Source organism: Amia ocellicauda, chromosome 7 (genome assembly GCF_036373705.1).
Source record: "Amia ocellicauda isolate fAmiCal2 chromosome 7, fAmiCal2.hap1, whole genome shotgun sequence".
Lineage (NCBI taxonomy): Eukaryota > Metazoa > Chordata > Actinopteri > Amiiformes > Amiidae > Amia > Amia ocellicauda.
Window position 1 is genome coordinate 36895168 of NC_089856.1, and position 120969 is coordinate 37016136.

Here is a 120969-nt window from a genome sequence, read left to right on the forward strand (position 1 = left end):
TCGGCAGTTCCTGTACGACCCCTCTGAAAAGCTTCAGTCCAAGACTACGTTCAGATGAGAGAGCCGGTTGGGGACCACAAGGGATTTGCAGCTCAACAGATCGCACTACTTCTGACAAGTTTCTTGTGTTTCCAGACTCTGCCAGCAGCAGCTTAATGGAAGTTGAGGTTAATGTGGATGATGACTCGCAGGACATCACATTGACCTCAACTTGTGCAAACAATCAGTGGACAAGCCAAAGCCCATCACCCTGTAGTGATTCACCACATGACTGGCCCTTAAACAACAGTATGTACCACAACAGCTACCATGTGCCAGATATCAGGCCTGAGAACATTTATCGTAATCATGATGTCTACAGAGGCCTACAAGACCAAAGCTATACTTTACAGGGTAACTACCAGTTGTCAGAAAGCATCCGAACTAAAAGGATCAATAGATTCCAAGGTGACTATCACCTGTCAAAACATTTCGATCCCAGAAAAACACACTCTGTGTTTGAAAGGAATGACTATACGCCCAACTCGGATTGTAATGTACCAAATAACTGTATAGATTACAATGGCCTTGCTGCTCCAAACGCACGTTGCCAAGGGCTGCCACTTCCCAACAGACCTGCCCGTCATCTTTACACTCACCCTGAGCAAGCCCCTCCTGCTGTGCACGTAGCCAAACACCCAAGCCCTGGCAAGTCAAAGAGCCTGGGAGATCTGACATCCGAGGACATATCTTGCAACTTTGAGAGCAAGTACAAGTACATCAGCAGGAGCTTCATCACCCCCAACATGAGGGAGAGAAAGAGGATGTCAAGCCTAACGAACAGGCCTCAGTCTGCGGACCCTTTAACGGAGCAGCTGCGGAGACTGGTGTCTTTCGAGCCTGATGAGTGCAGCCAGCCTGGGCCAGTGAGCCCCCTGAGACAGGACGACGACTCCCCGAAGATCCTGTCTCGAAAGCTGTCATCTAGAAGCCAGAGCAGGGTACGTCACATCGCCAACCGAGCAAAAGAGAGGCAAGAGGCCAGCAAGCAAAAAGTCCCCGACAGCTGCAGCACAGCTGGAGTAGTCCTGCGAAACAAGCCCTCAGCACAGAATCCCACAGTAAACAGACACTCCACTGGTTCCTACATCGCTGGATACCTAAACCATATTAACGGGGCAGGCATGGAGGACAGGGGATTGCCTGAAGGAGCTTGCACATCATTACATTACAACTATAATGATCACTTTTACACTGATGATTCAGTCCTGCAAACAGATTCCGGGCCCCGGTCTGAGCCGGAGATTTACTTCTTGCTTAGGCTGTAAATGAAGTATACAAAAAAAGACATTAAAAAAAAGCTTTGTTTTGTTTTACATACTCCGTTTTTGACACCTTTTATATCTATACATCTCTATATAAATGATGTCCCCTTGTGTAAAGATGTGTTCTATTTTAATAGAAATCTTAGTCTTCCTTAACATTAGGTGTTGTATGTTAGACCGTGCTGTACATATTAGAAAGCAAGTCTGTAATTTATAGTTAAAAAAAAAAGGTAAAACTAAATTGTGATGTTCAGAAAACTGCATGTGAAAAAACATTTTGAGTACTACAGCCTATACATGTAACGCATGACTATGCACAATTTTGTAAATGTTTCAGTCCTGTACATTTTGCACAGTACTCATAGCATTGGATGCAATATAAATTAACATTTTTCCTTTCTGTTGGTCATGAATTCAAGATTTTTAAGCACTTCTGCATATTTTAAAGCAAAAACGTGTGGAGTTAAATACTTTTATTTTTATAATTGCTTTGATACCAACAGCAAATAATTTCATGATGGATAAACTTTTATTATTATTTCAGAGGGTTATAGACAGACAAACTGATGGACACAATTTAGGTGGGGGGATAGAGAATAATGTGGTTTTAACAGCAAATTATAAAAGCTGCAATTCCTGTGTTTGATGCATTCTGGAGACAATATACTTTGTATGGGCCACAAAAAGAGGCAGAACCTGCACATTTTCTTACCAATGCAATAAAATTCTCAAACATCTGAAACTCAAATGAAAAAACATTTATTGATGTCAAATTAATTCACTTGTGTTTGGGATTTCTCAGGACATTGTGTAGTCTTCTGTTGTTCCTCAGAACATACACGTTCAAGTCCCTTTTGCATCAGAAATATCCCCACTCTAAAACTCAAATGAAGTAATTAAACGTGCTGTGTGGGGATTTATTGCTTAAATTCATGACTATACACTCTTTTTAAATGTTTTTCAGCAATGTTCTATTACTTAATTGGTAGAACAACAACAACAACATGATTGTTTTTTAGATAATTAATCTAACCTCATTGTACATGTAATGTATTAGGTACATTTGATATTAGATCTAAGCTACACCTTTGGATAACAGACTTTAGTGTAAACAGCACATGCGGGGATCAACAATGCACAGCATATTCATTGTTATAATAGGTCTAAACATATGACTACAAAGGATCCTTTATCTTTGAAGCAGGGAATCAAATAAATATCCTTTATCTTAATCCTGAATGTAGAATACACCCTGCTGAGAATTTAAAACTAACTGCTTTGAAAAGTGCAAATGTAAGTGACATTTACTAAAGTTTCTTGTACCACCAGAGATTTGCCCCCGAGATATTTACCTTGACTGGATTTTGAAAACAAAATTGCCCCATGTCCCAGTGGAGCTTGGTTATGGTCGCCATTGCACACAATCCTCTTTCCACTTGAGCTTGTTCATGCTTAATGGTGCATTTACACATGGATTCCTTGGAAAATAGCAGCTAATTGCTTGTGAAATATGTAGTAATGTCTCAAAGAGTAAACACCTGAGCCCTGTTTTATACAAAGCAGGGATAATGCAAAACAGGTCCACTGGGCTAGGCTGTCAATTTGTGCCTTCCTCTGTGACCTAAAGTTCAAATGTTAGAGACTTTAAAGAAAAGTTTATGATGTACATGAGCAGCACAGTCTCAGCTTTAGAGTATATATGTTCTATTGTTACTATATTAATAAATATATTGATTGAAACATGTTTATTCTTCAAAACCCCCATGGAGTCACCGATTAGTCCTACTAACTGGAAATTGAATAATCATTGAAAAACTTTTACACAATTTCCAACTGCCCATTAACTCCCCTACCCGCCTCCCACACACTGCTCAATGACAGTCATGCCCAGGGACAAGAAATTCACTCCTGGGAAAGGAAACACAAGCCCTAGCTGGTTGGGCCCATGTGCCACTCCTAGATTCTTTATTAAACTTTCTAACATATAATTTTCTGAAGTCTATTGGGAGGCACTTGATCATTATAAACCTTTGGTATTTGAAGTGTTGAGTATTTTCTTGTAGCTTTTCAGAGGGGCAATAGGCAAAAAGCACCGCACTTTATTTTCTGCAGCAGAGTGCGTGCCATGGCCCTGGATATTTTAACTTCACTGCTTATCCTACAAAGCTTCTCTTCACCTGCAGCCGTACAAGAAGCGTGTACATTGTGGGACGATGCTAGTTTGCCAAGTCTCTACCAGGCTGGGGACGTTATCCTTGGAGGACTCTTCCCTATCTATGACACAGTAGTTGTGAAGGAAGTGTCATATAGAGTTGCCCCAGAATTGTCATACTGCATAAAGTAGGTGGTATTATTAATAATAATAATAATAATAATAATAATAATAATAATAATATTGTAGTAGTAGTAGTTTGATAAGATCAATATTTATTTCAGCATTCTGTAGGAAGCTGAAAGACTTGCTTGAGTGTGTATATTATATATATATATATATATATATGTATATATATATATATATATATATATATATATATATGTATACACACTGTATCAATAATTTTTCAGTACTTATGTACTTATACTAATGTATACGGTTTTATGATTTATAGCATGCAAAAGAAAAATTATAGTTTTGTATCTGCAGTATATATGTTTATATATTGGAGTGTTATTAATATATGTTTTTCTGTTCAAAAGTTTAAAATACAGATCTTTTCGTTGGGCACAGGGGATGATTTTTGCAATAGAGGAGATTAACCAAGATTCTAGTCTTCTTCCTGATGTCAGACTTGGCTACAAGATACATGACAGCTGTGGAAAATATCCCATGGCACTGAGGGGAGCCAATTCACTTGTCAGCAGACAGAGAAACACATATCCCAGCAGCATATGCACTGGATCAGGAGGAGTCTCTGTAATAATCGGAGACACGGCCTCGACACAATGCATCATATTATCTCAAACATTGGGGCCATTTGAAGTTCCTTTGGTAAGGGGCACCATTTTAAGACTAAATTATGGTTAGATGCCAATGTCAATTTTCCTGTAGATTCACCTGATTGTCATGTTTTAGTAAAACAATAAATAAAACAAAACTACAAATATTTAGATATTTTTTGCTAATCATTAGGATTCAGAATTGGTCGTATTTTTTTTCTGTTCTATAGTTCTGGCAAATGATGAGAAGAAATATATCAATATATAAATGTTTTGTTTTCTAATCAATTTCTGTTTTTAAATTGATTTTTTTTCATATGCAGGTGAGTTATTCTGCTTCATGTGCTTGCCTAAGCAACAAACGGGCGTTTCCTAACTTCTTCAGAACAATACCCAGTGACTTTTATCAGGCTCAAACAATGGCATACCTAGCCAAACATTTTGGATGGACCTGGGTAGGAGCCATTGCCAATGACAACGATTATGGGATACTAGGTATTCAGACCTTTGTTGAAGAAGTTAAAAATGCTGGCATCTGCATCGCTTTTTATGAGACTTTGTCTCAGGTGTACACCCAGAGAGACGCCGTCCGCATTGCAGGTGTCATTAAACGGTCGACTGCAAAGGTGATAGTGATCTTCGCTTGGTACCTAGATGTGGAGTTTGTCTTGCATGAACTTGTGAAACAAAACATCACGGATCGACAGTTCCTAGCTAGTGAAGCTTGGAGCACCAGTCCCTTAATTTTCAACACAGACTTATCTTCTGTGACAATGGGTGTTCTTGGTGTTGCTGTCAGGCGGGTGGACATCCCAGGGATGCAGAACTTTCTTGTCAATCTCCATCCCTCAAAATTCCCCAACAATGTATTTTTCAGGGAGCTGTGGGAAACATCATTCAACTGTAAATTAGAGCAAGAAAATAATTCCACATTAAACAACCAGCCATTATGTAGTGGATCAGAAAACCTACAAACTGTGAAAAACACTTTCACCGATGTGTCCCAGTTACGAATTACATATAATGTTTACAAAGCTGTGTATGCTGTCGCCCATGCATTACATAATCTGCAGGCATGCAAAAACGGAAGTGGCCCCTTCATGAATGGATCTTGTGGTGATATTTACAATTTGAAACCTGGGCAGGTACTTAAATCAATTTAAATCAATATATTATGTTAATGTTTCAGAGTAATGAAAAATGATTTTTTTTTTACAACTATATTCAGGTTTTTGGTTTTTAGCGTTTTGAAAATTCAAGATCTTGAGATGTTTTAGTGACTTTCAGTGGATCATTTTTTAACAGAAAAATTGATACACCTGTGTATGAAAAATTTAAATTATGTAAAAATCAGAATGCTTTCTAGGCTTAACAGAAGTGCAGTACTGATCTGTGTTTAATAATTATGTTTATTTTTTCTGTTTTAATGTGTTCACAGCTCATGCATTATTTAAATCAAGTACGATTCACCAACAAACTAGGAGAAGTTGTTTACTTTGACAAGGGCGACAGTCGAGTAGTGTATGACATTGTAAACTGGCAGAGGAGCCACACCGGGTCTATGGAGTATGTCACTGTTGGACGGGTTGATGGACCTGAATGGCGAATCAACGAAACTGCTATTGTTTGGACTACAGGTGTCAAAAAGGTATTAGTACTAATTGTTAGGACAGCCTGCTTGCTCATGGGAAGACTGAACAGATGTCTAGCCGCTATTGTGCATTTTTTACATTAGTGTAACTTGAGAACAAAGCAGGATGCATGCCCTCTTTTGTCTGCAGTTTATGAGGTGGCTTTGTTTTGCACAGCCTATATTTGTATTCTCTTCAAGTTTGCAGGCCTGACGGAGTGTCCTGAGCTTACCATATGTTAGCTAATTTGCTGAAGTCATGTGATTATGGAATACTTGCAGACATCACTTTTGGATCTGCTTTTAACCCTGTACTGTAAAAGTATAGCTTGTGATGTAGGAATAGCAAGAATTGGACATTGACTGACTGCATCAGGGATTGAGCAGATATGATATGAAGGCACACATTAAAACCAAAATGCAGATTGCAGGTGACATCAGCCAGTGTTAATGCTCCTTTCCCACTGTCTGTGAGCAGGTACCTGTATCAATCTGCTCAGAAAACTGTCCCCCAGGAACCAGGAAAGCTGCCAGGAAAGGGGAGCCCATTTGCTGCTTTGACTGCATTTTTTGTGCAGATGGAGAAATCAGCAACACCACAGGTAAGATATATATCGCAGCAAATCAACGGGATTTCAGCTGTTGTCTGCTGTTACAATCGCAGTTTTACTATTGTGCTGTTTGTTGGGCAGTGTATGTTGAATACATATTTATTTTACAGATTCCCTGCAATGTGACAAATGCCCCTTGGAATTCTGGTCCAATGTCTACAGGAATGAGTGCATTGCTCGAGCCATTGAGTTTCTCTCATTTGAAGACACCATGGGCATCACGCTTACCACTGTAGCTCTGTTTGGGACAAGTGTGACCGTGGCGGTAGGGATCGTCTTCCTCTATTACAAAAACACCCCGATTGTCCGGGCAAACAACTCAGAGCTGAGTTTCTTGCTGCTGTTCTCCTTAACGCTGTGCTTCCTTTGCTCCTTGTTCTTCATTGGAAAGCCATCCATTTGGTCCTGCAAAGTGCAACACATGGCCTTCGGTGTCAGTTTTGTTCTTTGCATTTCGTGTATTCTCATCAAAACTATTGTGGTCCTGATGGCTTTCAAGGCTACTCTCCCGGGCAAAGATGTAATGAAGTGGTTTGGGCCCACGCAGCAGAGGGGCAGCGTTGTTGTCTTTACATTAATCCAGGTTGTCATCTGTGTGATCTGGCTTTCCCTCAGCCCACCACAGCCGAACAAGAACACCAGCTATCAGAGTTCGAAAATTATCCTTGAGTGTGCAGTTGGGTCTTTTGTAGCCTTCGGTTGTGTGCTGGGTTACATCGGTTTGCTGGCTGGCATCTGCTTCGTGTTGGCTTTCTTGGCTCGAAACCTGCCAGACAACTTCAATGAAGGCAAATTCATCACATTCAGCATGCTTATATTCTGCGCAGTGTGGATCGCTTTCATCCCAGCTTACATTAGCTCTCCAGGCAAGTACATGGTAGCCGTGGAAATATTTGCAATTTTGTCTTCCAGCTTCGGCCTCCTAGGGTGCATCTTCGCCCCAAAGTGCTACATTATTTTAATGAAACCAGAAAACAATACCAAGAAGTTTTTAATGGGAAGAGGTCCTGTCAACAAATAGCTGCATCATCAGTTGAATTGTGATCCCATGCATATAAAACAAGTAAAAAAAGTAAGAGCTGTATTTTTGGAGTTTAGTGTGAATGGTTGTGCTTTGTTTTCTGTTAATTGTGTGTTTATCAATGAGTTGCAGTGATGCATATTCAAATAGTGATACACAGAAGATGTATTTGCTATTAATATGAGAGTAATGCAGTGTGGAGGGAATGGGGACTGGTACATCATATTTAGCAGGGCTTATAGTGTATGAGCCTGTTGTGGTGATGCAATCCCTCTGCGGTACAAAGAGAGTATACAAAGCCCCTGCGTCAGGGGAATGGTATTTTCGCGTACTCTGATTGTCGCTCTGTTGGAGGAACAGTGGGGAGCAGGCAGTCAGAGGTGTGTTTGAGAGATGACGGTTGGAATCTGGAATATGCACACACACCAATATTCAAAGCATAAACCACTATTTTGGCAAAACAGCCCTTGAATTAATATTACAATGATAAATCGACAAACTTTTCACAAACACTTTCTATTGTAACACACTTTTTAATTATGATGAAATTTGTAATACAAGTTCAGAAAACATGGGGGGAGAGATCATTAGTGGGCTAATCTTTGGTCTGTACACACAATTGCATTTGATTAAAGATCCATTGTGTTTTATGGTCTGTAAAATCTCACACATTCTACCCATTTTAAGCTGTAAAAGCTTTTCTCACTGATGCAACATTTTTAATTACTCAACTATCAGACTCAATTTAATAATTTACTAAATTATTTACCTTCATAATTACCTTCATAATGTAATTATAGGATATTAACATTTACTGGCCATTTATAACTCAACTCTTCTGTTTGTGCCTATGCCAGAACCAGCTTTCCATTCAATAATAATAACAGTAGGATTAAGTTAATCAGACCACGGTGTAACATATGAGAGCAACTAACCATGCATTATACAGCTGACATTGAGACCATATCCCCGTAGATACAGCATTGTGTGTTCAGATAAATAGGGAGTGTTGTTTGAGCTCAGGGTGTACAGAAAGCTAGACTTAATGAAAATAGAAAAAAAACGTTTTAGATCTGTTCCTCAGAATGTATTTACATTCAATGCATGTGCAAGTAAATTTGTATTTATAATTTTGTTTTGCCTTTTGCATAAGTCTAATTTGTATTACATTTAAGGTAGGACTTGGGTTGGGTGACTTAGGTTTCATAACGAAGAGTGGATTGGGCATAGCTTCACTTTTTGGTGTTGAGTAGGGTTACGGGTCCGGCTATGTATGTAAGTATTAGAAGAGAATTTTTTTTCTTATCCTTTTACCAGTAAAAAATGTTTGTTATCTTCTTTTAATTTTGATCTTTACAATAACGTAATTAACAAAAATACTTTTAAAATTAGTTCCTTAATATGTTTTATTGAATTAGAGAATCTGAATATTTTTTGGGAAAATGAATCCAATAAAATTAACCCTGTGCATTCATCACTATTTGAATGTTTGTGTCTTTTTCAGCTATTATATCATATATATCATGTATATATATATCATATATATATATCATATATCTCATATATACCTATATATCATATACAGCTCTAGAAAAAATAAAGAGACCACTGCAAATATTTACTAAATCAGCATCTCTACATGTATGGCAGCCATTCCATTCCATTCATATTTTTATTTGGAATTTGGGAGAAATGTTGTCAATAGTTTATAGAATAAAACAAAAATGTTATTTTTACCCAAACACATACCTATAAATAGTAAAACCAGAGGAACTGATAATTTTGCAGTGGTCTCTTAATTTTTTCCAGAGCTGTATAGTAGTTAAATTGAGATCCATATCTGTCAGTGTTCACACAATACACACAGTCTTATTATTGTATTATCATTACAGAATTATCCATCCATCCATTTTTGTAACCACTTATCCTGGTGAGGGTTGTGGGGAAGCCAGAGCTGATCCCAGCAGACATAGGGCACAAGGCAGGAATATACCCAGGATGCAAACTCCACACAGACACAAACTCCAAGCCAGGACTTGAACCCAGGCCCCCTGGAGTTGTGAGGCAGCAGTGCTAATCACCGCACCACTGTGCCACCCCATTTCAGAATAAAATCAAACTAATTCATACACACATCCCACCAAAAGTTGTTTCTTAATACCACTAGAACAAATACATGATTTATTTTGTCAAAGTAAAAATACATAGCTTGAACATGGCAGTACTGATTTAACTAGTTCATTGCTTAGGAGCTGCTCTCCCCATTAGGGCTTTCTTGCTATTTTTCTCTGGACGAAGCAAAATAATGTAACATTTTGGAGCAAAGATCGAAATGAGGAGACCAAAACTTGAAGCCAAGATGGCAAATATCTCGACAGCATCCGAATATTTCCCCGGAGAGCTGACGTATGCTGGAACGAAAGCGATCCAAACTGCACAGAAGATGAGCATGCTGAAAGTGATGTACTTTGCTTCATTAAAGGTATCTGGCAGATTTCTTGCGAGGAAAGCCAGCAGAAAGCACACACTGGCTAGCAAGCCTATGTACCCAAGCAAGCAGCTAAATCCAGTGATGGATCCAATGTTACATTCAAAAATGATTTTTGAGTTTTGATACTTGGTGTTTTTGAAAGGCACAGGGGATGCTGTGCTCAGCCATATGATACAGATCACAGCTTGGATTACTGTAAATACAAAGACAGTGCCTCTCTGTTGGGCAGCTCCAAACCATTTCATGACATTGTTATCAGGAAGTGTGGCTTTAAATGCCATTATGACAACAATAGTTTTGACGAGAATACAAGAGATACACAAAACAAAGCTGATCCCAAACACAATATGTCTCAACATACAAGTCAAGTGCAGTGGCTGGCCAATAAAGAGCAACGAGCAAAGAAAGCAGAGAATCAATGAAAGCAGCAGGAGGAAGCTCAGTTCTGAGTTGTTGGCTTTTACAACTGGGGTGTTCCTGTAATAGAAGAAAATGACTAGAACTCCAATGGAATTACACGCTCCAAATATGGAGATTGTTGTCAGGGAAATTCCCAGTGGCTCCTCATAGGACAGGAACTCAATTTCCTTTAGCACACACTGGTTTCTTCCTGGGTTGGACCAGAATTCTGGTGGGCATGTGTAACAATGTATGGAATCTGGGATGGGGGAAAAATGTATTATTATGTAAAATAGCCATTCACATTTTTTACAATAAATTATATAAGGCTACCAATTCAAACATATTTTACATTTTTTTACATTTCCAAAAGTTTGCATGTGTTCTGCAAGGTCTGAAGATAGACCAGTTGTGCTTCTTATCTAAACATAAGCATTGACAAGGACTTTTGAAAACAGCAACAGCAACAAAAACAAGACACTGTCTTCGTAGTTTCCACTGCTTAAACCTACCAGTCTCATTGCTGATTTCTCCCTCTGCACAAGGTATACAGTCGAAACAGCAGAGTGGCTCCCCTTTCCTTGTTGCCTTTCTGGTCCCAGGCAGACAGCTTTCACTGCACACAGACCTGGGGGGCTGGAAAAACACAATAATGCCACTGAACTTCAGCATGCATCTTTTGGATTAAATTAACTGTTTAGGTTTCTGTTCATCCTCATACTGTTCATTCAGCAGTGATCAGTGATCAAATTTAAAATAAAGTATTTAGTCTCCCTTTTTTATACACTTATGCTGACTCTTGCTGTATTTTAACCTTGGAGAGCAAATACTTTTCTTAAATTCCCCTTTCAAGCAACTGTTGGACAGTATTAGCACCATAGAAAAGGACAAGCATGATAGAGAGAAAAGCAGACTGACTCACTCTTTTAGAATAAAAGTTCCAAAAGATCTTGTCCTCTTGGAGTGTAAGTTCCTGTCCAGCAGGAGCCGACTCATCGAACAGACCGATTGTTTCTATTTTCACAGAGCCGTCGTCGGCCCTCTGCCAGTTCATCACATCATAGATTGCCAGAGCATCCCCGTTCTCATCAAAGGACACCCTGTCTCCATAGTGAGTAGTGAAGTTCACTTTCCCCAGGTAGTGCAGAAGCTTGATATACGAGAAAAAACTCATAACATTTTGTATGACACGGACACATTGCTGTGCAAGCAATAATTTACTTGAATTGATATGCATTTGGATGTTTCTTTATGGAGTGAACATACATTCTCACCTGCCAGGGCTGCACACGTGTGATGTCGGCACAGGAGTTATTTTCAAAGGGCCCTTTTCCTGATTCACAGGACATCAGGTCATGAAGGGAATGTGCGAAGGCGTACACTGCCTTATAAACATTGTAGGTCGCTCTCAATTCAGACACATCATTGTATTCATTTTTCTTGCTTATTATGTCCTCTGAACCTGTACATATTTTACTGATTGTTGAGTTGCCTTTCCCTGTGTTCTCTTTGAATTTGCACTCAAAGAATGCTTCCCAGAACTTGATGACTAAATTGTTAGCGGGGTCAAAGACAGGGCGCACCTGGAGAAGATGTTGCTCGAAGCCAGGCATTTCTCCCCTGCGAATGGCAATCCCTATTGTGCCACCGAAATAGGGCAGCAGTTCCTTGGTTTGAAATACCACAGAGGTAGTCCAGGCTTCACTGGCAATCCACTGCCTCTGTCTGATGTTTTGTCGAACAATTTCCTCAGCCAGAGGAAACAAATAGGCTTCTGTGGAAAACACCACAATGATTTTGGCAGTCGATTGTTTGATTGTGTCTATAATTTTAAGGATTTCACTCATGTCGTTGTTGCGAGGGAGGATTTCTGAGAAGGCAACGCAACCAAACTTATTTACCTCCTCTACAAAGTTCTTAAGAGCAAAGAGCCCATAATCATCATTGCTTGCTATGGCTCCCACCCAGGTCCACCCATAGTACCTGAGGATCTGAACCATGGCTTTGACTTGGAATTTATCACTTGGAATGGTCCTGAAAAATGAAGGGTACTCCTCTTTGTTGCTCAGGCAGGAACATGTGGCATAATAGCTCACCTGGAAACAAGTAAACAACCATTCTTAAAAAGCTGCTTAGGATGGAAGAAATTTACAGAAATGTAATTAATCTAATTAAAGATTCAACGTCCAAAGAGAAAAATAAACTGATAGTTAGATTGATAAATAGATGTTAAAAAAAATACAATTTATTGATTTAGGTCAAATTTTAAATTAATGGTTAGATCTGTGTTTTACTTTACCAGGGGCAATCGGAAAAGGCCCAGCATTCTTGATATGGCAATAGAATGTGTTGACCCAGGATCCCCAACAATGCCTAAGACTGGGGGTGTCCCTGTACAGCTGTAGTCAGTGAAAGTGTTGCCCACTCCGCTGATCAGGGCTGTGGCTGCTCGAAACGCCACTGCCAGCTTCACACAGTTGTCAAACATCCTGTAGCCCAGAGTGATGTTAGGAAGAAGGGCAGGGTCTCTGTTTATTTCTTCTATGGCAAAGGAAATTGCCTGTGCCCACTGGAATCCTGCAAAATCAAACCTGGTAGAATACAGATAAATAATAGTTCTTCTGACTCCCTTTGCTGTTTGGTCAATGAGACACAACAAGTATAATTATAGTATTAACTTGAACTTATATGTCTATCTATCTAACTATCTATCTGCCTATCTGAGTGCTATAGTATATAGTTTACTTACCCCTCACATCTCAGTTGTTCAGGTTTAGAGTGGAAAGACAGTTCAGGATATATTGTTGTGAAGTGTATTTCGAGTATCCCTCCAAACAGGATGTCACCATCTCTGTATAACCCATATAAGTCAAAATTCTCCAGAATTGTGCATGTGGGTTGAGCTGCTGCACCTACTCTGAACATAAAACACATTAATAAAACATGCAGAGTGAAGTGCATTGCTGCAGTTTGAAAAAGCGAACTTGTGGTGCTTGTTAACCTCCATTTATAGACAAAGTCTTAGTCTCTGAGGATGCTTATGGGTGATATCCCTCAGGCTAATTACCCCCAAAAATCTTTAGCTAATCTCTATCCAAATGAAAATATATATTGTAGTTTCTAGTTACTTTCTACCTTTCATGTTATTTAAGAAAAGTATGAGTACTATTAAAGGATATGAATGTTCAGTTTTTTTTTGTTAGTTTTTATTTACTTGATATGCTAGATTTGTAAATAATCTATATTTCTTGCAACCTCAGTGCATTCAATTAATACATAAACTGAAGGGACAGACTAATAATAATTTCAAATTGATTGCCCCCCCTGACCTTTCATGCACCTTTTCTGATTTCACCCACTTTATACAAATCCAAAAATCTGAGACAATCTGAATGGCAACACATGTGTCAAAGAATAAAGAACGTGTGGAGTGGAAATGCATGCTGAAAAACAGAACTCTGATGTCATGCTTAAAGCTGCCAATCGCAGAGCAATATAATACAATAAAATTGTCGAAAGCCTGTTTTAAAAATCCCTATGCCATAGTCCAGTGCGTCAGTCAAAGGGCTTTAATTAGCATCAGTGTCATGTTTTTATGTCTATGATTTGCAGTTGCATATATTATGCATTTGTACACATATTCTAAAGGTATGCTATACAGTAGCAGTTTAATTATCTTGACATTGCTGATTCATGATTAACTCCGAGACTTACACATATTCATTGCATTGCTTGATTTGATTTTAATCATGAGGGGAGGCTGCCCTTGGTGTAAATGCCGAGCAGGCAGAGTGAATTGTAGGAGTGAGGGAGGTGCTCTGGAGTTCAGATTTCAGGAGAGCACCGTCGTCAGGGGCTGCAGTGATCTGGGCCCAGGTGTTAGTTACAGGGAAAAGGACAAAAGGAAACCAACAGAGAAACCTGTTGCATCTGGCTGCCCCCTTTAGGCAGTAAGGTGAGGAGTAAGGTGTCACACAGCTTTGGGTTTCCAGTTCAGGGAGATTCACAGGGAGAAAGCTGGAGGTACAGAGGTTGCTACCTTACAGCATCATTCTAACCATAATGTCACCATTCTGTCTCTAACTTAACCCACTGTGTTCACTTGTAAAAAAAAATATTTGTAGTATTTTGTAACTGGCAGGAGTCTGTCAAAACAAAAAATCCTTTAAAGTTTTTTTTTTTTCTTTCTGTCCTATAATCAATGCATACAACCCAATACATTTTTCTTTATTTAAGTATCAGGAATATTAATTGATTTTCGGCAGTAAACTTAAAAGGAGATAGGTTCCAATATGATTTACTACCATAGAGAAAAAAACAGTTCACACTATAGAGTATGTGAGTGTGTGTATAAATAAATTAAAGCTCCTACAGTGATTAATGCACTGACTGCTGACCTGATTGTCAATTTAGGCCTGCCTGCTATCTTTTACTGGTTTTGTTTAATCTTCAGCTACAGCGGCCAAATGTCACTGGTGTATCTGGTCTAAGCTTCACTCCAGCCAGCAGCTGTACCATGTTGACACCTTATCTCCTCAGAAATCAAATGCTGAGCCAATGCGGGGGTTGATTATCACACAGTGGAAGGGCGAGCATGAATCAGGATGCAGTTGTAAGGGAGCTAGGTTGAACAGTAGGTGGCACTGTTTCCTCTGAATAGGGAATTTCCATCTCATTCCTCAGTATGGTGACTTTGTAGTGAAGAAGGTGCATCTTGTATGAGCTCTGGGGAACACGGGTGCGGCCATTAAAGATGCCACTCCTTGTCACTGCCAAGTGCATTAAAGGCCTGGCATACCATGCGTCCCCCTATAATGAGGTGTGTTACAGTATATGTGTATGGCCTGTTGCCTGCTCCTAAATCGTCCACACTCTTGGCGCTTGAGGTGCATCTCTGACTGAGAGAAACAGACTAAATTAGTAAATAATTAAATAATTCCATCCTGCTAATTGTACAGAACAATTGAAATATTCTTTAAATAGTCTAACTAATGACAAGATTATACAAGACAGGGCAGAGCAAACAATATAAAAGTATCCTGTCTGCTACAATCTAACAGGAAAAACAAAGACGGTGCATTCTTACACAACACTGTAACCACATCTCTTACTGATTGTCATGCGTTAGGATGCTTGATCGTCATGTGCTGTCTAACTACATATAAAACATATTATTCATATGTTAGGTACTACTTTACAAAATATTAAATACCTATAATATGTATAAAAAGCAGCACCAGGAGCGGTGCAATGACTTTGATGTTTTTGAGTTTGGATTTGGGAAATACTAATAAATTCAATTCAATTATGTTTTTGGTCATGTACATATTGATCAGATGCTTTTCAAAGTTAAACATGTTCTCACTTTAAAGAACAGAGTATGAAAATAAAAACAATAGCTATGAGTAGATTACATAGATTACTGTCTGAAAAGTACAAGTAAGATCAGAGTAAGATCTGTGCAAGATCAAAATGTATCCATGTTAAAAGAAAAGGATATTTTTTGGGCCTATCTTTTGCTGGGGCATACAGTGGATAGATCTCAGTGGAATTTGAATACATTCATGTATACAAGTATTACTGAGTGAAGCATTTACTTTGACAGATCTGCTGTACCCATATGGGCTTTCTTGGTGTTTTTCTTGCACTAGCATGCTACCTAGTGATGTGACACTGATTCATGATTTTTGAGTTTTGATACTCTGTGTTTTTGAAAGGCACAGGGGATGCTGTGCTCAGCCATATAATACAGATCACAGCTTGGATTACTGTAAATACAAAGACAGTGCCTCTCTTTAATTAATTGATGTACTCTCTAATTAAAAAAGAAATAAATCCTAAAACAGAAATTTCAAATTAAGCCAGCTTCAATTGGTGGTGTTGCAGAGCTAGCATAATACAAATAATAATAATAATAAAGGAGCTGCTGACAGGAGTGAGTGAGGTGCTCTGGTGTTCAGACTTCATGAGAACACTGTCCTCAGGGACTGCAGTGTCAGTTACAGGGAAAAGGACACAAGAAAACCAACTTGTTGCATCTGGTTGCCACCTTTAGGCAGCTTTGTAGAGAAAATAAGGTGTCACACAGCTTTGAATTCCCAGTTCAGGGAGATTCACAGAGAGAAAGCTGGAGGTACAGAGGTTGCTACCTTACAGCATCAGGTAACCCACTGTTCCTTACTATCAGCCCACAGGTAAGCACTGTCACTATAATATTAATATCATATTGTTGCAATTCCCTGTATCACTATTGTTCTGCTTGCATGTGTTTGAAAACTATTTCAGTTAACCACAAGAGGTCAGTTTCTTTCAGTTTTCCCACAGCAACATAGTCAATTAAATTGAAGTAATTCATTAAGTATTAAGTAAGTCTCAAGCATGTATAGTGTATAACAATTGAAAGTTATCTTTCAAGTCGGAAGCACTGCCCAAGGGGGAGGGGTTTCTGCACACTTCCATAGGAACCCGATCGAAACATCACTCTATCAAAGCTGCCATTGGCCCCTGCACTCGTCACTCAGAACAGGTCCCTTTCACTTCCTGTTCTATAAAACGTGATGTCAGCGCAGGTTCGTCCTCTTTTGCCTCTTCGCTTGACTCAGGAACGTAAGCTCTCTGTGTCTGTTTGTAATAAACATTCAAACTGTGTATTTCGGCTGGCTGGCTCACTTCATAGTGTTGTTCACCACTGTTTTCGCTACACATCGTCTCTGTCTTGTGTGTGTTTAGTTATTATTGATAGTTAATCCCGATTCTGTCCCGTTCACGCACCGGAGGCCCGGCTGCGCTTTTGGTTTCAGTTTCGTTCACAAGAAGAGCCTTTTAAAAATAATAGTCATGTTTATATAGTGCTATATATATTCTGACTGCTTGCTGTGTTGGTTTTTTGTCCACAGGACCTTTTCCTCCACAGCAGGAGCGCTGGCAGCAGCAGTAAAATCCGAGGCCCGCGTGAGGTGCTCCTCCGCTGACTTGTGCCTGCACTACAGCCCGTGGCTGTGTCTGTAGGAGATCTCGCTCTCTCAGTTTGCTGAGAACGAGCACTGCTAGCCCTCCCGGTCCGTGCGTGCGTGCCTCGGTTTTAGATCCCACTCCGGCTGGTGGTCTACTACCCTCGGCCCCCTCGGACCCCGGACTCTGCGTCACCCGGTGTCCCCGGAAACCCCGGCACACACAGTGTGGTTAAGCCTAAGGGCCTACGCGGCCCTTGTTACCAGCACCTGGTGCTTGGTATACACAGTGTTCAGTCCGGCAACAGCAAGGTTGCGTGTGGTTGGTGTCGCAGCACCCCTGTGTATATAAATGTTGCTGGGTGGAGATGCACTTACAGCGGTGGGCCCGCTAGGCGCTCCACTTGTTGCAGAGGCGTTTCAGTTGTTGTGTGCCTTGGTGCAAACACTTACCGGCGCCTCTACTGCATGTTTCCCTGTGTACGCGCGTGTGTGCTCGGCTTGGCGATGAGCTCCTCTCGCCCCCGCCACTGTGCCGCTTGCGGCCAGCGCACCTTGCCCGCCTGCAGTGGGGAAGTCTTATGCCCCGTCTGTCTGGGCAACGACAGCGGGCGCAATTTGGCTGCGACTTCCGGGTCTGCTACGGTGCTCCTGGAGGTCCGCCGTTCCACCGGGCACCGCCGCATTCGCCGCTGCACCCGAAGATCCCCCACTCCGGTGAGTGACAGGGGGGCCTCAGGGGCGCTGGATCTACACCTCTCCCCCCGCAGCAGCCACGCCTCTCCTACCTGCAGTGCCTGCAGTGCATGCCACTGCGGCCGTGAGCACGTATGCCCCCGTGCAAACACGTGAACGACAGGGAAGAGTGGCGGAGCGACGCCCACGGGCTCCCTCCCCCTCTTCTGAGTTGTCGTTCACGTGCTTGCACGTTAAAATCAACAGCAAAAGTTATTGTTATATTTTCCACGGAAGCTGATTTGATTCCATTGGCTGATTAAATTGTTCGGCAGAAAATCAAAGCTAGGCAGTGGATTGCCAGTGAAGCCTGGACTGCTGCCCCTGTGTTCCATACCAAAGAATTGCTGCCTTATCTTGGGGGGACAATAGGAATCGCCATTTGCAGAGGAGAAATTCCAGGATTCAGATTCGCCCCATGTATGATCCCTATAACAATTTAATCAACCAGGAGAAAATGCAAATTCCCAGAGAAAACAAATAACCAGAGTTCATCTGATCTGGTAAGCAGCAGAATATATACTGGATCAGAAGATATCGAGAGTACACAGACTGCCTAGACTGATGTGTCAGAATTGACGGCTTCCTACACTGTCTATAAAGCAGTGTATGCCTTGGCACATTTCCTTCATGATCTGATGTCCTGTGAACCTGGAAAAGGGCCCTTTGAAAATAACTCCTGTGCTGATATCACACGTGTGCAGCCCTGGCAGGCAAGAAAACTTTTCCAGATGTTAACTATGTTGTTATGCGTTAGACTGTGCTGTACATATTATAAAACAAATTTGTAATTTATAGTAAAAAAAAAAAAAATTGAAAATTGTTTATAAAATTGCATGTGAACACATTTTTAGTACTACTGCCTGTACAATTTTGTAAAGGTTTACTGTACATTTTTCATAGTACTCACAATTGCATTGTATGCAATATAATTTAAATTACTTTTATTTTTATTATTGCTTTGATACTAACTATGGAGGAATATCCATGACAGCATTAAATATAAATACACAGAGAAAATAATACAAAAATACACAAATAAATAAATGTTGAAATCAATCAATCAGAATAAATCAATTTTGGAATAAATAAAACCATATACATTGATCTATTTATTTGAACATGTATTTATTTATTAATGTATGTATTTAAGCATGTATCTATTTATTTGTGTATTTCAACATTAATTAATTACATAAGTTATTTATTTATTTCCCATTCACTGCTTTCCTATTTACATTTATGTGAGAATTTACATTTCTTATTAAATTTCACGAATACTGGTTACAAAATTATGCTGGGTCACCTAAAAATAGCTGAAGACTCTGTATAGGAAAGTTGAAGAAAGAGTTTTGTGATAATTATATAATGTTTTATATTAATACTAGCATTAGAAGTAGCTTGTATGCAGGCTAAGAAAAAGGTCAACAAGGTTCATTTGTTAGAAACTCCTGTCAGTAAAAAAAGATCACACAGTGCTGAAATAGCCTACAGCTGTTTTGTTGAAAATCTGTTTGGGACTTAATTGTTTCTCCAGATAGGCAGGAATTGTTTCTGTTAATGAGCGATTGACACTAGGTAAATGATGACCGTGGGATCGCATCTTCCTAGTGTACATAAAGATCCATCACCTCTCCACGGGAGGACAGATCGTAAACTGACCTGGACCTGTATCTTCTTTATGGATGAACGGCCATAAGATGTAATGTCATTTTCCTATAAGGTTGCACTCATGTTTGTAAACATTAAGTTCTCACTGAAGGAATTTCCTGACGTGGGGCTTCCGAGCCGGCTTCATTAAAGTTCTATTTGCTTTATCTCGATGACTTCTCCACTTATTTCCGAGACGGTTCTACAATAGTGAACAGCAACAGAATGATAGGTTGCCTATGCAACCCCAGTTATTTGAAAAATGAAGCACTGCCCAAGGGGGAGGGGTTTCTGCGCACTGCTGTAGGAACCTGATCGAAAAGTCAAAGCTGCAATTGGCCCCTGCGCGCGTCACTCAGAATAGGTCCCTTCCCACATCCTGTTCCATAAAACCTGCCATCAGCGCAGGTTTGTCCTCTTTTGCCGGGAGCCAGGACTCCTGGGCGACCTTGCAACCCTTGGGCAGTGCTTCATTTATCAGATAACCGGTGTTGCATACGCAACCTATCATTATCTTTCAAGTCGGAAGTACTGCCCAAGGGGGAGGAGTTACTGTATAACCAACCCTTCGCAAGGGAGGAGGCAGTGAGTTGATAAGGGAACCTGCCCCGAGGTGTACCGCTAGGGGGCCTCGGCAACACAACTCCAGACAGTAACCTCAGGGGCCCCGTAGGGCCGCACCTGAGCTGCCCAGGAGCGAGGACTGTAGTCACGCTCTACCGGGAACTGTCTGCAATCAGCATATACAAGGCGGGCCTACAGAGGTCAACTCTTACGACCTCCGCTCACAATAGCAAGGCCGGCTGCTCTACTAGTGCACCTAGGAGTGAGGCCGAATCTACTTGCACAATTTCCGACTCGGGTAATCAAGCAACTTGTGCAGACTCCGCGCAATATCATGGCAGTGGACCCCTGATCCAATAGGAGCGGGGCCACAGACCCAATGAAAAAACAATAAAATACAGAGTAGCCGAGCTGAACAAGAATATACAATATTTACATATTGCGTGACAGCAAGACCTTCATGCTTGTCAGCGCGCAGCACAGGAGCATCCAACTCAACTGGATAGTACAGAGTGGAAGAGCTCTAATGTGCTGACAATTAGATTTAGTACAAACAAACTATATACACCACGAGGCACAGGAGCCTGCTCATGCGCCACATGTGGGACATCATAGCGGTGGCTGCCTGCTCCACTAGCACAGCTAGAAGCAAGGCCACACCAGCTTGACCATATCATGACAAACAAACTATATACACCACAGGGCACAGGAGCCTGCTAATGCACCACACGTGGAACACAGGAGGGTGCTCAACTGGATGGAATAGTCCGGTGGAAGGGAAAACACAGTTCACTAGCTTCCTCAGGATGCACTTAACAGGGGCAGACTGGGAGAGGAAAGGCAGGAGCCAGAGTCCGTAGGCTATTGGGGCTCAACTGGGCGCCTTGAAAAAGGGCCCAAGATGTAGCAACGCCTCGAGTCGAGTGGGCCACCAGGTGTTCAGGCACCGGGGTCCCGGTGGACTCGTAGGCCATGGTAATGGTGTCCACAATCCAATACGAGAGGCACTGCTTTGAAAGCGCATGGCCCTGTGTCTGTGCTTCATAAGACACAAACAGTTGGTCTGAGCGCTGAATGTCCTTAGTGTGTTCCAAATAGCACCTGAGGGCCCACACAGGGCAGAGCAGGTGAAGCCGACTCTCTTCCTCTGAAGCAAAGGGAGGAGGATGAAAAGCCAGCTCTCGAGGGAGCTCTCGCCGACTGAATAGTGGCTACTGCCACATCTGACAGACCCCAGGCAGTCAATTCCTCCAGCTCAGGGACCAGGCCCAGAGCTGGAGGAGGCCTGGATTGGGGTGCCAAAACGTGCCCTGCACCTGGGACAACAAGTCTGTTCTCAAGGGGAGCTGCCAAGGCTCTCCGTGGAGGAGGGCCATCAGGTCTGCGAACCAGAATCTGCGAGGCCACCGAGGGGCTATCAGCAGAACTGTTGCTCTTCTCTCCTGACCTTCTCCAGGACCACCGGGTGAAGGGGGAAGGGTGGGAGCGCGTAAAGGAGACAGCGTGGCCACGTGTGGGCTAGCGTGTCGATCCCTAGGGTTCCTGAGTGGTCTTGGATGGAGAACCATCCCATCCATGTTCACCCTGCCGAACCTGCTCCACAGTTGCTGTATCACAGACGGTTGGAGGTGCCATTCCGAGACCCAAGAGAGGAAGTCTGCCGCCGTGTTGGCCAGGCCAGGGAGGTGAACTGCTGTGATGGAGCGGAACCATGGCTGCGACTACAGAAGCAGACAGCACGCTAGACAATACAGTCTGTGCGACCGGAGACCCACTTGCCTGTTGATATAGACGACGATGTTGTCCGTCCGAACCAGCACATGTCTGTCTCGCAGGACCGGCAGGAAATGAGACAGTCCAAGGAGTACGGCTTGTAACTCCAGGACGTTGATATGGAGGGCCCATGCTGGCTCTGTGCACCTGCCTCGGACTCCATGTGCTTCGCAGACTGCTCCCCAACCCTGCTTGGAGGCGTCTGTCGTCATAACTGCTCGGTGGTAGACTGGCCCCAGGGGCACACTGAGGGTTAAATTGTGAGGGCTCTGCCACCAATGGAGTGCCTTCCAGCATGCCGGAGTAACTGTGACCCAGTGTGCTCGATTGCGGCAAGGATGCATCCTGAGAGACCTGAACCACCACTGCAGTGTCCTCAATTGAAGGAGGCTGAGGGGGAGGGTCTGTAATGCAGCCGCTAGGAGGCTCTCAGACTCAGCAACACTTTGGCAACTGGAGCTCCCAGTCAAGGAAAAGGTGAGAACAATGTACATAGAAACTTAACTGAAGGTTACTTTGTTAAAAATGTGTGTAGTCTACAGACTGTATAAAAATAATGTGTAGCCGCGGTGTTTCTGGTTATTAGCACTGTGCTGGCTGGGCAGGTGACAGGTGTTTATGGTGTTTGTGTGCTCTGAAAGACGTCACAGCTAACAGACTGTTAGCGTATAGCATGCTAATACTACATAAACATATAGATGAGACGTTCATAGACATCTGCAGATAGAAGCAGATAGAAACAGATGAAAGAATCGCGCTGGAAGAGGGTCGAAAATGTGCATGTCCACACGGGTGTCATGTCGGCTGTGAGCTAATGTTAACACTAACGCATTAAGCATGCTTTAAGCTCTTCACTTTACCTGCTTGAGCTAGCTGAACAATGTGACAATGGTCTGTAGTTGTGGTCTACGTTGCATTAAACATAAGTTCTGACAATATTTTGACCCTGCTACTGCTTTAAGCTCTTCACTTTACCTGCTTGAGCTAGCGTTAACATTAGCTCACAGCCGACATGACACCCGTGCGGACACGCAAATTTTCGCCCCTCTTCCAGCGCGATTCTTTCATCTGTTTCTATCTGCTTCTATCTGCGGATGTCTACGAACGTCTCATCCATATGTTTATGTAGTATTAGCATGCTATACGCTAACAGTCTGTTAGCTGTGACGTCTTTCAGAGCACATAAACACCTGTCACCTGTCCAGCCAGCACAGTGCTAATAACCAGAAACACCGCGGCTACACATTATTTTTATACAGTCTGTAGACTACACACATTTTTAACAAAGTAACTTTCAGTTAAGTTTCTATGTACATTGTTCTCACCTTTTCCTTGACTGGGAGCTCCAGTTGCCAAAGTGTTGCTGAGTCTGATATCGCAAAGACGGCCGCAATCCTCCAGCTTGGCATTGTGGAACTGCTTGGCCTGCTGAAGTGACTCAGGAGTTACCAGGTCTGAAAAGTTCTCTCATCTCACTTTCCGCCGTGCTGTGAGTAACGTTAGGTGCAGATGAGCCTGTCCCCTGCCACTCAAGGGAAGAGGACAAGGATGTGACAGTTTCAGGGGATGATTAAATATTTCTTAACACCCCAATGACTTGCTGCAGTACTCGCGTCTCATCTCCCCCTTCCATGCTGATCGTGACCTGAGCATGACCCAGTACAAGCTTCTCAGCCAATCACAGCGCGATAAATTACCTGCCTCCCGTTTCCACTATACTCTCACACATGCATACATTCTTTTCTTACATACATATATTTTCTTCTTACATCCATATATTATATATAATATTACATGTATACCTTGACTGCACGTGCATAAGAGCAAAAGTATGAATGTGTGAGTGAAAATATATGTCTGTGAAAGGAGAATGTATGGATGTGAGAGTAAAAATATATGTATGTGAAAGGAGAATGTATGTATGTGAGAGGAAAATATATGTGGAGTCTGGATTAGGGTTCTGGACTCATAACTGGAAGGTTGGAAGGGTTCAAATCCCAGGTGGGGCAGTGCTATTGTACCCTTGAGCAAGATACTTCACTTACTTTGCTCCAGTAAAATGTCCAGCTGTATAAATGGGTACAAATGTAAGTCACCCTGGATAAGAGTGTCTGCTAAATCACAAATAATGTAATGTATGAACCTGCACATTCTCTTACTAATGCAGTACAATTCTCATACATCAAAACATGATTGTTTTTTAGATGATTAATTTAACCAAATTGTACATTCAATGTTTTAAGTACATTTTATATTAGCTCTAAGGTATATGTTTGGAGAACAGACTTAGTGTAAACAGCACATGCAGGGATCAACAATGCACAGGTTATTCATTCCTATAATAGGTCTAAACATATTTCTACATATCATATTTTCTCTATGAAGCTGGAAATCAAATAAATATCCTTTATATTTATCCCAAATGTAGAATACACCCTGCTATGAATTTAAAACTAACCGATTTGAAAAGTACAAATATGTGACATTTATTAAAGTGTCTTGTACCACCAGAGATTTGCACCTGAGGTACTTAACTTGACTGGATTTTGAAAACAAAATTGCCCCATGTCCCAGTGGAGCTTGGTTATGGTCGCCATTGCACACAATCCTCTTTCCACTTGAGCTTGTTCATGCTTAATGGTGCATTTACACATGGATTCCTTGGAAAATAGCAGCTAATTGCTTGTGAAATATGTAGTAATGTCTCAAAGAGTAAACACCTGAGCCCTGTTTTATACAAAGCAGGGATAATGCAAAACAGGTCCACTGGGCTAGGCTGTCAATTTGTGCCTTCCTGTGTGACCTAAAGTTCAAATTATAGAGACTTTAAAGAAAAGTTTATGATGTACATGAGCAGCACAGTCTCAGCTTTAGAGTATATATGTTCTATTGTTACTATATTAATAAATATATTGATCAAAACATGTTTATTCTTCCAAACCCCCATGTGGTCACAAATTAGTCCTAATGGAAATTGAAAAATCATTGAAAAAACTTTTACACAATTTCCAACTGCCCATTAACCCTCCCTCCCTCCCACACACACTGCTCAATGACAGTCATGCCCAAGGACAAGAAATTCACTCCTGGGAAAGGAAACACAAGCCCTAGCTGGTTGGGCCCATGTGCCACTCCTAGATTCTTTATTAAACTTTCTAACATATAATTTTCTGAAGTCTATTGGGAGGCACTTGATCATTATAAACCTTTGGTATTTGAAGTGTTGAGTATTTTCTTGTAGCCTTTCAGAAGGGCAATAGGCAAAAAGCACCGCACTTTATTTTCTGCAGCAGAGTGCGTGCCATGGCCCTGGATATTTTAACTTCACTGCTTATCCTACAAAGCTTCTCTTCACCTGCAGCCGTACAAGAAGCGTGTACATTGTGGGACGATGCTAGTTTGCCAAGTCTCTACCAGGATGGGGACGTTATCCTTGGAGGACTCTTCCCTATCTATGACACAGTAGTTGTGAAGGAAGTGTCATATGGAGCTGCCCCAGAATTGTCATACTGCATGAAGTAGTTATTATTATTATAATTGTTGTTGTTTGACAATATAAATATTTATGTTCTGCAGGAAGCTGAAAGACATGCTTGAGTTATGTATATCTATATCTATCTATCTATCTATATATAATAATTCAAGAATATAGTTTAAGATTTATAGCATGCAAAGGAAAATGATATGCCTTCATCTGCAATATATATATATAAATATAACAATGTTAGTATATTGTTACATATTGGTGTATGTTATTAATATATGTATATATTTGTTTCTGTTTAAAAGTTTAAATTACAGATCATTTCGTTGGACAATGGGGATGATTTTTGCAATAGAGGAGATTAACCAAGATTCTAGTCTTCTTCCTGATGTCAGACTTGGCTACAAGATACACAACAGCTGTGGAAATTATCCCATGGCACTGAGGGGAGCCATTTCACTTGTTAGCAGACAGAGAAACACATACCCCAGCAGCATATGCACTGGATCGGGTGGAGTACCGATAATAATTGGAGACACATCTTCCACACAATGCATCATATTATCTCAAACACTGGCACCACTGGAAGTTCCTTTGGTAAGGGGCAAAGTTTAAAAATTAAAATATGGTTAAATGCTGATGTTTATTTTACTGTAGTTCAATCTCATTGTCACATGTTCGTAAAACAATAAATAAAACAAAAACAAACTAAAAGAATTTAGATACTTTTTGTAAATTATTATTACAATTCAGAAGTGGTAATTTGTGTTCTCTTTTTCAGTTCTGGCAAATGATGAGAGGAAATATTTATATATATATATATATATATATATATATAATATGTATTCTAATCAATTTTTAAATAGTTTTTTTTTTTTTCATATGCAGGTGAGTTATTCTGCTTCATGTGCTTGCCTAAGCAACAAATGGGCATTTCCTAACTTCTTCAGAACAATACCCAGTGACTTTTATCAGGCTCAAACAATGGCATACCTAGCCAAACATTTTGGATGGTCCTGGGTAGGAGCAATTGCCATTGACAACGATTATGGGATACTAGGTATTCAGACCTTTGTTGAAGAAGTTAAAAATGCTGGCAGCTGCATCGCCTTTTTTGAGACTATGTCTCCAGTGTACACCCAGAGAGACGCTGTCCGCATTGCAGGTGTCATTAAACGGTCGACCGCAAAGGTGATAGTGATCTTCGCTTGGTACCTAGATGTGGAGTTTGTCTTGCATGAACTTGTGAAACAAAACATCACGGATCGACAGTTCCTAGCTAGTGAAGCTTGGAGCACCAGTCCCTTAATTTTCAACACAGACTTATCTTCTGTGACAATGGGAGTTCTTGGTGTTGCTGTCAGGCGGGTGGACATCCCAGGGATGCAGAACTTTCTTGTCAATCTCCATCCCTCAAAATTCCCCAACAATGTATTTTTCAGGGAGCTGTGGGAAACATCATTCAACTGTAAATTAGAGCAAGAAAATAATTCCACATTAAGCAACCAGCCATTATGTAGTGGATCAGAAAACCTACAAACTGTGAAAAACACTTTCACCGATGTGTCCCAGTTACGAATTACATATAATGTTTACAAAGCTGTGTATGCTGTCGCACATGCATTACAAAATCTGCAGGCATGCAAAAACGGAAGTGGCCTCTTCATGAATGGATCTTGTGGCGATATTTACAATTTGAAACCTGGGCAGGTACTTAAATCAATTTAAATCAATATATTATGTTAATGTTTCAGAGTAATGAAAAATGTAAATTGTTTAAAACCAGAATGCTTTCTAGGCTCAATAGAAGTGCAGTACTGATCTGTGTTCAATAAATGTGTTCACAGCTCATGCATTATTTAAATCAAGTACGATTCACCAACAAACTAGGAGAAGTTGTTTACTTTGAGAAGGGTGACAGTCGAGTAGTGTATGACATTGTAAACTGGCAGAGGAGCCACACCGGGTCTATGGAGTATGTCACTGTTGGACGGGTTGATGGACCTGAATGGCGAATCAACGAAACTGCTATTGTTTGGACTACAGGCGTCAAAAAGGTATTAGTACTGATTGTTAGGACAGCCTGCTTGCTCCTGGGAAGACTGAACAGATGTCTAGCCGCTAATGTGGAGTTTTTACATTAGTGTAACGTGAGAACAAAGCAGGATGCATGCCCTCTTTTGTCTGTAGTTCATGAGGTGGTTTTGTTTTGCACAGCCTATATTTGTATCCTGTTCCAGTTTGCAGGCCTGAAGTCACATACAAGCATTTTGAGTTGGAAGCGTGCAAACGGAGTGTCCTGAGCTTACCATATGTTAGCTAGTTTGCTGAAGTCATGTGATTATGGAATACTTGCAGACATCACTTTTGGATCTGCTTTTAACCCTGTACTGTAAAAGTATAGCTTGTGATGTAGGAATAGCAAGAATTGGACATTGACTGACTGCATCAGGGATTGAGCAGATATGATATGAAGGCACACATTAAAACCAAAATGCAGATTGCAGGTGACATCAGCCAGTGTTAATGCTCCTTTCCCACTGTCTGTGAGCAGGTACCTGTATCAATCTGCTCAGAAAACTGTCCCCCAGGAACCAGGAAAGCTGCCAGGAAAGGGGAGCCCATTTGCTGCTTTGACTGCATTTTTTGTGCAGATGGAGAAATCAGCAACACCACAGGTAAGATATATATCGCAGCAAATCAACGGGATTTCAGCTGTTGTCTGCTGTTACAATCGCAGTTTTACTACTGTGATGTTTGTTGGGCAGTGTATGTTGAATACATATTTATTTTACAGATTCCCTGCAATGTGACAAATGCCCCTTGGAATTCTGGTCCAATGTCTACAGGAATGAGTGCATTGCTCGAGCCATTGAGTTTCTCTCATTTGAAGACACCATGGGCATCACGCTTACCACTGTAGCTCTGTTTGGGACAAGTGTGACCGTGGCGGTAGGGATCGTCTTCCTCTATTACAAAAACACCCCGATTGTCCGGGCAAACAACTCAGAGCTGAGTTTCTTGCTGCTGTTCTCCTTAACGCTGTGCTTCCTTTGCTCCTTGTTCTTCATTGGAAAACCATCCATTTGGTCCTGCAAAGTGCAACACATGGTCTTCGGTGTCAGTTTTGTTCTTTGCATTTCGTGTATTCTCATCAAAACTATTGTGGTCCTGATGGCTTTCAAGGCTACTCTCCCGGGCAAAGATGTAATGAAGTGGTTTGGGCCCACGCAGCAGAGGGGCAGCGTTGTTGTCTTTACATTAATCCAGGTTGTCATCTGTGCAATCTGGCTTTCCCTCAGCCCACCACAGCCGAACAAGAACACCAGCTATCAGAGTTCGAAAATCATCCTTGAGTGTGCAGTGGGGTCTTTTGTAGCCTTCGGTTGTGTGCTGGGTTACATCGGTTTGCTGGCTGGCATCTGCTTCGTGTTGGCTTTCTTGGCTCGAAACCTGCCAGACAACTTCAATGAAGGCAAATTCATCACATTCAGCATGCTTATATTCTGCGCAGTGTGGATCGCCTTCATCCCACCTTACATTAGCTCTCCGGGCAAGTACATGGTAGCCGTGGAAATATTTGCAATTTTGTCTTCCAGCTTCGGCCTCCTAGGGTGCATCTTCGCCCCAAAGTGCTACATTATTTTACTGAAACCAGAAAACAATACCAAGAAGTTTTTAATGGGAAGAGGTCCTGTCAACAAATAGCTGCATCATCATTTGAATTGTGATCCCATGCATATAAAACAAGTAAAAAAAGTAAGAGCTGTATTTTTGGAGTTTAGTGTGAATGGTTGTGCTTTGTTTTCTGTTAATTGTGTGTTTATCAATGAGTTGCAGTGATGCATATTCAAATAGTGATACACAGAAGATGTATTTGCTATTAATATGAGAGTAATGCAGTGTGGAGGGAATGGGGACTGGTATCATATTTAGCAGGGCTTATAGTGTATGAGCCTGTTGTGGTGATGCAATCCCTCTGCGGTACAAAGAGAGTATACAAAGCCCCTGCGTCAGGGGAATGGTATTTTCGCGTACTCTGATTGTCGCTCTGTTGGAGGAACAGTGGGGAGCAGGCAGTCAGAGGTGTGTTTGAGAGATGACGGTTGGAATCTGGAATATGCACACACACCAATATTCAAAGCATAAACCACTATTTTGGCAAAACAGCCCTTGAATTAATATTACAATGATAAATCGACAAACTTTTCACAAACACTTTCTATTGTAACACACTTTTTAATTATGATGAAATTTGTAATACAAGTTCAGAAAACATGGGGAGAGAGATCATTAGTGGGCTAATCTTTGGTCTGTACACACAATTGCATTTGATTAAAGATCCATTGTGTTTTATGGTCTGTAAAATCTCACACATTCTACCCATTTTAAGCTGTAAAAGCTTTTCTCACTGATGCAACATTTTTAATTACTCAACTATCAGACTCAATTTAATAATTTACTAAATTATTTACCTTCATAATTACCTTCATAATGTAATTATAGGATATTAACATTTACTGGCCATTTATAACTCAACTCTTCTGTTTGTGCCTATGCCAGAACCAGCTTTCCATTCAATAATAATAACAGTAGGATTAATTTAATCAGACCACGGTGTAACATATGAGAGCAACTAACCATGCATTATACAGCTGACATTGAGACCATATCCCCGTAGATACAGCATTGTGTGTTCAGATAAATAGGGAGTGTTGTTTGAGCTCAGGGTGTACAGAAAGCTAGACTTAATGAAAATAGAAAAAAAACGTTTTAGATCTGTTCCTCAGAATGTATTTACATTCAATGCATGTGCAAGCAAATTTGTATTTATAATTTTGTTTTGCCTTTTGCATAAGTCTAATTTGTATTACATTTAAGGTAGGACTTGGGTTGGGTGACTTAGGTTTCATAACGAAGAGTGGATTGGGCATAGCTTCACTTTTTGGTGTTGAGTAGGGTTACGGGTCCGGCTATGTATGTAAGTATTAGAAGATAATTTTTTTTCTTATCCTTTTACCAGGTAAAAATGTTTGTTATCTTCTTTTAATTTTGATCTTTACAATAACGTAATTAACAAAAATACTTTTAAAATTAGTTTTATTAGTTGATATGTTTTATTGAATTAGAGAATCTGAATCTTTTTGGGAAAATGAATCCAATAAAATAAACCCTGTGCATTCATCACTATTTGAATGTTTGTGTCTTTTTGAGCTATTATATCATATATATCATGTATATATATCTCATATATACCTATATGTCATATACATCTGTAGAAAAAATAAAGAGACCACTGCAAATATTTATTAAATCAGCATCTCTACATGTATGGCAGCCATTCCATTCCATTCATATTTTTATTTGGAATTTGGGAGAAATGTTGTCAGTAATTTATAGAATAAAACAAAAAATTTAATTTTACCCAAACACATACCTATAAATAGTAAAACCAGAGGAACTGATAATTTTTCAGTGGTCTCTTAATTTTTTCCAGAGCTGTATAGTAGTTAAATTGAGATCCATATCTCTGTGTTCACACAATCGTATTATTGTATTATCATTACAGAATAATACATCCATTGTGGTATATACAACAATCGGCAGAGCACTGGAACCGATATAAACTTCAAAGAACTGCAATGCTAATAATAATGCCTGGGCTAAACGCTCAGATACAGATTGTAACGTCATGATATGAGACGACCATTCGGATGAATAAACAACTAAGTCATCCAGATATGCATCACAGTTTGGAACATCAGACAAGATTAAATTCACCAAATGCTGAAAAGTGGCAGGAGCGTTGCGCATGCCGAAGGGCATGACAGAGTACTGATCTGGGGTCACGAAAGCAGAGATCTCGGAGGCACGAGGGGTTAATGGTACTTGCTAGTAACCTTTCAGGAGATCCAGTTTACTGACAAAGATGGCAGAGCCAACCTTATCTATGCAATCATCTAATCTTGGTAACGGGAACGAATCTGGGACAGTCACGGCATTCACCTTCCGGTAATACGTACAAAATCGGAAGGTATCGTCGGGTTTAGGGACCAAAATACAATGGGACTAGAACTCGGTGTAACAAGGTCATTTTCTAGCAGATATGCTACCTCCTGTTTCATGACGTCCCTTTTGGTAGAATTAACGCGATAGGCATGTTGTTTAATAGGAGCAGCATTTCCCACGTTTAAATCATGTTCCAAAACTGTAGTGCGAGTGGGGACATCACTGAAAAGACAGGGGAAATCCTTCATTAATTCCATAATGTCCTCTCTTTGCTCACTAGGTAGATGGTCTAATTGGGAAGGGAAGACCAGCAACATTTCAGAATTAAGCAACCGAGCGCACTGCTGAGGAGTGTTTCGCAACACCAAGCCATCCTCATCACCAAAATAAACCTCCATAGTGTCAACCACAGAGGCTGGGACAGCAGAGCAGACATCGGGCTCTGCAATTTTCTCTGACAACTTTACTGGAGGGTTCAGTCTCGAGTAATATAACTTTAACATGTTAATGTGGCACACTCGAGACTGCTGTCTGCGGTCGGGAGTTCGAACCACATAATCAGTATCACTTAACTTTTTATCAACCAGGTATGGACCCGAAAACTGGGCAGAGAGGGAGGACCCTGGAATAGGCAACAAAACCAGAACCTGGTCACCTGTAGTGTGAACGTGTGACAGCATGCTTATCATAGTGACGTTTCATTTTCGTCTGTGAAGAGGAAAGGGAGTGTAGCGTATATAGTATCACCTTACGCTACATAATTGGTGCCCCATGTGAGGAATCTTAGACTGAAAGAACTAATTTCCGATAGCTTTGTCCAGAAATCCAGATTCCAAAGTTTTGAAACAAGAAAACTTTTGTAGGTGCGATACACTGTTTGTACTCTAGAGGACGCTTTAGAACTGCACACGTGGTATGTGTATGGTTTCCAAAGTCACAGAAGGTTAAGTCTGTTTAGTTACTTGTGATAAATTGTTGATATCCTAAGCATTGGCATTAGAGTCATTAGGTGATTAATCAAGTACTGTTCTGTTGGGTTGTTACTGAATAGCCAAAACAATGATTACCCAAATGTCCCCATGTGAAGCATTGATTGTAAAGGTACCAGGAACAGAGATTCCTGAATTCCTTGGACGCCTATGCAGTTTGGACTTTGAAGTAGAGTTACGTCGAACTCAGTTGTTAAACGACACTACAACGCAACTCGAAAAAGAGTCGATAGAGGTGGTGAAAGTTATGGCTAGCTTAGCACTTGCGAGCTCAAGGTTAGTGAACTGGAGCATAAGCAAGTTTGAAAAACTGAAAAAGCTAGGAGAAAAGTATGCAAAAGTGAAAGAAGAAAGAGCCAAACGGCATGGAATGGTTTTAGAATTTGAAGGAAAGCTAGATACTTGTGGAAAACAAGTCATTGAGTTGAATGCTGAAAAAGAGGACTTAATTGAACAGAGAGAGCAATTAGGAAATGATTTAAGACAATGTCAAGACGAATTGGAAACAACTCTGATCCAAGTAAAAGGTCTGCAAAATGACAGAAAATGAAAGGATAGTTTTGAAGGACCGGGATGTTTTGGAAATGCGTCTTTGCAAAACAGTCAGGGAGAACGATTTGGGCACTGTAAAAATGGAGATACTCGAAGGCGAGGTCATACATTTAAAAAGGGACAGTGAAGAAATGAGGAAAGTAAATCAGGTGCTTAGGGGAGAACTCAAATCAACTGAAGTTGAAAATGAGTGTCTCAAGCAACAAGCAACAAACAAAGCCCTGCAAGCTGCCTCTCGGTGGGCTGCAAAGCTGACACCTGACAGCAAAAAAGAACAGCCGGAACCGGCCAATGCACGGAGTCGCACACCATCTCCACATGTAGGCCCCGGGTTGCCTCGTCCTGATCGTACCCCTCCCTGTAGTCTTTCTCCACCCAGGGTAAGAAGCTCGTTGCACAGACGAACTTCCTCTCCCGAGAGTTGAGAGAACTGGCTAAAGATTGTGAAACCTTTAACCCAGCAGACAAGGAAGGAAATGTGGAAGCGTATATTAAGGACATTAAGTATGCTTTGCGTTTCTATCCTGAGGCTACGGAGAAGGAAAAGGTTCTCCTAATCCACAAAACTACCTCTCGCCAAGTCCATTCTTGGATGGAGAGGCAAGGGTCCATGGTCTGCGATAGTTTTCAACGCTTGTGCAGAGCATTAATTAGGGACTATTCCAGGTTCATTGATCCAGTGGCAGCAGTGACTGCCGCACACCAGATCAAACAGGGTAAGCATGAGTCCCCCCGTGATTACTATGAAAAGCTTAGGAAAACCTATTTTGCGGGTCAAGATCGACCCGGGGCCAAGGAAGAGGTGAGCTTTAAAGGGTTGTTTGTTGCTAATTTGTTCCCAACGATTAAGGAAATGATCATATTACATGCAGACGCAACGTATATGAACATAGCCGAAATTCGTAAAATGGCACAGAAAGCTTGGGAAAGCAAGTACAATAGCGCTTCTGATCGTAAAGATTCAAGCACCCAAGTACTGGCAAGGTGCTCTGAGAGACCTAGTTCTCCACTGGAGTTAGAGGGGACAGAGATTCAAAGAAGGAAAGAACCTCCCAAGGATGGAACCCAAGACACCCAGGCTTACAATAAAAAAGAAAGAAAATCCTAAGTGGAGTAAGAGTAAAACAAGGTACAAGAAAAAGTATAAAGGAAAGAAATCTGCTCCTAACCCAGTTGGGTTAACTCAGTCTCTGAGCAATGTTGCAGTTTCTGAGCTACTGCTACGCTTAGCTCTGCTCCCTTTGCCCCCTCTTCCCAAACTGGAATTTAGTAGCCAGGGTAAAGGGCCGGACCCACCACCTGAGGCATGACTAGCTCTGGAACCACCCCCTGTCCCTGCCTCCGTGTTTTTGATTGGATGTGAGGAACAGCAGGGGGGTTTCTCTGACACATCAGCCCACTGGGACCTCCCAGTGGGGGAAGTTGCCTGCAGGCAAGCTGAACCTTTGGTGATGTTACTGGGTGATCTGACACAGAGAGGCAGAGCCAAGGAAGTTTACATAGAAGTGACCATTGAGAGGGTGTTGATGTGTGAAGCCTTGTTGGACACTGGGGCTGAAATTTGTTTAATGTATGCCACCACATTTGGCAACCTGAAACAAATTATGGAAACCTCAGACCAATGACTGAAAGTGGAAGCTTGTAGTGTGAACATTACAAGTTACACAGAGACTAAGGCACAGCTCACTCGAAAGGCGTTGTTAGAGTTCACCTTTGGGAAGATTAAGTTGGTTCATCCAGTTTATATTTCCAAATTTGAAACAGAGAAGTTGATCATTGGTCAGGATCTAGTGAACAGGTTAGATCCACTTATCGATTGCAAACAGAAAAGTTGTGGGCTCAAGTTCAATCACCAAAGCAGGTGGAATTGAATGACAGATATGATACAGCCACCAAGGTACAACTTCCCAATGAGACCATTTTTGTGCGTACCCCTAAAGGGGGCACGGGCTTACCATGTAAGCCAACCATTTGAACCCAGGTCCCTACCCACTATTATAGACATAGTGAAGGTCAGGTGCCTGAATAACACTTGAATTCCCAGTCACCTCCCTCTGTTAATCATCTTCCACCTATTGGTTACCGTCGGTAACCATACTCAATCCTGAGTAATACTAATACCAATTGTTTTTTTGTTTTTTTTATGTACTTGTGTTATAATATGTAACCTGTATATGTGCTAGTATAGGATTGTCAATTTGATTGGAATACATTCTGCTGAGATAATGAACTATTAGTTTGGTTTCTTTGATTTCTCGGGGTCATGAATGGTGAAGTCCACTGTTGAATTCTGTTACATAACTTTGAGATAAATGCTTAACGTATTATTTTGTCTTGAAGGGGATAACGTCCTAGTCGACCTCAGTCCCATTCAAGAAAGGGGGTATGTAGCGTTATGTTGGGTGTATTTTGATAAGAGCATTTTAGCTCTGAGCTGAAGCACTGATCCAAAGAAGACCTCTCCCCCCCAAAGTTATCAGATTTCCTTAACTCATCAGCTTGGAACTGGTTTACATCAAAGTGACAGTTTTGGGGAGGATGGCACCGAGAATAGGCCAAATAGTTTGGAATCCTGCTATGAGATGTCTGGAGAAAGGGGCCTGTAGGTAATAAACTCTTTGAAGTGGACGAGAGCTGAAATTCCGACATAGAGCTACGAACCCGGGCCAACCGGCATTTCCAAAAGATGGCATGGATTGACATCAGTCATAAATCAAGCCCCCCTCAAATAGGACACTGGGGGCTGAAACCGAAATCCAATCTCAAAAACTCAAGAACCAATCACCTATTCATCTGACAGAACAGCGCACGGTCTCTTTCGCTCTCTCTCTCACCTGAACCAGAAACTCGCTGCCACAGCTCAACCTGTAGCTCTGTTGCCCGAACCGGAACCAGAAACCAACCAAGTCTTTGCCGGCAACAGAAGAGTTAAACTGGGAGAAGGAGATTGAGCCGTACGAAGAATTCTTTTAAAGGACTTTATTAAATAAAGAACTTTACAGACTGCGCTGCCCGCCTGTGCCCACCTGATCAGTGGAGTTTTACAGCTGGACAATTGACTGTATACGAAAGTGTCAGTCATTTAAATAGCTATTTGAGTCTTAAGAAACTTGACCCTTGGAATGAACAGGGCCCTGCTTTCCTCAAAGACTTTGTCTTCAAGTAACTATGGTGGAACCCTGCTTACAAAGAAGATTTTGTGCACAACCTTGGAGCCTTCAAACCAGTGGAAAATCTGTTTGGAAACGACTCTACTTTCGCGAAACCCCAACTTCCAGGTGCATCGACTGAGTGGAAGTTCTTGGACAAAGCCGAACCGGACTGCCTTTGTTCCAAACCACACGGACCTCGTGCCGTGTGCTGTTATCTGAGCCCGAAGCCAGAGAGGCCTCTCTGCGACGAAGTTCAGATAAGTTTAACAGTTTGGAGTTTGTGATTCATGACATTTGAGAAATCAATTAGAAATGTTAATCTGTGATTCATAACTCTAGAATGTGTAATATCATTTAGTTTTCTTAAATATAAATGTGTGTTGCATTAAACTGTTTTGTTGATAATTTTAGAAATAAAACGTGTCAACGCCGAGAAATATCTTCTCATTCCTGTTTAACTGTTTAGTCTGAAATTGACACATGTTAATAGACGTTAGATTATTGGTGGCCCTGCTTATCCTTAATCATTGAATAATAATCAGTTAAGGGAAATTGTGGTAACAAGTAATGATAGGATCTTTCTCAGCACCTAAATGTAAATGAGACTGATATATATATAACGAGAAGTTACCCGACATAAATACTAACCTGCGTAGTTATTTAATGTCCGACTAACAATACTAATGAGAGACTCACCTTCGTCTTACTAACCGGTATTGTAGTCAATGTGTTTATAACCTTTTTTGTTTAACGATTTGTGTGTTATCATATGCGATCCCATGGTCTTTGATTTGGTCACGGAAGTGATTTGTCTTTGATTTGTTGATCTAGAGTTGAATTTTAATTAGTTTTTCCCTTTTGTATAATTAGTGTAGTGCTACATTTAGTCTTTGTTTTTAAATAAATTTTACAATTTATATCTTTGGAATTGGTGTCTGCGTCCAATTATTACAGAAATTGAGTTCTACAAGATTCTAGGATTTGTGATAAGGTGATACTATAAATTCACTTCTTTAATTGAAATTTATAAGTTTACCTTACGCTACAGGAGTCTCTTGCTAGAGCGCACGCCTTGTGTAACCGCTCACGAAAACGACTAACATAATCCAGCACATTTGTGGGTGTGGAGGAGTCAGTGGTCAGCAACTGATCCTTCAACACCTTCAGGGGACCTCGAACACTGTGACCGAAGACTAAATCAGCAGGACTAAAACCCAGCAACTCTTGAACTGTTTCACGTATAGTGAACAAAGCAAGGGGAACACCTTCATCCCATTCTCTCTGTGACTCTAGGCAAAATTTGCGCAGCATAGATTTAAGTGTCTGATGCCAATGCTCTAGCGCACCTTGTGAATCTGGATGATATGCACTAGAGACGTGGTGTACAATAGAGAGGGACTGTAAAACCTGCTTGAACACGTTAGAGAGAAAATTTGTGCCTTGGTCTGTCTGTACAATTTTCGGGAGCCCAAATGTAGAAAATAACTTAATCAGGGCTTTTACAACAGACTGAGCTGTAATACTACGTAGTGGAATAGCAATACACATAATTGTAAGCAAAAACTGGTTGCCAGACTTCGATTTTAGTAACGGTCCTACACAGTCCACCAATACATGCTGAAATGGTTCCCCCAGGACAGGGATAGGACATAGAGGAGAAGGAGGAATTAACTTATTAGGTTTACCGACAGTTTGACATATATGACATGTATGGCAGAACTGTGTCACATCTGCCTTCAATCCTGGCCAAAAGAAATGCCAAAGAACCCGGTCATATGTTTTCGTGATCCCTTAATGACCAGACCACGTGTAATCATGAGCAAGTGATAAAACATGCTGACGATAGGAAATGGGGACAACGATTTGATACACCACACCTAAATCACTATCTCCAATGACGCGGGTCCACTTACGTATTAGGTGACCGTCATCAACAAAATAAGCCACGTTTTCCTTGATAACTTCCTCTGGAGCAACAGCGGCAGAAAAACACTTGGTCAGGCTGGAATCCACCTGCTGTGAGACAACAAGCTGTTCATGGGTGACATTCAACTGCAAAGCTGGGACATTCGTTTCAGCAAGCAATGCTCCCAGATTGGATTCATTGAGTGTCCGGACAATCCAACATTTCCAATACAGGCAGCAGTTTACCTCCAGCAATATCATTCCCCAATATGAAGGTGACACCTTGCACCGGCCGCACCCCCACTTTGAAAATTCCGCTAACCAAGTTGGACTTGAAATGTACACGGTGTAGAGGAGCTGACACAAAACCCATCTCAATGCCCTGAACCAACACACTCGCCCCACAGAACGAGTCATCTGAGAAAGGCAAGAGATCGGACACTATAAATGAATGTGTGACACCAGTGTCTCTCAGAATGTGAAATACAGAAATACATGTAACCTCAGGCATAACTGTCGTGGGGCGAGAAACGGTCTTAATCAAGCCCACTGCTTTTGGTGGACAGGAAGGTGGCTGTGATTTGCGTTTCAGGCCTGGGCAATTGGCAACAATATGGCCCAACTGGTGACAATAAAAACACTCCCACTCCTCTCTCTCGCAGGGAAGACCGACTGGAGCCGGGGAGCCGGGAGTGGAGGTAAACGCTCTACGGGACGATACAAAAACACTTTTGTGTGTTAATACAAACTCATCAGCTAACACAGCTGCTTGGGCCAATGATGTTACCTTTTGTTCATTTAGATAAGTAACCAAGTGGTCAGGTAAGCGGTTTTTAAATTCCTCCAGTAACACTAACTCTCGGAGTGAAACAACATCAGTAGCCTTACTGGCAGTGCACCATCTGTCAAACAGGGTTTCTTTTTCCCTAGCAAACGCCACAGAAGTCTGGTTAGGAGACTTCTTGAGGTCCCTAAACCTTTGTCTGTAAGCCTCAGGTACAAGCTCATAGGCACGGAGCACTGTAGCCTTAACAGTGTCATAACACAAGCTGTCCTCCAGAGAGAGGGCAGACATCACCTCCTGTGCTTTTCCAGACTTGCACTGCAGCAAAAGAGGCCACATGTCTTTTGGCCATCGCAGGTAAGTTGCAATGCACTCGAATGCACCGAAATAGGAAATCGACTTCTGTTTCACGGAACGGGGGAACTAAGGTGATTTTTTTTTTTTTACTTACATCAAAGGTGTCAGCGGGATGAGCTGGTGGAGAAGACGCATGACAGGCTACCGAAGAAAGTGCCCGCCCCGCAGTGCCAGCTGCAGGGACGTCGCCTCCAGTTCAAGCTTCCGCAGCTGTACCTCTTTCTCTGCCTCGATTTCCATCCTGCGGATCTCCAGCCGCAGATTATGTTCAGCCTGCCGTTCCCTGTCCTGCGCCTCTAGATGAAGATGTGCCAGACGGATCTTAAGTCTACCGCTCGCCGCGGACCCAGAAAACCCAGGGGAGAGGGGGTCAAAGCGTGGCATTGTCACCGGAGCCTTGGCCTCTACGGCAGCGTGTGCCTCCGCATCCGCACCCGCAGAGCCGGCCTCCGTGCTGCCTGCACTCTCCTTCAGACCGGGCACGGGCCTCGCTGCTGGGGCCGCCGTGCGCATCACCAGGGTGACCGGGGCAGAGGCAGGATCAGGGACACGGGCAGGATCAGGCAGCACCAGAGGCACAACGAGCACTTGCCCTTCCACCAACTTATCCATGACGATCTGTCTAAGCTGAGCTTTAACAATGTTCCTCGGAACTGTGAAACAGAAGTGATCCGCTATAGCATATAAATCAGCCTTGCAACACACATCATGCTGATCCAGAGACGGGACACTCAGAAAAGCACTTAAATCAAAACTGGCCATAATTGTGACAAAATACACCGCAAAAACTAATACCAATAATATAAACACACCACCTGCACAGCACAACACCCACACAAACACTACCACTATTTGTGTGCAACTACGGGAAAGAATATAACTCCCGGACGAGCCCCCAATTACGTTACGACCCCAAGTGGCTGATAAGGGGGATAAGGGGAACGTAACATAAAACACACAAATGCAGTAGTGGGAGAGTGAAGGGAGTGCAAAAACCAACACAATATCAATAAGATATATATATATATATATATATATATATATATATATAAGAAGGGTTTATTTACAATGGGGAGGGGAGTATGTACAAGTATGTACAGTATACAAAAACACATGATGATAATGATACAAATAATGAACAAATATATAGAGGAAAACACCCTGGGCGTTGTCGGCTAACAGTAACACTGAAACAAAACAAAACCTATCTAAGCTAGTCTAAAAGAGTAAACCCCTACCTGACATGGATTTGTAACACGTAACAAATAGCCATTAACATTTTTTTCAATCAAATTATATAAGGCTGCCAAATCAAACATATTTTACATTTTTTTACATTTCCAAAAGTTTGCATGTGTTCTGCAAGGTCTGAAGATAGACCAGTTGTGCTTCTTATCTAAACATAAGCATTGACAAGGACTTTTGAAAACAGCAACAGCAACAAAAACAAGACACTGTCTTCGTAGTTTCCACTGCTTAAACCTACCAGTCTCATTGCTGATTTCTCCCTCTGCACAAGGTATACAGTCGAAACAGCAGAGTGGCTCCCCTTTCCTTGTTGCCTTTCTGGTCCCAGGCAGACAGCTTTCACTGCACACAGACCTGGGGGGCTGGAAAAACACAATAATGCCACTGAACTTCAGCATGCATCTTTTGGATTAAATTAACTGTTTAGGTTTCTCAGGTTTAGGTTTAGGTATCCTCATACTGTTCATTCAGCAGTGATCAGTGATCACATTTAAAATAAAGTATTTAGTTTCCCTTTTTTATACACTTATGCAGACTCTTGCTGTATTTTAACCTTGGAGAGCAAATACTTTTCTTAAATTCCCCTTTCAAGCAACTGTTAGACAGTATTAGCACCATAGAAAAGGACAAGCATGATAGAGAGAAAAGCAGACTGACTCACTCCTTTAGAATAAATGTCACCACCTATGGGGTGCGTAGGAGCGACACGCTCACGACCACGCCACCCCTTTTGTTTAACGAGAGAGGACCTCGTTCACCCTGGTCAGTTCTCTCCCCGGGCAGGCTCGACCGGACCCCAGAACACCACCACACTGAAGGCAAGTTCACAAAAAGTAACAATTTATTATATTTAGCTAGAACAGGGCATGAAGACTGTACTAGCACAGAACCTTAGGAATTTGGCATGTGTAATTCTAAAACCTATATTAAAATGCCTTTAATAAAATGGGCACATAACACTAAAAACCCTACCCAGAATAACAAAAAAAGAAAATAAAAAGACTGAATAGAATAAATAAAACCCAAGTTCCTAATATAAAATACAGAAAGCAACGACAAGGTTTTAGAATCTCTTCTGTTCACAATAGCTGACACCACACGGAAGAATCCCCCTTCCTCTCAGAGGAAACAAGTCTCTTTGCAGCTGGGTTGGAACCCCGTCGGCCAACTGGGACCCCAACAACTGCAGTTAGGAACAAGTATTAGCAAGTCTCAAATTGCACGAATTCAAATGTAATTAATGAATGTCTTTTCTTCTATCCCGCAGTCACCCGTCTGCATCACAAAGACCGTAAAATAAATCACAGCAGGGAAGTCTCTAACACCAGGAGAGGGAACCCTCTCCACAAAGCAAAGCGGCAGAGGAGATCTCAACAAAGTCTTAATAAAGAAAGTTCAACCTCCACAGCATGTGGCTTCTCTTTTCTAATTATTCCCTTCTAAAGAAATACAACCGGGTACTTAACGCTCCGTAGCATGTGCGGTCATCTCCAGCAATCCAATGTGTGTTATTTCCAAAGCTTCCTTTATAAACCGTGCTTGGAGAAATCTTTGCCGTTCACTGCTTTCCCAGTCTTCCACTCACTCTGCCGGTTTCTTCACTCCAGCACTGCGCCTTGGATCCCCTCTCTGCCAAATGTCCTGCTCAGTAGTCCATTGCTCTCCTCTGAATGACCATTTCCCTGGGCTTAAATACTAAATAGAGAAATAGGGGCACAGGTAAAAGCGACCAATGAGAAAGCATGCAGATTAAACTAATAATCAACCCAAATACCAAATTAACCATAGAAATGGAAACAATAAGGAAGTAAAAAGAACATACTACATAAATAAAACAATCATGAATAATGAACACAGTGCACTAAACAATAAATAAGTGAAAGGAGTGATAATAAGTAATTAAATAAAAGTGATCAATTAATGCTAATGGCCAATCTTGCCCCGCCCGTGACATAAAAGTTCCAAAAGATCTTGTCCTCTTGGAGTGTAAGTTCCTGTCCAGCAGGAGCCGACTCATCGAACAGACCGATTGTTTCTATTTTCACAGAGCCGTCGTCGGCCCTCTGCCAGTTCATCACATCATAGATTGCCAGAGCATCCCCGTTCTCATCAAAGGACACCCTGTCTCCATAGTGAGTAGTGAAGTTCACTTTCCCCAGGTAGTGCAGAAGCTTGATATACGAGAAAAAACTCATAACATTTTGTATGACACGGACACATTGCTGTGCAAGCAATAATTTACTTGAATTGATATGCATTTGGATGTTTCTTTATGGAGTGAACATACATTCTCACCTGCCAGGGCTGCACACGTGTGATGTCGGCACAGGAGTTATTTTCAAAGGGCCCTTTTCCTGATTCACAGGACATCAGGTCATGAAGGGAATGTGCGAAGGCGTACACTGCCTTATAAACATTGTAGGTCGCTCTCAATTCAGACACATCATTGTATTCATTTTTCTTGCTTATTATGTCCTCTGAACCTGTACATATTTTACTGATTGTTGAGTTGCCTTTCCCTGTGTTCTCTTTGAATTTGCACTCAAAGAATGCTTCCCAGAACTTGATGACTAAATTGTTAGCGGGGTCAAAGACAGGGCACACCTGGAGAAGATGTTGCTCGAAGCCAGGCATTTCTCCCCTGCGAATGGCAATCCCTATTGTGCCACCGAAATAGGGCAGCAGTTCCTTGGTTTGAAATACCACAGAGGTAGTCCAGGCTTCACTGGCAATCCACTGCCTCTGTCTGATGTTTTGTCGAACAATTTCCTCAGCCAGAGGAAACAAATAGGCTTCTGTGGAAAACACCACAATGATTTTGGCAGTCGATTGTTTGATTGTGTCTATAATTTTAAGGATTTCACTCATGTCGTTGTTGCGAGGGAGGATTTCTGAGAAGGCAACGCAACCAAACTTATTTAACTCCTCTACAAAGTTCTTAAGAGCAAAGAGCCCATAATCATCATTGCTTGCTATGGCTCCCACCCAGGTCCACCCATAGTACCTGAGGATCTGAACCATGGCTTTGACTTGGAATTTATCACTTGGAATGGTCCTGAAAAATGAAGGGTACTCCTCTTTGTTGCTCAGGCAGGAACATGTGGCATAATAGCTCACCTGGAAACAAGTAAACAACCATTCTTAAAAAGCTGCTTAGGATGGAAGAAATTTACAGAAATGTAATTAATCTAATTAAAGATTCAACGTCCAAAGAGAAAAATAAACTGATAGTTAGATTGATAAATAGATGTTAAAAAAAATACAATTTATTGATTTAGGTCAAATTTTAAATTAATGGTTAGATCTGTGTTTTACTTTACCAGGGGCAATCGGAAAAGGCCCAGCATTCTTGATATGGCAATAGAATGCGTTGACCCAGGATCCCCAACAATGCCTAAGACTGGGGGTGTCCCTGTACAGCTGTAGTCAGTGAAAGTGTCACCCACTCCGCTGATCAGGGCTGTGGCTGCTCGAAACGCCACTGCCAGCTTCACACAGTTGTCAAACATCCTGTAGCCCAGAGTGATGTTAGGAAGAAGGGCAGGGTCTCTGTTTATTTCTTCTATGGCAAAGGAAATTGCCTGTGCCCACTGGAATCCTGCAAAATCAAACCTGGTAGAATACAGATAAATAATAGTTCTTCTGACTCCCTTTGCTGTTTGGTCAATGAGACACAACAAGTATAATTATAGTATTAACTTGAACTTATATGTCTATCTATCTAACTATCTATCTGCCTATCTGAGTGCTATAGTATATAGTTTACTTACCCCTCACATCTCAGTTGTTCAGGTTTAGAGTGGAAAGACAGTTCAGGATATATTGTTGTGAAGTGTATTTCGAGTATCCCTCCAAACAGGATGTCACCATCTCTGTATAACTCATATAAGTCAAAATTCTCCAGAATTGTGCATGTGGGTTGAGCTGCTGCACCTACTCTGAACATAAAACACATTAATAAAACATGCAGAGTGAAGTGCATTGCTGCAGTTTGAAAAAGCGAACTTGTGGTGCTTGTTAACCTCCATTTATAGACAAAGTCTTAGTCTCTGAGGATGCTTATGGGTGATATCCCTCAGGCTAATTACCCCCAAAAATCTTTAGCTAATCTCTATCCAAATGAAAATATATATTGTAGTTTCTAGTTACTTTCTACCTTTCATGTTATTTAAGAAAAGTATGAGTACTATTAAAGGATATGAATGTTCTGTTTTTTTTTTTTGTTAGTTTTTTTTTACTTGATATGCTAGATTTGTAAATAATCTATATTTTTTGCAACCTCAGTGCATTCAATTAATACATAAACTGAAGGGACAGACTAATAATAATTTCAAATTGATTGACCCCCCTGACCATTCATGCACCTTTTCTGATTTCACCCACTTTATACAAATCCAAAAATCTGAGACAATCTGAATGGCAACACATGTGTCAAAGAATAAAGAACGTGTGGAGTGGAAATGCATGCTGAAAAACAGAACTCTGATGTCATGCTTAAAGCTGCCAATCGCAGAGCAATATAATACAATAAAATTGTCGAAAGCCTGTTTTAAAAATCCCTATGCCATAGTCCAGTGCGTCAGTTCCCAGTCAAAGGGCTTTAATTAGCATCAGTGTCATGTTTTTATGTCTATGATTTGCAGTTGCATATAATATGCATTTGTACACATATTCTAAAGGTATGCTATACAGTAGCAGTTTAATTATCTTGACATTGCTGATTCATGATTAACTCCGAGACTTACACATATTCATTGCATTGCTTGATTTGATTTTAATCATGAAGGGAGGCTGCCCTTGGTGTAAATGCCGAGCAGGCAGAGTGAATTGTAGGAGTGAGGGAGGTACTCTGGAGTTCAGATTTCAGGAGAGCACCGTCGTCAGGGGCTGCAGTGATCTGGGCCCAGGTGTTAGTTACAGGGAAAAGGACAAAAGGAAACCAACAGAGAAACCTGTTGCATCTGGCTGCCCCCTTTAGGCAGTAAGGTGAGGAGTAAGGTGTCACACAGCTTTGGGTTTCCAGTTCAGGGAGATTCGCTGAGCCAATGCGGGGGTTGATTATCACACAGTGGAAGGGCGAGCATGAATCAGGATGCAGTTGTAAGGGAGCTAGGTTGAACAGTAGGTGGCACTGTTTCCTCTGAATAGGGAATTTCCATCTCATTCCTCAGTATGGTGACTTTGTAGTGAAGAAGGTGCATCTTGTATGAGCTCTGGGGAACACGGGTGCGGCCATTAAAGATGCCACTCCTTGTCACTGCCAAGTGCATTAAAGGCCTGGCATACCATGCGTCCCCCTATAATGAGGTGTGTTACAGTATATGTGTATGGCCTGTTGCCTGCTCCTAAATCGTCTACACTCTTGGCGCTTGAGGCGCATCTCTGACTGAGAGAAACAGACTAAATTAGTAAATAATTAAATAATTCCATCCTGCTAATTGTACAGAACAATTGAAATATTCTTTAAATAGTCTAACTAATGGCAAGATTATACAAGACAGGGCAGAGCAAACAATATAAAAGTATCCTGTCTGCTACAATCTAACAGGAAAAACAAAGACGGAGGTATTATTAGCTGGAGGTATAAATACATATAAAACATATTATTCATATGTTACAAAAATATTAAATACCGATAATATGTATAAAAAGCAGCACCAGGAGCGGTGCAATGACTTTGAAGTTTTTGAGTTTGGATTTGGGAAATACTAATAAATTAAATTCAATAATGTTTTTGGTCATGTGCATATTTCTCAGATGTTTTTCAAAGTTAAAAATGTTCTCACTTTAAAGAACAAATTATGAAAATAAAAATAATAGCTATGAATAGATTTAACATAACTGTCTGAAACATATAAGCAAGATCAGAGTAAGATATGTCCAAGATATATATATATTTTTTGGGCCCAGCTTTTGCTGGGGCATATAGTGGATAGATCTGAGTGGAATTTGAAAACATTCATGTATGCCAGCATTACTGAGTAAAGAATTTACTTTGATGAATCTGCTGTACCCATATGGGTTTCCTTAGTATTTTTCTTGCACTAGCATGCTACCTAGTGATGGATCCAATGTGACACTGAAAAATGTTTTTTGAGTATAGAAACTTGCAGTATACATTGAGAAAAAGAGTTTTCAAATAATAAATCTGAAGTGAAAAGAGGTAAATCTCTGGATGAAGAGTTTTTTGCCATAATTAAACCAAACCAAAACAGCAAACAAGCAAAAAACATAAAAATTCAACACTTCAAATTGTATTTAAAAATAATAAAAAAGCAGACTTTGTAAAACTTTAACACCAGGTTCAAATCCCAGCTCATCTCTGGGTAACGTATGTACACAATTCAAGATAACGGCCTTTTTTAATTGTGGGCAACCTATTGAGCAGGCAGTGGGCACTCAGTGGCACTGTAAAACTTACTGAAGCACTGAACACACATTGCAAAACAAATCTTTACTAAAGTGTGTTGTTACATAGTCATTACCCTTGAATTGATGTATAGTTATATTTAAAACAAATATGCTTTAATTTGGACATGCTAGGACAATGTGTAATCTTTGGAAATGCTTATTGTTGATGTTCCACTGTAAATCACGTGATGCCATGAGAAAATGTCACACTGTATCACAAGAAAACACTCTTCCTTCATGACAACAAATTTGAATTAAAATAAATAACAAAAACAACAACACAAAACACATGAGTGTGGCAACAAGGGCCTCTTTTTTAACAGCTAAGCAGTCATTCCTCTCTCCTGCACCTTATCCACTGTAAAAGGATAGACTGGGGCTAAAGGGGCCGCTATGTGTCCCAAGAGAGAGAACTGCACAACAGTGTGGGAAGAAAAACAATCCCCTCCTATCTGCAAACTACTGTGGCATTCTTTATTTAGGTTAGTATGTATCTACCAGTATCAAAATTTAATTGATTAATTAATTGATGTACTCTCTAATTAAAAAAGAAATAAATCCTAAAACAGAAATTTCAAATTAAGCCAGCTTCAATTGGTGGTGTTGCAGAGCTAGCATAATACAAATAATAATAATAATAATAAAGGAGCTGCTGACAGGAGTGAGTGAGGTGCTCTGGTGTTCATTCAGACTTCATGAGAACACTGTCCTCAGGGACTGCAGTGTGAGTTACAGGGAAAAGGACACAAGAAAACCAACTTGTTGCATCTGGTTGCCACCTTTAGGCAGCTTTGTAGAGAAAATAAGGTGTCACACAGCTTTGAATTCCCAGTTCAGGGAGATTCACAGAGAGAAAGCTGGAGGTACAGAGGTTGCTACCTTACAGCATCAGGTAACCCACTGTTCCTTACTATCAGCCCACAGGTAAGCACTGTCACTATAATATTAATATCATATTGTTGCAATTCCCTGTATCACTATTGTTCTGCTTGCATGTGTTTGAAAACTATTTCAGTTAACCACAAGAGGTCAGTTTCTTTCAGTTTTCCCACAGCAACATAGTCAATTAAATTGAAGTCATTAATTAAGTAAGTAAATAATTAAGTAAGTTAGCAAAGTCAGTAAGGACATAATGTAATACTTGTATACTATTAATATAGTAGAAATAATATTAGGATTTACAGTACAACAGCAAAAATAAAATGCAATTAAAGAAAATTAATCATTAATCATCAATTCCACATTTTAGTGATAGATTTCTTCACAAAGTATTTTTCTGACACAGTAAGACCACTTTTATTTATTATTGTGTGCCAACAGGTATATATATATATATATATATATATATATATACCTGTATGTGTAATCAGTTAAGTCTCAAGCATGTATAGTGTATAACAATTGAAAGTAACTCAAGTTATTAATGTATTATGTGTGGATCTGTGATGCATTTCTGATCATTAGCACAGAACGATGCTTTCAAATCGTGTTTACTCCATCACTGTATACAAAGAGTTAACTCGTGAGATGTCACCAATAATCAACTCCAGGGATTTAGACCATGTCTATATAGCAGAGACTTCTGGCACCAGAAGAGACTATATTGCAGCAATGCAATTCATTCTCTGTACATTTTTAAGTCTGGGTTTAGTTTTCCAAGTTGCTGTTGAACAGAGATGTGAGATTCAAAGCCAATTTGACTTGAACGGGTTATACAAATATGGAGATATTATTTTGGGGGGGATATTTGAGGTACACTTCATAACAAAATATCCTGCTTTGTCTTTTTCATCTAAACCAGAAGAGTTAAGATGTGAGCGGTAAGTAAACCTGACCACCACAGGAAGTCAGAACAGATAGCATTCCTATGATAGTTTAATTAACTGATTTTCTTACAGTCTTGATTTTGCAGGATTCCAGTGGGCACAGACCATGGTTTTTGCTATTGAGGAAATAAACAGAGACCCTTCCCTTCTTCCTAACATCACTCTGGGCTACAGGATGTTTGACAACTGTGTGAAGCTGGCAGTGGCGTTTCGGGCAGCCACAGCCCTGATCAGCGGAGTGGGTGACACTTTCACTGACTACAGCTGTACAGGGACACCCCCAGTCTTAGGCATTGTTGGGGATCCTGGGTCGACACATTCTATTGCCATATCGAGGATGCTGGGCCTTTTCCGTATTCCCCTGGTATGGTTAATAGTGGTCAATGGTTAAAAGTGGGGTATTGATACATAATCCCCAAATATATGGATTTTACAATGTTTATGTGCATGATAGGTACAATAGTAAATACTAAAACAAGCTAATACAAAATAAAAAATGATAATTTTTTTAACAGTTTTGAACAGTCTTTTCATTCAAACAAATACTAAATGTTATTGATTGTTAAGTGACTCAAATCTTGATGACTTATTTCTCATTAATTCAGAGATTTATCTTTGTTTCTAGGTCAGCTATTTTGCCACATGCTCTTGCTTGAGTGACAGAAAAGAGTTCCCGTCATTTTTCAGGACTATTCCAAGTGATGCTTTCCAAGTCAAAGCCATGATTCAAATTATAAAGCACTATGGATGGACCTGGGTTGGGGCCATAGCAAGCAATGATGACTATGGACTATATGCTATGAAGACTTTTGTGAAGGAGCTAAATATGTTTGGCTGTACAGCTTTCACCGAAATTCTCCCTCATAACAATGACAGGTCTGAAGTGCGTAAAATCATCCGAACCATTGAAAAATCAACAGCAAAGGTTATCGTTATATTTTCCACAGAAGCTTATTTGATTCCTTTGGCTGATGAAATTGTTCGGCAGAAACTCAAAGCTAGGCAGTGGATTGCCAGTGAAGCCTGGACTGCTGCCCCTGTGTTCCATACCAAAGAATTGCTGCCTTATCTTGGGGGGACAATAGGAATCGCCATTCGCAGAGGAGAAATTCCTGGACTGAAAGATTTTCTCCTTCAGATTCGCCCCATGTATGATCCCTATAACAATTTAATCAACCGGTTCTGGGAGAAAATGTTTGATTGCAAATTCCCAGAGAAAACAAATAACCAGAGTTCATCTGATCTGGTAAGCAGCAGAATATGTACAGGATCAGAAGATATCGAGAGTACACAGACTGCCTATACTGACGTGTCAGAATTGAGGGCTTCCTACACTGTTTATAAAGCAGTGTATGCCTTGGCACATTCCCTTCATGATCTGATGTCCTGTGAATCAGGAAAAGGGCCCTTTGAAAATAACTCCTGTGCTGACATCACACGTGTGCAGCCCTGGCAGGTAAGAAAACTTTTCCAGATGTACGCACAGTGTGATTTTGTGAAAATTCACAAGCAAATATGTTTACTCAGTAAAACATAATTATTTTTTAATTAAAGCAATATTTCAACATAATCTAAATTAATTAAATATAACAGTAAATTGGTCAATTTAATAAATTAAAATTAAATTGCATGGGTATCCTCTTCTGTTCACTTGTTGGAAAGTAATTTAGATAAACTTTTTGTTTGCTTTTCGTTTACAAGCTCCTGCACTACCTGAAGAGAGTGAACTTCACTACTCAGTATGGAGACAGGGTGTCCTTTGATGAGAATGGAGATGCTCTGGCAATCTATGATGTGATGAACTGGCAGAGGGCCGACGACGGCTCTGTGAAAATAGAAACAATCGGTCTGTTCGATGAGTCGGCTCCTGCTGGACAGGAACTTACACTGCAAGAGGACAAGATCTTCTGGAACTTTGCCTCTAACATTGTATGTCCTATAAGTGGATTTGCTGCAATGAAGAAGATGTGAAGTGCACTATATTTAAATATATATTACAGATTACATAATCATATCTTTCTTTAAATCTGATAAAATTACTGCAGCATGGAGTAAAGATTTTATTATTATTTTCTAGCCCCCCAGGTCTGTGTGCAGTGAAAGCTGTCTGCCTGGAACCAGAAAGGCAGCCAGGAAAGGGGAGCCACTCTGCTGTTTCGACTGTATACCTTGTGCAGACGGAGAAATCAGCAACCACACTGGTATGCAGGAAAATTTATATTCTGTTTTTGTTTGCTCATATTTTGCAAGTAAATGCATTTTAAGTTATTATAAAATCAATGTATATATCTGTCTGATCCTATCTACCTAGAGATTTGTAACTTGAACATATATATATATATATTTTTTTTTAAACATAACAAATGTTAATCGCTTATACACTTTCACACAAGTATTACATTTAAATAATTAGGTTATTATATATATATATATATATATATATATATATATATATATATATATATATATTTTTTTACTTTTAGATTCTTATGAGTGTGTCAAATGTCCACCAGATTTCTGGTCCAACCCAAGAAGAGACCAGTGTGTGCTGAAGGACATTGAGTTTCTCTCCTATGAGGAGCCTCTGGGAATTTCTCTGACAACAATCTCTCTGTTCGGCTCGTGTGTATCAGCTGCAGTTTTAGCCGTGTTCATTTACTACAGGAACACCCCAGTTGTAAAAGCCAACAACTCAGAATTGAGCTTCCTCCTGTTGCTTTCATTGATTCTCTGCTTTCTTTGCTCGTTGCTCTTTATTGGCCAGCCACTGCACTTGACTTGTATGCTGAGACATGTTGTGTTTGGGATCAGCTTTGTTTTGTGTATCTCTTGTATTCTCGTCAAAACTATTGTTGTCATAATGGCATTTAAAGCCACACTTCCTGATAACAATGTCATGAAATGGTTTGGAGCTGCCCAACAGAGAGGCACTGTCTTTGTATTTACAGTAATCCAAGCTGTGATCTGTATCATATGGCTGACAGTGGCCCCTCCTTTGCCCTTTAAGAACAACAAGTATCAAAACTCAAAAATCATTTTTGAGTGTAACGTTGGATCCATCACTGGATTTAGCTGCTTGCTTGGGTACATAGGCTTGCTAGCCAGTGTGTGCTTTCTGCTGGCTTTCCTGGCCAGAAATCTGCCAGATAACTTTAATGAAGCCAAGTTCATCACTTTCAGCATGCTCATCTTCTGTGCAGTTTGGATCGCTTTCATTCCAGCGTATGTCAGCTCTCCAGGGAAATACTCGGACGCTGTCGAGATATTTGCCATCTTGGCTTCAAGCTTCGGTCTCCTCATTGCGATCTTTGCTCCAAAATGTTACATTATTCTGCTTCGTCCAGAGAAAAACACCAAAAAAGCCCTCATGGGGAGAGCAGCTCCTCAAAAGTAAATTGTCTTCTTGTACTGTTAAGTAAAATTATTTACAAAATACAGCTGTTTATTTATTTTTGTATTCCTTAAACGTGATAATAAGTGATAATAATAAATAATAATATCAGTCATATCAGTTTTGAATTAATGTTGTATGTAAGATAAGTTTTTTTCTTTTGAAATCCTGTTTCATTTTTACACCACCAGCAAACATTTGTATTGGACCTCAAGGATAATCCCTCTCTACTGGAAAATATATTATCTCAATTTTAAATCTGGGCAGCAGTGTGTAGTAGTGGTTAGGGCTCTGTACTCCTGATTGGAAGGTCATGGGCTCAATCCCAGGTGGAGGATGCTGCTGTTGTACCCCTGAGCAAGGTACCTAGATTGTCCCTGGAGAGAATGCAGCCAAATAAATAGGCAATTGTTTGTACAAAATATGAAAAATATATTGTAAGGATAAGGGTGTCTTCTAAGACATATAATAATAATAATCTGTAAGGTTCTAAAGTCCAAAATAATTCACTGACAGTGTTTTCCAGTTTTGAAATATAGGTAATATATCTTTACAGGTGTTTAATTTTGTTTTCCCTAAAAGTAAAGAGTACCCCATGATGTTTCAAACAGAAACCAGAGCAGGGTACGTCACATCACCAACCTAGCAAAAGAGAGGCAAGAGGCCAGCAAGCAAAAAGTCCCCGACCGCTGCAGCACAGCTGGAGTAGTCCTGCGAAACAAGCCCCCAGCACAGAATCCCACAGTAAACAGACACTCCACTGGTTCCTACATCGCTGGATACCTAAACCATATTAACGGGGCAGGCATGGAGGACAGGGGATTGCCTGAAGGAGCTTGCACATCATTACATAATGATCACTTTTACACTGATGATTCAGTCCTGCAAACAGATTCCGGGCCCCGGTCTGAGCTGGAGATTTACTTCTTAGGCTGTAAATGAAGTGTACAGAAAAAGTAATATCTGTACATCTCTATATAAATCTTGTGTAAAGATGTGTTCTATTTAAAAATAAATCTTAGTATTCCTTAATTATGTTGTTATGGGTTAGACTGTGCTGTACATATTATAAAACAAATTTGTAATTTACAGCAAAAAACTAAACAAAAGGCAAATGAAAATTGTTAATAAAATTGCATGTGAACACATTTTTAGTACTACAGCCTGTACAATTTTGTAAAGGTTTACTGTACATTTTTCATAGTACTCACAATTGCATTGTATGCAATATAATTTAAATTACTTTTATTGTTATTATTGCTTTGATACTAATTATGGAGGACTATCCATGACAGCATTAAATATAAATACACAGAGAAAATAATACAAGAATACACAAAAAAATAAATGTTGAAATCAATCAATCAAAATAAATAAATGTTGAAATAAATAAATACATGGACAGTGATCTATTTATTTATTTATTCATGTATTAATTTAAACAATTATGTTTGTCAATTTCAAAATTGATTAATGAATGTATGCATCTAAATATTTATTCTTTAATTTATTTCCCATTTACTGCTTTCCTATTTACATTTATGTGAGCATTTACATTTCTTATTACATTGCACAAATACTGGTTACAAAATTATGCTGGGTCACCTAAAAATAGTGAACAGCAACAGCACTTTCTTTTTTGAAGGGATAATACAATTTATTTAAGGACTGCATAAAGTAAGAGGAACCAGAAATAGGATAAAACTTAAAACTACATTTTTACATTTTCTACATCTGTGTTTTTCCATTGTTCCATTCTGCTCTCTTGCGATATGCTTTTCACATTTGCAGTTTTGTCTGCAAATGATACTCGCTTACAGTTTACAATTCATGCTATTCCCTGGCTGGGAGGGACAAAACCTAGTACGAACCAATAGCATTTTCATGGACTATTATTGAATGGTCGACAATGAAAGGATTATATAAATAAACATATATTGAAATAAACAAATAAATGATTAAATAAATGTATACATTTCAGTATATATTTCAACATTATTTCTGTATTTATTCATTAATTTCAACATTTATGAATTTATTTCAACATTAAATAATTTATGTATTTATTTCAAAATTTATTTAAGCATTTAATTCTTAAAAATGTTGGCACCAATAGGAGAACAAGCTTCGAAATGTAAAGGTGCACTGAGAAATCTAAATAGCAAAGTGTCCAATGGGAAATCATAAATGTTGAAATAGAAACATGAATATGTTAATTAATTAATTAATTATTGTTTAAATAATTACATGAATTAATACATGTTGATATAAGTATATAAATGTTCATTTATTGATTTATTTCAACATTAATTTGTGTATTTATTTCAATATTTATCTATTAATGTATTATTATCTTTGTGAAATTATTTTTAATTTTGGCATGAATAGTCCTCCATAACCAACAGCAAATAATTTCATGATGGAAACAACTGTATTATTATTTCAGAAGGTTACAGACAATTTAACAAATTATAAAACTACAATTCTTGTTTGATCCGTTCTGGAGACAATATACTTTGTGAACCTGCACATTCTCTTACTAATGCAGTAAAATTCTCAAACATCAAAACATGATTGTTTTTTAGATGATTAACCTAATTGTACATTCAATGTTTTAAGTACATTTTATATTAGATCTAAGCTATACCTTTGGAGAACAAACTTTTAGTGTAAACAGCACATGCAGGGGTTAACAATGCACAACTTATTCATTCCTATAATAGGTCTAAACATATTTCTACATATCATATTTTCTCTTTGAAGCAGGGAATCAAATAAATATCCTTTATCCTTTATCTTTATCCTGAATGTAGAATACACCCTGCTGTGAGTTTAAAACTAACCGATTCGAAAAGTACAACTATGTGACATTTATTAAAGTGTCTTGTACCACCAGAGATTTGCACTTAAGGTACTTGACTGCATTTTGAAAACAAAATTGCCCCATGTCCCAGTGGAGCTTGGTTATGGTCGCCATTGCACACAATCCTCTTTCCACTTGAGCTTGTTCATGCTTAATGGTGCATTTACACATGGATTCCTTGGAAAATAGCAGCTAATTGCTTGTGAAATATGTAGTAATGTCTCAAAGAGTAAACACCTGAGCCCTGTTTTATACAAAGCAGGGATAATGCAAAACAGGTCCACTGGGGTAGGCTGTCAATTTGTGCCTTCCTGTGTGACCTAAAGTTCAAATTATAGAGACTTTAAAGAAAAAGTTTATGGTACATAAGCAGCAACATCTCAGCTTTAGAGTATATATGCTCTGTTGTTACTATATTAATAAATATATTGATCAAAACATGTTTATTCTTTCAAACCCCCATGTGGTCACAAATTAGTCCTAATGGAAATTGAAAAATCATTGAAAAAACTTGTACACAATTTCCAACTGCCCATTAACCCTCCCTCCCTCCCACACACACTGCTCAATGACAGTCATGCCCAAGGACAAGACATTCACTCCTGGGAAAGGAAACACAAGCCCTAGCTGGTTGGGCCCATGTGCCACTCCTAGATTCTTTATTAAACTTTCTAACATATAATTTTCTGAAGTCTATTGGGAGGCACTTGATCATTATAAACCTTTGGTATTTGAAGTGTTGAGTATTTTCTTGTAGCCTTTCAGAAGGGCAATAGGCAAAAAGCACCGCACTTTATTTTCTGCAGCAGAGTGCGTGCCATGGCCCTGGATATTTTAACTTCACTGCTTATCCTACAAAGCTTCTCTTCACCTGCAGCCGTACAAGAAGCGTGTACATTGTGGGACGATGCTAGTTTGCCAAGTCTCTACCAGGATGGGGACGTTATCCTTGGAGGACTCTTCCATAATTATGACACAGTATTTGTGAAGGAAGTGTCATATGGAGCTGCCCCAGAATTGTCATACTGCATGAAGTAGTTATTATTATTATAATTGTTGTTGTTTGACAATATAAATATTTATGTTCTGCAGGAAGCTGAAAGACATGCTTGAGTTATGTATATCTGTGTGTGTGTGTGTATATATATATATATATATAAAATATTCCAATAATATAGTTTAAGATTTATAGCATGCAAAGGAAAATGATATGCCTTTATCTGCAAAATATATATAAATATATAAATATAACAGAATGTTAGTATATTGTTACATATTGGAGTATGTTATTAATATATATGTATGTTTGTCTCTGTTTAAAAGTTTAAATTACAGATCTTTTCGTTGGACAATGGGGATGATTTTTGCAATAGAGGAGATTAACCAAGATTCTAGTCTTCTTCCTGATGTCAGACTTGGCTACAAGATACATGACAGCTGTGGAAAATATCCCATGGCACTGAGGGGAGCCATTTCACTTGTCAGCAGACAGAGAAACACATATCCCAGCAGCATATGCACTGGATCAGGAGGAGTCTCTGTAATAATCGGAGACACGGCCTCGACACAATGCATCATATTATCTCAAACATTGGGGCCGTTTGAAGTTCCTTTGGTAAGGGGCACCATTTTAAGACAAAATTATGGTTAGATGCCAATGTTTATTTTCTCATTGTCACGTGTTAGTAAAACAATAAATAAAACAAAAACAAACTAAAAGTATTTAGATATTTTTTGTAAATTATTATTATGAATCAAAAGTGGTCGTATGTATTCTCTGTTTTTCAGTTCTGGCAAATTATGAGAGGAAATATATAATACTTCTATGTAAATGTGTATTCTAATTGATTTCAATTTTTCAAGTTTGTATTTCATATGCAGGTGAGTTATTCTGCTTCATGTGCTTGCCTAAGCAACAAACGGGCGTTTCCTAACTTCTTCAGAACAATACCCAGTGACTTTTATCAGGCTCAAACAATGGCATACCTAGCCAAACATTTTGGATGGTCCTGGGTAGGAGCAATTGCCATTGACAACGATTATGGGATACTAGGTATTCAGACCTTTGTTGAAGAAGTTAAAAATGCTGGCAGCTGCATCGCCTTTTTTGAGACTATGTCTCCAGTGTACACCCAGAGAGACGCTGTCCGCATTGCAGGTGTCATTAAACGGTCGACCGCAAAGGTGATAGTGATCTTCGCTGGGAACATAGATGCGGAGTTTGTCTTTCATGAACTTGTGAAACAAAACATCACGGATCGACAGTTCCTAGCTAGTGAAGCTTGGAGCACCAGTCCCTTAATTTTCAACACAGACTTATCTTCTGTGACAATGGGAGTTCTTGGTGTTGCTGTCAGGCGGGTGGACATCCCAGGGATGCAGAACTTTCTTGTCAATCTCCATCCCTCAAAATTCCCCAACAATGTATTTTTCAGGGAGCTGTGGGAAACATCATTCAACTGTAAATTAGAGCAAGAAAATAATTCCACATTAAACAACCAGCCATTATGTAGTGGATCAGAAAATCTACGAACTGTGAAAAACACTTTCACCGATGTGTCCCAGTTACGAATTACATATAATGTTTACAAAGCTGTGTATGCTGTCGCCCATGCATTACATAATCTGCAGGCATGCAAAAACGGAAGTGGCCCCTTCATGAATGGATCTTGTGGCGATATTTACAATTTGAAACCTGGGCAGGTACTTAAATCAATTTAAAACAATATATTATGCTAAAGTTTCGGAGTAATGAAAAATCAGAATGCTTTCTAGGCTTAACAGAAGTGCAGTACTGATCTGTGTTTAATAATTATGTTTCTTTTTCTGTTTTAATGTGTTCACAGCTCATGCATTATTTAAATCAAGTACGATTCACCAACAAACTAGGAGAAGTTGTTTACTTTGACAAGGGCGACAGTCGAGTAGTGTATGACATTGTAAACTGGCAGAGGAGCCACACCGGGTCTATGGAGTATGTCACTGTTGGACGGGTTGATGGACCTGAATGGCGAATCAACGAAACTGCTATTGTTTGGACTACAGGTGTCAAAAAGGTATTAGTACTAATTGTTAGGACAGCCTGCTTGCTCCTGGGAAGACTGAACAGATGTCTAGCCGCTATTGTGCATTTTTTACATTAGTGTAACGTGAGAACAAAGCAGGATGCATGCCCTCTTTTGTCTGCAGTTTATGAGGTGGCTTTGTTTTGCACAGCCTATATTTGTATTCTCTTCAAGTTTGCAGGCCTGACGGAGTGTCCTGAGCTTACCATATGTTAGCTAATTTGCTGAAGTCATGTGATTATGGAATACTTGCAGACATCACTTTTGGATCTGCTTTTAACCCTGTACTGTAAAAGTATAGCTTGTGATGTAGGAATAGCAAGAATTGGACATTGACTGACTGCATCAGGGATTGAGCAGATATGATATGAAGGCACACATTAAAACCAAAATGCAGATTGCAGGTGACATCAGCCAGTGTTAATGCTCCTTTCCCACTGTCTGTGAGCAGGTACCTGTATCAATCTGCTCAGAAAACTGTCCCCCAGGAACCAGGAAAGCTGCCAGGAAAGGGGAGCCCATTTGCTGCTTTGACTGCATTTTTTGTGCAGATGGAGAAATCAGCAACACCACAGGTAAGATATATATTGCAGCAAATCAACGGGATTTCAGCTGTTGTCTGCTGTTACAATCGCAGTTTTACTACTGTGCTGTTTGTTGGGCAGTGTATGTTGAATACATATTTATTTTACAGATTCCCTGCAATGTGACAAATGCCCCTTGGAATTCTGGTCCAATGTCTACAGGAATGAGTGCATTGCTCGAGCCATTGAGTTTCTCTCATTTGAAGACACCATGGGCATCACGCTTACCACTGTAGCTCTGTTTGGGACAAGTGTGACCGTGGCGGTAGGGATCGTCTTCCTCTATTACAAAAACACCCCGATTGTCCGGGCAAACAACTCGGAGCTGAGTTTCTTGCTGCTGTTCTCCTTAACGCTGTGCTTCCTTTGCTCCTTGTTCTTCATTGGAAAACCATCCATTTGGTCCTGCAAAGTGCAACACATGGTCTTTGGGGTCAGTTTTGTTCTTTGCATTTCGTGTATTCTCATCAAAACTATTGTGGTCCTGATGGCTTTCAAGGCTAATCTCCCAGGCAATGATGTCATGAAGTGGTTTGGGCCCACGCAGCAGAGGGGCAGCGTTGTTGTCTTTACATTAATCCAGGTTGTCATCTGTGCAATCTGGCTTTCCCTCAGCCCACCACAGCCGAACAAGAACACCAGCTATCAGAGTTCGAAAATCATCCTTGAGTGTGCAGTGGGGTCTTTTGTAGCCTTCGGTTGTGTGCTGGGTTACATCGGTTTGCTGGCTGGCATCTGCTTCGTGTTGGCTTTCTTGGCTCGAAACCTGCCAGACAACTTCAATGAAGCAAAATTCATCACATTCAGCATGCTTATATTCTGCGCAGTGTGGATCGCCTTCATCCCACCTTACATTAGCTCTCCGGGCAAGTACATGGTAGCCGTGGAAATATTTGCAATTTTGTCTTCCAGCTTCGGCCTCCTAGGGTGCATCTTTGCCCCAAAGTGCTACATTATTTTACTGAAACCAGAAAACAATACCAAGAAGTTTTTAATGGGAAGAGATCCTGTCAACAAATAGCTACATCATCAATTTAATTATAGCCTATGCATATTTATTACTGTGACCAATAAAACCAAAGTAACAGATTTTAAAATGTGTAAATGAAGTTTAGTGTGAATGGTTGTGTTTTGTTTTCTGTTAACTGTGCATTTATCAATGAGTCTCTTGTGGTGCTTAAATCCCTCTGTGGACTTGGTAAGGTGTACAAACCCCCTACCTCAGGGGAATGGTATTCTGGTGTATCCGGTTTTTCGCTCTGCTGTAGGAGCAGTGGGGAGCAGGGTGGTCAGAGGTCTGCTTCAGAGATGTTGATTGGATACATATTGAGGGATCTCAACAATATATAGGGCATACATATTTTTTTAGGTAAAAGAGCCTTTTAATTTATATTATAATGATACAACTGCAAACTATTGCAACACACTGTATTTTTAATTATGATTAATAAGAGATAATTTGTGGGCTAATCTTTTGTCTGTATGCACAATAGCAACTGATTATGGTTCTACCTGGTACAAGCTGACATACATTTAAGTAAAATCTTCTCTCAGTGATTTTAATTACACTATGAACAGAGAATTTCATAATGAACTAAATTATTTATTTGCATTGATGAGGTAATTATAGGATTTTATAACTTACAGGTCATTTATAGCTAAACTCTTCTGTTTCTGCCTATGGCAGAACTTGCTTTCCATTTAATAATAATATAATTCAGTCAACAAGCCACTGTGTATAATATGAAAGCAATTAACCATGTATTAAACAGCTGACATCAAGACCATATTCCACTAGATACAGCATACAGATTTATTTATTTTTGCCAAACAAAAAAGAATACTGAAAACAAAAATCTCCTTGCCGAGGCCACCTACACTGCAGATAGATCCAGGGTGTTACATGACACCAGCTCCCCTGCTAAGCGACTACGCCACCCTTAGGTATTTTAGAGGGAAGGAAAACCTCGGATGGGCAAGTTTGCTTTATGAAGAGTAGATCCATGTTGTTTTCCCTTGGCACTTCACAGCTGTGTGGGTGTTCAGGAGCACCTGGTAAGGCCCTGCCCTCCTGGACTGCAGAGAGGACTTTCTCTTGTGTACTTTGATGTACACATGGTCACCTGGTTGAAATGGGTGACAGTCCTGCTGGGCTGGTTCAGTCTGGGCAGCTTTTACTGTGAATGGACAGCATTGATTGCCTGTATTAGTCCCATACAAAAAGACAACATAGTATCATCCATCAAGTGGATGTCCATCTTCCTTACAGACAATGTAGGAGTCACGGGGAGTCTCATAAGTCCCTTAACAGAATTTTGCTACTATTACTGCATCATATCCTACAGGGATAGGCTTCTACCCATTTAGAAAACATATCCATTATTACAAGTATATATTCATAACATTTAGACATTTGAACACAATCTATTTGCATATGAAAAAAGGCATGATTTTGTGAATTTACCTCCCTTCCCAGGATTATGAGCTTGACAAATGTGGCAAGTTCTACAATATTGCTAAGCTGTTACTATAATCACTGGGGCAAACCAATTTAAAAGACTGATTTGCACATTCTCCCTTTGCCCTTGTGCCCAACAACATGCGCCAGACGGGCGAACCAGGGAAGGAGTGCCTGTGGGGCAACCAATGCCTTAGCAAATATTTGAGCTGTCTTATGGAAGGTGTAGTGGCCACCTGCAATTTCCTGGAGCTTTTAGAGTGCATCTCAGATTGTTTTTGTTTTCTGCCCTAGGTTATAAGGATCCAATATCAGTTCCATCAGGATATGATTCGTAACCTGCATATCAGATAGATTCATAATGTGGAATAAATCGTAGACAGGATGTGTGTTTCGCACAACATTAGACATCCTCCTTATAAAAGAAAAGGCATCTCTATCATATTGTAAAATATTCTAAGATAAAGCATAGGCCTAGTTCTCTACCATGTAGGATTATCTCCATGAGAGCCTGCGTCTCCCAAAAGCCTGGAGTTTAACCTTATCTAGTACATTCCTGAGTTCACCTTATGAACTCCAGATGGGCACAGAAAAGGGGCCATGGTAAAGCATGCTCTCATCCCATATGGAGCTCATGGTATAGAGGTGTTCCATTATGATTGTGTGAGAGGAACACTATGAAGTTTATTGAGGTAAGACTAATTGGCCTATGAGTTTGTTAAACTTGTTAGGCAGATTGGTTGAAAACCAAGTACAGAAAAAGCTATTTTACTATATGGTATCATACAGTAGTTGACATCTGCACAGTTTGCAAGGTTCGCAGTATAGGAACAATTTAATAATCTTAAGTATGATGTATCACAAGCACAAAGGATTTTGGTATAGTACTCAGTTGACATCAGCAGCATAATATTTCCTGCGCTTACTAAATCAATTTTACTTCACAATGTAAATATTCCGTTTTTATGTGGAGCTGTCAAATGTTCAAAGCAAAGTGCTCATCTCTGTCCTCTTTCACATATAATTTATACATATATGATCTTGTGAATATTATAGTAGTCATTATAGCAGCTCCTTAGACAATATAGTTAGTAATTATTAGGTTAATAATGGCAGTTATTCATCAATTATTTGTATTTCAGTTAGTTTTAATCAAACTCACATAACCATACATTTGGAATTATTTTCAGAATATCATTAGGAACAATTCCCAATATTATTTTTGTTTCCGGTTTTCATCTAGTATTTGATTTATTCATTTATATTTATCGATTTGTATTATTACTATTTATACATATATCACACCATTAATTTAGTCAATTAATTAATGTTTTTAATATTGGGGAAATAATCCTTTTCATTGACCTCAATAATGATTTACAGGTACTTCAGGAAAGTACACCGATCAGCCATAACATTATGACCTTTGACAGGTGAAGTGAATAACACTGATAATCTCGTTATCATGGCACCTGTCAGTGGGTGGGATATATTAGGCAGCAAGTGAACATTTTGTCCTCAAAGTTGATATGTTAGAAGCAGGAAAAATGGGAAAGCGTAAGGATCTGAGCGATTTTGACAAGGTCCAAATTGTGATAATAACGACTGGGTCAGAGCATCTCCAAAACTGCAGCTCTTGTGGGGTGTTCCCGGTCTGCAGTGGTCAGTACCTATCAAAAGTGGTCCAAGGAAGGAAAAGCGGTGAACTGGCGACAGGGTCAAGGGCGGCCAAGGCTCATTGATGCACGTGGGGAGTGAAGGCTGGCCTGTGTGGTCCGATCCAACAGACGATCTACTGTAGCTCAAATTGCTGAAAAGGTTAATGCTGGTTCTGATAGAAAGGTGTCAGGACACACAGTGCATCGCAGTTTGTTGTGTATGGGGCTGCGTAGCCGCAGACCAGTCAGGGTGCCCAAGCTGACCCCTGTCCACTGCCGAAAGCGCCTACAATGGGCACGTGAGCATCAGAACTGGACCACGGAGCAATGGAAGAAGGTGGCCTGGTCTGATGAATCACGAGTTCAAGGTGTTGACTTGGCCTCCAAATTCCCCAGATCTCTATCCAATCGAGCATCTGTGGGATGTGCTGGACAAACAAGTCCGATCCATGGAGGCCCCACCTCGCAACTTACAGGACTTAAAGGATCTACTGCTAACGTCTTGGTTCCAGATACCACAGCACACCTTCAGAGGTCTAGTGGAGTCCATGCCTTGATGGGTCAGGGCTGTTTTGGCAGCAAAAGGGTGACCTACACTATATGAAGCAGGTGGTCATAATGTTATGGCTGATCGGTGTAAGTGTTCACTAAATGTGTCCAGCAAATTATTTCCTCAAGGAAGAGTCAGCATGAGCAGTAAGACTGTGTCCGCCTGCGCGGCTCATAGGTCTTTATTGTTTCAGCTTCATCCTATTGAAGTCCAATCTACACTGGTACGGGTTCAGAAGAACCATTCCAGAACCCAGATTGAACTGATCAATAGTTTATTTCTTACCTACTCAGTGTATTTAGGGATTTTGTGTTTTTTCTGGGGATTTCAAAACTCTTAATTGTGGAAATTATAGCTACAGAATGACCACATTTTTAATTTCCTGGAACACCTGGTTATCTGTTTATCCATATCTAGGAAACCTTCATCGAATGATTGGGGTTTCCTCGGATTACTACTTGTAGATTTTGCTCTAATTCAATTTCTAACATATTACTTTAATTTCTCTTTTTGTAAAACCCATTTAAATAGTTTTATTTTATTTTTTTAATAGCATTCTGCATACAGTTAAATGCTTACTTTCTTGTAGGTCTGTTATTAGGACTATGTTAACATAGTCAACTGTAGCATTTTTAGCTATATTTCTGTAACTATTTGTTACTTACGACTCCCAGTCATAATCTGGAATATGCAATAAATGAATAAATACATACAAAATACGGACATTTACTTTTCACAAACTCTAAACTTACAAACATACAAAGAAACACATACTAATTTATATCCCAAGTAAATTCAGATACCAGTTTTGGTTGGCATGTTTTATTTACTTTCAGTGTCTCAAACTACCCTTATTTATTATGACTTATCTATTAATTTTCCTTCAGTATCTTGAGGGATTTCACTAATACTGAAGACTTATTTTTTAAATTTATTTATCTTTTGGGGCATTTGGCTTTTTATTTTTTTCTGAATGTTTTAAGATAGCTAGCTGGTTTCTCATTTCTTAATTTACATTCATCATTCCACATCATATACACTTTCCAGTTTACTTTTCCTGGCTTTGTATCCCTATCTTGCAAAACAATTTTTAGGTGCTCAAGTCTGTCTAAATCAAAAGTTCTGTCTTCTGTAAACCTTACCTTTCTGTCACCTGCTGTCCACTAAGCCACTTGCGCACATCGTGCACAGCTTGACTTCCATATTTATCATACATATACCTTACATCTGTACCTTTGGGTGGTGGGTCGCCCGTTTTACTGTAGCTGTTCCCTCCCATTATCTAATTTATTGTATTTTACACAATAAACAAGGCATGCAAGCCCCCCAACACAATATATATAATAACAATAAAATGACAGGGAAAAAAATAAAAATAAATAAACAAACTAAAATAATAATAAATATTCTATAGGAATAATAACAAACATGTTTTTCAATATGTTTACATTTATATAACTTATATATAACTTAATTACTTTCTTACTCCATTTACCATACTATTCATGGTTATTCATGTTTCTATATAAATGTGCTTTTTATATTATCATCACCGGTGTATCAGATGTTAAACAACATTTAGCGCTTATTCATACTCCCATTTTCTTATGATATTTTTTTTCGCTGCACTTTACACAAATACACAAAGCTGAACGTTTGTCTATGGGAACCCCAAAGAGGAAAACACAGTCATGTTTCTTCACAAACAAGAAGAGAGAGTCAAGTTTGTGGGGACCTAGGTTAAATAACAAAACACAGTCCTATTTCTTCATCAACAAGAAAACACAGTCATGCTTGGAGAAACAAAACAGGAAAACAATTCCTGCCTCAAGTACTTGATACACTGTTAGAAAAATAGGTACAAATATGTACCAAAGAAGGTACAAATGCTTGTCACTCCAATGGTACCTTTTCAAGGTACTATATAAGTACCCTTTTTTGGGGTACAAATTTGTACCATCATGTTTGGTACCTTATGTGGAAAAAAAAGTTACACATGTGGACCAAGACAGGTACAAATGCTAGTCACTACTGTGGTACCTTTCAAGGTACTATATAAGTACCCTATTATGGGGTACAACATTTAACCATCATATTTAGTACCTCATGTGGCAATTATGTGCCTAATGGTACTAATGTCCTAGTACTTATAAGTACCTGCCATTATCAGGTTGTACCTATTTCTACCAAGACCGGTACAAATGCTCATATATTAGTACAAGGGAATTTATAATGGATCTAAAATGTATCCCATTAAACAAATACATATCTCAATTCATTTCAACAATTACACTAACAAGGATTCAATATATTTATGTACATGTTTAATTAATAGTAAAACACGTTTTTATATATACAAAATAAACATACCTTTATACTACAGGTAAAAATAATTAGGTTTGTAAGAAAATACATGTCATACGGTTATTTACAGTTCTATTATGTACATACATTTATAATTTATTTCTTAATGTTGGGTAATGCACAAAATAAAAAGGTACAGAGGTTGTGTCTCTGCCTGGTTGTAGCAAGCGGTCTTGACTGAGCAAGACCATCCTTCTGCCAAGAACTGGCAATCTGTAAAAATGTTGCTTGTTTTTTGAATGATCCCTTGAATAACTGTCCAACTATATTTTCTGAGAGTCCAATTCTAACAGTTTCACCCTCCACGTCATTCTCTGTTAAATAATAAAATAAAATAATAATAATTATGACAATAATCATAATAAAAGCTGGGGTAATGGAGGTAACAAAATAATTATAACTGTCTAACCTTAGAGAAATATTTAGCTATGTTTATTTTATACCTAAATATGTTTAAAAGCACACATTATCTTATATTATTATTATATTTCTTCAGACTCCCTTATCTAATACTGTGCAGAGGACATAAACCCTTCTGCTCCTGACATATTTGAGGCTATTTTAGAGCTGCATGGCTAGTTTGCTAAGTTTATGGTCTCACTTAATGAATGAATAATAAATAGGCAGTGTTAAATATTTTAGAAAAGCCAAGAGTATGTAGAATTCAATTGTGTAATAACTTCATATGTGAGAAACAATCTGTGATTTGATAGGTGCAAGGTGCAAATCCCCCCCACACACAAACACATTTTCACTTTACATGCTAAATAAATAAATAAATAAATAAATGTATTAATGTCTGAACAAATAATTATGAGTGTAACATGTAATCCCTGGACCCATATGAAACAAAATATACAGTGCAAATAAATAAAATAGGTAAATTGGTTGTTGGTTATATGGCAAACGAGTGAAAACATGATTTACCACAAATCTATATATATAAATACAAAACATTGTATGCTAATACATAACTTTTAGCAATCAATAACATAAGATTAGTTTTTAAGATTACTATTATTTGTCAAACTAATGATTTGCATGGTTTGTTTTTTGTTAATAAATGATATATACAAGTATTAACTTTGCAGAAACAAATCATCATTACATTGATACATTTTAACAAGCTAAACACTAGTGGTTTGAGAATGTGTACAGTCTGTGGATTTCACTGTATCTCCTCTGTGTATTTGTCTGCATCTGCTGTGACACGCGCCTGTCACTGCTGGCGCCGCGCTGCAGCTCCCCTCCTCCCATTTCAACTCAATCAAAAGTCCGACTCCCAACCAAGTAAAACATCCTCCAGTGCATTTTATTCTACTTAAACCACCAGTTTCTTTAAATAAAATGCCTAAAACATCCTGTTGATTTACTAATCACCCTCCGCAATCATGTATTTTCGCTGCCCTGTCAATTCTGCTTTCTCACTCATACTCTCCCTTCTCGTCTCAAACAACTTCTTCTGTAGATTGTTAACACCACAACAATATCAAACCTTCCTGATTGGTTGTAGACGTCTTAAAAGCTGTCAGTCATTTATTAACAACCAATAGTTGTTGAAAAAGGCTTGGTGTTGTTCTTACACGGTCATTGCGATAAAGGGAACTTGCAGAGGGGGGCTGCCTTTAGGACTTTAAATCCCCCCCTCCTAATTTTTTTTTACCACTGGCTGTTCAGTTCAGCCTATGAAACTAACACTTTTAATAACATAGTATCTACTCTGGTAGTCGAAGTGCCATAATATACACAGGAATTATGTGACAATGAAGTATTATTCACTGTTCGGAAATCAATGTCAAAATTACGTATTTTATTATTATTTTGCGAGCTGTTATTGTGAGAAGTCATTATATCTCTAAAATTAAGAAATTAAATAATTATGTTACTAACATACAGATAGCCTAACTGATTTGGTCGAAATTACATTCTTCTTCGCTTTGGATGTGTTTAATGTTATTTCACAAGGATACTTTATTTTATTTATTTATTTCTACCGACCTTTAAACTTTGCTACGTTGTCTTCGGTTATCTGTATACCATTTTCAATCCATTTTAATATCAGGTTATCTGTGGATACAGATTGTAACAGTGACATTTTCACAAATTCAACAGTCAATATGAAGAAGTCTCCTCCACTGTCCTGCTCGCGCTAATATCGTAATCTTCTCACGTTATCATAAGGCATTGTACCTTTATATAGGACAATTGTATACCCTTGACTCATATTGTTTAGATTTGTACCTTTTATGAATGTAGAAGTACAAACAAGTACCAGCAGGTATCTTAAGTGTACCTTTAAGGGATTATGGTACATATTTGTTCATTGGGGTACAAGAAAGGACCCCAGTTGTACCTTTTTTTTTATAGTGTATAAGGCAATCAGCAATGTTTATTTAAAATATGGATCGTGTTACCTGATCAGCAGAGGGCCAGGCGTGAATCAAGAAGATTCCAAAGTTGCTCTGTTTCCATACGAAACGTCGGAGGCTTTTATACGCACAGTAGTCAAAGATCTGGTTATAATTAACAAGTAATAACTATGTTATCTTAAAAGCTAGCTAAACAGAAGATATATCATTATAGGTAACAGTTCACATGTCAATACATGGTTCAGGGATCAGACACTTAAATCGCAGTGTTTGATATCATCTCCAAGATTCACATCCTAAAGATAAACAGAAGTCAAACTACCTTCTGGCCTGACCCTTGGCTTGACCTTATCTTTCTTAAGTATACATGTAGTAAGCCTTGTGAGAGAGGAATTTTTAACTTTCCTTCCACACTGGGAACCATGCCCCGGGTGTGGAGCTGAGCCTCTCGCCCCCCTTCCATCTGTCCCCACCCGTCCCATTGCTGCTTCCTCTGCTGCTCCTGCCACGCACCAGCAACGCCCATGCCGGCCACCACCTAGCGGCTGTTACGCCTTCACCTGCTGCTCTCCCGGTTCTTTCTGTGCTCTCTGCTGCTCTCTTGTGCTGTGATTTACTCCCATTTTTAATCCCCCCCAGTCAATTACTCAGTTAAATCAGGTGTATCCCTTTATCCTGGTCTCCCCATTAGCACATTAAGCTGGAGTAAAAATCTATTAAACAATAAAATGGTAGTGATGGATGGCTTGAAACAGCGATTTGAAACATTTGAAGCACCATTGTGTTGAAACAGTGTTTCGAAGTATGTATCAAAGTGCCAAGGTCACGTGGTTACAATGAGTTTCGTTACGTCATACTGTTTCGTAATGTTTTAAAACTTTGCCGCTTCAACACTAGGGATGAAACAGATTGAAATAAAGAACAAACTGGTGGTCAAAAATCAGGTGTCATAAGAAAAGACCACCGCTAAGATTAAGAAATACACAGAAGTAGTAGTTCAAGATGTGTTCAATATGGCAAACCCGACCAGCTGATTTCTCAGCAAAGAAGAAAGAACACATCTGCAATATACGGGTATTATTATTATTGTAATGATTAAATATTACTGTATTTTGTATTTTATAAAGAACATTCTGGGGATTTGTATATATGATTATATATCAAGTGTTTATAAGCTAGGTTAATTTTGAAAACAAAATGTTTTGAGAATAAAAATGTTGTCTGTATTACGATAGGTTGCGTATGCAACCCCGGTTATCTGAAAAAGGAAGCACTGCCCAAGGAGGAGGGGTTTCTGCAAACTGCTGTTCTACTTTTGATCAGTAGGAACCTGATCGAAATGTCACTCTATCAAAGCTGCCTTTGGCCCCTGCACTCATCACTCAGAACAGGTCCCTTCCCACATCCTGTTTCATAAACTGTGACTTCAGTGCAGGTTCATCCTCTTTTGCTGGGAGCAGGACTCCTGCGCGACCTTGCAACCCTTGGGCAGTGCTTCATTTATCAGATAACCGGGGTTGCATATGCAAGCTATCGTTATCTTTCAAGTCGGAAGTACTGCCCAAGGGGGAGGGGTTACTGTATAACCAAGCCGTCACAAGGGAGGAGGCAGTGAGCTGATAAGGGAGCCTGCCCCGAGGTGCACCGCTAGGGGCCTCGACAACACAACTCCAGACAGTAACCTCAGGGGCTCTGAAGGGCCGCACCTGAGCCGCCCAGGAGCGAGGACTGTAGTCTCGCTCTTACCAAACTGTCTATAATCAGCATATACAAGGCGGGGCTACAGAGGTCAATTCTTGTGCCCTCTGCTCACAATAGCAAGGCCGGCTGCTCTAATAGTGCAGCTAGGAGCGAGGCCGACTCTACTTGCACAACATCTGGCGTGGGCAATCAAGCAACTTGTGCAGCCTCTGCACATATCATGGCAGTGGACCCCTGGTCCAATAGGAGCGGGGCCACAGACCCAATGAAAAACAACAGAATACATAGCTGGCTAGTCAACAGAGTAGCCGAGCTGAACAAGAATATACAATATGTATCATGTGACAGCAAGACCTTCATGCTCGTCAGCATGCAGCACAAGAGTATCCAACTCAACTGAATAGTACAGAGTGGAAGAGCTCTATTGTGCTGACAATTAGATTTCGTACTATACACACCACCTGCTCATGCGCCACACGTGGGACATCATAGCAGTGGCTGCTTGCTCCACTAGCACAGCTAGAAGCAAGGCCACACCAGCTTGACCATGTTGTGACAAAGGAACTATATACATCACGGGGCACAGGAGCCGGCTCATGTGCCACATGTGGAACACAGGAGCAGTTGACACCTGCCAAATAGCACAGCTAGCGCAGGGCAACTACAGCTCTTACCATGTGAATAAATGAACTATGTACACAGCGGGGCACTGGAGAATCTCAAGCGCCCTACACTGGAGGACTACAGCAGCAGTCCCCTTGCTCCATGGCATACACAGCCAGAGTGGGCCACAGACCTGCTGACCAAGGAACTGTATACACAGCGAGGCAGCGAAACTCGAGCGCCATCAGCTGGAAACAGCTACAGTGAGCTCCATGCTGCCCAAGTCAGACGGAGCCACAGTCCTGCTGCTATAACACATTATACATATATATACAGAGCGGGGTACAGGCCAGACGCATGCACCACCGCAACACAATGTATAATGAACTAACTATATACAGGGCGGCCTCATAAGGCAACATGCCTGTAGGCTGCATGACAGACCCTGGGAACACATCGACAGGGCTGTCAGTAAATCCAGGAGCAGCTTGCATGGGTGCACGACTGGAAGGCATAGTCTGGTGGAAGGGAAGACACGGTTCACTAGCTCCCTCTGGATGCACTTAACAGGGGCAGACTGGGAGAGGATAAAGGCAGCTGCCAGACCCTGATGGCTCCTGGGGCACGACTGCAGCCTTCACCAGGTTCCAAATAGAAGGGACCGGTCCTGTCACGTCCAACCTGTAGAACCGGGCAAATGTAAGCGTCGAGGCCCAAGCTGCAGCTATAACAAATGTCTGCCAAGGGGGCGCCTTGAAAAAGGGCCCAAGATGTGGCAACGCCTCGAGTCGAGCGGGCCACCAGGTGTTCAGGCACTGGGATTCCGGTGGACTCGTAGGCCATGGTAATGGTGTCCACAATCCAATGCGAGAGGCGCTGATTTGAAAGCACCTGGCCCTGTGTCCATGCTCCGTAAGACACAAACAGTTGGTCTGAGCACCGAATGTCCTTAGTGCGTTCCAGATAGCACCTGAGGGCCCGCACAGGGCAGAGCAGGAGAAGCTGACTCTATTGCTCTGAAGCGAAGGGAGGAGGATGAAAAGTCATCAACTCAATAGGCCTGTTGACATGGAATGGAGACAGCACTTTCGGGAGGAACGCAGGGTTAGGCCGTACAAACACACAAAACGGACACACGATGGCATGACATGCGGAGATGGCCGCCAGATACATTGAGCGTGGACTGGGACTTGCCCTGGTCCAACAGCTCTTTCAGAAATTGCAATATGACCCCGATGGGGCAATGAATTGGGTCATTACTGCCATCTTGGCACCAGGTGCTAAACGTCTGCCAGCAGTAGGAATATTGTGACCTCGTAGAGGGAGCTCTTGCCGACTGAATAGTGGCTACTACTGCGTCTGACAGACCCCAGGCAATCAGTCGCTCCTGCTCAGGGGCCAGCCCCAGAGCTGGACGAGGCCCGGATTGGGGTGCCAAAGCATGCCCTGCACCTGGGACAACAAGTCCGCTCTCACTGGGAGCTGCCAAGGCTCTCCGTGGAGGGGGTCTGCGAACCAGAATCTGTGAGGCCACCGAGGGGCTATCAGCAGAACTGTTGCTCGTTCTCTCCTGAACTTCTCCAGGAGCACCGGGAGAAGGGGGAATGGTGGGAACGTGTAAAGGAGATAGCGAGGCCAAGTGTGATCTAGCTTGTCGATCCCCGGGGTTCCTGAGCGGTCTTGGACGGAGAACCATAGTGGGCAGTGTGGGGTCTCTGCCGAGGCAAAGAGATCCACGTCCGCTCTGCCGAACCGGCTCCACAGTTGCTGTATCACAGATGGGTGGAGGCACCATTCCTAGACAGTACAGTCTGTACAACCGTAGATCCCCTTGCCTGTTGATATAGGCGACCACCGCTGTGTTGTCCATCCGAACCAGCACATGTCTGTCCCACAGGACCCACAGGAAATAAGACAGTCCAAGGAGTACGGCCTGTAGCTCCAGGACGTTGATATGGAAGGCCCATTCTGGCTCCGTCCACCAGCCTCGGACTCCATGTTTGTCGCAGACTGCTCCACAACCCTGCTTGGATGCATCTGTCGTCATAACTGCTTGGTGGTAGACTGGCCCCAGGGTCACACCGAGGGTTAAATTGTAAGAGCCCCGCCACCAACGGAGGGCCTTCCAGCATGCCGGATTAACTGTGACCTGGCGTGCTCGATCGCGGCGAGGATGCATCCTGAGAGACCTGAACCACTACTGCAGCAGCCTCAACTGAAGGAGGCCGAGGGGGAGGGTCTGTGATGCAGCCACTAGAAGGCCCAGCGGCCTCTGCAAAGGGACACCCTGACACGAGCTCTCAGTCGGAAGAGGGAGAGACACATGCGTATGGAGGCAACTCTCTCTGGCGCCAGTGTGGTGAGAATGGCAACGGAATCGAGTCCGAGGAACTTTGTCTGCTGAGTTGGCGTCAGGCGGCTCTTTTCTCGATTGACCTGAAGGCTCAATGCGGAGAGGTGGCCTAAAATCAGGTTCGTGTGTTCCTGAACCAGCTCCCTTGAGTAAGAACAAACCAGCCAGTTGTCTAGATAGTTGAGGACATGGACGCCCTGACAATGCAAAGGGGCTAACACGACGTCCATGCACTTGGAAAAAGTGCGTGGCGCTAGCGACAGGCCGAAGGGGAGAACAGCAAACTCGAACGCTCGGCCCTCGAAGGCGAAGCGGAGAAACTTCCTGTGCGCCTGCGCAATGGGGATGTGAAAGTAGCTGGGCTTGATGGCCTGGGACATGGTGCGCAGGTTGAGCATCTTGAAGCGCAGCACCTTAAAGCGCAGCACCGTGGCAGTTCAGGCGCCTCAGATCCAAGATGGGGTGGAAACCACCATCTTTCTTGGGCACAAGGAAGTATGGGGAACAAAATCCCTCGTGCTGCCTGGCTGGGGCACTTCGCGGATTGCTCGCTTCTGCAGGAAAGCGACAATTTTGACGCGAAGCGCTGCACACTGCAATGGGTCCCTCACTTGCGTCCACACCACGCCCTGGAAAGGAGATGGACATGCCTGAAACTGAAGGGAGTAGCCAACTGATATAATTTGGAGCACCCAAGAGCCTTGGGTTCATTGTTGCCAATTTGAGAGTTGCTGGGGGGTGTAAGGGTGGGCCAGAGGTTGCTGGAACGCCTCAGGGGTTTGGCTCGGGTGGTGGATGAGGCGCTCCACTGGAACGCCTCTGCAACAAGCTATCAAATAATAACTAATAGTACAAATAGACACAAAAAATAAACGGTGGTGACAGCACAGCCATGAAGCCAACCAACCGCAAGCAATAGTAATTATTGTAAACAATAATAACAAATAACGCAGAAACCCCTCCCCCTTGGACAGTGCTTCCGACTTGAACGATAACTTGGGATTCTTGCTAATGCACATTTCTGTATTCTTTCCAAAAATAAATAAATTGTAGAAAGAATGAAAAACTTCAGTGTCTTATGTTTCTTGTGATATATAGGTTTCAAGCCACTGAATCACTGAAAAGTTTTGGTGGTCTGTCAGTTGCATTGACCTGCATGTAGCTAGCAGATGTTGCTACAGTGCCGCTGTTTCTAGTGTTTCGAAATGGTGAATCTTTCAATTTTTCATTTATTTTGAAACTTCTTAAAGCTTTGTTTTTCCCATCACTATAAAACAGCCAATAGCCCATAACAAACACAATTAAATAATTAACAGAACATTTAAATGTAACCCCTTTTACCATCATTGCCACTCTCTAAACATCCAGATAATCAAAAAGACAGACAAAAGTCAAACAGTCAACAAGCCAAAATCAGAATCCAAAGAATAGTCAAAGTGAATGGATCAAGGTCAGTAACCAGGTCTTCTCTGTTGCAGTTCTTTCACATTCATTTTTCTCTCACACTTCTACCCTCCAAAACTACCATTTCCAAAACCGGAAAAAAATTCCAGGCCCGGGTTTTTTGAGTTTAAAATGTATAAACCCGGGGTCCCTGGGGCACCCGGGCTTGAGGACAAATCAGGTACGTTTGCTAGGCCTATTTTAGGGGGGCTTAAGCTTTTACTGGAGAAAACACCCTTAGCACCGCCCCCCCCGCTATGACCACAGAAAACACCATCAGCACCCCCCACACCCCCCTGCTCTTACCGAAGAACACCGTCAGCAGCTCCTGGGCATTGTTTCGTAGCCCCCTTAAAACCTGAAATTTAGTGATGACCCTGTGACAAATTATGTCAGAGGTATATAAATAGGAAAAATAAGAAATATGGAAACAAAATTAAGCTCACTCTAAACTTCCGATTGCGCCCCTCTCTCTCTCTCTCTCTCTCTCTCTCTCTCTCTCTCTCTCTCTCTCTCACTCTATCTCACTCTCATTGTTCTTGCACTCCTCGTATTTTGCAATAGTGCTCAATTATATTTTAGGTTTTGCCGAGAGGTTACTGAATGAAAATACACGAAAGTATACAAGAGTTTGCTGTTGTGCTGTGCATGCAAGTACGATTTTTTGTTTTGTTTTGTTTTTTTTCCGCCAACCCCAGCTCTACACCTATGCCAAACTCGGGCTTGCTGGGTTCAGAAATCATCCGGGTTGCCCGGGTTTTTGGTGCCCCGGGTCCCCGGGCTGGAAACACTATACACAACAAAGGTTGCTGGCTTCCTGCTTTTATGCAGGAGCTGGCCATTCAGGGGCATGCTTCTAGTCAGGTGCTTCCCCTGCATGATTCACCCTCTCAGGGCTTATGGGAGGTGTAGTATGTGCCTGTTGATCAAGTTCTCCTCCTCCTAGCACTTTTACAATAGCCAAAACAAAGGTTTTAGATCTGTTCCTCAGAATGTGTGTAAACTTGATGCATGGTGAAAGTGTATTTTTATTTATCATAATTCTGTTTTGCTTTTTGTATAAATATCAGTAAAATATATACTAAACTTAATTTAGGACCTGGGTTGGGTGACTTAGGTTTCATTACCAAATTGTGGATTTAGCACACTTAGCTTCACATTTTGGTGTTTTGTAGGGTTAAGGGTCTATGTATATAATTCTTAACAAAGATTCTTTTTTGATTATATCTTCTTTTCATTTAGATATTTTCAATACCATAATTAACAAAAATATATGTTTGTGTGTCTTTTTGAGCTATTAAGATCTACATATAATATAGTATTTAAATTAAAAAAATGTTGTCATGTTTCACAAAATATGCAGTTTTATTATTTCATTCACATCATTTGGCAATTAATTTGTTTATTTTAGCAAATACATAATAAAATCTAGCTAAATCATATATACATCCCACCAAACATGTCACTACTGATTAACTATTTATTGATTGATTTATTGCTTAGGAGCTACTCTCCCCATAAGGACTTTCTTGGTGTTTTTTTCTGGATGAAGTAGAATAATGTAACATTTTGGAGCAAAGATTGCGATGAGGAGACCGAAGCTTGAAGTCAATATGGCAAATATCTCGACAGCATCCGAATATTTCCCCGGAGAACTGACATATGCTGGAATGAAAGCGATCCAAACTGCACAGAAGATGAGCATGCTGAAAGTGATGAACTTGGCTTCATTAAAGTTATCTGGCAGATTTCTGGCCAGGAAAGCCATCAGAAAGCACACACTGGCCAGCAAGCCTATGTACCCAAGCAGGCAGCTAAATCCAGTGATGGATCCAACGTTACACTCAAAAATGATTTTTGAGTTTTGCAATTCTGTGTTTTTGAAAGGCACAGGGGATGCTGTGGTCAGCCATATGATACAGATCACAGCTTGGATTACTGTAAATACAAAGACAGTGCCTCTCTGTTGGGCAGCTCCAAACCATTTCATGACATTGTTATCAGGAAGTGTGGCTTTAAAAGCCATTATGACAACAATAGTTTTGACGAGAATACAAGAGATACACAAAACAAAGCTGATCCCAAACACAACATGTCTCAGCATACAAGTCAAGTGCAGTGGCTGGCCAATAAAGAGCAACGAGCAAAGAAAGCAGAGAATCAATGAAAGCAGCAGGAGGAAGCTCAATTCTGAGTTGTTGGCTTTTACAACTGGGGTGTTCCTGTAGTAAATGAACACGGCTAAAACTGCAGCTGATACACACGAGCCGAACAGAGAGATTGTTGTCAGAGAAATTCCCAGAGGCTCCTCATAGGAGAGAAACTCAATGTCCTTCATTACACACTGGTCTCTTCTTGGGTTGGACCAGAAATCTGGTGGACATTTGACACACTCAATGGAATCTAAAAGGAAATAAAGTATGACACACATAAAACAATTATCAATTATCAATTAGGAGACTGTAAATTACAAACAAGGGAAATATTAGAGAAGCCTTTGAAAATTCTCCAGATATTTTGTCTGCCAGTTCCCATCCTTCCATAACTGGAAACCCAATATGCACAAATTCTTATGAAGTACAAGTTCTAACTGGGGTTTTCTATTTACTATAGAAGTATACAAATATTAAAATGTTTTCTCCTTACCTGTGTGGTTGCTGATTTCTCCCTCTGCACAAGGTATACAGTCGAAACAGCAGAGTGGCTCCCCTTTCCTGGCTGCCTTTCTGGTCCCAGGAAAACAGCTTTCACTGCACACAGACCTGGGGGGCTGGATCATGAGAATAACAAAATGTTCATCATGCTGTGCAAATGAAGTGATTACTGCCTATTTTGCAAGCATGCTGAAGCTCTCTGCCATTGTTTGTAAGTAATATTTTATTGTTTATCCAAACAATGAAATGACAGTTAAACATTAAATTATGATTTCTGAATTTTCTGCAAAACTTAATTGTAAATCTTTGCCTGACTTAGTGTTAGAATTATGAATGAACATGATAATAAACATGTTCAGTTCATGCTGAAATTATTATTTCACACTTCTATCTTATGAATTCAGGCATGCTAGAGCTTTTGTTCATATTTTTCCTTCTGTAATAAAGGACAATGGACAATAATCCCTTTATAGTTTTATTGTATTTTATTTTACTTCATGTTTTATCAGTGAATGTTGATATCAACAAGTGATACAGTTGTTGAATGAATGAAAGGTATTGTATTAAAATTGGTGATATGACTTTCACATTAGTGCATATCACATTTTCACCATTTAACAGAATTTACAGGACATACGGTGTTCGAATCGAAATTCCAAAAGATCTTGTCCTCTTGGAGTATAAGTTCCTGTCCAGCAGGAGCCGACTCATCGAACAGACCGATCGTCTCTATTTTCACAGAGCCGTCGTCGGCCCTCTGCCAGTTCATCACATCATAGATTGCCAGAGCATCTCCGTTCTCATCAAAGGACACCCTGTCTCCATAGTGAGTAGTGAAGTTCACTCTCTTCAGGTAGTGCAGGAGCTTGAGAGTAAATAGTGAAGCAAAATAAATGAATACCTTAAAAGTACATAATTGAATGGAAGTGTATTTGTTAATATGAAATATCAAAATCATCATGCAGTAACATCACATTGATCTATATTTTTAATTTTAAATACTTGCATTTATGGGATGATTATTTCTGGATATCACAAGATACATGCATTATTTAACAGCTACTGTAACCTGAGTGAAAATGCATTAGATTGTAATGCTGTCATCATCACTGAAATGTTTAGTTAATGTGGCTGGAGTATGTCATGCATTTTCATTGTGGTTATTGTTATGTTAAATTACATCAACAACTCAGGTGTGGATGCACTGTGATTTTACAGGTGCTTGTGTTTGCAAGTGTTTTCTGGTAAAAATACACCAAGCTGGGATTATCATATGGCTATCTTTAAATATTCTCTCAAGGTAGTGCAGAAACTTGTCAGAAATGAATACATGTATCAATTTTGAGTATTACTTTGCTAAAAAAAAAATGCAAAGTTTAAAGTTTTAGTTTTCAACATTTAAGTGAATATTTGGAGTCATGGAAAAACTAGATGAATTTAAAAATAATGTAGTTGGTCTATTTCTATAAGTATTACAAATTACTGTTTATATTACTACAGAAAAAATATATAAGATGAAAGGGAAAAATTAAAAGAACAACAGATTTTCTCACCTGCCAGGGCTGCACACGTGTGATGTCTGCACAGGAGTTATTTTCAAAGGGCCCTTTTCCTGATTCACAGGACATCAGGTTATGAAGAGAATGTGCCAAGGCATACACTGCTTTATAGACAGTGTAGGAAGCCCTCAGTTCTGACACATCAGTATAGGTAGTCTTTGTACTCTCGATATCCTCTAATCCTGTACATATTCTGCTGCTTACCAGATCTGATGAACTTTTATTATTCATTTTATTTGGGAATTCACATTTGAACATTTCTTCCCAAAACTGGTTTGCTAAATTATTATTGTGGTTGAATACAGGTCGAACCTGGAGGAGAAACTCTTTCAGCCCTGGGATTTCTCCTCTGCGAATGGCAATTCCTATTGTGCCACCAAATGAGCTGAACGTTTCCTCATTGAGTATTGCGGTGGAGGTAGTCCAGGCTTCACTGGCAATCCACTGTCTGTCTCTAATGTTTTGCCGAACAATTTCTTTGGCCAACGGATTGAAATACGCTTCTGAGGAGAAGACAACAATAATTCTTGCTGTTGACTGTTTGATGGTGTTGACGATTTGAAGGATTCTTCTCTTTGCATTGACACTGGGCAGAGTTTCTGAGAACGATACACACCCAAACTTATGAACATCCTTAATAAAATTCTTGACAGCATACTGACCATAGTCATCATCGCTTGCTATGGCCCCCACCCAGGTCCATCCATAGTGCTTGATAATTTGAATCATGGCTTTGACTTGGAAAGCATCACTTGGGATAGTCCTGAAAAATGAAGGGAACTCTCTTCTGTTGCTTAAACAAGAGCATGTGGCATAATAGCTGACCTGGAAATCCACAAACACACACACAGAAAATGCTAATTAAAATAAATGATTGAACAAATGCATAATTAGTAGGAGAAGTAGCTTACATCAATGTTTACCTGAAAAAAATGGAATTAATCAAGTCAGTCAGGCAATTGATAGAAGTTATATTAGATTGTGCATATTTATAAATAATTAAGGTATTTCATATATTGATATCTACTCTTTATTTAAATATGTTTTACTTTACCAGAGGCATCCGATAAAGACTCAGTATTCTGGATATGGCAATAGAATGTGTTGACCCAGGATCCCCAACAATGCCTAAGACTGGGGGTGTCCCTGTACAGCTGTAGTCAGTGAAAGTGTTGCCCACTCCACTGATCAGGGTCATTGCAGCTCGAAATGCCATGGCCAGGTTTACACAATTTTCATACAGCCTGTAGCCCAGAGTGATGTTAGGAAGAAGAGCAGGGTCTCTGTTTATTTCCTCGATAGCAAAAATCATGGTCTGTGCCCACTGGAATGAGGCAAAATCAAAACTGACAGAAGACACAGTAATCAGTGAATTTCAAATTCAGTTTGCATTATTTTGATATATTCTTTACTTGAATCACATCAAATGCATAAACCATATTGTCCTTTAACATAGGTGAAAGATTGCATCCTCGCTTACTCTAATCTCCTTTATTTTTTAATGGAGATAAAATTCACTCACCTCTCACATCTCAGTTGGTCTGGTTCAGATCTGAACGAGAGTTGAGGGTAGATTGTTGTAAAATGTGCTTCAAATATTCCCCCAAACACAATATGTCCATTTTTATATAGCCCATTCAAGTCAAATGTTTCTTGAAATTTACAAATGGGCCTTTCAACAGCGAGTAGTACAAGAACTAAATACAGCATTAAAAGAATACACAGAACATATTTCATTGCTGCAGGACAAGCAACGTACCTTATTCTGGATGGAAAAGCCTGTGATATATAGTCTGATCCCAACTCCACGGGGAATGCTTTCTACAGCAACACATTTAAATAAGTTGGTTTGAATTTACATCCCACATTTAAACTTTGCACAGGTCCACAAAATACATTTTTCCTTTCTTCACCAATAACACATTTTCAGATTTTTTTTTCATTTTTTGAGGTGTGTTTTGCATTGCTTTTGATATTAACAAGAATGATAACAATTAATTGCTTGTTTAGACTGAATTAAATTCTGTGATATATAATATAAGCTAATAGAACAGATTTTTTCTTGTGATATTACAAAGCAGTCAAGATTTGTTTTTGTTATTTATTTCTTGGAATGCCTGCATGAATCCACAGTATACATCACATTTGATATAAAAAAAATTAAACTGATTTTTAAAGCCTCTACATGCTGAAAACATTTGTTAACAAGTGTTTCATTAGACTATAGTTCCTAGGTCTTTGTGTTATAAGATAATTATTAATACAGCTGATGCAATTAACAACATGGATAGCTAATGTGTGTTAACCATGACCTATATTGCAGGACTGAATGTATTCATTAGTTGAGAAATGTTGAGTAGATTTTGAGCTGCTGTAAGAGTGAGGGAGGTACTCTGGTGTTGTGCGTTCAGGAGAGCACCTCAGGGGCTGCAGTGATCCAGGCCCAGGTGTCAGTCACAGGGAAGAGCAGAAAGAGAACCAACAGAGAAACCTGTTGCAGCTGGCTGCCACCTTTAGGCAGAAAATCTAAGAGGAGAGTGAAACAGTGGACATTAAACTGGCACATCTAAACAGCTGACATAAGTGGAAGAAACAATAATATGACATAGCTTATGTTACCTGCAACATTTTTTTATTTAGTATATGACTGTGCTTTTAAAGCTGGTCAAAAGAAGCTCCTCATGACTTTGTCTTGTTTTTCTTCTGTTCTTTACCCTGAATTTGACAAACTGATCCCTCACAGTTACACCAATCAGCCATAACATTATGACCACCTGCCTAATATTGTGTAGGTCCCCCTTTTGCCACCAAAACAGCCCTGACCCGTTGTGGCATGGACTCCACTAGACCTCTGAAGGTGTGCTGTGGTATCTGGCACCAAGACGTTAAGCAGCAGATCCTTTAAGTCCTGTAAGTTGTGAGGTGGGGCCTCCATGGATCGGACTTGTTTGTCCAGCAGATCCCACAGATGCTCGATTGGATTGAGATCTGTGGAATTTGGAGGCCAAGTCAACACCTTGAACTCGTGATTCATCAGATCAGGCCACCTTCTTCAATTGCTCCGTGGTCCATTTCTGATGCTCACGTGCCCATTGTAGGCACTTTCGTCAGTGGATGGGGGTCAGCATGGGCACCCTGACTGGTCTGTGGCTACGCAGCCCCATACGCAACAAACTGCGATACACTGTGTGTTCTGACACCTTTCTATCAGAACCAGCAACTTTTTCAGCAATTTGAGCTACAGTAGCTCGTCTGTTGGATCGGACCACACGTGTCAGCCTTCGCTCCCCATGTGCATCAATGAGCCTTGGCCGCCCATGACCCTGTCGCCGGTTCACTGCTTTTCCTTCTTTGGACCACTTTTGATAGGTACTGACCACTGCAGACCGGGAACACCCCACAAGAGCTGCAGTTTTGGAGATGCTCTGACCCAGTCGTCTAGCCATCACAATTTGGCCCTTGTCAAAGTCGCTCAGATCCTTACACTTGCCCATTTTTCCTGCTTCTAACACATCAACTCTGAGGACAAAATGTTCACTTGCTGCCTAATATATCCCACCCACTGACAGGTGCCATGATAACGAGATTATCAGTGTTATTCACTTCACCTGTCAGTGGTCATAATGTTATGGCTGATCAGTGTATATTGTTTGTACACTGATAATCAATGGTACAAAAAACTTTCAGCCATCCAATTAGTTGGAAATCATTCTTTCAAATCCGTAATCCGTTTTCTGTGTATATCCGTTTCATCTGCATTGTTTGCTTTCCTGTAGTGTGTGCAGTTCTCTAATTTTATAAGATGTATGGCAGTTTAAATATAATACCTTTACTCATTCTCTTATTTTATGATTTTGCTTTTCTTGTTTTCTTGTGAAATCTAAGCTCTGTATCGCCATACTTTGTTTATTAATATATTTTACATAAGGAAGAGAAACTGCAGTAATATGAAAACTAGCAGAATGCTAAGAGCTAATGTGAGATGCCTGCCCTATTTAACAGAGTAACTGAGTTTACACTGTGGACACAGAAATAAAAATTACACTTTATTTAGCTTTGTTTTAGTCTTGGTGGCATATAACTTCTTAGCTTATGCTTTTCATTTTTCATTTTCAAGTGTGAATACAGCATTTTTTTTTAAAGCTGTAAATGCAATGTAAACATTTTCTTAATACAAAATTGGAAAAGCATTATGAAGACCAATCTATGGCTACTTAGTGTGAGATGAAGATTTGAAGCTCAATGCAAACAAGTGAACATGTTACTGATAATGGAACTATTTATTCACTATATTGGCTAGTTTCAATTAAAATGTTGACCCACCTGCTAATGGCAAACTACCAACATATGCAGCATAGATTCATGATTAAACAGACATTTATGTTTGAAAGCAAGTAATATCTTACAGTAAATGAAGCCACCACATAGTAGTTTGTAGTTAGTCACTATTAGTGGATGTGACAAAGTTTTGATTTAATCACAGTTCATGTAACATTTAGAAAAACTCTTTTACGGATGCTAAACTTTGAATCAAAATTAATAAACTACATTGATTAATCATATCTTAATTATTATATGTAAAGCATGAAGAAGAAACTTAGAACCTGATCTAGTTATTTATTGAGTTTCTTTATAGTTTTTCTGGGTTAATCAAAATAATGTAATTCTGGAGCAAAACCAGAAAAAATTAAAAGTATTTACATGTTAGGAACTGGTCTCCCCAAGAGGGCTTTCTTTGTGTTTTTCTCTGGATGAAGCAGAATAATGTAACATTTTGGAACAAATATCGCGATCAGGAGACCGAAGCTTGAAGCCAAGATGGCAAATATCTCGACAGCATCCGAGTATTTCCCCGGAGAGCTGACATACGCTGGAATGAAAGCGATCCAAACTGCACAGAAGATGAGCATGCTGAAAGTGATGAACTTGGCTTCATTAAAGTTATCTGGCAGATTTCTGGCCAGGAAAGCCAACAGAAAGCACACACTGGCTAGCAAGCCTATGTACCCAAGCAGGCAGCTAAATCCTGTGATTGATCCAACATTACACTCAAAAATCATTTTTGAGTTTTGGTACTTGGTGTTTTTAAAGGGCAAAGGAGGAGCCACTGTCAGCCATATGATACAGATCACAGCTTGGATTACTGTAAATACAAAGACAGTGCCTCTCTGTTGGGCAGCTCCAAACCATTTCATGACATTGTTATCAGGAAGTGTGGCTTTAAATGCCATTATGACAACAATAGTTTTTACAAGAATACAAGAGATACACAACACAAAGCTGATTCCAAACACAACATGTCTCAGCATACAAGTCAAGTGCAGTGGCTGGCCAATAAAGAGCAACGAGCAAAGAAAGCAGAGAATCAATGAAAGCAGCAGGAGGAAGCTCAGTTCTGAGTTGTTGGCTTTTACAACTGGGGTGTTCCTGTAGTAAATGAACACGGCTAAAACTGCAGCTGAAACACATGACCCGAACAGTGAGACTGATGTCAGTGAAATTCCCAGAGGCTCCTCATAGGAGAGAAACTCAATGTCCTTCAGCACACATTTGTATCTTCTTGGGTTAGACCAGAAATCTGGTGGGCATTTAAAACACTCAGTAGAATCTGAAAGAAAAAGAAGTAAGGCCAAAGGTCATTCTTTAAACACTGACTTTAGAATGTACATGCCATTTGATACACTGAGACAAAATAAACATGACCCTGAATATCTTTTTCAATTTTCTTTCACAATGGGTGAACATAAAAAATAGGTAATCTTTGCCTACCAGTGTGGTTGCTGATTTCTCCCTCTGCACAAGGTACACAGTCGAAACAGCAGAGTGGCTCCCCTTTCCTGGCTGCCTTTCTAGTCCCAGGCAGACAGCTTTCACTGCACACAGACCTGGGGGGCTAGAGAAGAATAATAAAAGCTTTAGTGCATGCTGCAGTAATTCTGTCAGACTTGTATCTTCTCAAGGGAAGTTTGATGCAAGTCCATCTTTAGTGAAATCTTTCTTTCTTTCATGGTGTATTGTTTTATAGTTATGTTTGCTTTACAGTTTCTCATTACATTATGATATAAACATGTGATATAGTTTGTAGAATTAAAGAAAGATTATATAATCTGCAATATAGATTTAAATATAGTGCACTTCACATCTTCTTCATTGCAGCAAATCCACTTATAGGACATACAATGTTAGAGGCAAAGTTCCAGAAGATCTTGTCCTCTTGAAGTGTAAGTTCCTGTCCAGCAGGAGCCGACTCATCGAACAGACCGATTGTTTCTATTTTCACAGAGCCGTCGTCGGCCCTCTGCCAGTTCATCACATCATAGATTGCCAGAGCATCTCCGTTCTCATCAAAGGACACCCTGTCTCCATACTGAGTAGTGAAGTTCACTCTCTTCAGGTAGTGCAGGAGCTTGAAAATGAAAAGCAAACAAAATGTTTATCTAAATTACTTTCCAACAAGTGAACAGAAGATAATTTAATTTCTAGATTAAATTGATCAGTTTACTGTTTTATTTAATTTAGATTATTTTGAAATATCCCTTTAATTAAAAAAAATAATTGTTTTACAGAGTAAACATATTCACTTGCGGGTTTTCACTTAAAATCAGAGTATTCACTTCTGGAAAAGTTTTCTTACCTGCCAGGGCTGCACATGTGTGATGTCAGCACAGGAGTTATTTTCAAAGGGCCCTTTTCCTGATTCACAGAACATCAGATCATGAAGGGAATGTGCCAAGGCGTACACTGCTTTATAAACATTGTAGGATGCCCTCAATTCTGACACGTCAGTATAGGCAGTCTGTGTACTCTTGATATCCTCTGATCCTGTACATATTTTGCTCTTTAGCAGCTCTGAAGTATTTGAACTAATTGTTTTCAATTGGAATTTGCAATTGAACATTTCTTCCCAGAACTGGTTGATTAAATTGTTGTTGCTGTCAAGGTCAGTTCGAACCTGGAGGAGAAACTCTTTCAGCCCTGGGATTTCTCCTCTGCGAATGGCGATTCCTATTGTGCCACCAAATGATCTGAACGTTTCTGCACTAAGTATTACAGTGGAGGTAGTCCAGGCTTCACTGGCAATCCACTGTCTGTCTCGGATGTCTTGCTGAGAGATTTCTTTAGCTAAAGGAATAAAATATGCTTCTGAGGAAAATACAACAATAACTTTTGCTGTTGACTGCTTAATAGTTTGCACAATTTTAAGTAGCTGAGTCTTTGTGCTGACACTGGAGAGAGTTTCTGAGAAAGCTATGCAGCCAAACTTATTTACCTCCTCAATAAAAGTCTTGACAGCATACTGACCATAGTCATCACTGCTTGCTATGGTCCCCACCCAGGTCCATCCATAGTGCTTGATAATTTTAATCATGGCTTTGACTTGGAAATTATCACTTGGAATAGTCCTGAAAAATGACGGGAACTCTTTTCTGTTGCTTAAACAGGAGCATGTGGCATAATAGCTGACCTGAAACACACACACATAGAAAATCAAACTGGTATTCTGTGTAAATAACTGAATACTTAGGTGTATGAAAATGTTATCTTGCTTGTATCAATGTTTACAGTACCAGAGGCATCTGGAAGAGACCCAGCATCCTCGATATGGCAATAGAATGTGTCGACCCAGGATCCCCAACAATGCCTAAGACTGGGGGTGTCCCTGTACAGTTGTAGTCAATGAAAGTGTTGCCCACTCCACTGATCAGGGCTGTGGCTGCTCGAAATGCCACGGCCAGGTTGACACAGTTGTCATACAGCCTGTAGCCCAGAGTGATGTTAGGAAGAAGCACAGGGTCTCTGTTTATTTCCTCAATAGCAAAAACCATAGTCTGTGCCCACTGGAAAGCTGCAAAATAAAAGCTGACATGGCAAATCATGTACAAATTTCTGAAAATAAATCTATGAACAAAATGAACAGTATTTTACAATATGTTTTAGCGTTTGATGTTATAGTTTAAAAATCATAAAGTGATTAAAATCTCAATAGTGTTCTTTCAGCAGATCCCTATTCCATTCAGTGATATTTACTTACCTCCCACATCTTAGCTTGACGGGTTTAGCAGTGAAGGATAATTCCGGATTAATTGCTGTAATATGCGTTTCAAAAACTCCCCCAAAAACAATATCACCATTTTTATACATTCCATTCAACTGAAAATGTTCTTGAAGCTTACAAATGGGCTCTTCAAGAGCAAGAGTATGACAATCTAAACCCAGTACTAATGCTATTGCACAGAGAGAGACTTTCATTTTTGCAGAATACAGAACCTGATTTATTCTAATGTAAGAAATCTCTGTTATATAGACAATATCTATTCCCTTAGGGAGTGCTTTGCAAAGCAGTTCTAAAAGTATCATGCTAGGTGAAATCCCACAGCTAAATCAAATGGAAAACAAAGATATTAGAATCCACAGGTCATTATTACTAAACCAAACTGAAGTGTTTACATTACATTTGGTTATAATAATGCAAATAGCTATAATATTATATATACACATAATACAAATAATAATTATAATACTAATAATTATTATTATTATTATTATTAAAGGGTGTTTAATTATTATTTAATTATTATTATTATTATTATTATTATTATTATTATTTAGAAGACACCTTTATCCAAGGCAACTTGTTTTATCAAACTAACATGCAATGTACTACATATACACACACAACATAACAAGGGGAACAGTATGTATTTTATCAATATCAATCTATTTTGCAATATATTACAGAGAACAATATAACATATACAGCTTTGGAAAAAAATAAGAGAACACTTAACATTGATTTCTGAACTTCGAGTGGTCTCTTAATTTTTTCCAGAGCTGTTTTTATCTTAAAATGATAATTCATACACATTAAACTGTACATGTTTTTCCTGTTAGCTTGATACCCAGCTTCATCAGTTCAGTCAACATTGTTCATTTAGCATTTGCATCTACTCAATTTGTAATCACTTGATTTACAGTCAATGCACCATTGAGTAAAAAGCTGCACAAATCAGTTTACTATTTCTGAATAAGTAAATACTAATATATATTTGTTTGTTATCACATTTGCAAGAGTGAATGTGGCTCCTTTTGCTGAGCTATATTCATATTCTCTGTAACCAGCTGCTGGTGTCCACGCAGAGCAGGCAGAGTGAATTTGAGCTGCTGTAGGAGTGAGGGAGGTGCTCTGGTGTTGTGCGTTTAGGAGAGCACCGTCCTCAGGGGCTGCAGTGATCCAGGCCCAGGTGTCAGTCACAGGGAAGAGCAGAAAGGGAACTAACAGAGAAACCTACATTTTTGCCTCCCCTCAGTCTGTGCCTCACCGTTCAGCCTACAGACATTATAAAGCTTATTAGGAGAGTGTAAGCACTTGTCTGTGAATACAATGACAATTCCTGGTTTTAATAGCAGAAATTTGTTTTCTATGTGTGAAAGAAACCCATTACAGGGATAAATAATTGCAATAGTTTACTTAACCAATGTTATATATCTGATTTTTTTTTTTTATCTTAATTTTTTTCTGATATGTTTGCAAATAAGGAATTATAAACTTAAGTTGTAACAATTAATTTGATGAGCAGCTTCAGCAAAATAATCGCTTTTCCTTAACTTCTAACAGGAACCAGTCACCTTTTTTTTTTTTTTTTTACTAAACACAGTAAACAAGCTATACTATAGTAGTCTGATTCTTTGTGTAATTAGTTGCTTTTCTCAGAAATTATTCAATACAGTATCAAGCAGGAGAATGGAACTGACAAATAAACTGGCAGATTTTAGGTTTTCAACTGACAGAAGTGACATCGAAAAGTGCAATTTTTACCTGGAAAAACAATACAATATTATTTTTTAACCCAAAAAAGACATTCATATTTAATTCCCCCTGACACATACTGCATTTTTCTGACTATAAAATGTTAGAAAATAATAAAATAAATATAATATAGAAAGTATCGCAGACGATCAACCATTTAGGAAAACCACTTTATTTACATTCAGAATATTACATTAGTGCATGTAGATTATAGTTTTGGGGGTTGCCAGAAGGATTGTGAAGGTTTGCAATTATATTAACACTTTCTGCTCTTTTCACATCTTAGTTGTTAAATCAACATTTTCTATTTAAAGCAAGAGGAAAGATAATATCAGATTAGGAAACTAATGAAAGGAAAATTGAAGAAAGTACATTTTGAGTTACTTCTTAGGAGCTGCTCTCCGCATGAGGGATTTCTTGGTGTTTTTCTCTGGATGAAGCAGAATTATGTAACATTTTGGAGCAAATATCGCAATGAGGAGACCGAAGCTTGAAGCCAAGATGGCAAATATCTCGACAGCGTCCGAGTATTTCCCCGGAGAGCTGACATACGCTGGAATGAAAGCGATCCAAACTGCACAGAAGATGAGCATGCTGAAAGTGATGAACTTGGCTTCATTAAAGTTATCTGGCAGATTTCTTGCCAGGAAAGCCAGCAGAAAGCACACACTGGCTAGCAAGCCTATGTAACTAAGCAGGCAGCTAAATCCAGTGATGGATCCAACGTTACACTCAAAAATGATTTTTGAGTTTTGATATTCTGTGTTTTTGAAAGGCACAGGGGATGCTGTGCTCAGCCATATGATACAGATCACAGCTTGGATTACTGTAAATACAAAGACAGTGCCTCTCTGTTGGGCAGCTCCAAACCATTTCATGACATTGTTATCAGGAAGTGTGGCTTTAAATGCCATTATGACAACAATAGTTTTGACGAGAATACAAGAGATACACAAAACAAAGCTGATTCCAAACACAACATGTCTCAGCATACAAGTCAAGTGCAGTGGCTGGCCAATAAAGAGCAACGAGCAAAGAAAGCAGAGAATCAATGAAAGCAGCAGGAGGAAGCTCAGTTCTGAGTTGTTGGCTTTTACAACTGGGGTGTTCCTGTAGTAAATGAACACGGCTAAAACTGTAGTTGAAACACACGACCCGAACAGTGAGATTGTTGACAAGGAAATTCCCAGAGGCTCCTCATAGGAGAGAAACTCAATGTCCTTCAGCACACACTGGTCTCTTCTCGGGTTGGACCAGAAATCTGCTGGACATTTGACACACTCAATAGAATCTGAGAGAGAGAATAAAACATATTTTTCTTCAAATTTTCAGATCAAAACCTACACAGTTTTCCAGTATATTGAGATCATCACAAATCTTAAATCCTGATTTTTTTTTCTTTTTCATTAAACAGATCAATGATCTCCTGCATAGTCCTGACAATGAGAAGGCGATCTATACAATTTAATTTTATAGACCATGTGCCCTGTGCATTGACCATTGTGTTGAGTGAAGCTCTCTGTGTTTCAACTTTACTAAATTCTGAAAATACATGGATATGTAATTGCCACCTGCCTACCAGTGTGGTTGCTGATTTCTCCCTCTGCACAAGGTATACAGTCGAAACAGCAGAGTGGCTCCCCTTTCCTGGCTGCCTTTCTGGTACCAGGCAGACAGCTTTCACTGCACACAGACCTGGGGGGCTAGTAAAGTGCATTACACACATTCATGTGATAATGCAAAAATTAAGCATCAATAAAAAATGTTAATGTATTTATTAATGCTCCTGCAGTGAAATCTTTCTGGCATTTTATGTATAATTTTGCCGTGACATCAAGTAATTCAGGTGCGGATTAAGGAAAATGCATCATTTGGATATGGAATGACAACCAGGCCATGGTAGTGAAATTAACATTTTCTTCAGAAATTAATATCACTTAAATGCATGACTTACAGTGTTTGAATTGAAATTCCAAAAGATCTTGTCCTCTTGGAGTGTAAGTTCCTGTCCAGCAGGAGCCGACTCATCGAACAGACCGATTGTTTCTATTTTCACAGAGCCGTCGTCGGCCCTCTGCCAGTTCATCACATCATAGATTGCCAGAGCATCTCCATTCTCATCAAAGGACACCCTGTCTCCATAGTGAGTAGTGAAGTTGACTCTCTTCAGGTAGTGCAGGAGCTTGATATGGGCATGAAACACATGAAAATTAAGCAGAATTTTTTTAATGAATGCCTTTGTATTATATAAAAAGATCAATATTTCTTAAATACATGCTAATTGAACTATTACAGATAAGTTATTTTCATTTTTCTTTCTTAAAAAAAAAAACATTTTAGCTGGAACTGCTGACCAGGGCAACATTATTTACCAGATACTTTTATGACAAAGGGAGTCTTGATTTGCAGTTGTCATCACTGGAATGCACATTTTGGTTTGACTTTTCAGTAACATTCATTTTAATTGAAAATGGCATAAGAGTGTACTCCCCAATGGCAATCATGTTTAAAAGATTCAAGAAAGACCACATGTATTACAGATGTATGTAAGAACCCAGGTGACATTTTCCAGGTTATGATTCAATATTTTAGTTTTCTAGTTTTCAATTCATTTTAAAAATAACAGTTAACAGTTTGAAGAAAAAAAAAAAGTTACAAATAAAGAATGTATCTCACCTGCCAGGGCTGCACACGTGTGATGTCGGCACAGGAGTTATTTTCAAAGGGCCCTTTTCCAGATTCACAGGACATCAGGTTATGAAGGGAATGTGCCAAGGTGTACACTGCTTTATAAACATTGTATGATGCCCTCAAATCTGACACGTCACTATAAGCAGTCTGTGTACTCTCGATATCCTCTGATCCTGTACATATTCTGCTGCTTCCCAGATCTGATGAACTCTTATTATTCATTTTGTTTGGGAATTCACATTTGAACATTTCTTCCCAAAACTGGTTGACTAAATTATTATTGGGGTTGAATACAGGTCGAACCCGGAGGAGAAACTCTTTCAGCCCTGGGATTTCTCCTCTGCGAATGGCAATTCCTATTGTGCCACCAAATGAGCTGAACGTTTCCTCATTGAGTATTCCAGTTGCAGTTGTCCAGGATTCACTGGCAATCCACTGTCTGTATGTAATGTTTTGGTGAATAATTTCTTTAACTAATGGAATAAATTGTGATTCTAACAAGAACACAATGATAACTCTTGCAGTTGACTGTTTGATGGTGTTGACGATTTGAAGGATTCTACTCTTGGCGTTGACACTGGGCAGAGTTTCTGAGAACGATATGCAGCCAAATGTATTTACCTCCTCAATAAAAGTCTTTACAGCAAATTGACCATAGTCATCATCACTTGCTATGGTCCCCACCCAAGTCCATCCATAGTGCTTAATAATTTGAATCATGGCTTTGACTTGGAAAGCATCACTTGGAACAGTCCTGAAGAAAGAAGGGAACTCTTTTCTGTTGCTTAAACAAGAGCATGTGGCATAATAGCTGACCTGGAAATCCACAAACACACACACAGAAAATGCTAATTAAAATAAATGATTGAACAAATGCATAATTAGTAGGAGAAGTAGCTTACATCAATGTTTACTGTACCAGAGGCATCCGGAAAAGTCCCAGCATTCTTGAAATGGCAATAGAATGTGACGACATAGGATCCCCAACAATGCCTAAGACTGGGGGTTTCCCTGTACAGCTGTAGTCGGTGAAAGTGTCGCCCACTCCGCTGATCAGGGCTGTGGCTGCCCGAAATGCCACGGCCAGGTTAACACAGTTGTCATACAGCCTGTAGCCCAGAGTGATGTTAGGAAGAAGGGCAGGCTCTCTGTTTATTTCCTCGATAGCAAAAACCATGGTCTGTGCCCACTGGAATCCTACAAAATCAAGACTGTGAGAAGAAACATATTGTGTAACAAGGTTAGAGAAATTAATTATTTTAATAATATGAATGATGGTAAGAGATGTGCTTTAAAAAATGGAAAGTGTTAAAACAGTTAAAGGCAAAAGAATATTTTTGTAGCTGCTCATTTGTAAATTCTGATTATAAGTTTATCTCTGTAAAATTAATTAGGTAGATAGCCATTGCAATCAGTGATGTTAACTTACCCCCTACATCTCATCTTGTCTGGTTTTGTAGTGTAAGACAGTTCAGGTTGAACTGATGTAACATGTATGATAAATAATCCCCCTAAAAGAATATCACCATTTTTATTCAATCCATTCAATTCCATTTTTTCTTGAAGTTTACAAATCGGCTCTTCAAAAGCAAGTACTTGAAAATGTAAACCCAGTACTAATGCTATTACACAGAGAATGACCTTCATTGCTGCTGAATACACACTCTTGCTTTGTCAAATATCTCTTATATAGACAGGATCTAATCCCTTAGAGAGTATTTTGCAAAGCAATGCTTTAAATATGATTCTGGGCGACATCCCACAGGTGTATCATTTAAATGTTTACAAACATACAGAAATATAATGTGGCATGACTGATCAGAAAAACAAGATTTAATATTTGTTGATAGGATGTTGAAGACTTTTTTTGTATTTTATTTCACTTTACATATACATTGTCTATACAACAATGTAGCTAATTCAGTTTCTATATAATTCATTTAAAGTTTTTACACTTACATTTAAAAACAGCTTTATGAATTTAATCACTTTTCTTAACATCTCATAGGAGCCAGTCACACTTGTTCAGTTATCTTTACTGTAGTAGTCTGAGAGTGTCTGCATATTTAGTAGTTTCTTCAGAAATCATTTAGAGCACCATACAGAGCAAAGTGTTTTTCTTTTTTTTCTGTATTCTGAATGGATGAACATAAAATACATGTTGGTTTACTATCTTAAAATTCAGATTAGACTGAAAAATACTGATATGTATATGTTAGCTGCAATGCTTTTTAATGTATTTATAAGTTGCAAAGTATGCTGTATAACCAGCTGGTGTCCACATAGAGCAGGCAGAGTGAATTCGATCTGCTGTAGGAGTGAGGGAGGTGCTCTGGTGTTGTATGTTCAGGAGAGCACTGTCCTCAGGGGCTGCAGTGATCCAGGCCCAGGTGTCAGTCACAGGGAAGAGCAGAAAGGAGACAACAGTGGTTAGTATAGCAAAAAACATACTCTTATTTAATTGGTACCATTTATTCATTTCTGATATACAGTTTCTAACCACAATACTATATAGACAATACACAATATGCTTTTTCTCTGTAATGTAATTTCCAGACATTTTCATGCCATACCCCTCAACCCCCCCAACCCCCACCCACCCACAAACATTCAAACACACTTTGCATTTTCAGTGACTATAAAGTATTAATAAAAATAAGAAACCAGTATTGCAGACAATCAAGCATTTAAAAATATTTGTATTTACATTCACAATATTACTTTATTGTATACAGATGACAGTTTGGGGATTGCATGTAGGATACTAATAATTTTCAATTATTTTAACATATTCAGCTCATTTTACTTTTAGATAAATTATTAATTGGATATTCTTGGATTAAAACAAGAGGAAATGTCTCACATTATGAAACTGTATAAGACTGAATTTATGTTACTTCTTAGGAGCTATTCTCCCCATGAGGGCTTTCTTGGTGTTTTTCTCTGGACGAAGCAGAATAATGTAACATTTTGGAGCAAAGATCGCGATGAGGAGACCAAAACTTGAAGCCAAGATGGCAAATATCTCAACAGCGTCCGAGAATTTCCCTGGAGAGCTGACATACGCTGGAATGAAAGCGATCCAAACTGCACAGAAGATGAGCATGCTGAAAGTGATGTACTTGGCTTCATTGAAGTTATCTGGCAGATTTCTGGCCAGGAAAGCCAGCAGAAAGCACACACTGGCCAACAAGCCTATGTACCCAAGCAAGCAGCTAAATCCAGTGATTGATCCAACGTTACACTCAAAAATTATTTTTGAGTTTTGATACTTGGTGTTTTTATAGGGCAAAGGAGGAGCCACTGTCAGCCATATGATACAGATCACAGCTTGGATTACTGTAAATACAAAGACAGTGCCTCTCTGTTGGGCAGCTCCAAACCATTTCATGACATTGTTATCAGGAAGTGTGGCTTTAAATGCCATTATGACAACAATAGTTTTTACAAGAATACAAGAGATGCACAAAACAAAGCTGATCCCAAACACAACATGTCTCAGCATACAAGTCAAGTGCAGTGGCTGGCCAATAAAGAGCAACGAGCAAAGAAAGCAGAGAATCAATGAAAGCAGCAGGAGAAAGCTCAGTTCTGAGTTGTTGGCTTTTACAACTGGGGTGTTCCTGTAGTAAATGAACACGGCTAAAACTCCAGCTGAAACACACGAGCCAAACAGAGAGACTGTTGTCAGGGAAATTCCCAGAGGCTCCTCATAGGAGAGAAACTCAATGTCCTTCAGCACACACTGGTCTCTTCTTGGGTTGGACCAGAATTCTTGTGGACATTTTACACACTCAATAGAATCTTAGAGGGAAAAAAATAGAAGCAGATACAGAAGATCACTTTTATTTAAGTAAAATAAAATGTAGCAAATGCATTCCTGAAGACTTTGTTTTTTCATTTAATTTAGGTTTGTTTTAGAAAGGTCCCCCACCCCCTGAACATCAGATGGTATGTTCTGCACAGTATTTCCTGAAAAGTTAATTTGAAATCATGACATTGCAGTAAATCTATAGTATGTAAGTACAAAAACTCTGCTTACCAGTGTGGTTGCTGATTTCTCCCTCTGCACAAGGTATACAGTCGAAACAACAGAGTGGCTCCCCTTTCCTGGCTGCCTTTCTGGTACCAGGCAGACAGCTTTCACTGCACACAGACCTGGGTGGCTAGACGTCACAATAAACATGTTCACTTAATGCTGAAATAATTCTCTCATACTTACAGTTAGGTCCATAAATATTTGGACAGTGACACAATTGTCATCATTTTGGCTCTGTACGCCACCACAATGGATTTGAAAGGAAACAATAAAGGTGCTTTAAGTGTAGACTTTCAAGTTTAATTTGAGGGTAGTTACATCCAAAGTGGGTGAATGATGTAGGAATTACACTCCTTTTTAGATGTGGATTTGCAACAAAGTATTAAATCTCACAATTTAATTCATGATTATGTTAAAATTGGGGGCAACACATCTAAAAATGGGTGTAATTCCTACAGTGTTCACCCAATTTGGATGTAACTACCCTCAAATTAAAGATGAAAGTCTTCACTTAAATCACCTTTGTGGTGTACAGAGCCAAAATGATGACAAATGTGTCGCTGTCCAAATATTTATGGACCTAACTGTATATTATCTCAAGTCAAGCATGCTAAAGTTTTAATTTCATTTTATTTTATGTATAGTTTCAAGTATATCTTGCTACCTCTCTTGTCATGGAAAATAATTCTGTCATAGTTTATTTTGTTTGCTTCATGGTTTCTCAGTGCATTTTGTTATTATCAAGTGATACAGTTGCAGAATTAAAGATGCATATTATATTAATTTTGGTGATATATTATTCGTGGTAGTGCATTTCTCATTTTCATAATTTAACAGAATGTTCAGAACATACAGTGTTAGAATCGAAATGCCAAAATATCTTGTCCTCTTGGAGTGTAAGTTTCTGTCCAGCAGGAGCCGACTCATCAAACAGACCGATTGTTTCTATTTTCACAGAGCCGTCGTCGACCCTCTGCCAGTTCATCACATCATAGATTGCCAGAGCATCTCCGTTCTCATCAAAGGACACCCTGTCTCCATAGTGAGTAGTGAAGTTCACTCTCTTCAGGTAGTGCAGGAGCTTGAGAGTAAATAGGGAAGCAAAATAAATGAATACCTTAAAAGTACATCATTGAATGGAAGTGAAATTGTTAATATAAGCTGTTTTCAAAATAATCATTCAGTAACATAACACTGCTCTATTGTTTTTATTATTACGATTATTTCTGTAGATCACAAGATCCATGCATTATTTAGCAGCTACTGTAACCTGAGTGACAAGGCATTAGGTTGTAATGCAGTCATTATCACTCAAATGTTTAGTTATTTAGGCTGGAATACATTTTAAATGATAATTGTGGTTATTGTTACATTAAATTACATCACAAACTCAGGTGTGGATGCACTGAGATTTTACAGGTTCTTGTTTTTGCAAATTATTGTTTGTAAAAATATACCCAGCTGGTATTATCATATAGTTGTCTATAAAAACTTTGGTAAGCTAAATTAGTTATTTTTGTAACTATATTAATGCAGAGTAGTTTTATATATCCTGCTCTGAATGTCTTATAAATATATAGAATATATCCTGTGTAGGTTACTTTGCTTTAGCTTTCATACATATAACTGAGGCATTACGATTATTACTATTTTCAGATTTTGAGCAAATAAAAAATGGATTGTCACTTACATTAATTTTATCAAAATGAACAGTTTCCTCACCTGCCAGGAATGTACACGTGTGATGTCGGCACAGGAGTTATTTTCAAAGGGTCCTTTTCCTGATTCACAGGACATCAGGTTATGAAGAGAATGTGCCAAGGCATACACTGCTTTATAAACAGTGTAGGAAGTCCGCAATTCTGATACGTCACTATATGAAGTCGTTGTACTCTTGATATCCTCTGATCCTGTACATATTCTGCTCTTAAACAAAACTGAAGAGTTTGAACTAATTGTTTTCAATTTGAATTTGCAATCAAACATTTCTTCCCAGAACTGATTGATTAAATTGTTGTTGGTGTCAAAGACAGGTCGAACCTGGAGGAGAAACTCTTTCAGCCCTGGGATTTCTCCTCTGCGAATGGCAATTCCTATTGTGCCACCAAATGATCTGAACGTTTCTGCAGTGACTATTACAGTGGAGGTAGTCCAGCCTTCACTGGCAATCCACTGTCTGTCTCGGATATCTTGACGAGCAATTTCTTTAGCTAACGGAATAAAATACGATCCCAAAGAGAAGACAACAATAACTCTTGCTTTTGACTGCTTAATAGTTTGCACAATTTTAATTATGTCAGCCTTTGCACTGATGCTGGGAAGAGTTTCTGAGAAAGCGATGCAGCCGAATGTATTTGCTTCCTCTATAAATGTCTTGACAGCATACTGACCATAATCATCATCGCTTGCTATGGCCCCCACCCAGGTCCATCCATAGTGCTTGATAATTTGAATCATGGCTTTGACTTGGAAAGCATCACTTGGGATAGTCCTGAAAAATGAAGGGAACTGTTTTCTGTTGCTTAAACAAGAGCACGTGGCAAAATAGCTGACCTGGAAAGAAAAAACAATCACAAAAACAAAGGATTATTTCAAATATGTACAATTATGGATATGGATTTATTAGTGTGAAAAGTATTATATCAATGAATCTGGATTTACAACTACTACTACTGCTACTACTACTACTATTAATAATAATAACAATAACATTAATAGTAATTAAAAAAAAAAAATATATATATATATATATATATATATATAATTACAGTACCAAAGGAAGGTTGAAAAGGCCCAGCATTCTGGATATGGAAATGGAATTAGTTGACCCAGGATCCCCAACAATGCCTAAGACTGGGGGTGTCCCTGTACAGCTGTAGTCAGTGAAAGTGTCGCCCACTCCGCTGATCAGGGCTGTGGCTGCTCGAAACGCTCCTGCCAGGTTGATACAGTTGTCATACAACCTGTAGCCCAGAGTGATGTTAGGAAGAAGGGCAGGCTCTCTGTTTATTTCATCTATAGCAAATACCATTGTCTGTGCCCACTGGAAAGCTGGAAAATAAAAGCTGAAAGAAGGAACCATGAGCGAATTTGAGGAAATTAAGTGATATAACATTGAATGATAATGGACACTATCATTCAACAATGGTCTTTTTAGTTTAAGGGAATATAGTATAATAAAATTATTTAAATAGTTCCTTATTTCTTATTCATTGCCTCTGGTTTGAAAGTCAGGAAGTTATTTAGCACTCCATAATATTTAACCATTACACTCACCTCTCACATCTCAGCTGCTCTGGTTTTGAAGTGAAGGTCAGTTTAGGATATACTGTCTTTAAATGTGCTTGAAATAATCCCCCCAAAACAATGTCACCATTTTTGTGCAACCCATTCAACTCAAAGTTTCCTTGCAGTTCACAAATTGGCATATTAGAAGAAAGAACTAAATAATCTGAACCCAGTAATAAAGAAAGACACAGAATGACATTCATAGCTGCTGTATACATAACCCTACGTGTTCTAATGTAGGATATTGCTATTATATAGACACTATCTTATCCCTCAGAGGGACCCTTGCTAAGCAATATTGTCAATATGATGCTATGTGACATCCCAACGCTAAACTAAGCAGAGAACTGTACATAATAGAAGTATGTTGACATGAATGATAAAAAAAAACATGTGCAACACTGTATCCCACATTTAGTAAAAGTATTGATTTACTTGTTTTTGATAGGATGTTGTTATGATTGATTGCATTTTGGGGTGCAGTATATGATAATATACATATATATTGTCAGAGAACAGCATATATTTATTATAATTTGTATTGTCTGCAAATGGTTAATAAACTCTATGTTTTTAACTTTTTATTGGTTATAAAACATTTCTCTAACTCAGTACTGTAGTTAACAGCTTGTAGTCATCTCACTGATTAATAATTATCAGCCATTCAATAATACAGAATTACGCATATGCTATATATATATATATATATATGCTTTGTAAATTAGAAAACATCAACAGCAACAAAAAACTATTTATTATGGTAACCTTGTAAAATTAATAAATACATTAATAATAAATATAAATAATTTTAGGATAAAAATTATCTCAGTTTGCATGGCTTTAATGACAGGGTTGGATTTGAGAAATCTACAAAGTGTGTAGTATAGATAGCACAATAGGTAACTGTTCTTGGTGCTGTTGCAGAGCAGGCAGAGTGAATTCGAGCTGCTGTAGGAGTGAGGAAGGTGCTCTGGTGTTGTGCGTTAAGGAGAGCACCGTCCTCAGGGGCTGCAGTGATCCAGGCCCAGGTGTCAGTCACAGGGAAGATGAGCAAGAGAACCAACAGTGAAACTTGTTGCACTTGGCTGCCACCTTTCGACAGCTTTCTGGTCAATAATCAAATCACAAGCAGTGGTTTTGTATCTGAACATGGAGAGCATGTGGTGAATAAACTGGCAAACTGTAAGGTTTATAGTTGACAGAAGTGTAAGGCTCCTAAAATAAGCAAAGAGAAATGTACAAATTGTACGTAGGAAATTGTTAGTATATCTTTAAGCAACAAAACATATACTCTTATTTAATTGGTACCATTTTTTAATTTCTGATATACAGTTTCTAACCACAATATGCTTTTTCTCTGTAATTTCATTTCCAGACATTTTTCATGCCATAAACCCCCCAAACCACGCCCCCCCCCACCACACACACACACACAAAAACACACTTTGCATTTTCACCGACTATAAAGTATTATTAAAAATAACAAAGCACTATTGCAGACAATCAACCATTTTAAATAATATGTGTATTTACATTCAGAATATTACTTTATTGTATACAGATGACAGTTTGGGGATTGCATGTGGGATACTAATAATTTTCAATTATTTTAGCATATTCAGCTCATTTCACATTCAGATAACAATTATTAATTGGACATTCTCTACTTAAAACAAGAGGAAATATATCACATTATTAAACTGTATAAGACTGCATTGAAGAAAATGAATTTATGTTACTTCTTAGGAGCCACTCTTCCCATGAGGGCTTTCTTGGTGTTTTTCTCTGGACGAAGCAGAATAATGTAACATTTTGGAGCAAAGATTGCGATGAGGAGACCAAAACTTGAAGCCAAGATGGCAAATATCTCAACAGCGTCCGAGAATTTCCCTGGAGAGCTGACATACGCTGGAATGAAAGCGATCCAAACTGCACAGAAGATGAGCATGCTGAAAGTGATGAACTTGGCTTCATTAAAGTTATCTGGCAGATTTCTGGCCAGGAAAGCCAGCAGAAAACACACACTGGCCAGCAAGCCTATGTACCCAAGCAGGCAGCTAAATCCAGTGATGGATCCAACATTACACTCAAAAATAATTTTTGAGTTTTGATACTTGGTGTTTTTAAAGGGCAAAGGAGGAGCCACTGTCAGCCATATGATACAGATCACAGCTTGCATTACTGTAAATACAAAGACAGTGCCTCTCTGTTGGGCAGCTCCAAACCATTTCATGACATTGTTATCAGGAAGTGTGGCTTTAAATGCCATTATGACAACAATAGTTTTGACGAGAATACAAGAGATGCACAAAACAAAGCTGATCCCAAACACAACATGTCTCAGCATACAAGTCAAGTGCAGTGGCTGGCCAATAAAGAGCAACGAGCAAAGAAAGCAGAGAATCAATGAAAGCAGCAGGAGGAAGCTCAATTCTGAGTTGTTGGCTTTTACAACTGGGGTGTTCCTGTAGTAAATGAACACGGCTAAAACTCCAGCTGAAACACACGAGCCGAACAGAGAGACTGTAGTCAGGGAAATTCCCAGAGGCTCCTCATAGGAGAGAAATTCAATGTCCTTCATTACACACTGGTCTCTTCTTTGGTTGGACCAGAAATCTGCTGGACATTTGACACACTCAATAGAATCTGAGAAACAAAAATAGAAGCAGATAAAGCCGATCACTTTTAATTAAAACATACAATTGAAGTGGAATGTAGCAAAGAAATTCCTTAAGGCTTTGTTTTTTCTTTTAATTTAGGCTTATTTTTTAAAAAAAGGTCCACCCTGAAAATCAGATGGTATGTTCTGCACAGTTTTTCATGAAAAGTTATTTTATGAATCATGACATTACAGTAAATCTATAGCATGTAAGTGCAAAAACTCTTCTTACCAGTGTGGTTGCTGATTTCTCTCTCTGCACAAGGTATACAGTCGAAACAGCAGAGTGGCTCCCCATTCCTGGCTGCCTTTCTGGTACCAGGCAGACAGCTTTCACTGCACACAGACCTGGGGGGCTAGACATGACAATAAACATGTTCAATCATGCTGCGATAATTTTCTCACACGTGTATCTTCTCAATTGAAGCATACTAAATTTTTTATTTTTTGTGTAGTTTTAAACAGTTCTGTAGTAATATCTTGCTACCTTCCTGGTCATGGAATATTATTCTGTTAAAGACTTTTCTTTTGCTTTATAGTTGTGCATAGTTGTTACATTTTGATATCAACAAGTCATGCGGTTTCAGAATTAAAGAAGGATATTATTTTAATATCGTTGATATGTTTCAATGGTAGTGCATTTCACATTTTCATAAGTTAACAGAGAATTCAGGACATACAGTGTTCGAATCGAAATTCCAGAAGATCTTGTCCTCTTGCAGTGTAAGTTCCTGTCCAGCAGGAGCCGACTCATCGAACAGACCGATTGTTTCTATTTTCACAGAGCCGTCGTCGGCCCTCTGCCAGTTCATCACATCATAGATTGCCAGAGTGTCTCCATTCTCATCAAAGGACACCTTGTCTCCATAGTGAGTAGTGAAGTTCACTCTCTTCAGGTAGTGCAGGAGCTTGAGAGTAAATAGGGAAGCAAAATAAATGAATACCTTAAAAGTACATAATTGAATGGAAGTGTTGAATGGAATGTTAATATAAGCTGTTTTCAAAATAATCATGCAGTAACATAACACTGCTCTATCTTTTTTATTGATAATATTTGCTTTTATGGGACAATTATTTCTGTAGATCACAAGATCCATGCATTATTTAGCAGCTACTGTAACCTGAGTGACAAGGCATTAGGTTGTAATGCAGTCATTATCACTCACATTTTTAGTTATTTAGGCTGGAATACATTTTAAATGACAATTGTGGTTATTGTTACGTTAAATTACATCAAAAACTCAGGTGTGGATGCACTGAGATTTTACAGGTTCTTGTTTTTGCAAATTATTGTTTGTAAATATACATCAAGCTGGTATTATCATATGTCTGTCTATAAAAACTTTGGTAAGTTAATTAGTTATTTTTGTATCTATATCAATGCAGAGTAGTTTAATATATCCTGCTCTTATATATATAGAATATATCCTGTGTAGTTTACTTAATTTGTAAATAAAAAATAAAGCTTTCATACATATAACTGATGCATTAAGATTATTACTATTTTCAGATTTTTAGCACATACTAAATTTTATTGTCACTTACATTTAATTTATCAAAATGTCTCACCTGCCAGGGCTGCACACGTGTGATGTCAGCACAGGAGTTATTTTCAAAAGGCCCTTTTCCTGATTCACAGGACATCAGGTTATGAAGAGAATGTGCCAAGGCATACACTGCTTTATAAACAGTGTAGGAAGTCCGCAATTCTGATACGTCACTATATGAAGTCGTTGTACTCTTGATATCCTCTGATCCTGTACATAGTCTGCTCTTAAACAAAACTGAAGAGTTTGAACTAATTGTTTTCAATTCGAATTTGCAATCAAACATTTCTTCCCAGAACTGATTGATTAAATTGTTGTTGGTGTCAAAGACAGGTCGAACCTGGAGGAGAAACTCTTTCAGCCCCGGGATTTCTCCTCTGCGAATGGCAATTCCTATTGTGCCACCAAATGATCTGAACGTTTCTGCAGTGACTATTACAGTGGAGGTAGTCCAGCCTTCACTGGCAATCCACTGTCTGTCTCGGATATCTTGACGAGCAATTTCTTTAGCTAACGGAATAAAATATGCTCCCAAAGAAAAGACAACAATAACTCTTGCTTTTGACTGCTTAATAGTTTGCACAATTTTAATTATGTCAGCCTTTGCACTGATACTAGGGAGAGTTTCTGAGAAAGCTATGCAGCCAAATGTATTTGCTTCCTCTATAAATGTCTTGACAGCATACTGACCATAATCATCATCGCTTGCTATGGCCCCCACCCAGGTCCATCCATAGTGCTTGATAATTTGAATCATGGCTTTGACTTGAAAAGCATCACTTGGGATAGTCCTAAAGAAAGAAGGGAAGTCTTTTCTGTTGCTTAAACAAGAGCACGTGGCATAGTAGCTGACCTGGAAAGACAAAAAAACACAAAAACAAAGGATTATTTTAAATATATATATATATATATATATATATATATATATATATATATATACAGACGGGTGACAAATTGAAGGAAAAACCTCAATTAATAAGTGGAGGAACATAATGAATGCAGATGCCTCCAAAGAGGTGTACTGTGTGATACAATTAAACAATTAACATCCTATCATGCTCTGTGGCATGTATAAAAATGCTGAGCAGGCCCATTTGACCTCGATTTTTTATCAAGATGGCAAGAGGAAAGGATCTAAGTGACTTTGAAAGAGGGGTGATTATTGTGGCATGAATGGCAGGAGCTTCAGTTACAAAGACTGCTCAACTGGCTAGTTTTCTTGACAAGTGGGTGAGTGCATGTGTGTCCACACCATTGGAATTGTGCAAGCCTGACTGCTTGACCCCTACAGTAATGTGAATCATATGCTATGGCCTTCGCAGTCACCAGATCTCTACCCAATTGAACACCTATGGGAGATTTTGGACCGACATGTTAGACAGAGCTCTCCACCAGCATGATGAGGGAATATCTTTTGGAAGAATGGCATTACATCCCTCCAGTAGAGTCCAGAGACTAGTAGAATCTATGCCAAGGCGCATTGAAACTATTCTGGTGGCTCTTGGTGGCCCAACACCTTACTGAGACACTTTATGTTGTTTTTTCCTTTACCCGTCACCTGTCTGTATATATATATATATATATATATATATATATATAAATATATAATATGTATACATATAGAAATTGATGGATCCATGAACTAACTAAAATATGTGATATCATTGAAAGTTAAAATGTTAAAATGGCAATGTGCTGGACAAGAAGAAGAGATCAAACAAATGAAGCTATCTAATGGATAACAATAGACCTTGAAGATGAATATATATATATATATATATATATATATATAATTAGATTACAGTACCAAAGGAACGTGGAGAAGATCCAGCATTCTGGATATGGAAATGGAATTAGTTGACCCAGGATCCCCAACAATGCCTAAGACTGGGGGTGTCCCTGTACAGCTGTAGTCAGTGAAAATGTCGCCCACTCCGCTGATCAGGGCTGTGGCTGCCTGAAATGCTCCTGCCAGGTTGACACAGTTGTCATACAGCCTGTAGCCCAGAGTGATGTTAGGAAGAAGCACAGGGTCTCTGTTTATTTCCTCAATAGCAAATACCATTGTCTGTGCCCACTGGAAAGCTGGAAAATAAAAGCTGAAAGAAGACAAACGACCCATGACAAAATTTGAGGAAATTAAGTGATATAACATTGAATGATAATGGACACTATCATTCAACAATGGTCTTTTTATTTTAAGGGAATATTATATAATATACTTATGTATATAGCTCCTTATTTCTTATTAATTGCCTCTGGTTTTAAAGTAAGGTTGTTTTTTAGCACTCCATAATATTCAGTCGTTACACTCACCTCTCACATCTCAGCTGCTCTGGTTTTGAAGTGAAGGTCAGTTCAGGATGTACTGTTTTTAAATGTGCTTCAAATAATCCCCCCAAAACAATGTCACCTTTTTTGTCCAACCCATTCAACTCAAAGTTTCCTTGCAGTTTACAAATTGGAAAATCAAAAGAAAGAACTAAATAATTTGAACTCAGTAATAAAGAAAGACACAGAATGACTTTCATAGCTGCTAAATGAATATCCCTACTTGTTGTAATGTAAGGTTTCGCTACTATATAGACACTATCTTATTCCTCAGAGAGACCTTTGCTAAGCAATATTGGCAATATGACCCTATGTGACATCCCAAAGCTAAACCAAGTAGTTTTTGATAATATGTTGTGATTATGAACTGCCTTTTGGGCTGCAGTATTTGTTCATATATATAGATGTTATAGGAAAACCTTTTTCACTTGAGATTTCAGAAAACACAAAAGATAAATGGGAGGCATTTCTGAATACACAATCCTGGTAGTTCTAAGAGGAAAAAAAATTGAACTCTAAACTTTAATTAAGAGCTAGTAGTTATGTGACTGATCTTAGTCATCATAATTCATTCATCGGCCTTTCAATAGAACAGAATATCTTATCTGCTATTCAAACGGGCTTTTAATATTTAACGAATTAATTAAATTACAAGACAACAACAAAAACCAAAACCAATGTCTTTTGGTAAATCTAATAAAAATTGTCTAAACTTCCATTGTCAAACAAAGTGAAATATAAATAATATTAGGATATCTTTCAAGTCAGAAGCACTGCCCAAGGGGAAGGGATTTCTATACACTTCCATTGGAACCCGATCGAAATGTCACTCTATCAAAGCTGCCATTGGCCCCTGTGCCCATCACTCAAACAGGTCCCTTCCCACTGGACCTCTTTGCTGGACCTGAGACGTACAACTATTTGTGTGCCTGTGTGGAATACAAAAGCATTGAAGTTTTGGTTGGTTGGCTTCACTTACAGTGTCGTTCACCACCATTTTGCTACATCCTGTCTTCTGTCTTGTGTGGGTGTATAAGTTTTAGCTAATCCTGTTTCAGTTATGTCCGTGCACTGGAGGTCCAGCTACACCTTGGTTCAGTTTTGGGTTTTTTCCTTCACAGCGGGAGCATTAGCAGTGGCAATAAATCCGAGGCTTGCCCGCCTGGCCTAACCCTCGGTCTGTCGTAAGCCGCTTGGGCAGTGCTTCCGACTTGAAAGATAACAATAGGTTGTGAATGCAACCCCGGTTATCTGAGAAGGGAAGCACTGCCCAAGGGTTGCAAGGTCTCACGTGAGTCCTAGCTCCCAGTAAAAGAAGAAGTTCCTGTGCAGTTGTCACCTTTTATACAAACAGGGAAGGGATCTGTTTGAGTGACGGCCACAGGGGCCAATGGAAGCTTTAATACAGTGACAGTTCAATCAGGTTCCAACACGTCCATTTTTTTTCGAATGCATTCATGCCAAAACCACACCCCGTTTCTGCTACGGGTATGTTCTAACCTAATAGATCCGCATCATAGGTCAACAGCTGTCTGATTAAAACGCAGGTATTTACCTTGTGTTTTAGCTTGGCTTTTGCGTCTCTATTTTGTCGTTGTAAAAAACATCAGTTACTCAAATGCATTTAACTAAATATATTTTTTAAAGATTAAATTTAGATGTGTTGGATAAATTATGTTAATGTTTCAAACTGTTGTTATCTGTTATCTGTTATTAACTATTTAATTTAACCCAGTCAACCAAATACAGATTTTTTTCTTAGCTTTTGTGATGTGTGGTTTGTGAATGACTTGTTCTTTTCGGTTAAACTAAATCTATCTAACAAATCTTGGCTCAGTCTACTTGGTTACGTGTCACTGAATCAAATGAATGAATTGAATCGATTCACCAAACTGAACTTAATACAATGAATCACTAGTACTGTCTCAGGCGCGCTCCCACTATCGTCCCAGACTCTCAGAGTCAATTCAATCAGTGCTCTCAGGCTGTTGACCAACGCCGCGGATCTATTAGGTTAGAACACACCCATAGTAGAAATGGGGCATGGTTTTCGCATAACTGTATTAGAAAAAAACGACGCGGTTCCAATGGAAGTGCATTGAAACCCCTCCCCCTTGGACAGTGCTTCCTTTTTCAGATTTTCGCAACCTATCATTAATTTTTATCTAAATTTGCATGACTTGATTAAATAATTGAAAAACAAAAAAACAACTATGAATTGTGTAGTATAGATGTGCACAATAAGTAACTGTTCTTGGTGCTTCTCACAGAGCAGGCAGAGTGAATTTGAGCTGCTATAGGAGTGAGGGAGGTGCTCTGGTGTTGTGTGTTCAGGAGAGCACCTCAGGGGCTGCAGTGTTCTGACCCAAGAGTCAGTCACAGGGAAGAGCAGAAAGTATACCAACAGTGAAACCTGTTGCAACTGGCTTCCATTTTTGAAAGATTTCAGTCATATCAATGTATTTTCACGCAGTCCTTATAATTGTTTTCTAATATATTTCTGATATATTTTTAATTTAATATGATTTGTATTGTATGTTCTATTACCCTACTCTTGTGTGAGTAGACTGATGATGATGTACAGAGAAACAGAGAACAAACATTTTGACATAATATGTTTTAATTAAATGTACAAAGCAGTGCAGTTAATACAAATTACAGCAATTGCACTTTCACAAACATTCTGGCTGACCAGGTGAAAGAGTGGAGAAGCAACTCACTATCAATGAAGTACCAGGTAACATAAATAATGGAAAGTGCCCTTCCCAAAATTAAAATATGACATGTTCAAGACTTTCAACAGGAAAAACTGTAAATGGTTTTATGACCATTTTAGTAATTCTCTACATTAGATCATAGTTCTACATCTAAGGTAATAGCTTTTAAAGGAACTTTGGTCTACGATCAATGCATGGGGACACAGTATCAGGTTATTAATCTTATTATAGAACACACAACAAAACAACATTATGGATAGTAAATTTGTAAGTTACTTCCTAGGAGCTGCTCTCCCCATGAGGGCTTTCTTGGTGTTTTTCTCTGGACAAAGCAGAATAATGTAACATTTTGGAGCAAAGATCGCAATGAGGAGACCGAAGCTTGAAGCCAAGATGGCAAATATCTCGACAGCGTCCGAGTATTTCCCCGGAGAGCTGACATACGCTGGAATGAAAGCGATCCAAACTGCACAGAAGATGAGCATGCTGAAAGTGATGAACTTGGCTTCATTAAAGTTATCTGGCAGATTTCTGGCCAGGAAAGCCAGCAGAAAGCACACACTGGCCAGCAAGCCTATGTACCCAAGTAAGCAGCTAAATCCAGTGATGGATCCAATGTTACATTCAAAAATGATTTTTGAGTTTTGATACTTGGTATTTTTGAAAGGCACAGGGGATGCAGTGGTCAGCCATATGACACAGATCACAGCTTGGATTACTGTAAAGCAGACAACAGTACCTCTCTGTTGGGCAGCTCCAAACCATTTCATGACATTGTTATCAGGAAGTGTGGCTTTAAATGCCATTATGACAACAATAGTTTTGACAAGAATACAAGAGATACACAAAACAAAGCTGATTCCAAACACAACATGTCTCAGCATACAAGTCAAGTGCAGTGGCTGGCCAATAAAGAGCAATGAGCAAAGAAAGCAGAGAATCAATGAAAGCAGCAGGAGGAAGCTCAGTTCTGAGTTGTTGGCTTTTACAACTGGGGTGTTCCTGTAGTAAATGAACGTGGCTAAAACTGTAGTAGAGACACATGACCCAAACAATGAGATTGTTGTCAGAGAAAATCCCAGCGGCTCCTCATAGGTGAGAAACTCAATGTCCTTCAGCACACACTGGTCTCTTTTTGGGTTGGACCAGAAATCTGCTGGACATTTGACACACACATTGGAATCTGATAGAAAGAAGATCACATTTATTTACAACATACAATTAAAGTATATTGTAGACAACAATTACATTAAGACTTTTATTTACAACATACAATTTAAGTGGAATGTAGCACATAAACTCTTTCAGACATTTTGCTTTTTCATGTAATTTAGGCTTGTTTTTTATATAAGGTCCAACCTAAAAATAAGATGGTGTACAGTTTTTTCAGCAAAAGTTCTTAAACAATCATGATATTGTTGTAAATCTATAGTATGTAAGTACAAAAACTCTGCTTACCAGTGTGGTTGCTGATTTCTCCCTCTGCACAAGGTATACAGTCGAAACAGCAGAGTGGCTCCCCTTTCCTGGCTGCCTTTCTGGTACCAGGCAGACAGCTTTCACTGCACACAGACCTGGGGGGCTAGAACACGATAATAAAGATCTATATTTCATGGTAATGCATTTCATATTTTCATAATTTAACAGAATTTACAGGTCATACAGTGTTCGAAACGAAATTCCAAAAGATCTTGTCCTTTTGGAGTGTAAGTTCCTGTCCAGCAGGAGCCGACTCATCGAAAAGACCGATTGTTTCTATTTTCATAGAGCCATCGTTGGCCCTCTGCCAGTTCATCACGTCATAGATTGTAGGAACATCCCCATTCTCATCAAATGACACCCTGTCTCCATAGTGAGTAGTGAAGTTCACTCTCTTCAGGTAGTGCAGGAGCTTTAGATTAAACAGGAAAGCAAAATAAATGACATTTTGTCATGAAATGGAAGTGAATGTGAGCTGTTTTCTGAAGAATCATGCAGTAACATAATATTGCTCTATCTTTCAATATCTTTTAACTGATAATATTTGCATTAATGGTATGATTTTTTCTGGAGATCACAAGATACATGCATAATTTAAAAGCTATTGTTACCCGACTGTCAAAATGCATTCGTTTTTAATACTGTAACCATCACAAGTTATTGAGGCTGGTGTATGTTATGCATTTTCATTGTGGTTATAGTTACTGTCAATTATACGTTGTAACAAAAACTCATGAGATTGTGGATGAAATTTGACAAGGTTCTTATTTTTGCAAATGTTTGCAAAATACACCAAACAGGTATTATCATATGGCTATCTTTAATTACTTTGGCGAGCTAAATTAGTTATTTTTGTGCATAGGTAAATGCTGAGAAGTATCCTAAAGGCAGCACTGTGTAGTAGTGGTTAGGGCTCTGGATTCATGACTGGAAGGTTGTGTGTTCAAATCCTGGGTGGAGCAGTGCTGTTGTACCCTTGAGAAAGTTGCTCCACTTAGATTGCTCCAGTAAAATACCTAGCTGTATAAATGGGTACAAATGTAAGTTGCCCTGGATAAGAGCATCAGCTAAATGACAAAAATAATAATAAAGTATCCTGCTCTTATTGTCTTCTGTATATAGATTAGATCCTGTGTATTTTACTTTATTTTAAAATAACACAATTAAAGTTTTCATGCATATAACTGATACATTATAATAATTGATAGATTTTTTTCTACAGATTTTAAGCATATACAAATATTAATTGACTCTTACTTTTATCTTATCCAAAGAATATGTCCTCACCTGCCAGGGCTGCACACTTGTGATGTCAGCACAGGAGTTATTTTCAAATGGCCCTTTTCCAAATTCACAGGACATCAGATTATGTAGGGAATGTGCCAAGGTGTACACTGCTTTATAAACAGTGTAGGCACCCCTCAACCCTGACATGTCACTATATGAAGTCTGTGTACTCTTGATATCCTCTGATCCTGTACATATTTTGCTCTTTAGCAGCTCTGAAGTATTTGAACTAATTGTTTTCAATTGGAATTTGCAATTGAACATTTCTTCCCAGAACTGGTTGATTAAATTGTTGTTGAGTTCAAGGACAGGTCGAACCTGGAGGAGAAACTCTTTCAGTCCAGGGATTTCTCCTCTGCGAATGGTGATTCCTATTGTGCCACCAAATGAGCTGAATGTTTCTGCACTAAGTATTGCAGTGGAGGTAGTCCAGCCTTCACTTGCAATCCATTGTCTGTCTGTGATGTTCTGGTGAACAATTTCTCTAGCTAAAGGAATTAAATATGCTACTGAGGAGAAGACAACAATAACTCTTGCAGTTGACTGCTTAATAGTTTGCACAATTTTAAGTATTTGAGCCTTTGTGCTGACACTGGGGAGAGTTTCTGAGAAAGCTATGCAGCCAAATGTATTTGCTTGTTCAATAAAAGTCTTGACCACATACTGACCATAGTCATCACTGCTTGCTATGGTCCCCACCCAGGTCCATCCATAGTGCTTGATAATTTGAATAATGGCCTTGACTTGGAAAGCATTACTTGGGATAGTCCTGAAAAATGAAGGGAACTCTTTTCTGTTGCTTAAACAGGAGCATGTGGCACCATAGCTGACCTGGAAAGACAAACAAACACAAAAACAAGGGATTATTTAATTATGTACAATTATGGATATTTTATTTGTTGTGAAAAACAATTTATAAGTGAAAGTGTTTATAATAATAGTACAACTAATAATAATAACAATAATTATAGTAATTATAAGAATTTAGTTCTAGATTCATATATGTGTATATGTACACATATATGAATCTAGAACTAAATTCAGTTTACAGCTATAAATATACAGCTCTGGAAAAAATTAAGAGACCACTTAACATTGATTTCAGAACTTGGAGTGGTGTCTTAATTTTTTCCAGAGCTGTATGTATACAAACATACATACATACATACATACATATAGAAGTTAATGGACCTGTGAACAAACTAAAATATGTGACGTCACTGAAAATGTTGAAATGAGACAAAAAAGAAGAAGAGATCAAAGATGGACAAAGGAAGCTATCGAATGATCCCAACAGACCTAAAAAGACCTTGAAGATGACCATGTGAAAGATGGGATGATTAAATAATAAACTTTGCAGATGTGACATGGAAAAGAGAAACTGTAAATAGAAGCAAATGGAAACATCTTTGGGAGGCTTTCGCCCAACAGCAAATCAATATGAATGAATTTGACAGTTTGAGATTCATTTTTCTCTAATTGATTGAACTTTAACTTGAATAATTTATTAATTTCTATAGTATTAGTCTTTATATATACAGTATGTTACAGTACCAATGGAACATTGAAAAGACCCAGCACTCTAGATATTGAAATGGAATTAGTTGAATCAGGATCCCCAACAATGCCTAAGACTGGGGGTGTCCCTGTACAGCTGTAGTCAGTGAAAATGTCGCCCACTCCGCTGATCAGGGCTATGGCTGCTCGAAACGCTCCTGCCAGGTTGACACAGTTGTCATACAGCCTGTAGCCCAGAGTGATGTTAGGAAGAAGGGCAGGGTCTCTGTTTATTTCCTCTATAGTAAAAGCCATTGCCTGTGCATACTGGAAAGATCGCAATTGAAAGCTGAAAGAAGAGAGGAGAAACATTACAAAATTAGAGGACATTAAGAGAATGATAATACACTATGATAATTAGAAGTATTATGCAATACTGAACATTTTAGTGCAAATTAATCTCTTATGAGTTCCTTAATCCTGGTTTGAAAGTAAAGCAGTTTGTTGAACTCCAAAGCATTCAGTGATTACACTCACCTCTCACATCTCAACTGCTCTGGTTTTGAAGTGAAGGTCAGTTCAGGATATACTGTTGCAAAATGCAATGGAAATAATCCCCCCAAAACAATGTCACCTTTTTTATACAACCCATTCAACTCAAAGTTTCCTTGCAGTTTACAAATTGGCAAATCAGAAGAATAAGCTAAATAGTCTGATCCCAGTAATAAAGAAAAACACAGAATGACTTCCATAGCTGCTGTATACATAACCCTACGTGTTCTAATGTAAGATATTGCTATTATATAGACACTATCTTATCCCTCAGAGAGACCCTTGCTAAGCAATATTGTCAATATGACGCTGTGACATCCCAAAGCTAAACCAACTAGAGAACTATTCATATTAGATGAATGATCCGAAAAACATGTGCAACACAATATCCCAGATTTAGCAAAAGTATTGATTTACTTTTTTTTGATAGCATGTTGTTATTATTATTTGCGTTTTGTGCTGCAATATATATATATATATATATATATATATAGATGGGTGTCAATTTAAATGAAAAACATGAATAAATGAGTGGAGGAACATAATGAATGCAGATGCCTCCAAAGAGGTGTACTGCATGATACAATTAAGCATTTAACATCCTTCATACTCTGTGGCATAAAAATGGTGGGCAGGACCAGTTGACCTCGATTTTGGATCAAGAGGGCAAAAGGAAAGGATCTAAGTGACTTTGAAAGAGGGGTCATTACTGGGACACTAATGGCAGGAGCTTCAAAGACTGCTCAACGCCCTAGTGTTTGCAAGGATGACAATGCCCCCATCCACAGGGCACAAGGGGTCACTGAATGGTTTGATGAGTATGAACATTATGTGAATCATATGCTATGGCCTGTTTTGGTGGTTCATGGTGGCCCAACACCTTACTGAGAAACTTTATATTGTTTTTTCCTTTAATTTGTCACCCGTCTGTATGTATTGTAGGACAACAAATTTTGCTTGAAATTTCAGAAAACATTAAAGATAAATGGGAAGGCATTTCTGAATTCACATCTGTCACCAGCACTCCAAATGGAGCATAGTCTAAAGTTAAAAAACACAGGTTTGTGACAAGATAAGTTAACTATTTCCCATATCTGGGTCCCGATTAAATACAAAATTTGGTTTTAAATCAAACACAATTTGCACTGCGAGAAAATAACTGCGAGACAACAACATGAAAATGGTCTTGTGGCTCCTCTAGTTTTAGACAACTTTGAAGTTATGGCAAAATGTAAAAGAAAGCCCATCCTGCATGTTTGTACAGGTGCTGCTCCGTGGGTTTATTCGCAGCCTCCACAGCTCTGTGTGTTCAGTGGAAATAACTTATTGCTACAGTAGCCGGAATACAGGTGTACAGTAACAAATTAGATTAATCATTTTGTGTTTTGTTCAGCAATGTGTCAGTGTTCATTTCGGCTATGTTTTTTACATATTTGTTTATTAATGATGTATTTAATTCAGCTGTTTGTTTATTCTGCTCTTGCATTTGTTTATTATTCAGAAAACTCTTTTATGTCTTTTTTTTTCCTTCTTAACAGATCTTTAGGGGGAGTAGTGCCTGCTATCGAGTAAATATTAAACCCCACTCATACTCATGTTTCCATGCATGATACATTTGGCATTAGTTTCATAAAGTGAGCAAACAGCTGATTCCAGACAGGTTAAATCCAACACAAGGGCAAATGTAATGCTGGACAGTATCTGTTTATATTAGGTTAGCATACATATTCTTGTTAAAATATAACAGCATAACAGCAGTTCTCATTCACTGTTATCACATCCAGATACCGCATAGAAATCCGTGTAAGTATACTTTCTTACAGTGTATCTGTACCATAGAACCACGTAAAGTAACGCACTCACCGCAGATTTCATATGTATTCTAATATATGCATTTTGTAACCGAAGTTTGGACATATCAGGTTTTCAATAATTCATGCATATCTCTCTCTATATGGACTGAAGGTGACTTTTAAGAGACAAACCCTGCATCGAATGACACTGCTGTCAAAGCGGCTGTAACTTAAATATACAGTATAATTGCTATTATCTGTATTTACACGAATAGGTAAAGCATATGAATATTATATTTATGAGCTATTCTTACAGGCATACAGTATATGGTTGCCTAACTTGCAAGCCAACACATCCAGTGAATGAGGTTTATGCACTGAACAGTGGGTGGTTTAAATAAATAAATAATCCCCTAAAGACAAATTTGCACAGATAAATTTAGGATTGGAAGAAAATATAGGCCTAATCTTAGAAAACTCTGAACAGTTAGTTATCTTGCAGTGTGTGGTCAATGTTTTACCTTTATCCCAGGCACAGTATAGAAAGTGGAAATGAGAACTATACATGTTACATTGACACAATACACAAAGCAGGTGTGGTGGGCTGTCGGATCGCACCCCGCCCCCAACATACACACAACTGGACATATTACAAACTGTACTGTAAAGAGAATTTATGTATGGATATGCAATTTAGACAATGGTACAAGTGTAAATATACCTGTGTAACATGATCATATATTTAACATGTATGTTTAAACATTGAACACTGGTTTCTGCATTACATCATTTGTCAGTGTGGCCACAGTGCACACATTGTTTGGAGAGATATGACGAGTGCGAAGGTGCGCAGGATCTACTGTCAGTAGTGCACCTTGAGACACCAAGCATACACTATATGTACAGTTTTGTAGCTGGTGCATCACAATTTGTATCTGCACCACTACACATAAGTGGATGCTGAATAAAAGATTTACATTGATCTGTAATTCACATATGAGCAAACACATCAGCATTGATCAACCCGCTAATAGATAACACCTAGATAAGGCTGTCTGCCAATAATAATAATAATAACATAACATGTATAACATGTATAACAGGGTTATGGTTAGGTATTAGTGTTAGGGTTAGGGTAAGTGTGGGTTCATGTGCTCAACATCAGAACTCAGATGATGTTCATGATGTATTGATGTTTAAATCCTATAGTATTCATATTGTAAAGCTGTCCTGGAACTATGGAGTGCTGACAGCTGCCTCCAGCACCGCTTTGGACTGGGTGAGTGGCCCGAAATTATGAGGGAGAGACTGTGCCAAAGAAAAAGGGGAGCTGGGAAACGTTTGGGGCTGCTAGAGGCAGATATCACATACTTCATGCGGGGAGGCTATCCGAGTTTTCCACCCGACGTTCAAGGGGAGTTAGCACTGCAGGCATTTTTAAAAGCACTGTCCCCTGAGGAGTTAAACCGACATGTGTACTTAGCAGCCTCAGCCACACTAGACCAAGCCGTGAATATTGCTACACGAGGAGAGACTGTGTTTATGGAGGGTAGGAGTAAAGTGAAGAGAGCCCTTCCATGCTGTCCGGCAGAGGAGATATTGATGGAGTATGAGAGTGAGGGGGAAGAGGCTGTCAATCATGCAGGCCCCGATCAATCGGCTATAATAGTGAGGTGCAGCCGCTGCGGGAGGAATGGCCAGGTAGCGAGAGATTGCCGCGTGCGGGAACCTTGCCTATGTCAGCAACCGGTGGGAAACTCCAACGGGACAGCCTAGATGGGGGAGGGCAGCCCCCTGTTTCTGTTTCCCCTGCTCTCAAACCCCCTGTTATCACTTCCGGTCTGGGAGAAACCACAGTAGGTAGAGTGGGTCGAGGGCGCAGCATGTACATTACCTGCAAACTAGAAGGCACACTATGCAAGGCTTTAATTGACACTGGCTCCACTATTACACTGCTTCGAATGGGGGTGTTGCCGGGGACCACTGACACCCCTCCTCCTGGTTGGGAGGCCACTACACTAGCACTTAGGACTGTAACAGGGCAACGTGCCATTATGCGGGGCAAAAAGGAACTACTGGTCAGACATGGAGACAATGTTTCTGGCTAGCAGATATTAATGAAAGCTGCATCATAGGTCTGGACTTACTGTCTCGCATGGGAGGATTCATTGATTTAAAAGGGTTGGTGTTAGTGAGCCACAGAGGGGGACTTACCACAGCGAGTTCTTCACCCCCACCATCTTCATCACCATCCTCTTCCTCTTTGGCTGTATTGCCATCGCCGTGCACCCGCCAGAAGCACCAGTATGAGACGCACTACCGGGGGCCCACATGGACTTGGGGACCTTGTATGGGTGTACAGCCCCCGGTGGCGTAAGGGGCTCTCCAAAAAGCTGACTCCATTCAAGGACTTAAGGAGACAGCGTTGAAGTTCTATGTTTTACGACACAGGCCTGTGCCCACCAAAGTATAACAGATAACACGTCCATGATGGAGACCCCACAACTGACAACTGGGTTGCCATGCCCCGTCTCAACAGAGACTAGCACCACATTACAATTGAAGATTTCTTTTGTGGAACACAGACATTCAAGGTACTTTATATATTCCATAAACCAGGACAACAAACCCAAATACAAACTACATGCTAGTAACAGAAGTGTTCTTCCTCAGTTTGATAACAAACAATAAAAGGTGACTAACAAACTAAGTAACTAACTTAATGACACTTAAGTAATTCGACCTCAGAACCAAAATATGAATAAGCCATGTTTAGTCTTAAAAGAAAGAGTATTAGCTAAAACAACCATTGGACCATTTATATTTCACATACAACATTAACATTTGGTAAGAGAATTATTCACACATCCTAATTGATCCTCCACTGACATGGGCATCAGACCAGCCCCCCCTGGAATTCCAAGAAAACTCAAATTTAACATTACCAAAAAAGAACACCTGGCTTGTTTGGTATCAAATGTAAGGTCATGCTTTGAGGGACTTGATGTAGTTGATAGAACTAAAACTTTACAATATAGAGAGTTAGAAACTATAGGTAACATTTGAACCATTTTTCACTTTCCTCAAAGCCATCACACCCCCAATTCACATTTTGTAGGAATCAAGGGAGAAGAATGGCAAAGTTTTATTACCCCAAACCTGACCAATCAGAAGTTTGGAAGGAAAGAGATTATAATCTATTTGAATTGTTAGTTTTAACTTTCTATTTTTATACATTTTAGACAGAGTGGTACAATCTGGAGTGGAATAACCTAGGAGAAGAAACCAAGGAGACGAAATCCAGGAAAACTGAACCAAAAATCCGAAAACTTTGCAACCGTCCTCAAGTTGACACAGTCTGCCAGCCCTCCCCGTTATCAAACATCTGCATAAGGATAGGTTGCGTATGCAACCCTGGTTATCTGAAAAAGGAAGCACTGCCCAAGGGGGGGGGGTTTCTGCGTACTGCTGTAGGAACCTGGTTGAAATGTCACGATATCAAAGCTGCCATTGGCCCCTGTGCTCGTCACTCAGCCCAGGTTCCACTTCCTGTTCTATAAAACGTGACGTCAGCGCAGGTTCGTCCTCTTTTGCCAGGAGCCAGGAATCCCACGTGACCTTGCAGCCCTTGGGCAGTGATTCCTTTTTCAGATAACTGGGGCTGCATACGCAACCTATCATTACTTTCAAGTCGGAAGCACTGCCCGTGGGGGAGGGGTTACTGTATAACCAAGCCGTCGCAAGGGAGGAGGCAGCGAGCTGATAAGGGAGCCTGCCCCGAGGTGTACCGCTAGGGGCCTCGGCAACACAACTCCAGACAGTAACCTCAGGGGCCCCGCAGGGCCGCACCTGAGCCGCCCAGCAGTGAGGACCGTAGTCACGCTCTTACCGGGAACTGTCTAGAATCAGCATATACAAGCGGGGCTACAGAGGTCAACTCTTACGCCCTCACAATAGCAAGGCTAGGAGCGAGGCCGAATCAACTTGCACAATACCTGGTGCGGGCAATCAAGCAACTTGTGCAGCCTCAGCACATATCATGGCAGTGGACCACTGATCCAATATGAGCGGGGCCACAGACCCAATGAAAAAACAAACAGAATACATAGCTGGCTAGTCAACAGAGTAGCCGAGCTGAACAAGAATATACAATATGTACATATCACGTAACAGCAACGTGCCTGTAGGCCACATGACAGGCCCTGGGAACACATCAACAGGGCTGTCAGTAAATCCAGGAGCAGCTCGCGTGGGTGTTCGACTGGAAGGCATAGTCTGGTGGAAGGGAAAGACACGGTTCACTAGCTCCCTCAGGATGCACTTAACAGGGGCAGACTGGGACAGGAAAAGGAAGGAGTCAGAGCCCGTAGGCTACTGGGGCTTGACTGCAGCCAACACCGGGTTCCCAATGGAAGGGACCGGTCCCATCACGTCCAACCTAGTAGAACCGGGCAAGTGTAAGTGGCGAGGCCCAAGCTGCAGCCAACAAATGTCTGCCAAGGGGGCGCCTTGAAAAAGGGCCCAAGATGTGGCAACACCTCGAGTTGAGTGGGCCACCAGGTGATCAGGCACCGGGGTACTGGTGGACTCGTAGGCCATGGTAATGGTGTCCACAATCCAATGCGAGAGGTGCTGCTTTTAAAGCGCCTGGCCCTGTGTGCACGTAAGACAAAAACAGTTGGTCTGAGTGCCTAATGTCCTTAGTGCGTTCCAAATAGCACCTGAAGGCCCACACAGGGCAGAGCAGGTGAAGCCAACTCTCTTGCTCTGAAGCGAAGGGAGGAGGATGAAAAGCCATCAACTCAATAGGCCTGTTGATATGGAATGGAGACAGCACTTTTGGGAGGAATGCAGGGATAGGCCGTAGAGCCATCTCCCGCAAATTGAAGAGGGTGAGGGTCTGTGATGCAGCCGCTAGGAGGCCAAGCAGCTTTTGGCAAAGGGACACCCTGACACGAGCTCTCAGTCAAAAGAGGGAGAGACACGTGTGTATGGAGGCAACTCTCTTTGGTGCCAGCATGGCGAGCATGGCAACTGAATTGAGGCGCAGTTTGAGGAACTGCGCCTGCTGAGTTGGCGTCAGGCGGCTCTTCTCTCAATTGACCTGAAGGCCCAATTTGGAGAGGCGGCCTAAAATCAGGTTTATGTGTTCCTGAATCTGCTCCCTCGAGTGAGAACAAACCAGCCAGTCGTCTAGATAGTTGAGGACGTGGACCCCCTGACAACGCAAGGGGGCTAACATGACGTCCATGCACAACAGGCCGAAGGGGAGAACAGCAAACTCGAGCGCTCGGCCCTCGAAGGCGAAGTGGAGAAACTTCCTGTGCACCTGCGCAATGGGGATGTGAAAGTAAGCATCTTTCAGATCCACCGTGGTGGACCAGTCGCTGGGCTTGATGGCCTGGGACATGGTGCGCAGGTTGAGCATCTTGAAGTGCAACACCTTGTGGTGGCGGTTCAGGCATCTCAGACATAAGATGGGGCGGAAACCGCCATCTTTCTTGGGCACAAGGAAGTATAGGGAATATAATCCCTCGTGCTGCCCCGGCGGGGGCACTTTGCGGATTGCTCGGTTCTCCAGGAGATCGGCAATTTCAACACGCTTCCACACCATGCCCTGGAAGGGAGGTGGACTTGCCTGAAATTGTAGGGAGTAGCCAACTGATATAATTTGTAGTGTTGCCAATTTGAGAGTTGCTGGGTGGTGTAAGGGTGGGCCAAAGGCTGCTGGAACGCCTCAGGGACAGGGCTCGGGTGGTGGAGGCGGTGGGGTCAGGCCAGGTCCCCTCCTACCATGAGCTGCCATGGGAGTGGGTGGGAGTGGGAGCGACCAACTCCTCTATGAGCTCCGCCTCCAGCTCTGAGTCCTCATCAGGCCATGGTGTGTGGGGGGCGGCACCTGTTGCGCTGCCTACGCTGCCTGCGCTGCCTGCGTTGCCTGCACAGCCAGGAGAGCACAGATCTGGTCCATCCTGCTATTCAAAGCCAGGACCTCTGTCACCGACAGTGCAGCAGGGAGGAGGCGAGGGATGACGTCAAAGAGGCGGAGGGCTTCACTGCGACACCAACCACACATAACCTTGCTGTTGCCGGACTGAACACTGTGTATACCAAACACCAGGTGCTGGATACAAGCACTGTGTAGGGCCGTAGGCTTAACAACACCGTGTGTGCCGGGGTTTCTGGGGACACTGGGTGAAGTGGAGTCCGGGGTCTGAGGGGTCCGAGAGTAGTAGACCACCAGCCGTAGCGGGATCTAAAACCGAGGCCTACACGCACGGACCGGGAGGGCTAGCAGTGCTTGTTCTCAGTGAACTGAGAGAGCGAGATCTCCTACAACCGCACAAGTGTGCTGTAGTGTGGGCGCAATCCGGCGGAGGAGCACCTCACGTGGGCGAGGTCTCTTACAACCCACTGAGGCTCAGGCCGGGCAGCCAGGCCTCGGATTTTATTGCCGCTGTTAGCACTCCTGCTGTGGAGGAAAAAGCCCTGTGGACAAAAAACCAACACAGCAAGCATATATAAGGCACTATATAAACATGACTATTATTTTTAAAGTATGCTATTTGTGGCCGAAACTGAAACCGAAAGCGCAAGGAGCGCAGACGGAACTGAGTCAAATAATAACTAATAGTACAAATAGACAATGAAAATAAAAGGTGGTGACAGCACAGCCGTGAAGCCAGCCAACCGAATAGCAATAATAATTATTGTAAACAATAAAAACAAGGTCTAATGCATGGACAAGACACAGGGCTTTTTCCGCCACAGCAGGAGCACTAGCAGCAGCAGTAAAATCTGAGGCCCAGCTGTCCGGTTTAAGGTCGTAAAATCTCGCCATCGAGAGGTGCTCCACAACAGCAGCTGTAGGAGATCTCGCTCTC

The 120969-nt window shown here is 40.0% G+C and overlaps 12 protein-coding genes across 16 annotated transcripts in view; 5 read left to right on the forward strand and 7 right to left on the reverse strand.

The window, feature by feature from the left end:
- plch1 (phospholipase C, eta 1) overlaps positions 1-2046 on the forward strand; it is a 57927-nt gene extending 55881 nt beyond the window's left edge. For all 5 annotated transcript variants that reach the window (XM_066709462.1, XM_066709465.1, XM_066709463.1 and 2 more), the window contains one exon: positions 1-2046. This exon is cut by the window's left edge and continues 945 nt beyond it. In XM_066709462.1, the coding sequence (XP_066565559.1) occupies positions 1-1307 (1307 nt within the window). In that variant the 3' untranslated portion in view covers positions 1308-2046.
- Positions 2047-4131: 2085 nt separating this feature from the next.
- Positions 4132-8802, forward strand: LOC136753863 (extracellular calcium-sensing receptor-like). Its single transcript, XM_066710246.1, has 4 exons — positions 4132-4293; positions 5680-5889; positions 6350-6473; positions 6593-8802. Exons 1-4 carry the CDS (start codon positions 4132-4134, stop codon positions 7501-7503), a joined length of 1407 nt encoding a protein of 468 aa, XP_066566343.1. The 3' UTR covers positions 7504-8802.
- A 939-nt stretch (positions 8803-9741) lies between these two features.
- LOC136753865 (vomeronasal type-2 receptor 1-like) lies at positions 9742-22277 on the reverse strand. The gene is made up of 9 exons (XM_066710247.1): positions 22072-22277; positions 21508-21739; positions 17809-18245; positions 13143-13310; positions 12693-12984; positions 11668-12489; positions 11316-11543; positions 10906-11029; positions 9742-10652 (listed from the first exon to the last, which is right to left on the reverse strand). The coding sequence occupies exons 1-9, from the start codon at positions 22275-22277 to the stop codon at positions 9742-9744; spliced, it is 3420 nt and encodes a 1139-aa protein (XP_066566344.1).
- A 3624-nt stretch (positions 22278-25901) lies between these two features.
- Positions 25902-30523, forward strand: LOC136753395 (extracellular calcium-sensing receptor-like). Its single transcript, XM_066709469.1, has 4 exons — positions 25902-26146; positions 27397-27606; positions 28104-28227; positions 28347-30523. The coding sequence occupies exons 1-4, from the start codon at positions 25985-25987 to the stop codon at positions 29255-29257; spliced, it is 1407 nt and encodes a 468-aa protein (XP_066565566.1). The 5' UTR covers positions 25902-25984; the 3' UTR covers positions 29258-30523.
- Positions 30524-48873: 18350 nt separating this feature from the next.
- LOC136754100 (extracellular calcium-sensing receptor-like) lies at positions 48874-52176 on the forward strand. Its single transcript, XM_066710429.1, has 5 exons — positions 48874-49146; positions 49408-50238; positions 50484-50711; positions 50860-50983; positions 51266-52176. The coding sequence occupies exons 1-5, from the start codon at positions 48889-48891 to the stop codon at positions 52174-52176; spliced, it is 2352 nt and encodes a 783-aa protein (XP_066566526.1). The 5' UTR covers positions 48874-48888.
- A 4211-nt stretch (positions 52177-56387) lies between these two features.
- Positions 56388-59706, forward strand: LOC136753866 (extracellular calcium-sensing receptor-like). Its single transcript, XM_066710248.1, has 4 exons — positions 56388-56651; positions 57883-58092; positions 58553-58676; positions 58796-59706. The coding sequence occupies exons 1-4, from the start codon at positions 56388-56390 to the stop codon at positions 59704-59706; spliced, it is 1509 nt and encodes a 502-aa protein (XP_066566345.1).
- Positions 59707-75676: 15970 nt separating this feature from the next.
- LOC136754101 (extracellular calcium-sensing receptor-like) lies at positions 75677-79724 on the reverse strand. Its single transcript, XM_066710430.1, has 5 exons — positions 79452-79724; positions 78392-79222; positions 77476-77703; positions 76831-76954; positions 75677-76587 (listed from the first exon to the last, which is right to left on the reverse strand). The coding sequence occupies exons 1-5, from the start codon at positions 79707-79709 to the stop codon at positions 75677-75679; spliced, it is 2352 nt and encodes a 783-aa protein (XP_066566527.1). The 5' UTR covers positions 79710-79724.
- Positions 79725-83094: 3370 nt separating this feature from the next.
- LOC136753867 (extracellular calcium-sensing receptor-like) lies at positions 83095-86539 on the reverse strand. The gene is made up of 6 exons (XM_066710249.1): positions 86430-86539; positions 85966-86257; positions 85032-85862; positions 84576-84803; positions 84167-84290; positions 83095-84005 (listed from the first exon to the last, which is right to left on the reverse strand). The coding sequence occupies exons 1-6, from the start codon at positions 86537-86539 to the stop codon at positions 83095-83097; spliced, it is 2496 nt and encodes an 831-aa protein (XP_066566346.1).
- Positions 86540-88585: 2046 nt separating this feature from the next.
- Positions 88586-92354, reverse strand: LOC136754102 (extracellular calcium-sensing receptor-like). The gene is made up of 6 exons (XM_066710431.1): positions 92326-92354; positions 91816-92107; positions 90882-91712; positions 90160-90387; positions 89785-89908; positions 88586-89496 (listed from the first exon to the last, which is right to left on the reverse strand). The coding sequence occupies exons 1-6, from the start codon at positions 92337-92339 to the stop codon at positions 88586-88588; spliced, it is 2400 nt and encodes a 799-aa protein (XP_066566528.1). The 5' UTR covers positions 92340-92354.
- A 1435-nt stretch (positions 92355-93789) lies between these two features.
- Positions 93790-98426, reverse strand: LOC136754103 (extracellular calcium-sensing receptor-like). Its single transcript, XM_066710432.1, has 6 exons — positions 98212-98426; positions 97709-98000; positions 96658-97488; positions 95789-96016; positions 94939-95062; positions 93790-94700 (listed from the first exon to the last, which is right to left on the reverse strand). The coding sequence occupies exons 1-6, from the start codon at positions 98424-98426 to the stop codon at positions 93790-93792; spliced, it is 2601 nt and encodes an 866-aa protein (XP_066566529.1).
- Positions 98427-99958: 1532 nt separating this feature from the next.
- Positions 99959-104960, reverse strand: LOC136754105 (extracellular calcium-sensing receptor-like). The gene is made up of 6 exons (XM_066710434.1): positions 104746-104960; positions 104237-104528; positions 102452-103282; positions 101563-101790; positions 101115-101238; positions 99959-100869 (listed from the first exon to the last, which is right to left on the reverse strand). Exons 1-6 carry the CDS (start codon positions 104958-104960, stop codon positions 99959-99961), a joined length of 2601 nt encoding a protein of 866 aa, XP_066566531.1.
- A 2735-nt stretch (positions 104961-107695) lies between these two features.
- Positions 107696-116418, reverse strand: LOC136754104 (extracellular calcium-sensing receptor-like). Its single transcript, XM_066710433.1, has 7 exons — positions 116406-116418; positions 112278-112485; positions 111798-112089; positions 110244-111074; positions 109141-109368; positions 108936-109059; positions 107696-108660 (listed from the first exon to the last, which is right to left on the reverse strand). The coding sequence occupies exons 1-7, from the start codon at positions 116416-116418 to the stop codon at positions 107750-107752; spliced, it is 2607 nt and encodes an 868-aa protein (XP_066566530.1). The 3' UTR covers positions 107696-107749.
- Positions 116419-120969: the final 4551 nt, after the last annotated feature.

Excerpts from the sequence above, each read along its gene's own strand:
- LOC136753863 (XM_066710246.1), top strand. The coding sequence starts at position 4,132 with ATGGCACTGAGGGGAGCCAATTCACTTGTCAGCAGACAGAGAAACACA. Across the intron at positions 4,294-5,679 it reads GGCCATTTGAAGTTCCTTTG|CTCATGCATTATTTAAATCA; the intron begins GTAAGGGGCACC and ends ATGTGTTCACAG. Across the intron at positions 5,890-6,349 it reads GGACTACAGGTGTCAAAAAG|GTACCTGTATCAATCTGCTC; the intron begins GTATTAGTACTA and ends GTCTGTGAGCAG.
- LOC136753865 (XM_066710247.1), bottom strand. The coding sequence starts at position 22,277 with ATGACGACAGACGCCTCCAAGCAGGGTTGGGGAGCAGTCTGCGAAGCA. Across the intron at positions 21,740-22,071 it reads ATCGTCGTCTATATCAACAG|GTCAGGAGAGAAGAGCAACA; the intron begins GCAAGTGGGTCT and ends GTCCTGGAGAAG. Across the intron at positions 12,490-12,692 it reads GCCTTTTCCGATTGCCCCTG|GTGAGCTATTATGCCACATG; the intron begins GTAAAGTAAAAC and ends ACTTGTTTCCAG.
- LOC136753395 (XM_066709469.1), top strand. The coding sequence starts at position 25,985 with ATGGCACTGAGGGGAGCCATTTCACTTGTTAGCAGACAGAGAAACACA. Across the intron at positions 26,147-27,396 it reads CACCACTGGAAGTTCCTTTG|CTCATGCATTATTTAAATCA; the intron begins GTAAGGGGCAAA and ends ATGTGTTCACAG. Across the intron at positions 28,228-28,346 it reads AGAAATCAGCAACACCACAG|ATTCCCTGCAATGTGACAAA; the intron begins GTAAGATATATA and ends TTTATTTTACAG.
- LOC136754100 (XM_066710429.1), top strand. The coding sequence starts at position 48,889 with ATGGTTTTTGCTATTGAGGAAATAAACAGAGACCCTTCCCTTCTTCCT. Across the intron at positions 50,712-50,859 it reads GGAACTTTGCCTCTAACATT|CCCCCCAGGTCTGTGTGCAG; the intron begins GTATGTCCTATA and ends ATTATTTTCTAG. Across the intron at positions 50,984-51,265 it reads AGAAATCAGCAACCACACTG|ATTCTTATGAGTGTGTCAAA; the intron begins GTATGCAGGAAA and ends TTTTACTTTTAG.
- LOC136753866 (XM_066710248.1), top strand. The coding sequence starts at position 56,388 with ATGGGGATGATTTTTGCAATAGAGGAGATTAACCAAGATTCTAGTCTT. Across the intron at positions 56,652-57,882 it reads GGCCGTTTGAAGTTCCTTTG|CTCATGCATTATTTAAATCA; the intron begins GTAAGGGGCACC and ends ATGTGTTCACAG. Across the intron at positions 58,677-58,795 it reads AGAAATCAGCAACACCACAG|ATTCCCTGCAATGTGACAAA; the intron begins GTAAGATATATA and ends TTTATTTTACAG.
- LOC136754101 (XM_066710430.1), bottom strand. The coding sequence starts at position 79,709 with ATGATTTTTGCTATCGAGGAAATAAACAGAGACCCTGCTCTTCTTCCT. Across the intron at positions 79,223-79,451 it reads GTCTTTATCGGATGCCTCTG|GTCAGCTATTATGCCACATG; the intron begins GTAAAGTAAAAC and ends GTGGATTTCCAG. Across the intron at positions 76,588-76,830 it reads AGAAATCAGCAACCACACAG|ATTCCATTGAGTGTGTCAAA; the intron begins GTAAGGAGAAAA and ends ATTTCCTTTTAG.
- LOC136753867 (XM_066710249.1), bottom strand. The coding sequence starts at position 86,539 with ATGTATAAAAATGGTGATATTGTTTTTGGGGGAGTTTTTGAAACGCAT. Across the intron at positions 86,258-86,429 it reads GTCAAGCTAAGATGTGGGAG|CTTTTATTTTGCAGCTTTCC; the intron begins GTAAGTAAATAT and ends TTGCCATGTCAG. Across the intron at positions 84,006-84,166 it reads AGAAATCAGCAACCACACTG|ATTCTACTGAGTGTTTTAAA; the intron begins GTAGGCAAAGAT and ends TTTTTCTTTCAG.
- LOC136754102 (XM_066710431.1), bottom strand. Across the intron at positions 90,388-90,881 it reads CACGTGTGCAGCCCTGGCAG|CTCCTGCACTACCTGAAGAG; the intron begins GTGAGATACATT and ends GCCCATATCAAG. Across the intron at positions 89,909-90,159 it reads GGAATTTCAATTCAAACACT|CCCCCCAGGTCTGTGTGCAG; the intron begins GTAAGTCATGCA and ends GCACTTTACTAG.
- LOC136754103 (XM_066710432.1), bottom strand. The coding sequence starts at position 98,426 with ATGAATGTCATTCTGTGTCTTTCTTTATTACTGGGTTCAGATTATTTA. Across the intron at positions 98,001-98,211 it reads GAGCAGCTGAGATGTGAGAG|CTTTTATTTTCCAGCTTTCC; the intron begins GTGAGTGTAATG and ends TCCTTCTTTCAG. Across the intron at positions 96,017-96,657 it reads CACGTGTACATTCCTGGCAG|CTCCTGCACTACCTGAAGAG; the intron begins GTGAGGAAACTG and ends TTTACTCTCAAG.
- LOC136754105 (XM_066710434.1), bottom strand. The coding sequence starts at position 104,960 with ATGAAAGTCATTCTGTGTCTTTCTTTATTACTGAGTTCAAATTATTTA. Across the intron at positions 104,529-104,745 it reads GAGCAGCTGAGATGTGAGAG|CTTTTATTTTCCAGCTTTCC; the intron begins GTGAGTGTAACG and ends GTCTTCTTTCAG. Across the intron at positions 101,239-101,562 it reads GGAATTTCGATTCGAACACT|CCCCCCAGGTCTGTGTGCAG; the intron begins GTATGTCCTGAA and ends TGTCATGTCTAG.
- LOC136754104 (XM_066710433.1), bottom strand. Across the intron at positions 111,075-111,797 it reads GTCTTTTCAATGTTCCATTG|GTCAGCTATGGTGCCACATG; the intron begins GTACTGTAACAT and ends TTGTCTTTCCAG. Across the intron at positions 108,661-108,935 it reads AGAAATCAGCAACCACACTG|ATTCCAATGTGTGTGTCAAA; the intron begins GTAAGCAGAGTT and ends TCTTTCTATCAG.